General features: G+C 37.9%; 1 protein-coding gene across 1 annotated transcript; it reads right to left on the reverse strand.

Annotated features, from left to right (window-relative positions):
- Positions 1-3,935: 3,935 nt before the first annotated feature.
- Positions 3,936-70,718, reverse strand: sNPF-R (short neuropeptide F receptor). The gene is made up of 2 exons (XM_089234692.1): positions 70,533-70,718; positions 3,936-12,577 (listed from the first exon to the last, which is right to left on the reverse strand). Exon 2 carries the CDS (start codon positions 12,463-12,465, stop codon positions 11,188-11,190), a length of 1,278 nt encoding a protein of 425 aa, XP_089090818.1. The 5' UTR covers positions 12,466-12,577; positions 70,533-70,718; the 3' UTR covers positions 3,936-11,187.
- Positions 70,719-144,179: the final 73,461 nt, after the last annotated feature.

The raw sequence follows: 144,179 nt of genomic DNA on the forward strand, positions 1-144,179 counted from the left end.
TAATATTTTTGTGTAGAGGGAAAGCATTTTTCACAGCTCACGCAATCGAGAAAAAAATTATTATTCTTGAAAATAGGTGGCAATTTATAGAAGATTTATTGATTTCCTTTTGCACTGTGGCAGTTATGCGGAACGGAATGTTTTTAAAAACCGCTTAAAGGGGCAAAGAAAATGTTGCTTGAGCACCCCCGCTCCTCAGCCAAAAATTATTTTCCGTACAAGATATATTTTTGATGCCCCTCCAGCGTTAGGTAACGATCATAGTACACGCTGGTTTCCAACTCTGTGCGTCGGCGCTGTCACGGATTGGTTAAAATAAATTAAATTCGGATTTATAACTAATCCGTAACAGTGCCGACTTTCAGAATCGGAAACAAGTGGGCACTATGTTCATATCCTTATAAGCCATACCAGACTATGAGCTTGGAAACCCAGCGTTCATTCGTCTGCATAAGGCGTTAGGAAACAACGTGGCCGAGACGATCTTTCCCAATGAACGAAACAACTGGCAACTTTCCCGACGTCCTCTGTTTTCTTCGTTTCAGCGACTCTAGTCAGTATTAACTACGAAAATCACACACAATAGCTTCCACATGTACAAAAGAGAAGCAAGTGGTGCGTACTATTGCGTACGAGGTCAGGCCGAGTAAGAGTATGCATGGATCGGGGGAGGGGGGGGCGGGTGTGGATACTATCGCTTTACCTGTCCACTAGGAGCTTATCAGCAAAAAATGATAGTCTACAAGCGCACGCTATGTGTTGTCTTTGAATAGTTTGCTGCGATTTCCATCGCATCCACTTGTACGGCAGTCAAAATATTTCGACTCAAGTGACACAAGCAACGCACACACTGGACGAACGCTAAACATCAGAGACTCCACTCACGTTTGATTCGGCGAAGGAGCTAACGTTGGCTCTCCTCTCTCTGATTTAGGTATAGCCAAGGTTGCGGTCGGACCATGGTTGTGCGGAGGGGGGGGGGGAGAAAAAGAACACGGTGAATTCGCAAAGCAAAACCACGGCCGAAAGAGGTCAGGCCGAGTGAGAGTATATGCACAGACGCACCTTCAGTTCGGTTCGTCTCTACACGATCTGTTAAAATATCTCGCGTACTTCAGTATTCTTTAGGTTTGAGAAACTCAAGCGTTTTCCTTAGTCTAACGCTCATGCTCAGCCCATGGCCCGCGACAAACCTAAGTTTGCAAGAATGAACTAAGGAGCACGTTCTCAGACCACGTCAGTGACCCGCAGCACACTTTTAGGTCACTTTAAATGACCCGCGGTAACATTTTTTAGATAAATTAAATATTCTACGGCATATTTACAGATAATCTGAGTGCCCTGCTGCACATTTACATATCAATTAAATGAATAGTTGTGTGGTTTCAGATCACTTAAGTAACCCAGGGCCCATTCCCAGGTCACAAAAATGATTGGCAGCATATCAACAGATCACTTGAGTGACCCGTGGCATAGTTCCCAATCGTTGAATTGACCCGTGACACAGTACTAACTAGTCAAGCTGCTCCCAGTTCATTTACAGATCACTCAAGTGGCCAGCGGCATATATTTACAGATCACTTGAATAATCTCCGGCATAGGTCCAGATCACTTATTTATACGGTCCGCGGCATATTTTCACATCAGTGAAGAGGTCAGCACTTTCCTAAAGGTTGAACAACCTTGGTTTAGACCAGGCAGAAGGCCAACAGACATTAAGGCCAAATTAAACTTTTCACGAAGTCTGCGGGCCACAAATTCAGACAGTGGTATTCTCGGTTATTATAAACAGGGTTTCCCAAATTACCGAACACTTTTTTAAACTCTAAATTAACTGATTTCATTAAATTTGAATTTTTAATTATTTTCAAATATTTTCCTTTAATTAATTAATTATTTAATTGTAAATATAGTAATTATTAATAATCAATAATTATTTAATTATTGAAATGAATAAAAGCGTAGCTTTTTTTGTTCATGAATTCCCATGAAAATATGGATTTTAGTTTTTAGTAAATATGTATTAATTGTGACACACGTACCGAAAGTGGATTTCCAGTTTTATGCGTTGCTAATTGATGTGACGTGTAAAATCCCAGATGTTCTGACAAATGCATTTTTATTCGCGTTTGGGAAATGTCTTAATTATACGGGTTCTCTCATCACCATAAAATATCACTCCTGCCTAAATTAGATTTACGAAACTACCCTATCGTTTCAAGTGTTTTGAAAAAGTTAAGCTTTCCACCCCTGCAGGGTGATGAAAGATCAAGTCAACCTCTTTCTATACGCGTACTTGTGAAGACTGACGAATGGATGATGTATAACACTTAGATATGGTAATCAGACATGCAATCAATCCCCAACACACACTCGAAAACTCTTAGATTAAATTATTTTTCTACCGAGAATAACTCGTTTACTGTCTCGTATGAGAGAAAGAGAGAATCTCAACGAGACTTGTCTTTGTGAAAAAATTCCATTCTCTTTAATGTGCGAGAGAAAAGTTCCGAACAACTTGATCCATCTCCGGTCCTCCTTTAACCGGCTCTCTTATCTTTTTATTATGTGTGCGTGGAAGAAGTCTCGATGAGATTCTACTTTAGTTAATGTGCATCTTCTGACTCGCCGCAGACATCCCTTGATATTAATATAATTGCCTTTCATCACATTTTTAGCCTTACTATGAAAACACTTTTTTTTTTCTTATAGAAGTTTGTAGTTTCCAACGAATGGAATTTCGCAATAAGAAATTATTACACCTTCGGAAATTTTCACAGACGAATTCTATTTGAAAGAAATATTACGCTCAACTCACATAAAGTGATTGTGGAATTGTGCACTGAAGCTTTTTTGTTTTTGGTGCTGCGAGATAGGGCAAGAGTGCCACGAATTTTTTTGAACGGATAAAAGTTTTCTATTGTTTATGCCTCCGATTCCCCCCAAGCAAGTACGCCATGGCAATTTAGTGATCTGCCGAATTTTTTCCTGCGAAGGGATTTTCAAATTAAGGTGTAAGAAACGTCCTTTGCCCCTGAAACGCACATCGTAGCAAAAACCACCATTGTGTAGCTGCAAAATTCGAGAACTTTACTTATTTTCAAAAAAAGTGTGTGTGTGTGTGTGTGTGTGTGTGTGTGTGTGTGTGTGTGTGTGTGTGTGTGTCAACCAATAAACGATTTCCGGTATCTTACGCATAATTGCTTATAACGGTTATTATTGCTACGAAGTTTATCCAAGAAGCAGCTGGCGCATGGCTTTCGTGTTCCCCAATCCTTTCCTTCTGTACCGCTAGGCCCTTCACACGCGGGAATGCTGATCTTGCCTAACTGACAGAAGACTCGGTATACCCCGCTTAATCGGATATTGTGTGCTGGAATCGTTATACCCGATTAAGCGGGGCCAACTGTCCATGCATTCCTTTATATTTTCAGAGTGTGTCGTTTCGTTTTGCATATAGATGGCACACCCGTTCTCACATTTATTGTACGCAACTGGTCGTTAATCATTCACCGTTCATGTGAAAAAAATGTCCCCTCGTGTCTTTTTTAGAAGCTAATAAATGGTCAAGGTTTTGATGAACGGCTCATCTATCTTCTCGTTACGGAGTATTGGTGAATATGCTCGTCATCGTGTAAGGTAAAAAAAACTAAAAACTGCGTAATTTTTTTTTCAGTTTTCTGAGTTTTGTAAGTAGCGATTTCATTCGTTCAGTCGCCTAGTATCTAGGCATCCAGGCTACTGGTGATCGATTTGACTACCCTCTTTTTGAGGAAGGCCCTCGCGAACAGCGCCATCTAAGGCTTCCAGTCATGCGAATGTGGTTGTTTTGATGTTCTTTACCACCCCTCGTTATATTTACCTGATAGCAATGGCGAAATCCCAAATCAAACAACACTAAAAAAAAAGAAACATATGCATGCGGTTTTCGTCACGTCAAATTTCGTTTATTTAAATACAACATCTACAACATGTATATTTTGTTTGAGCGCAGGTTATATCAACGCGGGAACACAGACAACGACATTTATTCGCCTCAAGCACCAACAGAGAATCATGGGACGAAACAAATCATTTTTCCTTCTTAAGCAATAAATAGCCCTCAACCAATGAAAGAATGGCACATTTTTTCCCTCATAAATAATTGTCTGCCATTTTTCTTCCTTTGAAAATGATGGAGGGGCCCGAGCGATTCAATCTGACGTATCGAATATCTATGGACGTGGATGCGGCTGTATATTGCGTATTGGAATAAGTACTATTAGTATCTTTTTTCGGATTCCCATGGCTTTCTCTCTAGTGAGTAGCATAACAAAGGATGACTGATCAGCACCAGATCTGTGATCAGCATATGCTGCCATATATAATGGCTTTCTGTGGATTTGATTATCGTTGTACAATGAAAATTTAAAGTGAACGATGGGAGGTATCTGACCTCTTGACCCCCCCCCCCTCCAGTGAATATATTCTGCAACTCCACTCTATATCTCTTATCTGCTCCATACCTTTAAATTTACGCTTACGATGACAGTGTCTCAGTTCAGTCTGTACTGAATAGGGAGCGGTTACGTTTATTGATTAAACATAAAAATGCATCCGTTTGGCTTTCTTTCAAATTTCAAATTCTGTGAAACATTGGCAGGTGATATTGGTCGGAATGACAGCCGTGTTCTTTGTACCCCCCCCCCCCCCGGTTATTTTTCAATACATAGAGGTAAGTCAAAAACTTTGAGTACTGGCATGATTCGCAGCGCGTATGTCATCGACTAACGTAAATCATCACCGAAAATTGCGAGGGTCACAATCAATACTACTACTACTACTTCACCAAACACAAACTCCTGCCATATCACTATAATGCAATTTAGTGTCATTGGTCCTTTAAGCGGCAATTAGAAATCACTATTCTCCCCCCCCCCACCACTTCCTCTTTCAAAATGTCATTATATTTTTTAATGAAGTAACACATTCTTCCGATTTTCAGCAGCTGCAAACTAAGGGGAATAAGGCAGAGGCCTCCATTGAGAAACCATTTTTACAAACTTTCTGGGCTTGTCCATGCTAAAGTAAGAGGTGTTTTATAACAATGTAAGCCTGTTACAGAGACTCGGCATTGCCGCTGAAAGGATTAACAAGTTGGGTTGGAAACGAAAGTGCTATATATCGGTGGTCATCTCAAGCTCGTTATAGAAAAGATGCCTCATCTATATTCTTCCCACGATTTGAACCTGGGACCTGATGGCAACCTTCACAGTGGTAGACGAGCATCTTACCACCACGCCACTCAGGCACTGAAGTCAGACTTCCAGGGCGGCACAATCATTAGACGGTCCAGGATAATACCTTCTTGACAAGGTCAGGTGGAACCACGAGTACAAGATCTAACAGGAACGCAATATAATCCTCGCGTCCTGGCCAGGTGGTGCCGTGAGTGCAAGAAACAGAACACGCGAAACACCATCATAACATCACTACGAACTGCTTGCTGTGACTCCCACAAAAGGCTACGGGAACAGATATATTCTGCTGCCGCTACAAAAAATACCCAGCGTTTAATTCACAAAAATATAAAGCACTGTCTCGTACTTATCCAACCGAGCCCTATTGAACTCCAGCAGCTTGAGGGGAATCGAACCGATGCCACATCCCACGGTGTGGTTCGGACCCCCACCTCTTCCAATTGTTACTTAATCATATTCCCAACACACTTTACGATTCTTCAACCGCCAATCGGACGTGGAATCTAGAGTGGAGGTGTATTCGACCTCAAAGTACACAAACAAGTGCCGTTTTTGAGAGTGCACCATTTGAAAATGTCTCTCCACAGAGAGGAGACAGACCTTCAACAGGATACTCACATAACACATGAAAGCATTTACCATCTTCACTTCTAATTATTGAAGGCAAGGGTCAGAACCAGCAACAACACGAAATAAGCACAGCACTGACAACATAAATACATTAGGGTCACTCGTATACATACACGGAACTTTCCGGCACGTACTGATTCGTTAGCAATTCCGCAGAGGAGTATGTACGAGGTGCATGTATGGTTAAGTAGTAGTGCCACAGCTTGAAGATTTAATTGCAGACGGCCGGAAAAATTTTATGGAAGGGAACAAAGAAACACCACTATAAAATCATTTATTTTCACAGCGGGGGAACGAACTCATTCCCTCCCCTCCCGCCACAAAAATCATAGTTACAGAATTGGTTCCTCGTGATATTAAGTAACAATTTTTGAGTGGTTATGCAAATTGGTTGGCAGATAGGTCCAGCCCCTGTAACAGTACAATTATTCATTCGTTACACTTCAATCACTATGAGTTGAAGAAAAATTCATAGTTAAAAAAAAATTGATTTCAGATGGGAGCACTACAAATAACAAGCATTGAATAGAAACAAACTTCACGGAAGGTTCACTATACGTACACACACATTCCAACATGTACCAATTCGTTAGAAGTTTCACAGAGGAATGTGGACGAGGTGCATGTTTCTTGTTTAGTAGTAGATATTTCTAGCCACAAGTAAACGTCCCTGAAGAATACGATGCTGTATAAACGCAGTACCAACTGAAACATATTACCCTGATCATAAAAGATTCTGTGGCCGGGCCTGGATGCCGGTAGGATTTTTTCCAGCATGGCCCAGCCGAAAGGTGAACCGCTTATATCTCGCACGGGACAGAGTGGGGGGCCATGTTTGCGGTTGGTGATCATAAAAGACAAATACTGCAACGGATATAAATAATTGCCAAAAAACGTAGTTTCAGACCGTGTAAAGGCCCGTTTACACGACGCAAGCGCTTTAGTTGGTAACTTAATTTTTTGTTGCCAAGTACGATACAATGTATGCAGACGATAAGGGCCGTTTACACGGCTTTAGTTGGCAAGTGCGCAAGTGCACAAGTGATTTAGTGGTAAGTGAGATAAGAACGGTTCTATTTTTTCCGGTTAAGTAGACGTATGCGCATGCGCCAGTGGGCGTGACCTGCCGCGCTGGAGGGGTCATTTTGCTCTCTCACGGAGGGGTTTATTTTGATCTCAAGCGTGAATCTGTTCATACTCCGTCGTCTCCTGAAGTTTCGCTAGAATTCCGCGGAAATATTGGATGGTGAGTTGGCCAGAGGACACAACCTTCAAGTTTGTTGAAAAATATCTTCGCCATGAATGTTTGTTGAACTATAGAAATGGAAATTACCTTGTTCAAACAAGCTAAAATTATTCGATGTTGGGAAAAGCTATGGAATATTCTGTCGACGTGATGTCAGGAGTTATATATTTTTGAACCTTCAATTTTTTTTATCTGGTGGGGAGGATTTATATATTAAAAACTGGAGGGGGGGGGGGGGGTTCGAATATTTCTCTCGTCCAGAACGAATTTGCTGCCATCTGTTGTAAAAATACATGATCAAATATTTAACATAAATATGTCATCTCTATAGATTAAATTAAAAAATAATAATGATTTCGAAAATTCGGAAATAATTTTTGTTTAATGAATTTTTATTATTTAATTTTTAACCCTTAGAATTTCCTACGAATGCCAAGAATTTTCTCCCGTATTTTCGGCTTCCATATAATTCATAATTTATCTCCTCTTTAAAATCGATTAAAATATCATATAATCGGTATTTACAACTTAGAGGAGAAATAGAGAAATCTTATATTTCTTCTGGATGACTTACTTAAGTTTATAATATGTTGTGTGTTCTTTTTTCCCCTGTGGCGTCATCTCTCGCCCCCTTGCGTGGGTGGCAGAGGCGAAAAAAGGGGATAAGTGAACTGTTTCCCTTGCGTGACGTACTTCTTGCTCAGTGTGTTGCTCTCGCGCAAGTGAGAAAAGAGTTTCTCCTTTTTTATTATTTGGAATTAATATTGTTAACCTATGTAAATAGTTTTTTAAAATTAAATGAACTTAAATATTATCAACCGTTTCTTCAATTGGAGTCAGAATATACATCGTCCTCAATGTGTATCATATAACTATACCCCCCTTGAGTAAGTGAAATTGAATAAATTTATATTCTTTAAAAAATATATCATATAATGTGGCTCTGATCACAGTATTCTTAAGTTCTACCTGATCATCTTCATCCATCGTTACGAAAGCTATGAGCTTTAAAAAAAGCACCTCTCTGAATGCCAGATAAATAAAAAATTATTACTATTATACTCCCGCGCGTTGTGCGTCTGTCTCTCTCCGTGGATTTGAGTAGACTGAAGCGCGCATGCGCTAACTGCGCTCACCTCCGTAAAAATTATCCAATGAGCGCCTACTTACCACTTATCGTGTGGACAGTTTCAAGAAGAATCGGTAAGTTGAAATTAAGTTACCAACTAAAGCGCTTGCCTCGTGTAAACGGGCCTTAACACGTACTTGAAAACTAGACACACTTTTTGTTTCTCTTTGATAAAAAAAATAGCTAAAGTATTACTACTACTAAACCGCACATGCGGTTCGTCCACATTCCCCCGAGGCATTTCTAACGGATTGGTACATGCTAGAATGTGCGTGTCGGTGTTATGAACCTAACGGGAAGTTTATTACTGTGTAATGCTTGCTATGTGTAGTGCTGCCATGTGCCATCAGTTTTTCTAACTATGAGTGAAGTGCAATGATTGAATAATTGTAACGTTGTGTAGAAGCCTGTTGCTCGCTGTGGAGAGAGTTTTTACAGGAAGAGATCGGCGCTCATTCGCGCCTTGAAGTTGGGAACCACAGAAAACCAACTTCAGCCGACCACCACTGCTGTGACTGTGGGGGCCCTGACGATGCGAGTCCGTCATTATAGCCACTCGACCACTTCAGCGGCTGACCAAAGTACTGCAAAACATTTGACTCAGCTCAATAGGTTTATTGAAATAGTGTTTCGGCAAACCTCGACGATTTTTTAAACAATTTCTGTTCATTGAGTTGGAAAAGATTATATATAATTATGATAACAAGCTTTACATGTTATAGATACGAACATAGTGCAGGCTGGTTTCCGATTCTGCAAATCGTTACCAATTGGTTAAAAACCCGAATTTCAAGTTTTTCCTAAGCAATCCCGTAACAGAGCGCTTTCTTGCAGAATCGGAAACAAGCGTGCACTATCGTTCGTACCTCAATCGTAACACCGCTGGTTCGCAAAATAATAACATTAAGAAAAAAACCACAAAGATTGGCCAATATACACAGCAGATAAAAATTTGTTCGCATGCACGTTTGGTAGAATACGTCTCAAAAAATTATGTCATATTTTCTCACACCAAAAAAAATTTTGGCACATTAAACTCTTCATTTGTATTTACAAAATGGGAGATATAGTGTACAAACATATACTCAATATATATATATGTGTAAATAATATACGTATATATTTACATGTGTATATATAAACACGAATACCAGCGAATGGGGAAAAAATCCTCTCGGTAATCATCATTTCCTGTTGGATTCAGGGGCAGATGCAGTTCGTAAACTAAATTCTCACGTCAAAACGCCCATCGATGTTACCTCCATTATTTCTCAGATGCATATCTATCGTAGCACCACATAAGTACGTGATAATAATTGTGTTGAGCAATCGGTATTGTATGGCCACTGGAATTCGGGCACGTGTCGAGTTCGATTTCAAGCTGGTGGTGACATATTCATTGATCGGGCACCTGAATCGTGGAACAGGGATGAATTCATAATCTTCAGGGTCATGTTTGTCGCGAGACACTGAACAGTTTCCGTTCGAGGTTCTTAAAATGCGAAGGAGCGCACACGCAAACCTGTTTCAGGCTGTTTTTTGTTTTTCCATCGATGAAGTGTAATTTAACGGCTGAACATCCTTGAAGATTCACGTGTACATACCGTATATGAATGTATATATAAACTCTGGTTTTTCATTCTACTCTTCTTCTCTCTCTGTCCGTCAACTAATTTTAAATTTTCAATAGATGACATATTTTATGGCTCATAAAATTTCTGATATCTATACACCAGGATTTCCGATGTCTTTTTGAAGCAATTTCACCAATTGGTCAAAAACATATGAGGCCAATTCACTAGAGTAGATTGAACCATGGTTTGCTGACATTAGTTAATAGCACACACAGTTAGACGTTATTAACTCGTTATTTGGTGAATTCGTTCTCTTATTTATGAACCAAATGAAAAATTTCGTCACAATTTTGCACAATGGAGATGGGAAACGAAAAACCCTTCTACAGACCACCTTGAATTGTAAGAAATGGTCTTGCTAATTTCGACGAAACTTGGCATTGAAAACGGCGGGATCAAATTTTCCTTTCCCAAAAAAGAAAAGGAGAGAAATCATTATTATATATATACTGTGCTGGACTATTCGTTCAACAGCGTGCACCTCATAGGCATAAGCTCACATTAGATCTATGGGTGGGGTAATGTTCCCTTTCCAATATTTTCATAAATTTTGTAGGGTACAATAGCATTTTCGTTTTAACAAAGATTGGGTTAATCCAAGATGGCCACATTTAGGATGTGTTTGACCCCTTGTTGTTGCTTGCATTGAGCTTATGATTAGCTGATCGAATGCAAGTAATTAAGAGTTGGCACTCTACTGCTACTTCACCACACACCAATTATGACATATCGCTGTACAGTCATTCTCTACCTACCAGTTGGTTCGGTAAAGAAAGAACCATCTATTGGCGGTTGCCTCAGGTCCGACAGGTAAAGAACATGTTATCTATGTTCTTCCCCGGGATTGAATCCGCGGCCCTGACGGTAGCTTTCGTTTTGGTAGACGAGCGTCTTACTACTGCACCATTCGGGCGCTTCGTTTGACCACGCTGACCTGTCATCCTATGGTACTGAATCATTATTGGATACGTCATCGTTGCGGGGTCAAAAACAGAGGAACTGGTTGGATAACGGAGAGACATATTGTATGCTGAATAATTAACTTCGTTTAAGATGACCATCTAGACTTCTTGGAACACATATTCCAGTATGGAATCATTTCCATTAGTTGTATTGAGGTTAAAGGGGGCGCATCTTGTGGTCACAGTAACAAACATTTACATGTGGTGATGGATCCACGTTTGACGTTCCCGAGTATATCGTGGCGTATATCGCTTCTTCACTGGCCATTCCTGATGGAATCAGCAGTGACGTTTATGTAATTAGCTCGGTTTTTACACGGGTGTATTTTTGCACCAGTGATCCAGCTCAGATTTGCGCAGTCGAAGTAACGTGTGCCGAATCGTTATTGGTGTCGGCTACCTTGTCCTTCTGGTGTAGCTTCTTGTCTTTGCCGAGTGGGAACTCTTTCATCGGTATGACAGTCTCCCTTGCGTTCTCGTTCCCGTTGCACGACCTGTGGTTATTCTTGACGCTCACGTCCCTCCTCGACATTCGAGAGGTTGTGCCGTCGGGTTCCTTCTGATAACAGGGCAGAACGGTCTTGAACTCCTTCCTGAAGTTCTCGTTCAGCCAAGCGTACAAGAACGGGTTGTAGCAGGTGGAACTCATCGCAGCTGCGTGGGTGATGAAGAATATTACGTTCTTGAATTCCCACGAGGTCGCCGGTATGTAGAAGTCGATTATGAGATTATATATGTTGATGGGTAGCCAAGAAGCCCCAAATATGATGACCATGGTTATCAGCATGCGGTTGGTCCTCCGGGTCCTCTCGCGCTCGAGCTCTTCCTTCTGAGCTGACTTGCTACCGGGTTTGGAGCGAGCTCTGTTCTTGAGTTTGGTACATACTTTGGTGTAGCAGAACGTGATGATCACGAAAGGCACAACAAACTGCAGGACAGAAGTCGACAGGCTAAAAGCCTTTCTGATCGATTCGTCCGGCCACACCTCGTCACAATATAGCAGGCCTTTCTTTGCCTCTATGAGGTCCATGAATATCCCATAAGGTAATGTCAACAGTCCGGCTGCTACCCATATCGCGACGATAATCATATAGCAATACATTAGATGCAGCCTGGTTTTAAAGGGATAAATGATCACGAAAAACCTATCTATGGCGATGGACATGAGTGTAAATGCCGAAATGTAGACGCTGACACCCTGGGCGTAGGGCACCAGGTGGCACAGGATTTCGCCGAACACCCACTCGCTCATAAATATATATAGCGGAGTGAAAGGTACAGCGAAGGTGCAAAGGAGGATGTCCGAAAGGGCCAAGTTTGTTATGAAGAAGTTTGTCACGGTATGCATCACCTTGTTCCTGAAGACGACGTAGCACACGAGCACGTTCCCGCTTATCCCTATCGAGAATATCCCTATGTAGATTATGTAAAAGATTATCTTGACCAAAGTCATCCTAGTGATGTAATTCTGCATCTCGTAGTCATAGTCGTCGTAGTCGCTCATCATTCCGATGTTCGTCGATAAGTTGCCGAGCTCCAGCGTGAAGTTCACACTCTGCACGAGGATCGTGAACGCTGCGTAGTTGCTAACATGGAACCCATTCGCTACGTGGACCGGCATCATCCTTACATCCACGTTTAGAAGTCAAGCTTCAGTAAGTCGGATCGTCAATTTACGGAATCACCAGCTTATGGATATCGTGTTATCTTCCCAATCACATTTGATCCTGTAGTACCTGAAAAAACAAATGACAATTACTTTTATCTTTGATCCGGTTACAACAGAAAGAATATTTACTGCAATACAGGCAAAGTAGGCTTTTCTGAATATCCATTGATGACATGAATATTTCTTCGTTTTGTTTCTGTATTGATCGGTCCTTAATCGTGATAATACACTGGTGAAATAAGTTAAGAGAATTTGCATATTTTTTCGAATTTCATGAAAAGGACTGAACTGAATGTAACGCCACTCCTTTTAAACAAAAATCCAAATCTTGTACGTCAAATACGTAAGCGTACATGTCGAGCACACACGTCGGGAAACAGGCTTTATAAGCGCGCGTAAGTTAAGACGCATTTCGTTCGCTAGCACACCTCGGCAAATTTCTTGGTGTTATTTTGCAACAATCGGTTAATTTCAAAGTGTAACAGTAAAAATGAGTAACCACCAACGTTTAGATGATGGAACGAGGTGGCGAATTGTGGGGAGGCTGGAAGCAGGCCAATCTCAAGTCCAGATTTGTAGAGAGTTCAATTAAACGCCCAGCGCCGTGTGTAACTTATGGAAACAGTTCCAGGATACCGGATCCATCGAGAGAAAGCCTGGGCAAGGTCGTCCAAGAGCCACGACGGCCAGAGAACATCGCCATTTGTCGATTATAGCGAGGCGTAACAGGAGTGCTACAGCTTCTCAGCTCTCCCGTGACTTTTATGCAGCCACAGGAACCCGTGTATCAAGGGTGACTGTTTCCAAAAGACTTCATGAGAGAGGGTTGTTTGCAAGAAGACCTGCTGTTTGCGTCCCGTTCACTTCTACGGACAGGAGAATCCGTTTATCATGGTGCAGAGAGCATAGAGATAGGAGTATGGATCAATGGACGACCGTTCTCTTCACTGATGAGTCCCGGTTCAGCCTAAGGGCCGATTCTCGCCGTACATTCATATGGAGAGAACCAGGGACCCGCTACCTACCCTCCAATGTCCGCGAAATCGACCATTATGCCGGAGGAGGTTTAATGGTTTGGGCAGGCATCATGTTGGATGGCCGCAGACCTCTCCATGGCTTTGAAAGAGGCACTGTGACTGGTGTGAGGTATAGGAATGAGGTCTTGGAGCCCTATGTTCGCCTTTTCAGGGGTGCAGTTGGCTCATTTTAATGGACGATAACGCGAGGCCACATAGAGCTCTTCTGCTCGACGATTTTCTAGAGAGTGAGGATATTCGCCGGATGGATTGGCCAGCCAGATCTCCAGACCTTAACCCTATAGACTCTGGGACGCTCTGGGGAGGGCAATTGCAACTCGCAAACCCCCTCCGGGAACCATCCAGGGAATGAAAACAGCGTTGCTGAACGAATGGGACCAATTGCCACAGGAAATGATAAACGGCCTTATTTCAAGTATAAAATCACGCTGCGAGACCTGTATATCTGTAAGAGGGGACCATACCCCCTATTAACCCATTTTTTTGTTTATTCTGCAACCGCTGTTTCATACCTTCCGACTCCAACGAGTGTTACGCACGATCATGCGTGTGTATTACAATTATTGAATGGTTATTTGTTTTGTATTGTATCAATGTACGTACATATCAAATTTCATCAAAATCGGTACAGTAGTTCTAGAGATAATCGAAAAAGTCTGCAAATTCTCTTAATTTCTTACACCAGTGTAAAGTCTGAATTCTGTTATGGATTTGATCATACTACAAGTTGCCTAACTTGACTGAAGAAAAAAATTTTAGAGTCCAGCCCCCCCCCCCCCCCCCCAGCTGGCACATGATCTGCTCCCACACTATTTGATGGTTGACAAATTTTAATACGTCCGTTTTCCTGAAACATTACAAGCGACAAGTTGCAAATGGCGTTCTTAGTTTGTCTGAATTCTGTTATGGATAATATATACAGTAAAACCCCTCTTAACACGCATCCCACAGATTCGATCACCCCTCTTTTACGGACAAATAAAAATGTCCTCTTGTGTAATAAAAATGCGCATTTCAAACCACTGATCAACGGTCACCCCTCGTTTACGGACGAATTTTTTGTCCCACCGGTGTCCGCAAAAGAGACGTTTTACTGTAATATGTATCCTATAACTTCTATTATTGGCTCCTGCAATTTCATTACCATATTGTTTCCTTTCGTGCAAAATGCCATATGTCAAAATTCTAAATTTTTTTTCTGCCACTAAAAACTTCACGTGTTTCCGTTTTTATGACATTTTTATAGAAATCTATTGGTCTTTCCTATTGATCAGACACATATGACATTTTTACAAAACACGAAAGCACATGAGAAGAAGCTTTTAGTGCCATAAAAAAGAACTGCGAATTTTGACATATGGCATTTTGCCCGAACGACAACGATATGTTGCTTGCATCGCTATTTGTGAGGGAAAAAAACCGGGTTGAGCTTTAGGGGTGGGGATGCAATATCCTTACAAAACTAGATTCGAGTGAAGGAGAAGTTGCAAATATCATTTTAAACATACGTGCTTCTTAGCTTAAATATTAGCATAGACTAAAACAACGTTATCCAATGATTCGCTCACTTTATAAAGCCACGCCACTACATGAATTTGAGTGATAAATTATTTTGCGGGGTGACAAGGGTTCTTGTGAAATTTATTGAGTATTTACGGTTGAAAAGAAATTGCTAAGGCGTGTCGGTAATGAAAACCAAACAAAAGAATGAAATTAAATTTGAAAACATGTCAAACGATAAAAAAATTTTGCACCTGTATGCATCAACAAAAAAAAGGTAAGATATGGACCTAGCCCCCACACGATTAGTCAGTTAGTTAGCAACATAACAAATAATAACGGTGTCGTTCCATACTTTGTTCATTTTGACACTGCGCATTGGTTTTCTAAATGAAAGTTAATTTCACTTTCAGAATTATAAGAGGCAGTTTTGTTTTTATTTGACAGGTGGCAGTAGCAATCCAAATCTAACATTGGTTAATAGAGCATATTAATCTTACACTAAAACCGCTGCTGCCCTCTATGAGAAAGAAAAATATACATATACATCGCATAATCTCCTTTTGCCCGATAGTTTCAACTATAGGTCTATTCAAGATATACGGAAGACTGCATGTTGTGAAGATATTTATTATTTGAGATGTTAATTTTTTAAGGAAGGAAAAACTCATCTCTGCCTCTACCGGGAGTCGAACCCGGGTCCCTTAATTGCCGAACGAGTGCTCTGACCACTTAGCTACAGAGGAGATAGAGATTTTCCTTCGCTAGAGCGTATATATGCGCCGAACGAAACCGTGCAATGGACGGTGAACCGATATATAGGTCATATATAGGTCTATTCATATTCGGCACACCAAAACAACACTTGTTCAGTTCAATAATATAACTATAATAAACATAATATAATATGAAGTGGATAGACGAGAATAATGTATTGTCGGATTATCTGCATGGGTTCAGGAAGGGGAAATTATGTGTAAATAACCTCCTTTGCTTCTATGATCACGTGACTAAAGCTTTGGGTAAGGGCAAAAATGTAGATGTTGTTTATCTTGATTTCCAGAAGGCATTTGATCGGGTCCAACATGGTAAACTCTTGAAGCGTTTACACGGGATTGGGGGCAACTTGCTGAATTGGATAGAATCGTAGTTTAGAAATATGCCACAACGGGTTATGGTGAACGGGAAATCCCTGATAGGCGTCACAAGTGGAGTTCCTCAAGGAAGTATCCTTGGTCCCATACTTTTTCCACTTTTTATCGATTAACTAGATCAGGTTATCGCCGGAATTGTCGGCAAATTTGCAGATGACGTGATGATAGGGTAGATGCGAATCAAAGTGATAGGACGGCTCCAGGCCAACTTAAAGAGAACTGCAGCATGAGCCAATTAATGGAAGCATAACGTACGTTTAGCGCTGACAAGTGCTTGGTCGCCCATTTAAATTCGAACAACCCAGGTTTCTCTTACGAGTTGAATGATGTCACTATCCCCCGGATGCAATTAGTATCACCGATTTGGGAATTCTCATTGACAAGTGGTTTAGGTTTTCTGAACATTGTTCAGCGCTGATCAAAAAATCAAATAGAATGTCCGGCTTCATTCTTAAAAAGAGCTCTTTCATATTCTCCTAAAGTCCTTCTTCCGCTTTCCCGAGGCTTAGTTTGTCCTGGACTGGAGTATGGCGTGAGGTTTTGGAGATCATACCTACAGAGGGTCATGGACTTGGTTCAAGGGGGTGCAGTGAAGAGCTGCGCGTGCTTGTTGGCAGGCTAGATTCCTAGAATATGTTTATATTAGTGGAACGCAGGTGTCGGGGGAATATTATCGAAGTGTTCAAAAATTTCAACGGGATGGATAGGATGGGCCATTAATTATTAATACGCCGTCGATAGATTGGTTTGACGAGGGGACACCAGTATCGACTAGTAAGGGACAAATCCAGGTTGTGGTGTCGCAAGGAATTTTTTCCTAATAGGGTTGTTAATAAATGGAATAGCTTACCCCAAGGGGTAGTAAATTGTAACAAAATAATTGACACGTTTAAAAAGAAATGCGATAAACATGGTGGGGCAAATCGAGAAGCTATCCATTCTTAGAATAAGACAACCATAAATATTCTTTATGGGCATTGTACAACATTTTATCTTGTACATATAGTTTTTAATTTTCATAACCTTATTTTTAACAGGACATCTTTTTCTGGCTACCTCGTAGAGCGTGTGTTGTGGCCTTGTATTTTTATTTGAAAATAAATAAATTGAAATTCTTCGATAAATATGAAAGCATATCAGCCGATATTATGGCGTATGAAATTTGCATCTGTGTTTAGTATGAAAATGAACAATATATGACATTTTGCCATATGAAATTGTTCATCTTGATGCCTTCATACAAGTTTTAAACCCCGCCCAGCCGATTTCAATTTCGGAATTATAACATATATAGTTTCAGTGAGAGGATATGTTATAGGATTAACCGGAGAGAAAAAATAGGATATCTTTTGGCCTTTTGAACTTCTGACTCGTTATATTTCAAATAAATTTATATTCTATCATTATACTGAACATACGAGAAACAGCGTTGAGCTAGGATTCTGCTGCTACTCATCGGATTAAAACAAAACTATCCGTAGAAAAGAATGAAAGTAGAATGTATTTGTTTAAACCCGGTGTACAGCATGAAAATAAGCCATATATGGTGTGATTCCAATGTAAATTTTATGCACCATAATTCTGGTTGTATTGTAACTTTTTCTACCTTAATGAAAGCACCACAACCTTTTTAGTTAACGCACGTTAACTTCGTTTCTCAAAAGTATAATAATATTGTAGAATGATGAAGTATAATGAGTCAGAAGGGGGAGAGAGAGAGAAAGAGAGATATTTCCCTCAAATAATTTTCTTTTCCCGGGTTCGCAAATTATTTCTCCCACTGTGCCCGTCTTTGAAATTGATCGCTCAATTTCACAAATCCGTAGTTTATTAAAAGGTTAAAGAACACCGCTCTGGAACACCTGCTACCATCTATAAGTAAAAAAAAATCGCATCGTAATGAATTGTGTGAACATCGTCTGTCACACAATACCCTTTGCCCATTAGGTCTAAGTTCAGCACTATTCATATTCAGCACATCAAAAGTAATTGCTTGAATCGTGTGGCAAAACTAAAACATAACCAGTACTATGAAGTAAAACATTTTCACAGGAATCATAAATATATACATATGGCTTATTTTTATGCTGCACACCGGTTTTAAATAAAACAAAATCTACTTTCAGAATCACTTCAGATAGGTTTTGTTTTAATTCAATAAGTGGCAGCAGGATCACCAGCTCAACGATGTTTCTTGAATGTTCAGCATAACAATAAAGCATAAATTTGAACTATAATGAGTAGATTAGGAAGAGATCCTCTTTTTTATCTCTCCAGCTCTCACATTATTTTTCCCATTTAAGCTGACCCACCAAACTGTTTGCTCAATTTCACCTGCCACTAGAAGAGAGAGTTTTAAGAACACTGATCTAACGAATCCTGTGAGCAGTTTTCATACATTTCGTGTCATTCGTTGTTCGATAATGATTGTGCGCATGCCCACTGCCTCAAAAGTGTACGCAGGATTGACCTTTGAGGGGAGCCCAAGTAATTTTTTCCGCGTAATGTTTGAGTTACCGACGTTTAAAAAGCATTTAAATTAACAAAAATTGATTAAAATAACATTTTTCTTTAATCATCTGGGGAGGGCACAAGCACCCTATCCTCCAAACCTTTGCTTTCGCCTCTGCACTGATTGTGAAATCAGGCCCATTAATCGGTTCCGTGATTTGAACGCAAGACTTCTAACAGGCAGAGATCAATCACCAAAGATTATCGAGACATTCTGACACCAAATAACTGATAAACACCAAATAATTATTTTAATACTAAAATAATTTCTCGATTGGCAATCACGGTTGCATAAGCATGTATAAAGATGTTTTGATATTCAAGTCTGAAAATTTAAATCTATCAGGAAAGCATAAATTCCATCCATTCCGTATGTATGCCTATACCCCGCAACATGACCATTCGTTTCTCGCGTTTTTGACACGTTTGAATTTTCAACGGAAACGTAGAAAATAATAGATCCGTATATATACAATGGCTTTGTCCTGGTAAAGACTCGTGTAGGATTTCAACCAAAAACTTCAACAATCCATTTTTCTCGGCACTGTCTGGATTATTCCTTTAAGCGGCATCAATGCTGTCTTACAACAAGGAGCAGAAAGTGAAACGGATCAGGAACATTGATCGAACAACACATGGGATGTGTCTTCGGACCGTTCGACTTCTTTCTTTCTTCCTTTTGTTCTGACACAATATCCTGGCACAAAGGAATTACATGTTATAGGGAAATGTTTGACACCAGACAAGAAAAGGAAAATAGAATTACTTGAAAAAAGCAAAACTAAATTCCACAGGGATTGTCAATATTTTTGAAAGCGACAAGAAACTTTTCGATTCAATCGTCCATGATAAGTATTGGCTTCGTTATTTTATCTAATCATTTCAGTGTCAATGAACCGAAAATGAAAATAATATGAGAGTTCAGTATAGAATTATGTCACCGATCGACGTTTCTGACAAGATTACACAGTCCAGAAACACTTTAAATTACAGTATATTTACCGCAATTTCTTCCATTCGGTAATTTTTAATTTGCAAATAATACGCAGTTATCGATAGAATTGTTGTGTATGTGAATAATAGTTATGCATATCCACTTCTTGCATGCCCCCCCCCCCCACAAGGGTCGGGCTGACAAGACTCCAGACCTGGAAGCCAGGGACAATTCTCATCATTTTTTTTTCTTTTTTTAAGCTAGAAATTAACTACAGTCAAATCCCGTTTGAACGAATACCGTTATAGCGGAAATCTCGTTTTAATGAACACTTTTCTAATTCCCCAAATAAGTTTACATAGGAACAATGCTAGGTAACCTGGATTCCTTTATAACAAAATTTCGTTTAAACGAAGTGATTCCTCCGGTCTCTTGGCGTTCGTTATAACGGGATTTGACTGTATAAAAGGGCCCGTGAAAAGTCTGGCCGGGAAGGCAGTGGCCGCAGAAGATCGCAGCCTAGGAGAACTGCTCCAGGAGGGCGTAACTCCTTGTAAAGAAAAATGTTGACCTTTAAATGTAGTTTTGCATATGTGCAAAGGGTCCTATAAGCGTTTATTACTCCAGCCAGTTTGAAGATAAAAAAATCAGAATTGCCATTGCACATATTCTTTCCATTTTAAATTTGAATTTGTTGGTAGGCGTCCCAATTAAAGACAACAACTCTTTGTTTGTTGCAGAGCATGTGTGACTGGGATTTCGCTGATTTGTTGAAATGTTGTTTTTTTTTGCATTTGTTTTCTTTCTTTTTATCTTGAAGTTTTCAATCCGAATGTTTTTGAAAATACAGTTTGAATCATAAAGAAGGTAGTTATATGTTTGGAAAGTAATATATGAGAGAGAGAGACTTCAGTACATTTATTTTATGGATGATTCTCGAGGATCTATGCAGCCTCTTTAAGGCCTTGTATAAGCAGTACAATTTGAAATAAAATTTTTAAATCTTTTTGCCGGATTTCTATACGTGTCATTAACTACGAAAAAAATTGGCAGCTAGAAAAAAAAAACCATGCGCTTAAGGGTTAAACGGCTTCTTCTTCTCTTATACAGGGTACCCGGGCCAAAGGTATCGAAATGTAATGGCTGATAGTGAGAGAACCACTCATCATTAGTTATTAATTTCAGTTGCATTACAGAGGGCAATTCTGCAAGTATATTTGCAAGTCATTGAAGCTCAATGTAAGCAGCATTGCTGGCTCTGTAAATGTCCAAATGGTGTTCAATCTCTTGCCAAGTGTTTGGTAGCATTTGGGACTTTCTTAAAGCAACTGCTGGAGAGATATACTGTTGATATAGATGTGCGAAGCGCCACATCCCACACGTTTGTTAGAGAACGTTTAATATTAATACGCATCAATGATTTAGATTCAGCTATCTAATGCATGCACTAAATCTTGCATTGTGGCGTACTGACTCTTCACTGACATACCGAGTCTTTTACTGCACACCAACTATGATCATATATCGCCATATGACAATTTTCAACCAAAGGAGGAGTTGGGGGGGGATGAAGGCACCATCTATCGGTGGTCGCCTCATGCTCTCGGAAGGTTAATAATTTGTTCCTACTACTAAACCACATATGCACCTCATACATATTTCTCTGCGGAACTTCTAACGAATTAGTACATATTGGAATGTGCGTGTCCGTGTTGTGAACCTAACGTGAAGTTGTTTCTGTGAAATGCTTGTTATGTGTAGCGTGCTGAAATTAATTAGTGTTTGTTTTGTAGTTTTTTTATTTGTCTTTCTGTCTTGTATGTTTTGATCGATAAAATAAATTATGAGGGAAGTGTACTGATTTTGAAGATTATACCGTTGTAGGCTTGGTGCTCTCTGTGGTGAGACTTTTGGAAGGGAAGATCGGCTCGCATTCGTGCCTCAAGGGTGGGAAAGAAGAACTTGTTTCTGATGTTCTTGCCCGGATTCGAATCCGTGGACCTTGATAGTAACTTCATAGTGGAAGATGAGCATCTTACCGCTGAACCACTCGGGTGCCAAACATAATCACTAGTAGTCACGCAACTACTGCTATGAATATCTCAAAGCAGTTATCGACGGCGCATATGTGTGGCATTGGTAAAAAAACTTGGAGCAATTCCCTGTGAATGGCGTTCCGTAGGGAATATTCCCCCAACTTTCAGAACTAAGCATGTGTGGTTCTCTCTTCGTATAAGTCTTTTGATATCTTTAGCTCAATGTATCCGACTGTCCAAACTGTTTTTTGAGTCTGTCACCAAACTTTTTCCGAGGCTTAAGTAAATTTTATTCTGACTTCATAGACCTTTCCTCAAGAACATGGTCAAGTGATGCGGAGGTTAGTCACCGTATATGCACCCATGTAAAGCCGACGGAAGTAAATTTGTTTCTTTATTCGTTAAAAGAAATAGTAATTATTTTTTGGGTCCTCCTAGTTTACTGACCACTAACAATACCACTAATAATACAACAAAAAAATACCGCAAACCGAGTATATAAATGTAACCTTAGTATATGCCTCGAAACATGGAAATAGTTATATATACGAATTCAAGAATAAGATTATCAAGGAACCTGTACCGATAGCATAGCGATATTAGACTTTATCAAATCCATATTGGCTACGCTGCAATTTAATTCGGAAAGTTGGACTCTCTTTCAGCCTATGAAAAAGCTGTGTCATCTCGACGAAATTCACATAAAAAAAACCGTGACATCCCAGCAACTCAACTCTATTGAACGAAAATGAACGTCAAAACTCTCTCCCAAATCGTATTATCGTCCATATAGTGCAACTTATTTCGTTCCACCCTTCAGTTGCTAATAATTTGTTTAGGGGCATAAAAGTAAAAAAACTGTTAAAAAGACGCTGCCGTCTATGTACATACAGTATATAGACTAAGAACTAAATATATAGTGTTATAAGTCCACGGGGAACAGAAAAAAAACCACTGGGATAGACTATGAGGTCAACAAAATTAGATTTTTATACCAACGAAGCTGTCGGCCCTTATGGACGTTATTTCGTGTTTACACAAGGACCGTTAACTCGATCACGAGAATTAGTTCGCCAAACAAAAGTGCTAACTCTTTTTTTTGTCTTTCGTTCCAGTTCCATCCGAGAGATTTGCGGAGGGCGTAATTCTCGACATTAAGAACGAAGCCTATGATCCGACGAGAGTCACTAGAGGGCGTATTTCTGACTTAGCAGTTAACATAAAATCTCGGGGAAAAAGTTTTCCACCCAATTCCCGAGGAAAACTACTATTTGCTCGTTTTCCTATTTGACGTACATTTAAAAGACCTGTAAAATGGATAATATCGGGGAGAAAGCGCTGGAACGCTCTTTCGGTTCACGACCACTTTTATCCGTCTTTTAACTGTGGAACTACAAGCTTGCTCTGGTGTAAATTTGGCTTTCACAACAACAAAAAAATGTTTCCGGATTTTATTTCTCGTGGGATGTGCTAAGTATAGATGAGTAAATTTTTTGATAGTGGCAAAAAAAAAAGCAGTGCTGTACCGACCAGTGTAATCCGTAAATATAATATTGAAGAATCCTGAAGGAAAATTTCACTCCTGTCCAAAATTTAATGGAGATATTTTTGTGAAAAAGATCGGTACTCTTTTCATGAGTGAGAAATAGCTCTACTACAGAAAAGATTACCCGATATTTGAAGTATTTTCACTCCAAACGAAATTTTGAGGAATAAAACTTAATTTTTGATGTGTCAATCACGCATCTAGATGCGAATGCTGGTACCAGGAATGCTTCCCCCCCCCCCCAAATAGGGTGCATTCTGTTTTATTTCACCTGCACAGACCTGTTGTTTCTCTGCGCCCAGAATTTCGATATCTGTGCGGAATCACAAATAACACGCTACCTTATTCTATATAGGAAATTTTCTTCTCCGCAGCCAAAAATTTTCTCTAAATTGAAGCATTCTCAGACTATAAAATGTCCATATTTCTTAAACTTTATTCACCCTGGTGCCTTTTTTAGTTACTTTTTTCCATAAAAAAATAAACAGGTAAAACTATAATTTTATCAGAAACAATATGCCTTCTAGAAAATATGGAAAACAACTATACAATACAGCACAGTGTTCGTTACAAAATTAGGTTTGAGGTCACGGGCCACATCAGATCACTCCGAGGGCTACATATGTCCCGCGGGCTAAGGGTTGAGCATATATGGTCCAAACCACTGATTCCCAACATGGGAGTTGACGCCTCCTGAGGGGCGATGGAATGTTCCGGGGGTGGGGGGGTAGAAGCTACGGGTATAACATGGGATTCTATGGGTTAGATTGTGTTGGGGAGCGATGGGAGAAAAAAAATTCTAAAGAAGGAGGCGGTGGGACAAAAAAGATTGAGAAACAATGGTCTAAACCAGTGATTCCCAACGTGGGCGTTAACGCCTACTGGGGGCGATGGAATGCTCCAGAGGGCGGCAGGAGCGGGTATAGCATAGGATTCTATGGGTTAGATTGCATTGGGGGCGCTGGGAGAAAACATTTCTGAAGAAGGGGGCGATGGGACAAAAAAAGTTGAAAAACACTGGTCTAAACCATCCCTGGAAGGTTTCTGTAGGCAGTCGTGTCTGTCTGTGAGCTGAAATCCTTAGGATCGAATTAAATGGATGTTTTGAGCAGACTTGGGTGATGCCGTTGCTACATCATAACCCTAATTGATACCCTCTTTTTTTTCCCCGAAGCAAAATTCAACAGGTTTTACACCGGCATTTATCTTTGGATTTCTAAACGACCATTAAATAGAAGTTCTCCGAAACAAACGAGGGTGCCGAGCGTCTAAATTGGAAAACAAAACTTTGGGAATGAAAAGGAGAGCACCGAAAGAAAGAGCTTTTACTTAAGACTCTAATTAAGGAGAGAGATTTACATAGTCTCTAATTAGAGACGCTTGAGATCCGAGTCTAACAAGTCCTGCCGGAAATTTTTGTTTAACCCTCGTTATATATATATCTAGGGAGTTTGTGGGAGTTCATTGTTCGAACTGGGGCTGACAACTTGGACACATCGACGCCCACGCGAGGAGATAATCAAAGATAATTAACAAAGATTTCTCTCTTTGGAAGAGTCGTAAAAAGAGAGAAATATCTTCGAGACATTTTCTCGAACTTCCGGGAGTCTTTTTAGTATTTGGGAATCCATTCACAATACTTTCATTTCATTTACCTACTCTACGAATTTTTCAGGTTGAAGAAATTTGCTAAATCTTCGTCCCAGAGATGCTGACTGAGTCAATAAAGTCAGATAATAAAAATGTTAATTTGAAGGAGTGTAGAAGTTTCATCACTAATCTAAAAAATCCGTACCGTAAATTGTGAATAGGCTTCAAATTGTTTTAAAAAATCAGTGGGAACCAAGAAGGTTTTGTCTTTGATTAATATAAGAGTCCCACTCACAAAATCAATCCATTCGAATGGATTCATTGTGCCTAACGGAAAGTCATATCTAATAGTGGAGTTGATTTCAACTGCCTGTAACGTGTTCTTCAACCTTATTACACTTGCGTACAGGTGAATCGCCCGTTTTTAGTTGGTGCAAAGTACCGAGCATTGGGCTCTCGTCTTGCTTTGTCTACTTAGGTAGAGATATTGGCCAATGGCATGATGGTTGCTTAAAAACAACCATCGGTAATTTTTTTTATATTATATATTTTTTTAGTTTTGAATAAGGTTGACAATCATATCAGACAACAAAATAAACTACGGTGAAAGGTTACAAAATGGTTAGTATATGAATTTTCAGACCATTTATATACTATGTTATATGTGTGCCTTTCAATACTTCATAATAATAAATTCAGTGAATAAATGATTTACAAAAAGTAACCCACTACTACAATACAATATCACTATTGTAATTTACATTGTCAGAATTTGCGAAAATTCTAACAAATTTTATAACATCAGTTTACAAAATATTCTGAAATATGCAAATCTCGAACTCAAAGATTACAAATATTTTCTAAACTTCGATAATCCCAATATTGCGCTGGCAAGCAGAAATGAGATAAATAATTTCTAGGCCTGCTGATTCTCCCTCCAAGAGTCGCCAAAATATGGCAACTTCGCTCAAATTGAAGAGAAATTTCTTACACTGTAGGGGGAGAGGGGAAAAAATACAATTCTTCCTTCCAGTCACAGATGATTACAGAGGAAAAAGGATATCATTCCTTTTCCTTTTTAAAAACGGTACATTAACCGAGTAGGGAGAATACGCTTTTCCCTTTCACACCCAGGGTAACTTTAGGACAATTGTTCTCCCCTTTTCGTCACCAATAGGTTAAATTGCATGTTATAATGCGATAACATCATTCCATTGCGAAAATCCTATAACCTTGATTTATCATCTGCCTGATGGTGGTGTGACCTCAATTCGTTCAGACATTCAAAAAGACTCTAAAGAGACATGAAGTAGCATGAGCTTTCAGGTGCCACTACGTGACGTCACACCATGCGAAAGCATGCTGGATCACTTTCCTTGACAGGATCATGTAACTTGAACGATGCAACATTTGTAGTGGACGAATCAAAGGTCTTTGGTAGTGTCCTTATTTATGAATATTTACCTTCTCCTCAAGAAATGATATATTTCATTCCTGTTGGATGTTGGATAATGTCGGATGTCTATCTGTGTGTCTACAGTGATTTGTTCTGAAGAACACGAGTGCACATTCTGCTTTTCTTATACATTTATTCCGGAGTTGAAGGGCACTATGTCCATTTTCGTCAATATCGAGATAGCGCTATTAATTAGCCTTACTTTTGTTACACTACACATAGGTATAGGGTACTAATTCCTATTGCAATAAATAACAGAGATATTTACTTCATAAAACAAGGAAGCTCCATAGAAAGGCATACTAAAAAAAATCTTTTAACGGCTCTCCTGTAAAAGTTCCCCCTTTGTGACATGGTGGCCTTTACTTCCGGCACACAGATGTATTGGTGCTTTTTTTTAAATTCTGTTACACACCGGTTGATACATGTTTTCGTCCGTCTTGATAAATCCATTCTAACATATTTCATTTCACGTAATCATATATTTATTATTTACAGCCCATTGTGTGGTAATAGGTGTTGTTTTTTTCAGCAAAAATACAAGACAACGAGAAAATCGGCCACTTGATGTGTAGTCGATTGTGGGATAAAATTATTCCCACAAAAACCCATTCTTAGACTATTTATACAAATATAAATACATAACAGGCAAAATGCTCAACGAGTTGGCTGATTTATTTTTACGTATTTTGTGTAATTCTCCTTCGTTCCACTTTATGGAAGAGTATTTCCAGAGTTTCGACGAAAAACCATTGAAAACGTGTGGAAACAATTTATCATTGAAATCGAATGTCACCGTTATCTCTCTACATAATCTCGCTTCGGTGCTGAGAACTTTATAATCTTTTCAGGTGAAATCTCGTTATTCTTTCGTTCGAAAGCCTTTTGTTAAAAATTCGTTGAATCGGTCTTTCGCTGCATCAAAATCTTGAAGGGGTCATTCAGTTGGTAAGCCTGTCGTAAAACACCAATGTAAAAACTTGATGTTCATTTCAATTACCATACAAGTAAATGTGTAATATAATAATAATAGTATGGTTAGGTAATAGGAGTATGTGGCAATCAGATAAAGTACAGCGTGTCTAATCTTAGAGACAAATATTTAGTTCACTCTGAAAGTTTCGGGAGACAAAAATTAGTAGCTGTCTCTTCAGACTATTTATTTGTTGCGTTTCATGGTGCCTTCATTTCCGACCTAACTCAATCGGTAGTAAATTGCTGCGTGGCAATACGACAGGCGTTGGCGTGCATTAAAGTTGTAGTAGTAGTTGACTCGCTTCGAAGCACCATTGTAAAATTTTTCCATCATTTATTAGCATGAGAATCCATCTTTGGATCGTTTTGCTGATCCGTAGACGAGTGAGGCACCCTTCGGGTCGTAACTTGCTTGAGAAAGAGATACGAGTTGGAAATTATATCGGATATTGCTGATTCTCTCTCGACGTCCAAAGCTCTTGCCATCCCTGTAAGTTGTTCGGGAAGGGGGCCTTTTTCACCACGCCTTCTGAGCGGAAAACATTGTGAAAGTATGCTAACCTGTAGTAAGACGAACACCTTCTTTTGAATATAGAGATGGTCAAACCAAATGCTATCTTTTGGAATCAGAATGTATAAAAAAATGGGTAAACAATACAGTACTAATGGATATTGACTTTCAGTTTTCTCCTGTCCCGAAACTTCCAGAAAGTGGCCTACGTATCATAATCAAATTTTCTTCATTTACACGCGCTGTACTTTCTAGTCAAATTGCAATAATGACATTGGATACTTGAAAAAAACAAAATAGGTTCCAGATATATGTGCAACTAAAAATTGACACTAAATCGAGTGCAAAGTAGGCCATAGGAAATACGGATGTATAGCCAGAGCTTACACTCATGCTCAAAAGGTGAACAATAACTGATAGTTCTCCATTGTAAAGGTATGATGATATGATCAGACATTGCTATTGGCGGCTTCATCGACCTATATGTCTTCACTAGAGTTTCAAAGACGGCAGTGTGCTATCGGGATGACATCCTGCACCATATTCTCGCACCATTTCTTTCTGTCACGGAACCGGATGCCATGTTTATGGACGATAATGCAAACGTTTACATAGTTTGTTTGAACGCTTACTTGTATGGAATAACCACCCATTTCTTTTGATTTTATCCCAATATGCAATATCTTAGACATCCGTGGAAAGCATTCAACTGCCCTCTATGACCCTTCCCTCGGTGAGCTGCGAATAAGTCTTTCGCTTAAATGAACTCTGATACCGCAGAACGTCGTTGATAATCTTATTGTTGGTATGTATCGACGTTGTGGAGTCTGTGTAACCAGCATAGAGGGTCATATCCCTTTTCTCCGACCTTCTCCATTGATCTTTTTGTGATTCAATGTATGATTGTTCTCTTCCACGCTAGTCATTCAATTTAGGATTATTTATTTTCTTTGTAATTTCACTAGAGAGTGCCCTTTGCTTCACCCTATGACCTGCATTAACTCCAAAAAAAAAGAAATTACAGCACCTGGTTTTATAAGCACATTTTTGATTTTGTTGCTTAACTTTTGAGCATTGGTGCTTTGTTGAAAGATAACGAAAATCTCTCTGTCTTTTCAAACTTATTTGCCCTGGGGGTACTACGTATCAAGCTGCTAAATCCGTGTTTTTGTATTCGTCGTAATAGAAGGCCCGTGGGCGTATTCCATCTTCCATTTCGTCCTTTGTGAAGTGAGCGCTGGCTGGTTAATCAATCAATCGCGTCTTATAAACAGCAGCCAGCGAGATCTCTATCCTCCCTCTCTTGGGAGACGTCTTTTTTTTTTGGTCTGTGAATCCGATGCGGTGATCGATCATTTGTCGCTTTATTCATATTATACAAAAAAGGAGGGGACGTGACAACCGAAGCCACACAAATGAGAATAATGTTTCTAAAATGAGAGAAAAATGGAATTCAAAGAATAATTTCAATGCGCTACGTAACTCAAATTCCGTAATCAAAGGTGGTAGCGGTTTTTTTTTGTACACAAACAATTTGCTTCGGTAAAAAATTATATTTTCCCGTATCCTTTGATGACGATCTTATAAACTACCATTAGAAAATAATTAGAACTGTGATTCCCAACGTGAGAATAACGCGCCCCGCCCATAAGGAGGGGGGGGGGGAAATATGATTTTCAGGCTTGGAATTTTCCAAACTCTCTTTCATTTTTTATATCAGTTAAAATTTTTAATTTTAAACAATTCCTCTCTCTCTTTATGATTCCTTTTTTTATTTTTCTCTATTTTAGTGGAGGAAGTGTGACTAAAGGTTCATAATGTTTTGTGTTTTTTCCCGTAGAAAATTTGAGCCAGTGAGGCCAAGTTCCCCCCATGCCCATAAAATGAAAGCCACGAACTCCTTTCGCAAAATAATATTATGTATATAGCAATGTATACAAACAACGAACTAATTGAGAATAAGGAGTCACCGGGCTGTTAGGCCGTGGTCTACTATTTTTCTCCCACAGCTGTGGTGGTCGTCTTGAGAGATGAGTCTGGTACTACCGATCGCCGATGAGATGCCCTTCTTATCAACTTCTTAGGCTTCACTTGCTATAGATTGTTGTCGTAGGCACTCGGTAGTACCAGATTCACCCCTGAAGATGCCCATCACAGCTGCGGGCGAAACGTTTGAAAGAAATACCTAACGGCCCGATAAGTCCTTATTCTCAACCAGACGCAATGAGTTAATTGTGTCCACATCCAAGCTCAAGGACAAACTGAAATCTCTCCCAGGACCCCTGATTATGAATCGATGATTTTGACTAAGTAAAAGTAGACAGAAATTAAAGGGAGCAAAGACCCTGCACTTTAAAATTTAAGGAGGTAAATCAAAAAAGAATAGTTCTCACATAAAACACACACACGCACTCTTTGTTATGGAACAATGAAGTTCCTCATCGGATAGGATAGCCCTGACCCTTTTCCCCAGCCCCATAGAAGGAACGGAGGAGGACATAGGATTTCAGAGATGCTTTGGTGGGGCATAGCCTGGAAAAGGTTGGGAACCACTGAATTAGAATAACCCAAGCACTATTGCACACGAAAGAGCATGTCAAGAGCATCACATGAAACTCGTCAGCGTAATAAAATATTACGTATTGTATTTAGTAGCTCGATCCCAAATTCATGTGCGGAAAATTCACTGACAATTTCACAGCCACGCCAGTTCACGGAAAGAAAAATTCATCCACACACACAATTCGACACGAAAATTCACCGCTAGGAAAATTAATCGATAAAATGGCATATTGTGTGAGTGGATGAGCAGATAAGTAAGCCAGTGACAAGTGAGTGAGTAAGTAAGCAAGTGACAACTGATGAAGTGAATGAGTAAGTAAGTGACAACTGATGAAGTGAGTGAGATGGTTAGTGAGTGAGCAAGTAGGTAAATGAAGGAGTTAGTGACTGAGCTAGAGGAGTATGAATAAACAAGTGACTCTCTTTCTCTCTCTCTCTGAGCAGGCAAGTGAAGGAGTTATAGACTGAGTAAGTGAATGGGTGAATAAGCAAGTGAGTGAGCAGGTGAACGAATGGGTGAGAGGGCTGGGATGGGTGAGCAAGTGAGTAGAGGTGAATTAGGAAGTGAGTAGGGGTAAATTAGCAAGTGATTTTACAGATAAACAAATAATTGAGAAGGTGAGCAAATGAACGCTCGAGTTAGTCACTCACACAGTTACTCAATCATTTCCCTCCCCCCTAGCTTATTCACCAGCTCATTCGGTCATACACTCGCTCGTACATCCAATCATTCGGTCACTCACTCACTGGTGACGAACTGTTGTCGGTGAAGTGTTTGTCGACGATTTTTCCTTTGGTGAATTCTTCGTAAATCTCTCATATCTCCTTATCCAATAGCCCCCGAATCTGTTTAGATATCTACATGACTCTCATCATTTCTTCAGGTCTGTCTCGTGGCTATATTATTATTGTTATTATCTTCATTTCCCGAATAGTCGTCGATTATCGACATTTTCTCCTACCCTTAAGAGAGAGAGAAGTTGATGGAACATTCAATGCGCATGCCGGGTTGATAGGCAACGCGAAGGCAAGATTTATTGTAATAAGCGTTCATATTATCAGGTCGGCACACACAGAAACTGCCGTTGTCGTAGGTTTGAGCAAGGGAACCGAACGCAATCAGAAAGTGATTCATGGCATCTGTATGATTTATGAGTAGGTGCATCGGTGCCATGATAAACTGGCTCTCATTCTCCTTTCCAACCACGATTCTCTTTCTCTCTCTCTCTCTCTCCCATAGAGTTGTGTGTAGCGAAAGGTATTCGTAAATCACTGCCAGAAGCCGGTTCTTGTTAATGATGTGGTAGAAAGAGAATATCTAGAGGAGAACAGGCTTCGCAATCCCAGCTGGACTCCCATCGGTGCTGGGAATTCTCAGTTTGTGGTCATCGAAGTTTCGCGCAACATTCGCAAGTCCCGGACAGTGAAATTAATGATTTCTTCTCAGAGATTATCAACGGATAAGTGATTTACTTGGACGTGTCTCCGAATAAACTTACTTAAATCCACGGGATAAAATTTTGCTCAATAGGTCTCTCGGTTGTGCAATATACTTCCTAAAATTGAAGATTTCCCCTCCCCAAAAACTAAAACTAACGAGATTATTCATTTATCCTGTCCGTCTGCAGTTTTGGCTCTGCTTCAAGCGACCATCCGAAGAGAAATTCATTTCGGTTATGAATTTCGATGTCAAATTTTGTCGTCGTTGGAGCCGCATCTGCGGCCGTCGTCAATCTTGTGTAATGCCATGCTTATATTTATGTGTTTGTGTGTGTGTGTGTGTGTTTCATTTTCATTACTGGCTGCATTTCTTGTACTAACTTTATAATATTCTATTTGTCGGAGATTTTCTTTTATTTCAGTGAGTTTTTCAGCGCAGAATGACTCTGCGGTGTGGCTTATTGGAGATTTTTTTCCGATTGGATGAGAGGCTCGATTAGAACGGTTTATGGAAATTTTTAACCTCCGGTATTTCATCCCTGACGTCTCACCTACTTTGACCGTGTGAGTGACGAAGTGAGTGGCTGAGTGAGCGACAAAGTTTGTGAGTGTGTGAGTGACAAAGTGAGTGGCTGAGTGAGTCACCATATCAGTAACCAAGTGAATGCGTAAGTGACCGATAGAAGAGGTGAGTGACCGTATGAGTTACCAAGTGAGTGGGTGAGTGACAATATGATTACCCAATCAATAGCTTGACCACTCACAGTGTCACTAACTTGGTCACTCATATGGCCATTCCCTCGACCATACAGTCACTGACACTCACTTATTCATGCAGTCATTCTCTTGGCTACTCATTCTTACAGTAAATCGCACACTCACTTCGTCATTCATACAGTTACTCCCTCACTCATACGAACACACACCCAATCATTAACTTGGCTTCTCGTACTGTCATTCACTTACTCGTTCACTCATACGGTCAGGGCAGGTGGAATGTCACAGGTGAAATTTCCGGATTCCGATTAGAACAGCTTTTGTCAATCCGGGACCATATGGTCATTCACTCTTGCTGTGAAAATCAAAGGGGGAGGTGCATGACGCGTGTGGCAAAGAGGGCCACCCAGAGCTGTAGAAAAAATCCATATGTGAAGAAATAAAGCTTTTGAGTGTGAAAGAAATATGGTGAGGGAAAAAAAGTAAGGCTATTTTTCAGAAAATACAGCAGAACGGCTTATAGAGAACCAGGGACATCATAACGCGTGGTATATACTCGTATGTTCCCGTCCGATTATAGCCCGGAAGAGTAATTACAAAGTTTACATTCTTAATATCACTAAAGAAATTGGTAAAGAAGATAGCAAAACATCACGGGGCGGATCTTTTGGTGAAACTGCGTTCCGCCAAATAACTCGCCAACTTTAATGCTTTAAAACTAAAAAATGTTGCGTATAAACGAAACAATTTTTTTGTAATAAATTCTTCACTTTAATAAATTTTTATGCGTTAGAAAAATCTCTGAATTTCTTGATGCAGATTAAATACCGCTGCCTGTTTTCTGCGATTTTTTCCGCCGAGAAGTTGAAAGAGAAATATTGTATTTTAAATAAAGGTTTAGAAAAAATATCAATGATTTCTAAAAAAAAAAAATTTAATACCAGTGGAAAAATCGACATTTTTTCCTCTGTAAATACGCATCACCAAAAACTTCTTGCATTCCCCCAAAATTTCATTGCCGGTTAATGATATTTACACGTACGGATTTTATGATGTATCCGAACTTTTGCAGCCGCGGATCATTCGCAGTAAATTTCAGTTTCCATTAAAATTTAAAGTTTTACAACTATCAGCGCCGACCATGTGCATATATAGCAGCTGGAAAAAAATAGAAAGAGCTAGAGGGGAAAAAATTAGGTAAATTTTCATTTCTAAAAGAAAATAATTCTTTTTGTATGAGAATACTCTCAAAGATTACCTGATGAACTCTCAAAAAAAGTATCGTTCACCTTCTGCTAGTTTTGAAGGTAGTTTTCTTTTATAAAAAAAGTTATGATTATTACGATGATGTGTGGTGTAGCAGTAGTAGGTAGGGGTCGGGGATCCATGATGTTCTTAAGTCAGCCACCTCGTTGGGCAATTTGCCTGTTGTGGCGTTGTATTTGTATTTGTATTTGTGTGATAAGATCTGGAACAGTAATTTATGTTCCAGGGTGTCCCATAAATTCATGAATAATTTGAAAATTCATAAAAATTCAAGGAATTAGTATATTTGAAGGCAATTTGCGAAAAAAATATTCTCACGAAGGGGAATTTTTCTTTTTTGTTACAAAAAAATTCAAATTTTTATTGATAGAGAGCGCTACACAAAAGAAAATAACAAAGAAGGAGCCGTTCGTTAGCCATAATTGGTCCCAAAGGATTTTCTTAATGGAACATTTTCGTACCTATAAATTCCAGATCATATTTTTGAGGACATGAACTAATAAAAATAAACAATATATTATGCTAATTACCCGATGTGTGAATTCGGCATGTTATTAAAAGAGTTTTCCGTTTGCTTTTGTAGAACGTCAGGCTGTACGAGAACCAATCTAAGAATAATAATTTAACTGCTCAAGTAGGGCAGATTCTGTTCCCGAAAATCCATACTGTTGCTACGGGGCAGTTTGAGTTTTGCTTCATTGCCGTTCCTATTTAAGATGCTGCTGCAACCCGCTATTTCCCCATAAAACCCAATATTCAACCGGCAATAGAGGAGCCGCTTCGTTTCAATAACCATATACGCATACGAATCACGAGCATACAGCAAGATGGAAAGTGAAATTGCATGGTCTAATGAACTCATTATATCCTCCAAACCAGGTCTCAGGCACTTGTACATTATTTGTACCATTCAGTATTCAAGCCACTTTTACTAGACACGGGACACGGAACGAAAATAATAGTGGAGATCTACGACGGTCATCTTGGCTTTGCAATTATTTCTCTCATAAATTCAAATTTTCATAAATTTCGAATTTTTATTAGAGATCTCGAATTTTCTCACTTTTTTTTTTAAATTTCCAATGATTCCTTTCATTAATTTCAGATTTTCTTCGATTTCAAACTTTCATTAAATCGTGGATAATTTCTCACATTATTTCAATTATTTCTTTCATTAATTGTCAATTATTTCTTTCATTAATTGTCAATTATTTCTTTCATTAATTGTCAATTATTTCTTTCATTAATTGTCAATTATTTCTTTCATTAATTGTCAATTATTTCTTTCATTAATTGTCAATTATTTCTTTCATCAATTCTGCATTTGCATTAATGTTTGTATTAATTCACACCTTTGTATGTAAATCGCATCTTGTTATGAGTTCATATTTTTGAATAGATATTTTTTAGCATGCATGTACGTTCTGTAATACTGTGTATGTTGGGCATCAACCCCCCCACCCCTCTTCCCCCCTAGTACATAAAATCGGTCTCAAAAGACCTTCAAAAAAATACTTGGGGCAAAGGACACTGGAATCGTTAATATGCACCAGTTAATGCATCCATCTTAGTTATATCCATCTTAGTTATATCCATCTTAGTTATATCCATCTTAGAGCTTTTACGTATAAACCTTTTACTTGTAACCTGGTAGCTGGTGCGCTCAAAGTGTTTAACGTACCAATCTTTTTTTGACCAATCAGACTAAAAGTTCTGATCTAGTAAGATTTCGAGTGCAAAAAAAAAAAATATTATAAGAACTAATACTCGAAGCACGGTACGCATCGTAATCATAATGCAACTAGCATACGGTCGTCAGCCCTCTCAGCGGCAGTGACGAGATATTTCGCCTAACTTGATGCTTCGTATTTTGGCAGTTGCGATATATTATTTCGCCTTACTTGAACCCTCTCATTTCAGCAATGACAAGCCCCGACATTTCTGGAAATCATTCTTTCTTAGCTAACATGTTTTCAATCCCCCCCACCCTCCCAAACCTAAGGTCGACTGCCTGTGGGCGGAGCCAGCTATTATTCAAAATTTGATAACAGAAGGAGCGAGACGGTGTTCGCCCCATTTGTCTTCTGGGGGAATGGGATATGCGTACAGTATAAATAATACAAAAAAAGCGAGAGTATGTTGTTCTTCTTATGTTGTTCTCTTTATTATTATTATTCTCGAAGTTGGCGGGGGGGGGAGGGATTATCATCTGATCAAAATCTAAAAAAAAAATTATTCATCTTTGAAAAGGTGTGGAATTTTACAGAGGATTTAATTTCGGATGCTTGCGAAATTCCCTTGAGTTTTCTAATTTAACGCTAACATTTCTTGTTTAATTCGAATTTTTATTGAATTCTTTGGATAATTGGAAGTTGGAGGGGAAAAAAGTGTGTGTGAGCAAATTTAGTTTGGAAAAATTGTAAAAGAAGTCGGACTTTTTGCTTTTCTCGATCAAATTCAAAACGGGGAGTTTTGAGTTTTCCTCGTAATTAAATTCCGAGAACAACGGAGAGGCTTTAGCGAAATGAATTGACTCTCTCTGCCAAGTTTTCAACTGACGCACTCCTGAAAACACACGTCGGCATCTTAACAGCTGGGGAAAAAATGCATGAACTCAATTCGAATTTATTAACAACAAATGAATTTCGTCTTACTAAGATATCCTCAACAAAGTTCAAAATGTCGTGCCAAACAAATGCAATAGAACTTGATTTACTCGAACGTTTACGAACTCCCCTTGAGTTTTCTATCTGATTTAATGTGAAATTTTCATGTTTAATTCAAATTTTCTCGATTTTTTTTTGGATAATTGGAAGTTGAAGGGAATCGTGATTTTTTTTTTTTTTTTGTGATAATTTAATGGCCTTTTTAACATTTTATAAGAGCTGGAGTTCATCTAGACTGTGCACAACTTAATGCCGATTACGCCTTTCTGATCGGGGTGTAAAATTCAAAATTTGTATTTCTTGGACGTCGTTAAGAATATGGAAAATAACGGAAAGTTCAGCTTATGTGATACGTTAATAAAAATTTATATTGCCTTGATAGTATAAGAATGATCATGAACTGCTTCCGTAAAGGGGTCGTTCTAGTATTACGTCATCATGGATGGGGGAAGGGGGTTTCCGATTTGCTGACTTTTGATGACAAGGGGGGCGGGGGAGTTTGGATAATGCTTACGTCATCAACCACCCTTTATGAAAATATGAGTTAGGATTCAGAGGGACAGAGCTGATGACGAAATTTTGCTGACAAGGGGGGAGGGGGTCAAAAATGGCTAAAAATTTGCTTACGTAATACTTGAACGGCCCCAAATCAGGTTTCGAGCACGGTTAAGAAATTTCGCAATGATGCTGATTCCAAAGCAGTGGAATAATGTGGCAACTAAATCACTCATTATAATTATAAACTATTAAAATTGGGAAAAAGTTTCGCAACTTAACTGATTATCGTTCGTGAATGTTGATTATTTTGTTACAATTTGTAATTATTTTACAGATCCAGGATAGAAAAATTAGTTAATTCGAATTTTGGATAATTCGAACTTTTTTCCCAGCGACTTTGAATCAATCAAGTTCGACCGTATAATACGAATCGGTGAAATTTTGAAAACCGCTCAAAGGGTTAATCGGATCAAATTCTGGAATTACTCACAGAGTCAATAAAATGTCAGATCAATGGATGATGGTTGGCATCGAGTGGGAGGTAGGGGGTGAATTTTTCTGTCATATCTTGGCAACGCTCCTAAGTCATTTATAATAACGATGACGTTGTTTTTTTTTTAACTTTATTAGCGTATACGATATTTACGTAGACGTTCGGTTACGAGACCAGCCATGCTAGATAATTTACATCCTTATCAAATTCGCCTTCCACCAAATGGAAATTAATATTTCGAGTTGGAAAAAAATTCGTTTGAGAGTATAAAAAAGAGCGAGCGGGTAAAAGTAAAAGGTTGCGGAGAGGGGGGGGGGGCATCATCCATCTCTATGTATATCTGCGAGATCTCTTTCATCTTCAAAAGAGAGTTCCTTCAAGGATATAATTCAAAGAAGTTCTCTTTTTTTTACATGAGGATGATTCTGTGATCATCTACTGGAGGTGGTTTTTTTTTGTTCACCTCCGTTCTTCTCTCTTGATGTTTCTTACTTCTTCAAGAAAGAAATGCCGAGAAGAAAATCCCAATTTTGGCGCCTTTGAGTCTCGAGATCGATCCTTAAAAGAAGTAATAGGCTTGACCTCACTTCTTATGTCTGTTTGCCGTTCATCTGAAGTAATCTTCGCCAATCTCTCAGGGATGATCCAAGAAACAAATATTTTTACGTTCGGTGTTTTTCATTGATTTATTTTATACGAATTTCTCAGAAATTTAGTGCATCGGGAGTATTTTTGGTTGTTCCGACTTTTGTTTGGAACCTTAGCATTTCCCGTGGTCAAAAGGTAGAACAATTGCTGTCTTGAGAGTATCATTTGCAAGTCAGGGTTGGGTTGGTATTTGAACTCGAAGTCATGTGCGGCTCCCAGCTATCTGAAAATCCAGAGTAAATGAGGAGCGGGTGGGAAAATGCCAGAGTAAATAAAATACTTGCAAAAGTCAGAAAAATTTGCAATTACTTGTAAAATTCAGGGCAAAATTTGAAAAAAATTTCCCTGCAAAACAAACTTGAAAAAAACTTAGAATGTTAACATTTTTAAATATTTTCCATCTCTTTCTTCAGGAGTTTCAGTCAGGATAGTTCAAAGGAATTTTTAGTTTTGGTCAAAGAATGTGGGGAAAAGTTTTCAGTTTCGGTGGGGACATTTTTGAGTTTTTGTCGGAAAACAGTGAAGGAATATCTTCAGTTTTGGTCGGGGAAAGTCAGAGAATTTTTTTAGTTTTGATCGAAGAAAGTTAGGACAATTTTTTAGTTTTTGTAGGGGAAAGTGAGGGACATCCTTTAATTTCGGTTGAGGAAAGTCAGGAAAATCTTTCATTTTGTTCGGGAAAAGTCAGAGAAAGTTTTGAGTTTTGGTCAGAAAAAAATAATGAAGCAGATTTTCCTCGGAATATTGTCATGCTGATTTTTTCCACTTGAATATCGCTCATTTGCATACTTGAAATACCGAGAATAGTTGTATAAAAATATTCAATGCCGTCGGATCGGATCAGGTGGTGCACCTGCAGTATTCAGTAAGCATCTCAGAATTGAACCAGAAATCAAAATTTCCTGTACATAAAGCTTAAGACGAGCACCTCACGTGTCGAAAGCACTTCCGACGCCCCTAGAAGTTATTACATTTTGTTTTTATATTTTTCCTCGCTTTTGTACGTAGATTCTTACTTGTATTCCGTGAATGAACTAAGCGTACAGATCATTTTCGCCGCCATCGTCAAAGCGCAGTGAATGGTGAAGGCTACGTTCATAGACGCAGCCATTCTCGCAAAGGGAAGGTAACCTAGCAACAAATTGTCCCGAGACGATATGCTAGAGGCTCTAGTCGATTTATGGAACAGAACAGAATACTGGCCTTACCAAACGAGCCCATGAAGGCTTACATAACGTTACCTTCATCACAAGCTCACATCCCTGGATTATTCAGAACATCTCAAAAATGCGTGTACACACATATAGGAGAAATATGGTGTGAAACGACAAATTGGAAGGGCTGCACGGAATCACATACTCTATCTTACTCGGTAAACAGCATTTTTCGGGCTAGAGACTGCTCATGCATGTTACTAACTTTACTGTGGATAATTTCTCCTGTTTATATCGTTCTTTTATGAATCACTGTCTCATTTCTCATATTTTTTATACATTGGTGCTTGATAATGTCGTTTCACATCCTGCATTCCTATTTGATTCCAGTTAGTCTTTACACCTGTACCCAGGCCGTCATTTGGGGGGTCAGTGGGGGGCCGTAGCCCTCCCTGGCTTTTGAAAATACACTAAAAATGGTATGTACATATATATGTATATATACACTGGTGTAAGAAATTAAGAGAATTTGCAGACTTGGTCGATTATCTCTAGAACTACTGTACCGATTTTAATGAAATTTGATATGTACGTACATTGATACAATACAAAACAAATAACCATTCGATAATTGTAATACACACGCATGACCGTGCATAACACTCATTGGAGTTGGAAGATATGAAACAGCGATTGCAGAATAAACAAAAAAATGGGTTAATAGATGGGTATGTTCCCCTCTTACAGATATACAGGTCTCGCAGCGTGATTTTATACTTGAAATAACGCCGTTTATCATTTCCTGTGGCAATTGGTCCCACTCGTTCAGCAACGCTGTTTTCATTCTCTGGATGGCTCCCGGAAGGGGGTTGCGAGTTGCAATTGCCCTCCCCAGAGCGACCCAGACATGCTCCATAGGGTTAAGGTCTGGAGATCTGGCAGGCCAATCCATCCGGCGAATATCCTCACTCTCTAGAAAATCGTCGAGCAGAAGAGCTCTATGTGGCCTCGCGTTATCGTCCATTAAAATGAGCCAACTGCACCCCTGAAAAGAGGCACATAGGGCTCCAAGACCTCATTCCTATACCTCACACCAGTCACAGTGCCTCTTTCAAAGCCATGGAGAGGTGTGCGGCCATCCAACATGATGCCTGCCCAAACCATTAAACCTCCTCCGGCATAATGGTCGATTTCGCGGACATTGGAGGGTAGGTAGCGGGTCCCTGGTTCTCTCCATATGAACGTACGGCGAGAATCGGAGCTTAGGCTGAACCGGGACTCATCAGTGAAGAGAACGGTCGCCCATTGATCCATACTCCAATCTCTATGCTCTCTGCACCATGATAAACGTATTCCCCTGTCCATAGAAGTGAGCGGGACGCAAACAGCAGGTCTTCATGCAAACAACCCGCTCTCACGAAGTCTTTTGGAAACAGTCACCCTTGATAAACGGGTTCCTGTGGCTGCATACAAGTCACGAGAGAGCTGAGAAGCTGTAGCATTCCTGTTACGCCTCGCTATAATCGACAAATGGCGATCTTCTCTGGCCGTCGTGGCTCTTGGACGACCTTGCTCAGGCTTTCTCTCGATGGAACTGTTTCCATAAGTTACACACGACGCTGGGCGTTAAATTGAACTCTACAGATCTGAACTTGAGATTGGCCTGGTTCTAGCCTCCCCACAATTCGCCACCTCATTCCATCATCTAAACGTTGGTGGTTACTCAGTTTTACTGTTACACTTTGAAATTAACCGATTGCTGCAAAATAACACCAAGAAATTCGCCGAGGTGTGCTAGCGAACGAAATGCGTCTTAACTTACGCGCGCTTATAAAGCCTGTTTCTCTACTGGCTCCGCCTAAACACACGTGTACGCTTACGTATTTGGCATGTTCTTTGTCCCCCCCCCCGGAAAAAGTTGACGGTACCCTACCTCTCGTATAAGTTTGTTAATGTATTTCTTGAACACCTGTAGATATAAACACTGTTGTGTGAAATTATTAGAGAAGTCTTTGACGCGAAAATCCATATAGTTGGTACGAGTTCATTTTTTTCAATGTTTCTTTAACGCCAGCGGTTCGTCTCATCAGGAGGTGATCTAAGTTGCGTAACTTTATGCAAAATTCAAAGATTTGTTTTTAGCTAGAAGTCCAACACTTTTTGACAGACCAATGATCGCAGCGTGATTCTCCAGCTTATCAGGGGTACATATATGAGATGGCAATACCAGCAAGAACAAGAAACAAGCACAACTCTCATAACATATATACATTTAGGGTTACACACACACACACACACACACACTCAGATTACGTTCCGGCAAGTACCAATTCTTTAGAAATTCCCCACGAGGATATTTAAGTGATACATATATTGCGGTAAATGTGATAAATCTGGTTATTATGGATAATCGCCGAACAATTTGGTAAGTTTTTCCTTACATTTATCGGCGATAAAGTACACAAGTGTCGTTGGTAAATTGCATAAATTCCTCCTAAATTAATCATTTTTAAGCGTGATTTTAAATTGCACCCAAGCGTTGCGTCGTTGGTAACATGATAAATCTTATTATATTACTGTACTTGATAATTCATACATGCTCCGATAAAAATGGTCAAAATAGACAGGCAAAAAATCCCTATCAATGACTAAAACAGGTATTAAAAAAACATTTATAGACCTCTAAAATTGACGAAACATAAAACAACATCGTAATAAATATTTATGGTGGGAAAAATTGAAGAAAGCATTTTTGCAAGAGAAGTTTGAAAATAGGCAAAAAAAGGCATTTATTGCATTTTCCTGAACTTCCGGGTTCATCACACATGCTAGAGTCATTCAGATTTTTTTTCATATTTATTAATTTCACCAATTACGTTATTACACATAATCACAGATAAAGGCAATAAATTTCAAGTATTTATCAAATTTACCAACGACACTTGGGTATTATGCATATTCGCCAGTGAAAGTGATAAATTTATCAAACTCACCAAGACGATGTGGTAAGTGTGCATAATAACTGGTTATTGTGTATAATAACCATTTTATTGGATTTATCGTATCGCATATACGGTTAAGTGGTAGTAGTGTCGACTTTTAAAAGACAGATGGTAGACTAGAACGTCATTTCTCGAACATGAAACACGCATAACTCAAACTACAAATGTTAAGTTATACTAATACGTTAAATAAACTTTCGAAACTTTCCAACATTCACTAATTCGTTAAAATTTCTCTAGAGGAATGTGTACGAGGTGCATATACGGGGTAAAGTAAAAGTCTTTGAGGTGCTGCTTGTTCTGATTGGTCGTAGTGAATACTAAATTTATGTCCCCATGTGACTGATGTCTTTATGTCCGGAAAGATGTAATGAAGGAGATTGCGGCTGTAAAGTACAAAAAACCCACCCCGTTCCATGGCATGGACCAAAATAGTCGGATTACTCGGTGGTTGTTGTCCAAATGCATCCTTATCGACGCAAAGACGTCACTCATTTGACATATTATTATGTATTATAATGGGGCATCAATAAATATTCACCAAGACCAAGCGGAACACGCAGTGCCTGACAGACTGGAAAAGCACGAGAACAAGCTGCGATTTTTGGTCGGTCAGCTGTTGAAAAGTTTTGGTAGAAGTAAATAAATTTAGGTATAAATTTATACAGAAGTTATTTTATTTATTTTTATAGTTTAGCTGGAAACAAATCGTCGAACTTGGTGTACCCAGTTACGCTACTTAGTCAACTCCTGGTGATGCCAACATATGGTAGAAACGTTGAGAAAAATGAAATCCCTCTCCGACGATGGCTTTTCATCCTGAAATTTTCCGATCGGCAACGGCCGAGAATCTCTCATCAATCACTACGTGCGAAATGTCCATTGCACTTTGCTTTTACCAATGTCAGAAATACGGCTGTTGAAATAAACTTCTGAGAATACTGAGAGCTGAGTCAACTGAGTAATTTAACAAGTATGCCGTGCCACCATCGATATATCATAAGCTTCTGCGTTTAATCGAACATTCGGTTCTCGCTCATTAGTGAAATTGCAATAACTTATATCTAATAGAGCGTGAAAGAACGAGTTAATTGAAACGAGTCGCCAACAACAACCCACGGCCCTCTCGATTAATATGCTCGTATACACGCATTGTCTACCTTTTTTCTTCACGGTGATCCGCTTCTTCGACTCGCTTGGAAGAAATGCGCACCGCCACACACCACCACTACTGTTAATTCGAAACTGCAACTTCTGTGGAAGCGGTCCTCACCTTTTGTTATGCCCTACTTGATCCGGCGAAAGGATTTCGAATTCCGTTCCTTCGACTTGACATTCACGACTGAGAAATGTACGCATTCCGTGAGTATATGTATATGCAATTGAAAACCGCGAATACACATTAGTCTGCCATGTTTATTTGAAGAGAGAGAACATCTCCTAATCTCCATAAATTTGCATACGCAAGATCCAATAGTAGCAGTTGCTGCTCGCGATACGAATTCGACTCTTGCGCGGGGAAACTATTCGTCTGAGAAAGTGTTATTTATCGGGAAATAATTTAAAATTCGTGTAGTCGAATTATAACTTATCGCCGTATCCATTTAATGTGTCATATTGGGACTTTGGCTGTCTGTCTGCGAATGGCTTTTTGAAACCACGGCTGAAGCTTGAACCTGTTATTCAAGGGTCGGTACTCAGCATCCGAAACAAAATTGTAATTTTCGTACATGTTCATACGAAGACTGCGTAATTTGATTTCTGAGATTTCAGTAGCAAAATGAGCTATTGTTTATCGATCAAGACCTCTTGACAATAAAGAGCACTCTTAGATGCTTAAAGTAGAAGACAAATACTATTTGCGAGACATTGACTATTCCACTTCATCACATCTGATTAGTGAAATGTGAATGCGGCTCTGAGAAGCTATTTACAAAAAAAAATCATATTTTTAAATGCAATATAACGGAAATACTTGATTTTTTGAAGTACTCTACATTTGTCACCAGTGATTGAGTATGTGGTTCAAATCGTGACTCTGTAATTGTCAAAAAATGTAATTGATATTTAGTGTTATTAAATGAACAAAAATTATGTTGAGTTCATTCTATTTGTGCACAGTCCTTAAAAAACAGCAACTTTTGCTATCTCAAAGGAAACTTGCCAATACAGTGATGTATATGTTGCCAAAACAGAGATTTTATATATTCAATATCTCGATAAATATTTCATTTAAAAATACTAATTTTTTTTTCAAATGACTTTTTAAAGTGGGATCTACATTTCAATAATTGCAAGTTTTAGCACACCGGGGTCTGCATAAAAAGATACCGTAATTTAAATATTTTTATGTAGAGACATCTACTGTGCAAACAATTTGGCACGCACATTGTACAATGATTGCTATGAGATATGCTTCGTGGAGAAGAAACGTTCACAGGCGAAGGGAACCCTCCGTTTAGTTTGAAATGAAATCACCGCAGAAATCCGCCAAAATGAACACATGCTTTTTGAGGGACAAAAGAAGAGATGAGCAGTTGGTCTCGGGGTCTGCAGATGGAGCTTCTCTTTTACGAAAAGAACAAAATCCGTGCAAAAATTGATAAATGTCGAAAAGGTGTGATCATCATTTTATTCAGTGATCGAAATAAAGATCGGTAGAAAGTGACAGTGACGTGTGATAATTTATTTGCTGTGAGAGACGAGAAAAAAAAAAAGAATAAAGTTCACCAACGAATGAAGGTGAATGTGCAATCGGTCCTAAAGTTCTCGGAGTTACCCTTGTTTCGTGCTGTCATCTAGCTTCCGTGATTGGAGATAAAAATGGCAAATTCGTGAATTATTTTCATGTTATCTAAGTGGTTTACGAACATATCGCCACAGACATTTCGCCCCAGACTTTCAGCCCAGTCGTTTCGCCTGCCCTGGCCTTGTGTGTGAGTGTAAGTGGTGCGTGACCGTATGAGTGACCAATTGAAGAGGTGAATGACTGTATGAGTGAACGAGTGGGGTGGTGACACAGTATGTGACCGTGTCAGAGACCAAGAGGGTGTAGTCACTCATTCGGTCACTAACATCATCACTAACACGGTCACTCCCTTGGTCACTCATACAGTCGCTAACTGGATCACGAAAACGGTCACTCACTTGGTCAATCATACGGTCACTCATGCCATCATTCGCCCAATCACACTTGCCCACTCACACTGTCGGTCACTTTACTTGGTCACTCGATCGGTCATTCATACTATCAGGGCAAGCAAAATGTCAGGATCGAAAATTCCAGGGGCAAAATGTATCGGGCACGAAACGTACCAGGGCATATGACAGCTTCTCTAACCAATGTTTCCATTAAAAACGTTATTCGTACAATATCAGCTCAATCGCCGCTGTGCGGTCACGTGGGCATCGTTATAGATTCGCATTTCAATCGTCCAGTTTCGAATCTCGTTGTTGGCCCAGGGATTGTCGGCTGATGCTAGTTCTATAGGGTTTCCAACTTTCAGGCAAAAAAGTGAGTCGTTTCTCTCTCTTTCTGTTAGGGAAAGTTTCTTCACAGACAGCAGGAAACAGATGGCAGCACCATTCGAGCAAGAAACACGCATATCTGTGGCCATCTAACTAGATTTGGTCTACACATACCCTCGAGACACATATTCACGCGTAGTATACAAGGGGTCCTGTATAGCCGAATCCGGTATTTATTTCATCAACCGTTCGCCGTAGAGGAATAGTTCCAGTTTGAAAAATGCTCAAGATGTGTTCAAAAATCAACTTGTACCAGTTTTGAAAATGAAAATGAAGTACGTCTCAAGATAAAAATCTAAGTTTTTATATGGACACCCCCTATCCAAAATAATCCAGTTAAAAAAGTGTTTCTTGAGGCTAATAAAAAAATTCCACGTTCATAATTGTACTATTCGCCGAAATATTTGAATTCAAAATCGGAGAAAGTTGGAAACGAACAGCGTAAATTAATAGACAACACTCTTTCTTCCCCCCCCCCCTCATTTATGCTGTTCTTTCCTTTTTCCTCAGATTTTTTTTAATTCAAATATCAGCGAACATTGCTACTAGATCTTAAAAACATGGCATTGTTTTCTCCTTGATCTCAAAAGAGACAGGGCAACAACTTTCTCAGTTTTTGGGCACACAGTGTCCATATAAAATCATTTTTTATTTTATTTTACGACACACTGCATTTTCACTCTCAAAGCTGGTGCTAATTAATTTTTGAAAACATCTTGAGCATTTTTTGAATCAGAATCATTCGTCTACGACAAACGGTTGATGGGGTAAAGGGTGAATAAGGGCTTACAGGACACCCTGTATAAAGCAGATTATGCAAATCAAGCTGCTAGGATGAAATTAAAAATCCACGTACACCCATTTTGTCAGTGTATAAATCGGCATTTCATGTCCGTGTTCTTCTTCAGTTACTTTTGTAAATTTTTTTTCCGATATCTCCCTCTGATCTCATTCGTTCAAACCGCGATTTGTTGTAATATTATATTTCTGTGCACCCAGTAAATAATACTTCCTTTGTCAGCTTTCCATTAGGATTTTCCTCCTTTTTATTGCTAAAGCAGACTGATGTAAGACGAGACGATTTTGGGCGAAACGGAAAATTCGAGTGGAAATTGATCAGAATCGCGATTAGAATACTTTGGACTTTTTTCCTTCTATATTTTGCGTGAATATGACCGATTCTCTCTTCTTATTTGAAACTTTCCGCGATTTCGTTCCATCAGGTGATCAGTCTAATGTTTTCGGGGATTCCTCTGATTGGGTGTCTCCCTCCCGCACATTTGTTTGTACATTGTGTTTGATTCCGTCTTAAGAAGAACGACTACATGCCGATAAAAGGAAACGATTGCAGTCACGCTCGAAACCGACAAATAAAAAAATCGAAAAATCGAGCTCGGAATCGCTTTTCATCTCCAGAAGAATGTCCATCAGTGAATAGGCTTCACCGCAAGCATGTTATTATTGCAACAAAACTAACGACGTATCTCTACGAAAAGACCACACGATTGGCAATTTTTTATTTTACGAATCTCGATCTTGTTATTGGGAACGTGTTTGATACAATTTATTGTTTCAAAAATATCCGTATTCCTCATATAATGATGACGTAAATATATCTCATATATTATCACAAAAAAATATTTTTGTATAAGTATCTCATATAATATAATCTTGTTTAATGGTAACGTTAAGACTATTTTTCAAATATTTCCCTTCACTCATTGTATCCGAAGGTGATCCATTATCGATATAACGTGAACCACAGTATTGATTTGTGAGTAGCAGTGCCAGGTTATTGTGTCACTGGGAGTTCGTTTTAAATGGAGTTGACGAATTGATGGAACATCTTATCTTCGTTTGTCGTGAATCGATGAAACGATTGACACGTTCAAAAAGAAGTAGAATATTCATGTACGAAACGATCCAGAAACTATCCATTCTAAATTCGTGACAACCATATTTATTATTGATCGTGATAGGTTTACGAAAATTCACCGAAAACAATTCGCCGCTATAAAAATTCACCGCTAAGAAAATCCACTGACAACACTTCGAAACGAGTCAGTGAGCGAGGAATGACTTAGTGAGTGAGTCAGTAAATGATACAATAGTTGGTGAGTGAGTGACGAGTGGATAGTGTTGGTGAGTGAGCGAATGACAGAGTGAGTGACCTAGAGTGATGATAGGAGTGACTTGAGAGAGAATGAGAAAGTGAGAGACCTGGGGAGTAAATGAGCGACCTAGAGATCAAATGAGTGACCGACCTACTGGGAGATTGATCGAGTGATATAGTGAGTTACGTTGTGAGTAAGTAAGTAACCTAGGGATTGAGTGTGTGACCTGGTGAGTAATTTTAATGACCTAGGGAGTAAGTGAGTGAGTGATGCAATAAGCAACTTTGTGAATGGTGACAGAAGGAGCAACCGAGTAAGAGGGTGATAGAATCAGCCACCTAGTGATTGACTGAGTGACCAGGCTAGTTGGTGAGTGAGAGCGAGCTAGCTCTAGTGACCGGCCGGTTTTGCTCATTCATGCACTCACTCTGATTTCTCTATGCCTTTAAGTCATGAAATAGAAATTCTGACCAAATTTCACGAATTTCAAATTTCTTCAGGGGTTTCGGCTCGACGTGATTTCTCTATGCAACCTTTGGACCCCCTTAGAGGTGAAATTACGAGAAACCCTTTGTTAGTTTTGTCTTTACGTCATGAAATAAAATTTCTGATCAAATTTCATGAATTTCAGTGGTTTCGGCCCGGCGATGACGAATCAGTCGGGACATGTTATTTTATATATGTAGTGTAAATATTTCACGTGTCCTTTACATTTCGTTTTCAATTTATTTTTGATACTCCTAATTTTGTCATGGCCATTTTAAAACTCGTTTTGTCAACAAAGTCAGTGAAATCTAGTTGAAAGTTTCCATTATACGTCATATCCTCGAACGTAGTTCATAAAGCCAATGTAGACATATTTGGATGAACACACTCGCCTCTTAAAGAATCTCTTTCAATCCGAAATTGCTAATAAAGAATAGGAAAAGGTCTCCAAATTGCGTCATATATATATATATATATATATAAGTTTTTTGTCTCTCTTATTAGGTGTCCCCAATTTTCCCCAGCAGAGGGTTGGTTTATTGAATTTGTGTCTCGTTGTCATCCGGAATAGGAATGGAATTTCGAGTATTTCGTCCCGATGCTCAGGAATATCCCTTTTTGCGCTTTGTGAGAGGAAATAAATACCACCAAGGTTCTTACCGTAAATTGTCTCTGTTATGGGAGTCTGTAGATGATGGTCTGTTGTTGTAATGCGCTTTCTTGAGAATATTGTACCATAAATGTGCTTGTTTATTACTGTGAATTACTGTTTCTACCAGGGAAAAAAGCCGTGGATGTTTGTACACTTAATGAAGTCAGAAAATTCAATGTTTTGGAAAAAATGGCACAAAATTTGCAAAAACAACGTATCAGTCATGAAATGTTATTTTTTAATGTACCAAGTATTTAATTTTGGTGGTTTTTGTAGGTTTATTTTTCTGATTCCAAACTTATTTCAGATAAAAATGATTTTTGTAAACTTTTGAGTTATTTTCGTCTGTTTGAATATGGATCAAACCTAAAACCATCAAATGAAGAGTTGACTTGATACTTCGAATCATAACTTGCGTTACACCGAATGGAAGTTTGTTTAAATTAAACCGGACAAAAATCCGACTTGAACAGAATAAAAATTTCACTCTCTTTCACGACAAATCATGATTCGGCTTAAACCGAAAGAAAATTCGACTTACACGAATCAAAACTCCACTTGTACATCAAGTCATTGTTCTACTTAAATCGAATCAAAATACGACCTGAATCGAATTCAAATTCGGTGTTTGAACCGAATTGAAATTCGACAAATTTGAACTTGAACTGAACCAAAATTCCGACATGCAGTCGAAATCAAAATTTGACACAAACGGAATCAAAATTCGACTCACACTTCATTAATCATTAGACACTTCACACACACTTCATTCGACTTAAGCTGAACAAAAAATCGACTTACGCTCCAAATCATGAATAAACTTAAACCGAATCAAAATTCTCCAAATCCATCCAAATCAAAATTAGATATACTTTAATGTGTATACTTACACAACATTCCGGCATGCACAAATTTATTAGAAATTCTCCAAAAGAATGTTTGAAAGGGGCATGTACAGTTTTTAGTAGTAGTAGTTTACAATAGCGGTGCAATGGATGGAAATTTACCTATTTGTGATGGGCAGTTTGCGACCTGTTCAGTAAAGCGTCGAATCGCATATACAGTTCAGTCTCAATTATTGGAGCTAATGTGGACCGCACATAACCCAAATAATACAGACTTCATCAGACTTTGAGGTAAAATAAAAGAAAGACATTGAAAACCACGCGTTCTTGCGGATGCAATAAAACCCCTCTTAAATTACCCCCCCCCCCCCAACCCTCTCCAAACACTCACGTGACAAAATAAAATTCCTTAAAAGAGGGGTTGGTGACCGTATCAGAGAAGGTTCTTATTTAAAATGTATTGCATAGTATTAACAATTACTGAAATGGTTCTTTATTTGAATATGAATGGGATTCTGACAATATGAGATGTGTTTAAAGTCACGAAAATACATAATTATTGCATAGATACGAAATCAAAATTACAAAAGAAATCGTGTATTATGCAAAGTTTACATACCGAATTTACATCTTTTGTAAAAACTTATAATTTCATGTTTAGTAGGTTTTGCCGAGTATTTCAACTCCTTCAAAATGTATTTTAAGCTGCGACACTAAACCCAATTACGTTCCGTCATTGTGTTTACAGGAAAATGCATTTAATCGATGCATTCAATTCATTTTCAAGAGCACGAACTCCAATTTTACGTTTTTCATTGTTTCAAATTTTTTTCTCTTAGTGATAAAGAACGACGGTTTTACTAGAGCGGGAAACATTAAACAGCGTGGAAATAATGTAAAATATACGAGCATAACCAATAACATCTGATTCCAGATTCTAAACGAACATCAGAGTTGCCAAACATTAATAATCTTCAAGCAACAATCCGATGCAAAAGTAGCCAAATATTAAAAAAGTGATCAATTATATTAAACGATTGCTGCCATCTAGCGACCATAATTCGAACAAAAATTACAATTATTTTTGTCCGTACGGGGGTTTTAGTCCAATAGAACGAATAATGAAAATGATGTCCGTTACGGCATCTGAAGGTCACCGTTAAACAGGGGTTCGGAATGCATTATTTAAACCAGCTTTTTGCTGGAAGTTTTTATTCGTCCGTAAAACAAGGGTGGCCGCATCTGAGGGATGGCCGTTAAGGGAACACTTGACCATCACAGTGGCGGTGTATATTTCACTGTGGTTTGCCGAAACGTTATTCTCATGCAAAGATGAATTTGGTACATAAAAAAAATAGTTCAAAATTTGTTAATAGAGGGCACTGCACGAAAGTAAATTACAGGAAATATGCAAGTCAGTCTCATAAAATGCAGGGTGTAATGATTAGCAGCTAATTTTCATGTTGTTGGTGCTTCATGAGGTTTTCATTGTAGTGTTGGCATTGGTGGTTAAAGTATAAATAGTATTGGTGAATTGTTTTACTTCAATCGCCGACTGAAGCGTTACGAACGTGTCAGACACAGAAGAGATTGAAGAAAGCTTCAAGTCTAATTCATACCTGTCATTGCGCCCTCTGTCGACAAAAATTTTAACCTTTTTTCGTTAAGAAAAATCCCCCTTCGTGGGAATAACTTTTTTTCTCAAACTGCATTCAAATATACCAGTTCCTTCAAGTTTTGTGAATTTTTGAACAACTCAAGAAATTGTGGGATACCTTGTATTTCACTATGTAGTAACGGACATTTCTCATAAGTGGACAAAAGTTTTGGTACCACGAGTGTCTTATCGACAGGTTTCATTGATAAGATCCAATCATCATTCATAAGATTTTCATAACTAACTGTAACGCATTGCGATTATTATTCACAATGTGAATAATAATCGCAATGCGTATATTCTACATATACAATAATATTATTCACAATGTGAATAATATTCCACACTACATAATACAGTAAAATCAAATAAATCCCCTTATGCAACGAACGTTTTCTCCGGTCCCTCAAAATTCTAACTACTAGTACCACTATTGAGATTCACTTTGTTATTTTTTAATTCGTGAATCGAAATATGCCCACAGTCTTGGTTTACAATCCACGTGATCGTTTTTAAAAATTCTAATTCTCCCATATAATTTCCCCTCATACCACTGGAGAAAGAGAGAGATACCGACATCTTCAGTTAAAAAGAATTCAAGAATAAGCGTACCCTGGGGAGTCCCGTGTAAATCTAATTATGTTTCAGTTTCGAGATTCAACTAATTAGTGAGATTTATTCGCGCCGTGTTTACGCTGCAGATATTATTCTCTCTCTCTGGATGAACTCGCACAAAAGGAAACGCGAATAAATGCGAGCGATTTGGCCCGGCAGAGTCTTCTCTTCGTCGCTATTAAAAGCCGACAAGAATGAGAAATGGAATAAAAGGCCTTAAAATATTCTCGGTCCAAGAGATCCGGTTTCCTGAGAACAAGACCATCTGCAAAGACTAAAGTGCGCTGGTAAAATGCATCTGATCCGTCAGAATAACACTGACACTGCTCTACTCCCTTTACAAAAAAAATCGATATTCTTTTCTTCCTATTCTGAATGCAAGTGCGTTCATTTTAAAATTGTACCGCACTAAGCACATTGGCAGCCCCGTTGGAGATTTTCTCTTTTTTCTTCTTCTTTTTTTTTGCAATGGTAAACCGGGGCCTACATCTCGGTGCACGTATTCATTTTTTTGGATCAAGGTTTTTTTTTCACAGCATCTAAGCGAATATAGTTCTGTAGCCAAGATTACCAAACATTTAACTCTGCATGCCCACATCTCTCTGTTGAGTTGATTCTACATCTTACGATTATAGCCCTGTGTGTGAATACAGAGACTAACACAAACAGACTACAACTACTACTATACCGCGAACAAACTCCGGTCATATCGCCATATAGCAATTTACTACTGATGGAATTTTGTGGGAAACGAAGGTGTCATCTATCGGTGGTTGCCTTGGTTTCGGTCGGAAAAAAGTTGTTACCTATGTCCTACCCCATTCCGCGGACCGGACGGTAACCTTCGTGGAGGTGGACCAGCGCCACTCAGGCGTTATTTGAGCAACGGGGCTGTTTCAGCAAACAATTACGGAAATTTCCAAATATGAGATTATCCCTTTCAGAGCCTGCAGACACAAATGCTCAAGTTGTTTTTTCTCCCTGAAGGATTTTTTTTTACCTCTGGGAGTTAAGCTCTGACTGGAAGGATTGTGTAATTTTTTGAGTTCGAAATATGGTGAATATGAACTTTGAGGGGGAATCAGAGAGCTGCACCTAAAGTTGAAATTTCATGGGATTTTTAAGATGGTTTCAGGGGAATGTACCACTGGAAAAAGTGTGATTTATTACTTAAAATTCAGCAATACAATTCTGAAAAAATGTGTGTGTGGATAAATATACCCTGCATCATTTTAGCTGAAAAAGTTTGAAAGAAGTGAATTATTTTTCTCAAAAAAAAATTTGAAAATTAAAAAAAGGTAAAGATTTGCTGACATTCGTGTTCTCAAGGTGTTTTTTGAGTATCAAAAATGCAAAAACATCTTGAAAATTCCAAAAAATAATGTTCGGTTCTGAAACGGTTATACGCTCAGTAAACGCTCCTTATAACAATAATGCCTCATTGCGACCGTTCCATCATAACGACCGATACAATAAGTTCAAACTAATTCCAATTCACCCCATATTATTTTTCATCCAATATAACGATCTACGAAGATCATTCAATCCGTGCTGAACAAATCTTCAAAAATTCACACGCCTCGTCAGGCACGTAACTTGAATTAATTGATGCCCGAATCAATATTTTACATTCCCAAAAATGTTATCACTGGATTTACTTATTAAAAAAATAAAAATAAATTCGCACATTTATTGGCATAAAAAAATATCGCAAATAACAAAAATTTTTGCAGAGAAGTTTTGAAAGAAATTCAAAATTCGAAAGGAGAAAATGCGGTCACCAATTAAAAATCTAAAATTAGTCAAAGCGCTAATTACAATATTCCACTCTGTTGACGTCAGAAAAGCAGTCGCCAAGTTACAATTCACCTGGCTCATAGATTCATAATCGATTTGGCCACCTATCGGATATATAAACAAAGCCATTTGTTATAAAAATTTGTTCTTTAAATAAAATTTTTGCTGGTTTCAAACTGGTGTGCGGTACAAAAGAGTGAACGACGTATAGTAAAAACTTTCTCGTGGTGCCGGTGTATATTTTATGCGCCGAAATACCGGTTACTGCATTTTTATGTTCGTCGTGAAATCACTTTTTGTAAACATTTGGTGTTTACAAAAAGCATAGTAACCTGTATTTTAGAGCATGAAAATTACACCGATATACAGAATAAAAATAGAAAAGTTATAGTTTCATACTACATATTGTTCATGTTTATGCTGCATATCATTTGTAAACCAACAACCACGTTATTCTAAGAATTATAACAGATAGTTTCCCTCTTTTATATAGATAGCAGCCTAGTGCGAAGCTTTTCTATTTCAAGCAATATTTATACGCATTTCTCTTCTATGCAAAAATTATCGGTACGGAAAACCTAATAGAATTCTCATTCATTCATCATGTTCAAGGCAGCATAATAATATATATCCTTCTGACACACACAAATATTCAGTAGCAATCTTTAACAAATTTCTTTCCTTTTCACATCGCTGCTCTGAAGTTATACTTGAAATACGGTCACATAGTCTGGAATCTCCGTCTTTCTTGATATATGATAATATCATACTCATATATGATGATTATCATCTTTCATCTTTTCTCCCTCACTGTGGTTTTACGATGATTTAAAAAATATACTTTTACATACATAAGAGAGCAGCTAAGTACGAAAACCTGCTGTCCTCTCATCTTCTTCCCTTCATTTCTCATGTGTAAACAACGATACCAATTTTTGATATTTACCTCTGGTACTTCAACTGCACATCCATATTTGTTGGCTAAAGGTCAGCAAGGTCGTAAAGGGTCAATTACCCGTGTGTGACTATACACACACAGGCGACTGTGTGACCTAATACACAGATCATCCCCCCTTTTTCTCGTGTTTATTGTTTCTCGGATTCTGGACTGAGGAGAAAGGGTATGTATGAGAGGTCGTGATTACGACACATCCAATAGGCATTCTTAATGAATCACTTTTCTTCAGATAAGGGAGAAGAATACACAGATAAGTGGACTCAAGTTTACGCCCTGAAAATTACCACTTTTCTCGTTTGCATTCATTAAACATAGCTATCTCGAACAAGCGCGACGTTTTACCCTTGAACCTCGAATTGTATTTACGTAAATACATGCAATGCTTCTCTTATCCATATCGATTACATTGTTTCAATGAATGCTAATGTAATCGAAACCGCTATAGCTGATCACAGGGTAGGAGAATCTTTTCAGTAGAACCCTGTTAGCGAACCACTTCTTCACCAGTGACTAGAATCTTCTTCTTAAAGCCTTCCTTAGTTCTCAATTTTAATTTCCTCTTGAACCCTCCGGTCCCAACTTCAGACCAAACGCTCTGCGTTCTTCTCCCGAACGCATATTTGGTTCAGACGATAAATCTTACGAATGGGAGGAAATTCAGTGTCCCACGACTGGTCATAATGAGTGTCGAAAGAAGCTGGACGTAACTTTTGGCGAAGTTCAAGAGAAAAGCAGAGTAGGCAATTTTTTTTCCTGTCTCGCTTACTGTCTGCAGTGGTTTTACAGACTTCAGTTTATTTTTATCTGATTTAAAATTTTACAGCTGGATTTTTTGTAATTTAATAGCAGGAAAAATTCGCTATCATTTCTTCATCTCTAGCTTCATCAATGGTGACGTACTATCTTCGTCCCTCAGTGTGACCGATCACGAAATCCCAAATTTCTCCCTTGCTTCTATTAATGTAAGATTTGTTAATATGCCACCCGGACGTTTAATTTAAAATTTTAAAATACTCTTAGTATCGCATCAAGCTAATTGGAAAATATCCATCGGATTCTTTTTTTCTTTTTTTTTTTTTTTTGGAATGGTAAAGCGGATGGGTTACATAGTCAGGTTATCTCTCCTAAACTGATAAATTGGGATTATGATATACCGGCCTTCTGTCCCAGAATCTATTCCATTAAAAGAGAACCATTCTTAAGACGCATGAGGTTTCCCCATAAATATTTAGTATGACACAATAGATTCTGCTGTATTTTTATGATTTTTGCTAGCGTATTGTAGTCCGAAATTTTTAATAATGTATCTAATGGTTTTTTGATCACTCACGGGGGAATATGATACCGCACATCGAAATTATTCCCATTCATTTCGTAGACAATTTTGCACCATCTAATGAAGATAAAAATTGGAGCTTCCACGGCTTTTATTACGAGTCATTGGCCACCGAGGTCGACGTAGATGAACTTCTCGAGAATGATTCGCTCCTTTTAATCGCCTCGATTTTTCAAGGAAAAGGTTCTTATGTGCGCCCGTCGGCCATTTTAGATTCACTCAGATAGCTGAATGCAGAAGAATGATGCCATCATTTCATCCCCGAAAGTTTTCGAAAAGTTTATCCTTTGAAAGCGAATTCTTTTCTGTCGTGTGTAACTGATTACTCGGGAATAATAACTCGTTAATGGCAAATAATATTTGTTTTTACCCGGAGGGAAAGAGCTTAATTTTTTTACATTATTTTTAGACGTTTTATTCTTTATTTAACAAGAGCTGCGCAGATTTTTGGTTATTATTAGAGCCCACGTTTTTAAGACAAAGAAAAAAGCATTTAAGAATCAATGATGAAATTTTTAGCTGCATATATCTTTGTTTTTTGTTTTGCGTAGGTGACAACTTTTTTGGCGAAAAAATACGTGATGTATCAAAAGGCAATTACCTGTAAATTTCTAATAAATAAGCTGCTGGGACGTACGAGTCTCATCCGCAAAATTGACCAGAGTAAAATTTTTTCCTTGTATAATGCAGTGGTTTTTTTATGGCCGTAGCATACATTCTTCGTATGAGCAGAGCAAAACGTTCACTTAATTACTAAAAGAACGTTAATATCTTTGACTATATAAAACTTTTCATGTTTAACTTACAGTTTTCCTTTAAGAATTTTTTCAAGAAATTTCAAGTGAATTTTTCAGCAAAATTGCTAAATATTGCTTATGATAGCCCATTGAGAGAAATACAGCATACAAGTCTGCAGTGAATTAAGATTTGTTCCAAAAAAGAAGAATAAAATCTGTATGAAAAATATGCGAGATGAATATTTATAGTCATATACATTATATATAACACTATTTATAAATTATCTTCAACTTACTTTCATCCGCAATTACAGTAAAGATTATGAATTGAAGCAATGGTTCTCAACCTGTGAAACACGGAGCCCTTGGGACTTCGTGCACTCGAACAAATTTTTGTGCACTTTCCGGTGGGCTCAACGGCCAGTCAAGGAAAATAAAACAATGCAATAAATTTCGTAAATAAAAGGTCTACAGGCTTTGCCATAGAAATTATGCACTAAAAAAAATACCACGAGTCAAAACGACGAGAATCGCTGAATTAATTTTCGTTGAGAAAACGGGACATTTTCGTTTACAAAAGAAGTCGGGAAGGAAAGAAATATCGGAATGTGTCAATGAACAAATCATATCTCTCGGTTCCTACTATCCGTTAACCGCTTATATCCCTATCTTGGGACAGAGTGGAAGCCATGTTCTGGTTTGGTGGTTCCTACTATCAATGAGCAAATCAGACAGTCCAAATGGTAATAAAAATTATTTTTCTTTATCATTAGGCAACAATAAAACAAACATTGCTCCAATACGACGAGCTGCAGTTCCAAGAATTCCATGGGAAAACACAATCGAAACGGAAGTGAAAACTAAGAAAAAAAATATGTCGTTCTTTAGGTCGTGACTTTGAATTTGCTGCCAAGAACAAAAATTGACTTTTGAAGCTGTATAATTCGCGGCTTTAAAACTGGAAAATTACGGTAGTACGTTTACAGTATGTACACATTTACGAGAAGAAATATATATATATATCAGCTTCTTTCAAGAAATTTATTTGAAAATGTTCGTTGTATTCGGTGATTCGAATCGTGATTCAGATTGTCATTTCTCAGCCTTTTTTCCGCTTTCCATTGAAATCCGAAGACAGTCTAATCTATTTTCCACATTATTTTACATGATTTCGCTCCAAAATCGATCGAAACGAATGCCTACGGATCCTTTTAATAAAAAGAGGAAAAAGGTTCTTTATGAAACAGAGTTGGCGCATATCCTACAAGAAACAAAACCCATCGTAATTGAGAAATGAAAAAATCTTGAGAAAGTATTATTTTTCTCTCTCTCGACATGATGAATGATTATTTCCCCGTAAAAAGTTGGGCAGTGCGCAACGTGCCTCACATTAACGTCATTAATGAGCAGGGAGGAAGGGAAGGTGGAATAACAAGGCCTTTATTAGATTTTTGGTCGGCATTCCTGACTAGCATGAGTCTTGTCTCAGTCAGCGGCATGCCCTCCCTCCCCTAATCAAATAAAGAAATGAATAAATATTACAAAAATAACGATGCATTTTATTGCTGTCTTGTAGGTATTAAAAATTCCAGGAATCGCTCACTTTGTCGTAATTTGTTTTCTTTGCCCTAAAGAAATGGGATGCCTCATATCTCATTATGATGCGAGCTATGAGCCCTTTTCCTTGCTGCAAACGATTCCAGGAATGCGTAAATTGGATCATTAATGCTCACTTACAACATATATTCAGAGAAATTAACATATTTATAATTCAGTTTATATGGTAACTAATTTAGGGTCGGCAGGAAATTCTGAGGATAAATGTGAAGTGGAGAGACTAGTTTCGTGGATTTTGAATAATTTTCACAAAAGGCTGTGAAATATCATTATAGCTAACAAAAAAAAAATCGATGCATTATTTGAATGTTTCTCGGTACAGCGCCAGTCGAAACCATGTTCTGTTTCCAGATACTTCACACGCGCACATACACCCACCCACCATGATGAAAGTAACAACAAAATCCTATGACTTCACTATTATAATTCCAAAATGCTAATAAGAATTTGTATTCAGACTTGCGGTGGTTTCATCTTTTCGAAATATTCTTCGTGGTGTTGGATACGGAGTGCTGAGTCTATTCTTTTTCTCGCAAATCTATAGCAATATGAGCGCTGACAGAATTTTCAGGGAGAGATAAGTGTCTCCCCCCCCCCTCCCAGTGGCAGCTCGAGCTTACCTGCCGCCCAGTTGCGAAGGCGCATATTCCTCTCCCTAATGGTGACCATGGCAGGAGGCTGACAGGGCTTCAGTGAAGAGGATTTCGAGATAAACCTGATTTTTTTTTTTTTCAGAAGAAAGCCGCTTACCACTGTTTACCATGCATACCATGCATACCATGCAGAATTCGCGTGACCATACGTCCCGCTTTTAAAATAGATATTTTTTTTTCAGAAAATTATTCTACTATTCTTAGTTGTGCCGGATAACTTAAACTTTTTGAAACAGCACTTATTTTTGTGAGCCATCATCACTTATCCTGTGAAGATGATTATATAACAAGGCAATTTTTATTCAGAAATTTTTTCAAAGTTGTTTCTGGTACTCCAGGGACAAGTGAGAAGCCGAATTTTTCCTTTGCTTCCATTTGACTATTCTGGAACAAATTCTGAGTGAGGAAATCAAAATGCACACTTGTCCCGTGTAATAGAGTACTGGGGTGGTTCTCGTCCATGCGACCCATTGCGGCCACACGGGGCACTGCTCAATAGGGGTGTTAAATCTGAGGTAAATGAGTAAAAAAAATCAAAGAAAATGTTTTCTGTCTGCTCTGGAGGGGCGCAAAATCCGAGATGAAAGGGCAAATTTTTATTTATTTATTTTTGTTAGGGATTGTTTGGATTAGTTGTGAGGGTAGGGCATGACCCTCAAGGGTAGGGCTGACAGGGCTCCAGCTTGGGGCCTCGGACTAAAACCTTATAACTTTTCTTTTACGCTATAAATTAAATGTAGAAGGAGCCCCATGGAAAATCTGGCTCGTGTCCCTCGATAACCAAGCCTCTTTAGAAAAAGGACCATAAAAAATCCTGACCTGGGGACCCGCGGACTTACAGTATATGACGACACACGTCCACCGCAGGCTACTAAATATTGGGACCGTAAAAATGTATCAAAATACGTTGGCTCTACATTTGCATTATGGCAGCCAAAGAAAGCATTTTTGTGACGTTGTACGCATGTATTCATGAACACTTGCATCATCGTCGATGAACAAATTACAATAACCAAAATATTCAAAATTTTCTTTTTTTATATGCCAGCGTCGGGCATGTGGTAAAAAAAAACCGTGCATGTCGAGCAATAGATTTGTCCAGCCCGGTAGGCTGCCGGTGAAATGATCAGGACCACTTTTATTTCCTTTTTACGCTATTGGTCTAAATGAGGTCGAACCATGTCTAAACAAAGAATATATTTGGAATCGCTACCGTAGAGGTCACTTTAGTGCACACCAATTCCGGTCATATCGCCAGGTAGTTTCCTACCGATGGAATTGGGTGGAAAATGAAGGCGTCATCTATGTGGCCGTCAAAGGCTCGGTAGCTAAGGGCCTTGTTCTCTACGTTCTTCCTCCGAATCGAATCCGTGGACCTTGACGGTAACCTTCATAGTGGAAGACAAGCATTTTTCAATCAGCTGCCATCATTTAGTGGCAAGTATTATCTTCGGGAAACAATTTAACTTTTTTCTTTTTTTCGTTATTTTCAAATAGTCAAATTTGTGCCTTTTTTTGAAGAAGAAGAAGACGACATTATCGATATATCCAAGTTAGATCACCCGTTTCAAAAATATATATTTTTTTTGTAGTACTATCGTCAACTGCGATGACTTTATACAGTTTTGAGGAAACAAAGTTTAGTTTTCTGGTGGTTGTAAAACTTACTTGGTTGATTGTTTGTGGCGCTGCAATCATCAAGGCATTCACTTTACATGTAAATGAGACGACCCGAGGTTTCGGAGGCGTTTCCTGGTAAGTGATATTGTCAAGAAGCCAGTTTTTCGACAAGATTCAATATGAAGGCAAAATGTGAAGACCTCAAACTTCCATTTGTTAGCCATGCGAGTCCCATCAGTAATTATTATTAGTAGCAGATGTAATAAAGATTGTGAAGCAATTGGAGAGTTTTGGTTTTGCACCTTAAAAGAAGTTGTTTATTTCTTGAGCAATATATCACTTCAGGTTGCATAGGAAATTCGGGGTCACTTCTCCCACTTTCTATATATAATTGTCATTTTGTCTCAGAGTACCAACTTAGAGGGTATAAATGGATGAAATCTTTTAACGTAAATATGACTTGAACCTATTCAACAGCTTGAAAAAAGAAGTTTATGTTAAACAGGAGATTTTCACTCTTATAAGGATCAATACACATAGAAAATGGCTTGATTTTTTTAATGATTGGTTCCTCCTTGGACTCATGAAATTTCTGTGGGAACCATTGTTCAAACAATTTTTACTGCCTCAACTCGAATGTTTTCCTTTAGATTCAGGATTTTTTTTCTTTTTCTTTCAAAACTATATACAGCGTATTTTCTAAAGGAAATACGTGCTTGTAGATAGTCTATGTTGTCTATCACTGTTACGTTGTTTTCTGTTATTATTAACTTATATTGCAGTGAAACCACCATCAGTTCAGTTATTTTCGAATTCGGGATTAATTTTTTTTCGAAAAATCTCACGTCCTTATAATAACAAATGAATTTTTAATATATATAATTTACCTAATTTCAACTTTGGCGTGTATTTTTCTAATTTATCGTAATGTTTCGTGAAACTGCTTTAAGAAAGCATCATAATTATGTCATCTGTTTCGAGAATAAAATTCCATTGCATTGTTTTGCTTAATTTTGTTGTCATTGCGGTTCTCTTGACACCCCGTGTTGGTCACATTGCCCTAAATCTCCACTCACATCCTTATTATATAGTACATAAATCAGGTAGTGGGCAAGGACTCCCATTATATCGGGTGACTTTGCCCACCTAGGTTTTATATTTTCATAAACAGTAGAGAGAGGTGTCCCATTTTTTGAAAAAAAAACCCTACATAAATCATATCTACGAATCATGAACCAAACATAAAAACTTTATTTTCAACTTCTAATCCAACGGGTTGTATGAACATTTTTAATTTAAATTTTAAAACTGGGCAGAATCACCCCAGTTGACGGTATTTGCCATATACTTCCATCATAGCTTGCATCATTCTTCTCCACCCTTTTTCTGCTGATCGGTCATGGAGTGTGCCATATAACGCTCTCAACCTTCCTGGGAAAAATTTAAGAGTACAAATCGCCATTTTCTTTTCGCCGAGTTTTCGGTTATCCTACCTCACCACAAAGACATTTCCAAGGTAATTCTTCACTGTTTATCTTTCGGGCTTGCCAGATGGACAAGTATTCACCTTTAAAACAAGCATCCAGAAATTCATACCGCTTAAGGAACAAACTTCTATACCAATACCACAGATTTAGAATTATGGAAAAATCATGGTTCATTTCACCATTCAAGTAGTGAAATCAAGTTTAAGTAGTGAATAATTTTCACTTGAATGTTCCAATGTGATGAAAGAACTGTGCATGCGTATTATTACCAGACAGGATTTTTTTCTTTAATTAAGAAAAGGGCTGTATGGTACAAGGTCACGACTACGATTTTTTTCAGAGGAAAACAAACATTAATTTTGCCATCCCTTCACTTCTTCTCAACTACATGCACCTCGTTAGCACATTCCTGGGAATTTTTCTAACGAATAGGTATATACTGAAATTATGTTTGGAGTGTATGTGGGGACTAACGTATTCATTTTGTCAGTGTTATGAGTGTTTCGTGCAATCTGGCTCCCATATTTTGATGTAAAATTGTCATATGGCACTCCCTTCACTGTAAATGCCGATGATTTTAACACGGTATGTTTTGTTTCTCGAAAATGTTCTGCTCCCCCTTAAGATTGCCACAGGGGTGTCTCATCACCCTTCCTAGTTCTGGCCGAGGTATAACGGCAGCTTTTGTGCTCATTATTCCAAACCTTATGATGAATTTATTAATTAATATAACGTCCCCCAAGAGTTTAAACTTTTTTCTCATCCAGAACGTTTCAAGTAGTGACGTAAGTAGGCCTACTTGATTTGCTAGGCCAAAGTTTTTCAATGTGCATCTCTCGGAATGTAAAGAAACTTAAGAAGTTTTTTGAGAAAGATAAGAACAGGCTTTCTCTGAAAACCCCCATAAATAATTTGAATTGGAGCAGTCTTTCTATTCAGTCGTACACTCTGAGATAGATCAGGTTTTTACCCTAGCTCTTCGATTGAGCTCAGAAGAACATGAATCATTTCCTGATTCATGGTTTATTTACTTACAGGAATCGGGAGAAAGAGCAAAAGAGTAAGTGTTTTTTGTTGCTGTATGTTTCTTGAGGGCACCGTTCGTCCACGCAGGAAAAGCATTTGCAAAAGTTTTATTTTTGTCGATGACATCGCGAATAGAGGTCTAGCCTTTTTGCCATCCAAGCACAGCATTTACTGCTTGTGTCGAGTCCCTCGTGAGAGGAGCTATAACCATAAATCTTGGTTGCGCCCCCTCCCCCACCCTCTCTATAGGTGAGCTCTCTCTCTCATGCATGGAAAGAGGGAGACGAAATCGATGGATTCTCGTAAAACGCATCCGGCTGAGGCAAATATCGCATCCGGGTCGGCAGAATATTAATTCCACGGTGTTCTTCCGGGGGCTATGATCCTGGATGCGTCCTCTCATTTGGATATGCTTACGGAAGTAATTTTGTCCGTCCCATGAGTGTTTGTGTGTGACTCGGGTTCCATATGTGTATTATGATCCGAAATGAAAGTTTTCCTTCAGTGTTTGTACATCTGTTATTCGATATACTAATATTGAAACACCAGCATTATTATTAACATGAAAGCTAACAGTTTCGAACGAAATCCTCGAGCTACTCAGGAATAATTCTCGAAAACAAAATAATTCCAATGATTGCTAATCATGGATGCTTTTGAAAATTTCACAATCTAACAAAAACTGAAGGCGGTGTTGATAACATTATTATTACATTCAATGGTTTTTTTCTTCGATTTTTTTCCCTGTTAATATTCGAGGGGAAAAAGTTATGGGATTCCTACTAAAACTCTCCTCGGAGCCCGACAAAAGTCCTAGTCATGTAGTCCCACTTCAAGAAATGGGATCCTGCTGAAGACATAATATGTTAGACAGACTGAGTGGAAAAAATAGCAATTTTAACCGCGCTTTAGTCTGAATAACATCCACTTTGAAAAAAACCATTCGCACTCATAACAGGTAATATATTGCACGAAAAAAGAAGTTAATCCCCTATAATTAAAATTATTGAACATGAAAAAAACGCTATCAACATGAAAAAAATATTATCACTTGTGTGTATTAGTTACTTCTCACTATAAACCGGATACTATCCACTTTGAGAATAGTACAACGGAGTTTTGCAACCTACAATCGGCAACCGTTGAATTGGTCCTGGGTGATCCAAAAACATCGCCCCTGACCGTATTCCGCCTGCCCTGATCATGAGTGACCGTATGAGTCTGTGAGTGACACCATATGAACCACCGTATGCGTAACCAAGTTAGTAATCATATAAGTGACCGGAAAAAAATGCTGCTATTATTTTTATTTTTCAAGATCGATCCCGCCTTTTTTTTTTCCTGTCAGTCTGCCCCCCCCCCCCCCCACACACACACACACACGAACACACGCACGAGCAGCGAGCTTTGATGAAGATTGATTTGTGACGCTTGTCATTTTCATCAAATCTTTCGGGACTTGAGAGAAAAAGATTTCTCGTCACGATGTCATCATCAAACAAGTTTTTTGCAGCTAAGATAATCGGACTACGAAAAAGTTACTATACTGCTAGACAATTGATGACGAGACAATTCATTTGACGCGTCGTTGAATGGCTCAGATGCTGCAACCGATTTTTGCAAAAGGACAAGCTGTCGTGTTATTTCATTAATTCTAAATTTCTTCAGTCGTACAGATACTTTACAATTGAGCAATTTTCTGAGCGTAGATGACTTCACCTACACACTTGCCGAACCTCACTTCAATGTAGAATGTCAGCGATGCTCAATGTTGACATGCAAGACAGTATAATATCTCCATAGGATGTGCGGAAACTCCAAACTTTATTGTCAGAATCTTCAAATACAACTTCTGTTTGAGTAAAGAGAGATAGTGCCAAGACCACGGCGCATATGCTGCAATTATCTCTTGCGAGGTCGTGTGAGCGTCGTGGTGGTCTCACATCCCTGAGAGCCAGGAAATGACTTCCGCAGGCGGTACAGTGTCGGTTGAAGTCGTTTTTCCGTGATTTTCCGACTTCGGGACGCAAACTCGAGCCGGTCTGTTATTGGGGAATAGTCTTTTCAGGGAAAGCCGGTATTTCCCAACACGACACAAAAACATAACAAAGTTCAACATCTGCAATCTCACTTCCAATTTGGGAGATGGATGGCAGCATTTTTGACGAGGACCCGAGTCCCCGGGATGTGAGGCCATCACGATGCTTACACGACCACGTCAGGGGTAAGAAGCTGCGCCGGCGTCTTTCCACTATATCTCGCTTGCTTAAATAGAAATAGAAACACTTCGGACACTTCAAAACATGGAAAACAGATGGAAACACCAGTATAATACGAAACAATAGCATAAAACTAACGACATAAATACGTAAGGGCCACTCCTACACACAACACGTTCCCACGTGCACCAATTCGTTACAAATACCTCAGAAAATTTGTACAAGTTGCGTATTCGGTTTGGTACTAGCACTTCCAACGTATAGCACATGCACTTCAGACATCATCAATACGTTAAAAACACCCAAATACAGTGGAGCTACTTCAGTTAACGAGCAATTTTCATAACGAACAAAAATTTCGAACAAATTTTGATTCGATTGACGAATGATTCGCATTACGAGCAAACATTTTGGACTTTGTTTATTTATTTTCCCGTTATTATAACTGAGCTGATGGTTTTTCACTTTCTTCCACACAAGTGCTGTGAAATTTTAGATAATGTACTTACCTACAGTCTTCGGTCAGCGTGCCTAACTCGAAAAATGAACATCTCTACGAACGTGACTGTTTACGATATGAAAATAGATGTAGAATTGTAACCACGCGTATGTGCGCTTGAAGTTTTTTAAATTCCGCTTGGAGAAAAACTTTGGCCTGATTGCTTTATTGACCGTGAATTTGAGGGGCTAGCTCACGAACAAGGGTCATCGTTTCCTAGGAGATTGTGTCCTTGGGGAAGACTATGAGAATGGAGGTGCACGAGCCCGACATTCAAGAACAATCGGAGGAACATGATCATATCTACAGACGAACTGGTGGATCTCCATTATGCGCAACAGCAAGAGCTTATGCACGTAGAGCTTATTAAGATTTCGCTTATTCTGATTAACGCGAGAGATTATTATGATCTCGTCTGAGGAAGACGAAGAGAGAAATGAAAAGTCCCTTCACATCAAATGAGATTAAAAGATGTTTAGAACGTGGGAATCTGTGCAAAACTTTGTGGAAGTATTCCCAAATAAAACTGTAGTAGTGCAAACAATAAAGGATAGTGCGATCTCCCATTTCCAAAAAAAAAGAGGTAAAAGCAAGTCTCATAGATCGGGTTCTATTTTTAAGTCACACAAATAAGTTTGGAGACGGTGAGTGCAGTGCGTAAGTCGTCCCAAACGGTAGTCCTCCTCTTTTCTGTCTGGTCGTTCAGAATAATTGAATTTGTAAACATTATCATATTGTATATTTGTTTATATGGTATCATTATATTTTAAATATGTTATTGTATTATTTATTATATTATTATTATGTTGTATAATTGAATGAATGAATGAATGAATGAATGAATGAATGAATGAATGAATGAATGAATGAATGAATGAATGAATGAATGAATGAATGACGTTTTTATTATTTTCATGTGAATGAATAATTGTGGAACGAATTATTCAATTTTACATTATTTCCTATGAGAAAGTTTGATTCGTATAACGAGCGATTCGGATAACGATGGTGGAATGAATTAAGCTCGTTCACCGAAGTTCAATTCCACTACAGATTGGCATGACATGCATGCCAGATATTTAAGAATTATTTCACAAAGGGGAAAACTGTTGTTGCCGAAATCTCTTATGCAAATGAGAAATATGTTCCAAAAAAGAAGAAATATATCTTTTCGATAAAGTTGAAAAGATACGATACATTCAAAAAACACATGATTTCGCATTTCTCTTCATCCATCACTCGCCTTATTTCCTCGCTATGTTTCCACGTTGAAATCCAGAAAAAACTCTTGCTATTTGAATTTTTCCACAAACAAATGTTACAATATGTTATCGATTTCAGTCAGCTATTGAGTGAAATCATCTTTCACGTACCTAATAATTGCATCAAAAATCAACGTATACTTTTGTATTCCTTATTTTAAAATAAGCACTTGGAGGACGCAGTCAACTCTTGAAACATGCAACTTGCATTTGGATGTTTTTCCGAATGATACCAATTATTTTGTTTAAAAAACGAATTCTGTCCTGTTTTAAGTTTTTTCCAGTATCTCTTTCATGTTTTTATCTTTTCTTTTTGAACCCGTATGTGCGTGTGTATATTTATTTATGTGCGCATATACAGGGTGATTCCATAATATCCCTTGTCGTATTTTAATGGTAAACCGTTGATCTTAGAGGCATACGTCCAGTTAGAAAACGTATCCAAATAACGTGTGCAACTGAGATATACGCTATTCATGTAAAGATTAACTTTTTATGCATTCCCCGTGTGCCAAAAAATCCAGCTAGAAAATTGATGCTTTATCTCTCCTGAGGCCAACAAAATTAAATTCACGTATCTGAGTGCCATATTCCTGAGATATTTCAATTCAAAATCAGAGGGTATTTTGGAAAAACAGCGTAAACTAACGGACAGTGCTTTTTCCCTCGTTCATTCTGTTGTTTCTCAACGCTTTTCCGCTTTTTTTAATTCCGATATGTCAGTGAATATTGCAGTTAGAAACGTGAATTGTTTTTCCTTCAGGGGAAGCAGGGCAGTGGCTTTTTAATTGAAAGTTAGAGGACAGGGTTTCAGTATAAAAGTTAATTTTAAAATTTTAATAACCATACAACCCATTGAAATATGAAGAACGTATCTGAGTTCTGCACGTTATTCGGATACTTTTTCTAATTAGAAGCGCGCTTCCGGGTTCAACGGTTTGCCAGTAAAATGCTGCAAGCGGAATTATTGTGTTTTTATTTTTCATCTTTTGCGTGTTTGCGATTCACTTTTGATGTCTTAACGCACTTCAAAATAATTCCAAATAAAGCTTTTTGACAGAAATTCATATCCCTTATGGCTAAACCTTTACACACTTAACAAACAAATAAAACAGCTACGCACTTCAAAATAAACTCGAAAGGGAATCCCGAATGGCTGGCATCAAAATTTTTGACTAAATTTGACATATTTTAAACTTTCAGAAAAAAAAATATATATTTCCCCTCCCATTCTCCAACCTACGTTAGTTGTTTTACACAAATACGGAAGTCCGAGACTCAATTTTAGAGCTCTTTTTCAACTTCAATGAAAACTTATTTTTATTATTTTATTACTGAATCGGTTTTTGAATGAGAAATTAAAATGTGATATTGAAGTAAAAATGTAAAAATGGACGAAATTCTTTAATGATTTTGAGCTTGAGCTCCGTCAGCCTGTCCGTTAAAGCTGGGGGGAAAGTACTTATATTTATTCTATTTTCTTCAAATATCGGAGCGGCCATTTCAGAGGGTTTGTAATCTTTGTTAGCAATACGTCTTTTATTTCTCCATGTACAGTCAAACCTCGTTAGTAAGTCACTCTTGGGAGATCAAAAATATGACCTCGTAAGCGGAATGACTCGTCAAACGGAGTATAAGTCATGGCCGCTGATTCCTGTCTCCCTATTGATGCATTCATACACAAAAAAAATTTTAGTTATTCTAACGTGTTTAGTCATGAAAATTGATTATTCGAGTTCTTCTTAATCAATTAACGTTTATTTGCTACATAATTACGCATTTGAACAACACAAAATATTACCTTTTTCGATTTTTGAAAATTCGCAAAATTTCCTGCATGTTGATGGAAACCAAAGTATTGTCGTCATTTATGGCAGTTTAATTCTTTTAGAACATCATACATGAAAATGAAATATTCTTTATGAGTTCAAGAAAAAAAATTTACTTTTCACTGAAAAAGCACTGGCGAGTTTTGTTCGTGTGGAATTGGAAGTTGAAGAAGCGATACTTTCCTACAAAGAAGATAGAAATCAGAAGTCTGTTTTATTTCCAGTCGCGATACAAATTTTCTTAATAGATCGATTTTTCATATTCCTCCACTATAATAACGCTGCTTTGTATTTAAATGTGAACAAATATTTTTAAAATTTGGAGAACATTTTGACAGTAGAGTGAACCATAGGATTACAGATGCGCGATAATCATCCGGCTAAGATTTGTTTAAAATGTCAAAAAGCCGACAAAAATATTGAGCGGTTTAAATCAAACGTGTTTTTTTTTCCTCTCTCTAAAAAAACCAAAAAAAAAGGCAGATTTCCGTCACGGACACCTTTTTGGAAAAGCTGACTAAAGAACTGTAACACGATAAGGAAAAAAAATCCAGTTAAACCACCATTCCTAAATAATAATAGCCGGATTAAATTTTCGGGATATCTATCACGGTAGAGCGTCGATTATTCGAACTGACAGCTGTCAAAATCAAGCAGCCCACAAAATTATGCGATTCGCGTACTAAAAAAACAAATTATTTGAATGCTAAATTACGTAGAGGCTCAACCCATGACTCGTGGACCAAACGAACGTGTTCCTCAGAATCCACTGATGTGTGGCCCGTAACCTCAATCTTTATTTCATTAAAAATAAACTGAATGATTGTTGGCACTTTTATCGTTTGGTCTATTTATGCGCTTGCGATGGAGCAGTGGGGCCCTGAACCACCATCTAGTGTGGGTAGGTTCTATGTAAAAATAAACACTGTGGTTGTGCTTCTAAAATTTTCACTGCGCAATAAAAAAGTGCAAAAAAAAATCATAAACATTTTACTTGATTGCGGCCCTCAAGCATTTATGAAACCAAGCAATTGTCCTAAGTAATATCAAATCACTCAAGTTACCCGCACTCTCGAAAAGTTTGCTAGCCGCAGCTTTATTACATTCCATTTCACTTTATCCTCAATCTAGCTGATGTGATAAAAGAAAATTCATATAATCATTCTACCATGCATTATATTGCAACATATGTACGCAACTGAATAAAACACGTAGTGAAGTTTTTATTATCCGAAGCTACCTCGATCCCAATTAGTTCGGAAAATAGACGCTCCACTGTATTCAAATGAAAAATAAATTGTTTGTAATTTTCAAAAAATGTTTAAAATAGTGATTTGACATTTTTAATGATGACAATATGATTACTGAGTGACTGAGCGAGTGACTTACTCGGAACTTCCAGTTACAGAAGAAAGAATGTCTTTTTGTTGTTGTATCGGAACACGGTCACAGAAAACACACTGTCCAGGGTGATGAAGCGCACATGCTGCTGCCTACGTATGTCTCGACATGACTCGCCAAAGATCCGAGTGATGAATTTTCCTGGTGCTGCTGCGATGCCCAAAGAGATTCGGGAGCAAATACGGGAAAAGAAAAAGCCATTCTCTCTCTCTCTCTCTTTGAGAAAATCTACGCAAGCGCCGATTGTCGTCGTCAAAAGCGCCCGTGAAAACTCGCATCCTCTAGTGTGTATGTGTGTGTGTGGATGAGCTTCTTATACGCGATCACTATTTTTTTACTTGTAAGAAAAAAATAGTTGAAAACATTCCTTTAATGAAATAAAATCTCTCAGCATTATTTCTCATTTCATTGACAATAATGTAATTTAGTGATAAGAAAAAAAAATCACATTTTGTTTATTCGAATTCAAGTTGCTTTAGGGCATTTCTTGACAATGACAGTTGTAACGATTTTTTTATACTTTCAATTGACGCTACGAGATCTGATTCACATATTTGTGAATTGTTTTCTGCATCAATCTCGTCGATAAGCTTGAACGATAAAAAAATCTATACTAAGTGCAAAGGACTTGAACCAAGTGCAGACGAAGATTAGTAATGGAAATAGGCTTCACATACGGGAAATCCAATCCATTGTTAGCGAAAGAATCTCTTAACAATGGTGTGTGGAATATAAATCATTAGCAGTAAGAGAAGTGGCAACACTCAGGGTTCATTGGTTAATAACTACTGCACACCATTCGATGAGTTTACCAATTATACACACACGTTGAATGAAAACTGGATTTATATTGGGAAAAATAACAGCGATGTGTCCAGAGTTTCACTACGTTCAGGTCTCTTTAGTCAATATATAGTATATGTTACTACTACTACTACTATAATAATTTCACCGAAGCTGGAAAATAAAGGAGCACTGGCTTACATTGTGTGTGGCAATAATTATCGAACTACAGTGAGTACAAAATAGACAGGGTGCATAGCTAACCACCTGGAACCACAAATAACTGGCGAACCATTGATCCTGGAGGCCTACTTCCAATTAGAAAAAGCATTCAAATAACGTGGTGATCTCAGATACATCATTTATGTTGCAAGGAGTTGTATAGTTACAAAATAAAAAAATTAACTTTTTATAAGGACACCCTGTACTCAAAAACTCATTCGGAAAGTTGTCCTGTCTGTCCTGAGGAAAAAAAAAAGGTTCACATTTCTAAGTGGAAACAACACTTGGAAACTCATTCCAACATTCGTGGAAATATTTGAATTCAAAAATAGGAAAAAGTATCGGAAGAACAGAATAGAAAAACTTAACGAGAAAAACCTTTTTCCCTCACTTATGCTGTTCTTCCCCATCTTTTCCCCGATTTTTGAAATCCGAATATGTCAGTGAATATTGCAAGGAAAGCACTTAGAAATATTGAAATTTTTTGGCCTCAAGAGAGATAACTACAACTTTCTAATTGGGTTTTTGAGTACAGGGTGTGCATATAAAAAGTTTTTTTATATTTTATAACCACACAAACCCTTGCAATATAAATGACTTATCTGAGGTCCACACGTTATTTAGATACTTTTACTAATTAGAAGTAGGCCTCTAGGACCAACGTTAGGCCAGTAGTTTTTGGTGTCAGATGTTCAACCGCGTATAATAAGGAAAAATAAAAAATAGAGGAGGAAAAAGAAGCTTGAAGAAAGGGTTCATGAAGAGAATTATAAAGATGTAAAATAGTACGTTGAATTACAGTAAAATGTAAAAAGAACATTATCGGCAATAGGAGTGAAATTGAACTGTGACAGTTTCAAATCCGTAAAATGGCAATTGAGAAAAATGTCGAATTTAAAATTTCTATACAGCCTCCAATAAAAACACAGTAAATTTGTGAAATTTACGTCTCCCTCTATTATACTGAAGAAATATGCCCAATAAAACAAATGAATATAATTTTGTTAAGCTATCAGTAATTGGTATTCTTTATTGTCTCCTTTCATGTATTACAATAACTCCCGAAAATTATCGAGACCAAGAGAACGCGAAAATTGGCAAAAATCAAGAGTTACAATCACCAATACCTCGGCTAATGTTTATCTAAATGATGATTTTTTTTTCAGTAGTTCAACAAAGAGAAGCACAAATTTTATATGGCATTATTCCAATCGGGGGTCATTTAAAAATATTAATTTCTCTCTCTACATATGTATAAGTGCGGGTATTATTGAGTAGTCGGCTAATACGGAATACAGGGTTTTGTCCCGGGTTTAATTTTTTTTCCACTTCCATAAATTTACTCGGGAAAGTTTCAGAAGTGATTATTAATGATTCGTAAATGTTGATAATGTTCATCATTGATAAATGTTTTCATGATTTGAAACTAAGCACAATGCACATTGTACACATCACAAGTGTTGCGTTTTATTGTGCTGTGCAAATTTTTAACTAGCGATTCTCTTGGTAAGATGGGACGCTATTTTTTCACAGATGGTGTGTTCTGGTAATATGGTTACTGTAAGTGTTATCTGAGTTGGGCTATATAATATATCTCTTGAAGATAGAAAGTTTAGTATATAAGATAGAAGTGGAAAGTTCTAGAGATATGATGTGTGTCCTGTTTTATGCTGACCCACCTTAACTGTTTTGGGACAGAATAGTAAGATTTCATGCGTGAGACTCATAAATAGACTATGACACCACCGCATCATCAACTGCAAAAACAAATCACGAAGTGTTCATTTTTCATTGTCATGGACTGATCAAATCTTGTTTTGTTTTTTATCGATTGGAATTAGTTTTCTTCATTTTGAACACACTATTCCATATTACATCATGAAAATGATTTTTAAATGCCTTTTTTTAGATATGATATATATTTTTAAATGCGATACACATGTCAATGCGAAGATACGAATCAAAATTTTATATAAATGCAAATTTCACGTTTCTATCATGTTTCGAATCGCGGTAATCGAAAAAAATAAAATTTTCATCCCGTATTACTCGAACTTCCTATTTTCCAATTCACGGAGATGCACACAACTCAATTTATTCTTTTTAAACTACTTATTTTTTTCAAACATTAATTTTAGAATCAACCAAAATTTCTATTCCTTTCGTAAGCTCTCCACAAAACACCCCATATGAATAGGGCATTATAAGAAAATATATAAATTTTAATAGGAAAGAAGAATTAACATACGAAAGAGAGTAATAAACAGCTTATGGGAGCGTTATACGCGTATAGTGTATAGCGAATATTATATAAACATATCGGAGGGGAAAAAATGAATGAGATGAAAGTGCAAGAAAAATGTTATCTTTTAACGCAACTATAAAATTCAAGGCGTTTCCGAGAATCCAAAAGAAAATTTTCAGCTCTTCTTTCGCCGAGAAAAAAGAATTTTTAATTACATTAAAAAAAAAGTTGTAATTGAGCTCCTAGTTTTTTTTGTGTGTGTGTGTGTGTATATGTATATAAAAATAAACTCGTCCCCTCTTTTTTTTCATGACGACAATCTAAAGAGAGTAAGTATAATAACCAAAAACAGCGAAGAAAAAAAAATCCATTCAAAAAACTGTATTAATGTGTAAGAAGTTTTATCTCATGTTCATGGAGTGAAAATAAAAAGAAATTATTCAATATGAAAGAAAAAAATTATTACAGAATACGTCGTACGATCGAATTTTTTTCGTTCGAGGAATTTAACGGATTCAGTTTCTCAAGGTGTGGCAATTTAAAGAAGAAAACATTTTTTTTTCATCATTTTCGTCTCTCGTAACAACATTTTCTTTAGCATCGTTTTATACTACATCTATTTTATCTCGTGGAATTTTAAAATTAATAACTTTTACTAGTAAATTTATATAAAAATAACAGAATTGTTCGTCACGTCTGCGTACTGTATATGATTAAGATGAAATACAGTCCATGCCGCTTAATGTGATCGGTTTTGGATAACAATAACAGAATGATAAATGTTTCCGAAAAAGGTCCATTTGCAAGGGTAGTCATAAGTCCCGTTAAACCAAATGGGGCGTATGGTAAACGGGAATTGTGAAACGGGACAACTGTTTTTCTTTCCCCACATAATTGGTTGCAAAATGTTCAATCGTTCCTGCATATTTGTTATCCGGCCATTGTAAGGCGTTGGAATGGAACTGTCTTATATATATCACGTATTACAATTTTTTTAATGTAAAATGTGTTTCGTAGATCACTTGAGAAAATCTATCGGAAAAATAAATTTTAATCTGGTCGACTGAAAGAAACGGATCAAGAACGGAAAGAAAATACTTTTTTGTCATTCGTTTCTCTTGGAAGGTAGGTCATCGCATAAGCAGCACAACCCGGTCTTTTATCACTATATAATTATCACAACAATAACTGAGGAAATGTTTGTTAACAAGGAAGGGGGAAAAACACCTTCTACTCTCGTACATGGTCTTGCATCCTGATATCGATAATTTACAGTACAAAAATAAGTTTCGTTAAACCTTACATCCAGAATGCGCAAAAAAAAAAAAAAAGCTTTCGATGACAAAAAAAAGTAAATAATAGTATTATCCGAAGTCCCGATAAGTATAAACGAATTTTTTTTTTCCTATTATGATATTGGCCTGTTCTGTTCTTGCAAAAATGACGTCACTCCCCGTTACCATACGAAGGTTTTTAACAGCTGGCTGTTGCAAAGATGAAGTTTTCGAAAGAGGGAAAATTCAACTGCCTTTGCGGGCATCTTCGCAACAGCCAGTAGTTAAAAACCTTCGTATGGTAGCAGAGAGCGACGTCATCCTTGCATAAGTCGCCATCTGGTGCAGCGTCAACAGTTGTGAGCTTGACCTGAGTCAGGTCCAACCGTCCATGTACGGTCCCGTTTAGTGCACACGAGCTCAAAGGAAAGACATCGAGAGATTCGGTGCCTTTGTAGTCTAGCGGTCTAGGGCACTCACCGTGAAAGAAGGTTTCGATTCCCCGCAAAGGTAGTTGAATTTTCTCTCTTTCCAAAAATTCATCTTCGCGACAGCCAGTTGTCGTGTTCTATTCTTTGCAAAAAATGATAACATTGCCCGAATAATAACATAATCTGTGATTTTAATAAGCAGCGTCGACTATATTATATTAAGATAATTTCTTTACATATTTTTCAAGATCTACAGGAGTATCACGTATTGTATCAACCAATTTCAATTGACAATTCAATCAGAATGAGCATGCGCAGTATGCCTTTCACCCGTCAAGAGTGGCGTGATTCGTATATTATAGACCGTTGTATTAAAGAGTTAGACTTTATATAGGAGAGGGGAGAATTTTACCGGCTAAATTCAAATCAGAATGAATGAAATGAGCATAAGCTCATTAATAAATGAGGGTAAAAAAATTTCCATTAAAGAAGAGTGATGGGAATATATTAAACTCAGATAAGAAGCAGATGTATTGTTACACGAAGTCTTCACGAATACAGTCGAACTTCGTTATAATTACATCAAATATGTATTCAACAAATATTAACCAAAGTGTCATCACAACCGAGATTGGTGTTTTCAAAACTTGTTACGCACGAATCAAATGCAATCAATTATTCAACAAAGTTGTTGTTTTATTCTTATCAAGGTGACCATATTTGAGCGAAGAAAAGACGGGAAATATTGATCATGAATGGATTATGATTACAGGAGACAGCCAATTCCTGCCAAAAATGTGACCGATTGGCCAATTACTTCATTTAAATAACCCTCGGTGAGAAACAAAGTGGCAAAGTAAGTTTTCAATGAAAATGTATATGTATTTTGCAAAAAAAAGTTGATTTTGACCAAAATATGAGATAAATATTTTTTTACAATTCTCACAGTTATATTGATTGTAATATACTTTAACCCTGTATGACCAGTGTAATATAATAATAATAAAAAATACCAAAGGAAATAGAGAAAATAAATACGTATAATGAATTTTTTTTGGCTATGTGTTTAACATGTGTCCTCACATACACATGAAATACAAATTTTAGAATGTACTTCTGATAATGCCATTTTTATACAAAATAAGGCAATTGTTCTAGAAACTAACTTTTCTATATAAAAAGAGTTGATTTCTTGTCCGCGTCATTTCTCTGAGAGCTGCTGAAATTTTACGCGTTCAAAGATTTATGAAATCCCATCAAATTGAGAAGACTAGAGATACATTTTTTTTGTAAGAAAAAAAAAATCTTTCAATACATTCTTATGAGGGAGAGATAGAGGAGAGTTAAAAATATTAAAAAACATGCAGAAAAAATTTTCCCCTTCATTAAGTATCAATAGACTAACATACGAAAATTCTATCAATACGTTGAGATATGATTCTGGGAACTTCTTGCTGAAATGCCATAGAAGAAACGGAAACAAAAGCTATAAAAAATGCGTCGTTCTATTAGATGTGGGTTTTCATTGATGTTACAAACAAGTTCCGTTACCATTATTCTCTAATGGGAATCGGGAGGTACTACCAATTATTGACGTTATAACCGAGATTGCGTTTCAACAAATGTCGTTATAAACGAGTGCGACTGTATATGATAACTGACCATTTTCTAAAATATATCCTTAATGTTTTTGTCTTTTTTCTCGCGAAAAGGGAATTCATTGCGTAACATAATGGTTAAACAGGCACCTTTTATAAAGTAGTTGCAGGGCGTTCTGATAACGGTACGACTAGAAGTGACTTGATTAAAATTATTTTTTCGTTTTAATTTGATTGGTCTCTCTCTCTCTCCTTTATCTGATGGAGCAAAACGAACAACGTTTAGACCTGGCTTAGATCTCCAACACTTCAGTATTTCCGTCTTCGTAAGACTTTTCTGCATGTGGACAATAGATTCTTCTTATCATCCCCCGTATTTTATCCCCAATAAGTCCGAGTGACTTATCCGATGATAAGAACAGGTTTTTCAAGGACTTTAATCCTCTTGGGATTAGTAGATGATCTCAAATGTTCCTTTGTTGCGCTTCGCTTAGATAAATAAATATAGATTTTTCTTTATTCTTCTGCTACTATCATCTTTCCCGTTTTTTTTTATTTTTCTATTTTTCTTCATAAACCGAGGCTAAACAAAACGAACTAATCCTCTCCTGCATCCGTTGCCTCATAGGAAAGGATTACGTTCTCATCGGAAAACTGCGTACAACAAGTTTTTGAAGACTTTTATAAGAATTAAAAAAAATGACGTTGGGTAATAATTATGATGTAATCAGACGAGCTTCCGTGGATTTTTCTCGCCTATTAATTTGTTTTGTACTAGAGTTAAATTATCCCCAATATAATAATTTCTTCATCAAGTATAATTAAGTATTACCAGTCGGTTCAAAAGATTAATCCTATGAGCTTTTAATACGTATACTCATCAATTGTTTGTGCCTCGCTTTAGGACGATAATTAGTCAATAATACAGAGTGGACGAGAAACCCTAGACATATTTTAGAAATTAATAACAAATCAACCAATTGACTTTAAAAGGTGTGGTTTGTACTAAAATGCTATAATGGCCTGGAGTTTGTATTTTTGTTAAATTAAAAAAACAAAGTTCACGGAATTCACTCACACTTCACCCGTCGAGATATCACTATGTAAGATTTTTCTTATAGGAGTAAAGCATCAAACATTAACTCTTTAAATCAATAATTTTTCTAAATTTTTAGTTTTGAATTTACGCTTCCAAATAAGATTGTTCTGCATTAGCCTCAAACATATAGTAAATCCTAATAAATTAAAAAAAATCCCTTTTTCCAAATTGATTTTCTTCCTTTATTGAAATTTTAGGAGTTCATATTCATAAATACTTAATAATTATTATTCAATTAATACACATTTAATCTTGTGAAAAATTTGACAATGTGAAAAATTTGAAAAAATTCATAAAAATTGAAGGAAATTTCTTCAAGTGAATTTCAGAGATTAGTCTAGAAACCCTTTTTTTAGATAGATAAGCCAATTCTTGGTCCGTTCATGATGGAACGGGAATCCTTAGGCAAAGTCACCTGCAGGACAGTAGTTTCTAAATGATTTTCCCTAGGCCGGGCTCTCAGCCTACGATTTTTCACGTGTCCTTTTTCTGATCTTTTTCTTTCACTGTATTTTCAGTATAGTGAAAAAAAACCCCAGGAAATATCAGAATGAATCTTAGATCTAGTCAGCTTCATCTCCTGTGGAAGCCATGAAATAGTTCGATCACAAATAACAGGAAATAGTTATGCTGAAAAATTGAATTTTCTTGATGTTATGCCAAATATTTATAAAGAATTGAAAAGCGTGTCTCTGGTGTATTGGTTGGTGCACTTGCTCGGTATCTAAGGGGGGCCCGCTTTCGAAGTACAATCGGCTGTGAATTGCAAGCCTCTACCGTACTAGTGGGCTTAACGTGTTTTATTAATTAAATTTCTTGTTTTTGCGGTTTCGTAAGAAGACCAATGAAATGCTTTCTTCTCACGATGACTGAAGTCGTCACAAATTACTGGTCTCTGGTTTTGATTCCATTTACCTCTTTTGATATAAACAAACCAGAGTGTGTCACACCACCGAAAGCCAAATCAGTTATTCCAGTGTTTCTTAACCTTTTTTCACCTGTGCCCCCCCCTTGGAACAATTGTTTCTTCTCGTGGCACCCTTGTTTTATCCAGGGCCCTAACATATCTTATCCAAGAGCAAGACCCTTCCTACTTATTGATTGTTCTTGTGGGAGAATGGCCTTGTGATGGCTCTTCCGTTAGGATGGGCAGCGCCGTCTTATCTCCTGAATCCACCAGGGCCCGTTCTGGGGGGGGCCTCGAGTGCCAAGGAGCCTCATGAAAATGAAATTTTTGTGAGAATGTAAATTGTTAGGAGTAAAATTTTTATAGCCAGGTGGAGACCTCAGAAAAAATACTTTTAACGGTATACATCATTCTCTCAAGACGGCCATGAAAACATGACGCTCCCTACCAATCTATATATTTATTCTCGAAAAACGTAATATATGATATTATTATGAAGCACCTTGTGCACTCGAGGTCCCAGATGGACCCACGCGTTAAGGCGGTCTTGGTTTGATAGATTCTGAAAGTAATCACGTTTTTCCCACCATACTTTACTTAAAAAAGCTTTATTTCTTTACGCCTGAATTTATTTTTCATAGCGATGTGTGCGGCCTGAGCAGCCTGTGGCACGGCTCCCCTTTAACTTTAATTTGGCCCATGGGCCCTCCCCCTGTAATTTCTCAGGAACGAAGGGGTGCATATGGCCTCAAGTTGAGAAACACTGACTTGATCTACCTACATCGTCGGCTTGGTTAAGTTCAAGAGAGAGGAATGTGGTGGTTCCGCTTCTAGGTGCCGACCCAGACAATCAAAGCTAAAACGCTGGCTGGTGGCCACAGGATTGCTCTGTGGTTTAGAATCTGTATCTAAACAGGAGGCGTCAGCGGAAAACAAGATGTTGGCACCATATCTCGAATTTTTCCTCCGCTGACTCGATTCGGGTCTTGTACCCGTCTCGCCTTTTTTTTGAACGAATCAGTTTTGACAAAACCTCAAATAAAAACAAAGGATTGAACTGATATTCAGCTCAGAATTATTTTAATGCCGATGTGTCAAATTTCTAAGGCAAACGAGCCGAATTTTTGTACCAGTAAATCGATCTGATCCTCGATTCGGATTCAGTAAAAAATTTTAAAAATATTTTGGGTGCCATCGGAATTGTTCATTTAATATTTTTTGGGGGTTCAAAACCTTCATGAAAGTCGTTGCCGGACGTTCATTATTTCGTATAAATATGTATTTTTCTCAATTGACTTTTTGATCACCAAGTACACATTCTGATGGTTATAGAAAATTAACCTCGTTAATGGTTTTAATTAATGAGAAAAACACACAGAGAACTACATATTTGGTTCCAAATAATGATTTCAATGCAGAAAATAATGAGAGTTCAGTGTTCAAAATAAATATAAGTTCAATGCTGAAAACAATGAATAAAAAAAAAATGTTTTTTATGAAAAGTTTTTATCTCTCGACATTTTCAGTCCAAGAAATCGGAAACGTTCTGTAAAATGCTTGACAAAAAAAGAACAAAACGTTTTTTTCTTTTCTTTTGGATACAAAAGGATTTTGTTTCTGTTTTGGGAAGAAAAAGAACAAAGAAATGTTTTTCAGAAAAACCCCAGAAGTATTCAACAAAAATATCAGGAAAAATCGCAAGAAGAAGAAACGGCTTTTAAAGTGATTAAATAATCGGTGGAGATTAATATGCTGATAATATCCCAGAGACGAAAACTTTCGTTAAAATTCTAATCAGCTTTGATGAAGTAATTATAAGAAATGAAATTTTCCGTTTTCCTTAATCATGTCAAGGTCTCGTTAAGGCATTACCTAGACCGGGGAGGGGAGGGGCAACCTTTTTCCGAGCCGTTCCATAATCAAGAATGTTTTCGATGCGCGTGCCATTCTATGCATTCTTTTGCAGACCATGCGTCCCGTTTTACCGGAAACGAGCATTTTTGCCATTCCTGCGAAATATTATTCGCCTACCCTCTTATTTTGGTAATAATGCTACGTTTGTCACTCTTTACTTCTAAATTGTTTTCATCTTTGACTCATAAATTTGATTATCGCAATGCAGATGGTGTATATACTCTATCGGTAGAAGTCCAGCTTGCCTACACCATGTTGGGCATAGACACCTGAGCGCACCATAGGAACCGAAATCGACGAACAAAACGTTTGTATTGACTTGGCTTATTTTACTGTTTTAGGTAAGACATTTCCCGTTATAGTCTTGTTTAAGTGTCACTAGTATGCGCGTGCGGTACTTTATACGCTTTTTATGATCTCAAGCTAAGGAATGGATTAAATCCAAGAAATAGTTGGTGTTGTCATTTGATATTAGCATTCAAAATAATAATAATGACTTCAAAAATTGTATATTAGGATTTCTTTTATACTTGCTTCCTATGTTTTTATGTTGCAGTTGCATTGGATATAACGAAGTCAACGCTTCTAAATGCTATATCTAATTCAAATAAAAACAAAAATATAATAAAATATATTAGAAAGTTCAAAAGACGATTGAAATTATCTGTGTTGAGATGACTTTCAATGAACCCAATAAAAATTAATTAACGTGCGTGATTCAACTACTACTACTACTGCTAAACCATACATGCACCTCGTCCACATTCCTCTGCGGAATTTCTAACAAATTGGTACATGCTGGAATGTGCGTGTACGTCTTGTGAACCTAACATGAAGTTTGTTACTGTGTAGTTTTAGTTTAGGTGTAGTGCTGCCATCTGCCATCAATTTTTTAGACTATGCGTGAATTGTAATGATTGAAGTTTTGTACCGTTGTAGGCCTGATTCAACTGAAATAGATCCGAGAAAGTATTCTTAGTGGAAGTTACCTAATAAGCAAATGCAAAATTTATTATCTTTCATACATCAGGATGCATGAATATGATAAAATGACTATGATAATAAATGTTTTATACTGTAATTTGTTATTAGTAGTATATCATTCATCTCCATTTTCAAGATGTAAAAGTTTTCATTGTGTACATGTATTGATGATGTATGATCATAGTGGCACAGTATTAGCACATCATGTATTCGCACAGAGAAAATTGTACGTGATGGAGATTTTTACAATCATATTTGAATTCAGCACCCCCAATTTTAGTCTAATTCACTCATGTCATAAAAAACAAAAGAAGTTAGCCATTGCTTTTTTCATTTCGACTGAGATCAAAGGGCAGCGCCAGATTTTATTATAGATTTTATTATATTTAGAATATTCTCATATTTACAATAACACTGACTATAAATCTTAGATTAAGTTTAACATTATAAATGTCATTGACCTGTCTTCCATCTTAAACGAATGAAGCCTGTTTTGAAAAATTGAAATCCATTTTGAAGTTCTCTCTGTAAGAACGCAATCATTTTTCTCGCCTTATTGCTTCGGGTGTATTAAAGGGTGGGTGAAGAAAACTTTCCCAAAATGAGGAGATTTTCTTTTTCTATCTCGAATGGAATTCTAACTTCCGTGACTAGGAGCTTTTTAAGGCACGCCATTATGATGTCTTTTCCACATGAAATAAACTGTTATATATATATCTCCAAAATTTTTCAGTTTTTCCCATTTACTATGATGAAAATTGTTTCTTCGTGTGTTCTCATGCAAGAAACTTTCACTTTGAAAGAACAAATGCTCATATTTTGTTGTGAATTCCTCGTTTACTGGTTCGTGAATTGTTGATCATTAGCCTTAAGTTTTTCTCAATCGTACCAAATAGAATGGCATAACACAACAGTTCTGCAATTATTTTTGTATTTTTCTATCAACTCTTTCACTTGAATTCGTGAAAAGTAGCTTTTCGAAAAGGAAAATATTGCAAAATGTCAGAAACAAATCTCATATATAGTATTTAGCTTTGATATAAGTTGTGTTATTCACGTGTAATTTCATAGAAATATTTGACTAAAAAGAATTCTTTGAATCATTTAATACAGTAGATGGTTTCTCAGATATCAGGATGAAGCTTGTAATAATCATAAATATGGAACTGTCTCTTTTCAGGTTATCCAAGGTACTTTTCCATTGATTCATTTTTAACACATTGCAGAGCGATTTTTAAGGAAAAGCTCACTCATCACACCGGCTATGTGCGAGTATAAAAACACGAGTTAACTCGTGACCAGTGAACTATGCACTATTCGTTAAAATTCAGAGGCAGTAAAAAGACGTATCTTTCGTCGCGATAACCTAGTCAACAAAATGCATCGCAGCGTGTAACGGGATCTCTATTGGATGTAAAGGTAGATACTTGGATAAGTGTTTCCAAAATAGACGATAGCGCCCCTTGGGAGTGATTAAACGGATCAGATAGAAACAAAAGAAATGGAATCTTACGAGTTCCATAACCAGGGAACGATAGGATTGTTTTTCTCTGAGAAGGGGAGACGATAAGAAAAAAAAAAGTTCATACAGGACTTTTGCTTAGCCAAAAATCTTTAACCTCGAACACCATGGTGCTGCCCCCCCCCCCCCAGAAATTGTGATCCCAAATCGTTTTAAATCTTAATTTCCCCTGGTTAGTAATCCCCACTTGGAGTGGAATTGGCTCCTACCAGTCTTCAAAAAATTTCGCCAGTTTTGCTTTCCCACGCGTGAATATATTTCATCTCTGCCTCCTAAGAACGGATTCAGAGTGGTACGATGAAAGCATCCCCCCCCCCAACAGCATAAAAACAAACAAGTTCGTGATCGAGTCCCGTGAATTCCGGTGAATAAACTAGAACCAAAAAAAGTTAGAGACTATTCGGTCATAAAAGCTCGTTCAACAGAATTTTTTTTTCACTTTTCAATACAGTATTTAGTGATATTAGTTAGCTTTCTCAAAAAAAAATCTACCAAAATAACTATTTGGACGACCAAATAACATGAGGAAAAAAATATGGTTCTGTACTGTAAAATGCTGTTACTTAGGGTCGCGTAAGAAGAACAAAGCGTTTCGGTACATATTTTTCCGAAAAGATATAATTTGAGTATTGTCAAAAAAACCGGATAAAGTACACATAATTTATATTCAGAGCACTGTAACTAGAAAATTAATCTCGAAGCCATTTCGATGATGGCTATACAGTACCTGGCAAACAGCATCGAACGTGATTGCGCAAAAGCCAATTTCCAGAAACAATTCCGGTAAATAGTTTATGAGAATAATGAAAAAAACAACTTCATTCTTTTTCAAAGAAGCAATTAGTTTATTGATGCCAACGGATATTCCATTGAAATGTTCAACATCTTAATTAAAATAGCGTTTATTAGGAGGATGTTGAAACTTCTCTTTTGTCATTATTACTCGCAAAAAAAAGACAAAAAGGCACGTGTAAAGTACTTCGTATTTTTCATGAAACTTCTCTTTTATTTATTGAAATACTTTTTTTTTATTTATCTGCCAAGAAAAAGGAATCGTTTCGACACAATCTGGGAGGACACTTTCTTATGAAAAAATATATATAAGGAAAGTTTGTTCCTTTTGCTCTTCTTTAGAAAAAAACAACAACAACACGGAAATAAGATCTGTTATGTCTTCGGAAATAACGTCAGAAGGTGATGTTGAGTCAAAATTAAAAAATATATTGAAGAATCCGAAGGGAAAATAAAAAGATTAGGACTTCTCTTCCAATCTTTTCCGTTCGCTGCTTTAAAAAGTATATTTTTTTCTTTTTTGATTGCATACCTTTCATGAAGTTGCAAATATGTTGCTCGTGTTTTACGAAATAAACCATTTGTAACGGAATATAAAGTGCCAAAATATTTCATTAAAGAGCTCTTAAATTTCTGTCCATCAACACGAGGGAGAACATCTTTTGAAACAAAGGAATTTTATATGAGGTGGGATTTTCTTATTAACGTTTCTTATTACGTTTAAAATGTCATTTTGCAAATATCTTTTTTTCATTTTTTATGAAAGTCCTATTTCTTGTGATTCCGAAACAAGCTTATTTTTGTTTATATGACGCTTAGAATGAAATTTGCGCCCACTTTAGTGTTGCGTTTTGGCGTACAAGTAATATGTGAATAAAAATTAAACGTGTTTTACGAAGAATGCTATTTTTGACATTTTACTAAGTTTTAAACGTGATTTCTGAAAACTATTGATTGTATCATTATAAAATTTTAATATGATATTTTGCCATGTATTACAGTTAAGGTTATGAATCAAAATCTAACGCCTATCACATGTAGTTGTCTCGTTACGGTCTTAATATTATATGTTCATTATACATAATATATGTTAATAAATGTTGAAGTTTCAAGAAATAGGTCAATAGATTTGGATGTAACTTATACGCATATCATTCTGTACAATCCTAGAAATTTTGGTTCATAACCTGCATCAACACTAGCTGTAATGCACTATGAAAATAGCAAAACAGTGAATTATTCATAGAATTAATTTTAATCGTATTTCAAATATTACATGAATTTCGATTAAAATTTGACATAAAAATGACTTTTTCATAAAAAATGACAGTCTGTGATTCTGTTGTCACCATTTTGCTATACTTTCTATCAAAGCACGTTATCAAAGTTAATTCCAGTTGCATTATCTAGCAAGGTAGCCGGATGTCTTAACTGGATTAGCATACTGAAGATCATTATGGGCAAGACATAGAATACAAGTAAATTTTATCGTAGCCAACTTTTCATGGGGCCAGGTATGGTTCGTTTTATATCTGTCAGTCATGCAAGCACTGGGTTTGTATCGTGAATACGTCGATTCCGGGAAAATAATCCCTGTTCAATTGAGTATAGAGGAGCTGGGTCGACGTCAGCTAGCTCGTATGGTGAAAAGTGGATAGACGAGCCACAGGCAACAAATCACTCAGCGATTTCACGCTGGAGCATCAACACCTGTAAGCAGCCACACCATCCCTCGCATCGCGAGGATACAGGTTCGAACCCCGCTGACGGCATAGTGGTGGTCGACTGAAATTGGTTTTTTGATAATTTACGGACCGTCACAAAAATAAATAAATAGGATAAATAACTATTCTGACTCTGGCTGACTGAGATAGATACATTTTCTCAGGGCGTACCGAGTCTTTAAGACACAACGAGCTGGATGAAGAAGTTAAGAAACTGTTTGTATGTGATAGTTGGGTGTGTGAGTGTACGTGTATAGGAGGTGTGTCAATGAAAGATAATAAAATTTACAGCCTATGCCGTACTCAGTATATTTCAAATTAATTGAGATCATTTTAGATAATATGAAATCTATAAGTTGTGGCTTACTTATCACAGAAATTCGGAATTTGTAGAGCTATGTCCGAAGGAGGTGAAGTGTCAAAATTCAAGAACGCATTTCATATGCAATTACAGAATCTAACCATCAATTATCTGAGCAAATAATTGACAAATAAGTGTGGAATCCTCTACCTAATGGTGACAAAAGAGTATATATATGTTCATTCTAATGAATTGTGGGATTAAACACAATATATGTGATTACATGTGGATACGAGATTAATGTGATAATATGGGTTGTAGCGTTCAGTATACAGTATATGCAATACTATCCTTCGATCAATGAAAAGGGAATTGGAACTATTTACACTTTTTTACAAAACTAAACCAATTCACTGACCCATATTTAAGGCCAGTATGTTTTTTAGATCAAAGAAATCTCAACATCTCTCCCGCAGGATGAGACGAAATGTCTCTTATGTGCTGATATTCCAATGCTTCAGCCCTATCGAAATATCTTTTACATAGTTTGACTAAATTGCCATGTATGGGTTCAATGTTAAAATCTTTCATTATGTCAAGAAAGATTTCTGATATACCATTGTGCCCCGCTATATCTCGCCGAAGTATTTTATTATTTTATTAAATAACTAGTGGACTGGTAAACTTTATCCCACACTCTAGAACAATGATTCTAAACGTGGGTCGCATTATTGCTCCCTAGTGGTCCTGGGATAGTCTTGTGGGGGGGGGGGGCACCAGAAAAATTCATGAGGAAGGGGGAGCCATGACAAGATGCTGAGGACGAACCAAAAAGCGCTGTGGAAAAAAAAAAGTCTAATGTAAAGAAATGACGCTCCAAGTGAAATATGGTGGGAAAAATTTAACTATTTTCAGAATGAAGCAGAAGTGCCCATAGAGACAGGTTGTGTCGACATATGCGCCCACCCAGACACAGCGTAGGAGCACTTGAGTGCGTAGGAGGGTCCCACAATAATGAGATTTGGTATTATTCTTTTGAGAATAAGTATGTCGATTTCTATACAGGTACTCCCAGCCAGGTGGAGGGCCCGGACCCTTAACACATGGGCCCCATGTAGGCATGATCCTGAGCCTGATATAAACGGGGGAGGGGGGGGTCATACTCGGTGAAATCTGATACCATGATTTGCGAGAATGAGTGAATACATAAGTTGCTACTTCCAGCCATGGCACCCCCAAGGGGTGGGCTGGCAAGGCTCCAGCCTGATGCATGGGACGATTTTCACCATTTTTTTTTTGCTTTTTCACGCTATAAATTCATCATAAAGGGGCCAGTAAAAGTGTGGTCAAGGGGGACGGAACAGATCCTAGTCTAGACGCCCTGCTAAAGGATGTTGGGGGCCATGCTTCCAGCTAAAGTAATGAGTCGCAACATTTTTTCCCCCAGCAATGCATAAAACCCCCCATGGAAACACTCACTGAATCATGAGTTGACCTAACTCATGAAAAACTTTGCTCAAAAAATCCATTCAAAAAGTAAGGAAGGATCTTGTGTTCCTTGCGGGAGGGGGGTGGCTGTATAACAAGACAGGATGGGCACGAGTACAAAATATGGTCTAAAGAGGGCGCATGGACGAAGAAAAAGGGTTAAGAAACTCTGGTCTAGCATATCGCAAAAGGAAATATTAATATTTTTAGCTCAAACGGTATTATATATATATTTTTATCGGCATTTTCTTACATGAAAAACTGCGATCCGAGATGAATTTAAATTCCTTTCGCAAGGGGTCCTCCATCTCAAATTACCCAAACACTCATCATGATTCATAGCCACATAAATTTACGGTATGGTTCCCTCTCCCTTTTCAAGAAGTTTTCTTCTCGAAAAAGGAGCCATAAATGTTTTTAGACGTTAGCATTAAAATTTTATAGCCATCCATGAGGGAGACATAAATCTAATTATTCGTGTTATGTGATGCTCCGGGAAGATATATGCAATACAAGAACTTGTTAAACTCGGGAAAAATATATTTCCATCTAAAGTTACACATACGCGCGCACCCCCGTGGTTATAAATCCAATTGATAAACCATTCAATAAAATTCCGATTTCATAACAATCATGAAATTTTTCTGTAATAATGATTTATTTCCAGTTTTTAACCAAGTACCCATAAATATTCCCTCCAGCTTTCTACTTAATTATTTTCCCCAAGAACGAAGGAATTCTTGAACAACCATTATTCGTGACTTACGCTACGGATAGTGGCATTTTAGAGGGATATAGCGTTTAATATGACGTATGATGCCAGCGAATATCACGTAAAACATAGCGAATAATATTGTTTCATTTACGTCAAATAATCTCCCACTTTTAAATTCATTACTGCAATATAGCGTAAAAATGAACGAAATTCCATAATATATGAATTCGAGATACCTTTGGGATGGTGTGATTAACTTACGTAACACCAGCAAAATTATAGATGGCCATCGTTTCTGGCCTCCATAATCCTTGCACGATCTCTAGAGAAAGTTTCTTATTCCATACTCAGCCCATTGGGCACGAGCCAAATATAGCGCTCAGTGTCATTTTATATGGCCCGCGACAAATAACCGAACCACTCAAATGGCCGACGAAAGATTATTAAATCACTTAAGTGGCCCGTGGCACATTTCCAAACTACTTCAGTGGCTCGCGATACATTTGCAGATTATTTGTGCTGCCAACATCACACTTAAGCGACTCCAAGCATATATCTAAATGACTCGAGCGATCCATAGCACACCTCCAGTTCACTTAAGTTGCAAGTGGTACGTTTGCGGATCACTTTTAAGCGGCATTGACAATAAATCTTACCTCTTTAAAAGTCTCTTATTCCAGCATTGACAATCCCAAGTATTTTGTAAAGTCGAGTTCTCAATAGAATACTTTTCCCTATACCTTTTAGTTTGCACCTGCTGAAAATCGGGGAAAAAAACCTACTTCTTTAAAAAGCATATGGCATTCCATATGGGGTTTGGTGATGATTTCTACTGTGCCGCGGAAATTATTATGTAGCTGGCCGGCATATCTCACAGATCGCTCGACTGTCCAGCGGCACACTTAGCTGCATGACTTTGGAGTGCCGAAAACAAGAAAGCATCTGTTTCAAAAGTGTTTTTCATTTACTGCCCCTAAACTAATGAATTCATTTCAATAAAAAACGACATCTAATACTGACCACAAATGTGAAATTTACAAATATGTGAAAAGCATTCAGAGTGATGAAGACACGCTCCGGAACTGCTCATCGAAAAGTTAAATAAGCATAAAAAATAACAAATTATACTAAAACCTTATATTATGTAAAAGTATTATGTGTATTAATATCGTAAGCATTCGCAGAATATACTGGCATCATATTGTTTAAAATCATTAAATCCGCTGTCATTTTACTTTAAACTGTTACACAACATGTCTTGAATTTTGTTTACATGTTCTTTTTTTATATACAAGTCGAACTTGGTTAATTCCAACTCCAAATTTACTAGAAAAATATAAGTTCGAATTGTCCAATTAATCTACATTGGATCCGCAGAATATGACTAAGAATTGCAACTTAAGCATCGATATTCAGATAGGATAATAATTATCCATTATTAAAATGTGATCCTCAGTTACGAAACAGTTTCCCAAATTTTAGTAATTCGTAACTATAATTTATTTTAATTTTTTTTTTTTTTGTGCTTTCCGATATACTTTCCCTCCAACTTCGGATTACGAATACAAATACAAATACAACGCCACAACAGGCAAATTGCCCAACGAGGTGGCTGACTTAAGAACATCATGGATCCCCGAGCCCCTACCTACTACTGCTACACCACACATGAACCCCCCCCCCCCCGCGGAACCCCCCCAACGAATCGGTACATGCGGGAATGTGCGTGTACGTGTAGTGCAACCTGACGTAAAGTTTTTGTTTCTGTGTAATGCTTGTTATGTGTAGTGCTGTCATCTGCCCCCACTTTTACTAACTATGAGTGAAGTGTTATGGTTGAATGATTTACCGTTGTAGGACTGTTGCTCTCTGTGGCGAGACTTTTTAACGGGGAGATCGGCTCGCATTTGCGCCTTGAAGTTGGGAACCACAGAAAACCAACTTCAGCCGACCACCTCTGTGGGGTTCGAACCCGGATCCTCGCATCACGAGTCCGGCACTATAACCACTCGACCACCACAGCGGCAAGTTATTGCTCCGAACCAGATCATGGCCCGCCACTCTGTCTCAATGAAGAGATTTTAGCAGGTGGTGGAAGAAGACCTGGGCCATGCTGGGAAATATATGTGTATGTGTTGTGAAACCAACGTAAAGCTTGTTTCTGTTTAATGCTTTTTGTGTGTAGTGCTGCCATCTGCCATCAATTTTTCAAATTATGAGTGAAGGGTTGAATAATTGTATCGTTGTAGGCCTGTTGCGTAATATGTCGAGACTTTTTAACGGGGATATCGGTTCGCATTCACGCCTCGAAGTTGGGAACCACAAGAAACCACCTTCAGTCGATCACAACAGCGGCTTATCCAAAGCATTTGCATAAAATTTGAACTGAACAAGAAATTTTATATTAATCTAGATAGAAATCCCAAGGGGAGCTCGTAAAAGTTTGAATTATCCAAAATTCGAATTAACCAAGCTCGTTGTATTATATTGTGAACTTGGATCACAATGGCGGAGAAACAATGTAATACAAATCCTTTTTCGGCTTCTAGGAAAGACTTAATGTCCCTTGGGGCCACATAGTGTGCATGTATTCGTTATAAGTATATATCTCTTTTTTTGCATTCCTTTTTTGTTTGCTATTGTCCGGTATTCTTTTAATGTCTATGTGTGTGTGTACTTTTTGCAATAAAAGAAAAAAGCCCCGATTAAAATGGATAAAATATGTTTTTTCATACGTACTTTAAGATATAAGGTTACATAAATATGATCCGAATATTTCCCCGATAAATAATCGAGTGGCATCCTATTGTCGATACACAGACGTCGTCTCATCCAGATGATGACGTAGTTGAGTATTTATGTTCCAAATTTTATAAATAGTCGTTACCGTGGGCGGAATCCTATCCATCGATCAATCGCAGAGGCGTTCGTTTCCCCCATTCATCATAAATATGCGATACTCTTCGAGACAACTCGAGAATGGAAAAAGTTCTCGCCAAGAAAATTCATCTTGCGGCTTATCTCGAGTCGCTCCTTGGTATTTGCTGTCGATACAGGCAAAAGTAAAGGTTGATGCTTTTGTTACCATAGTATGCGCTTATGAGCCGGGTTTTCCTAGGAGTAGGTTTTTTTTGCGCCGCGTGAACCAAATCGGGCCATTGTTTCGCCAGAAACGCCTTACATAATCACGCTACGCGTTTGTGTTTTCTTAGCGTGGCGCATCAGCTCAGGGCGGCTTATATGGCCCTGAAATCGACTATTCTGTCGTTTGCATGCTTTTTGAAACTTAGAGAATATATAATTTACTTTACTTACTCTTATACCACCTCTAAGGTTTGAAGGAAAGGGAAAGAAAACAGCAAAATGAAGAGATCAGCGAAAGGCGCGGCGCACGTCGCATTTGATTTTAAACACGTCTACGTAAAACACTGGTAAATGAGTTTTGTTGCGCGCTGTTGGAAAACAGTCGTATACGCTTTTCTTATTGGTGAATGGATGACATGTCGCGCTGGGCTATTCACGTTGCATGCGGCACAGAAATTCTGCTTGTAGGAAAACCCGACTTTAGCGGTATGCGACGACTGCGGTCGCACCGGACCTACAACCCCCTCATAAAGAACAGGGTGTTGATCTCTTCTCAACTGCATTTTTTTAGTAAACAAGATGTTTGAGCTTCACAATTATGGCACACAGTGTGGAATTATTTTCTCCTAAGGTTCTAAACTTCCACCAATCCTAGAATTTCCTAAATCATCGATTCTGGTTGTTTTATTTTTCTTTTTAATTCTAAATCCCCATCAATTTCAGAATTTTGGAATAACAAACTTTCATTAATTCTGGAATTTTTTTCTTTCATTAATTATGATTTTTCATTGGTGTTGGAATCATTGCTTTCAATTATTTTTATCGTTTATGATTCATTAATTCGTAATTTTCATTAGTTGTCAGATAATTTCTTTTGTTTCACCTTAATTTCGATTAGTTTTGGAATTATTTCTCTCATCAATTTAAAATTTTCTTCAGTTTTGAATTTCTAACCATTTGAAATTTTCATTAATTTTTGTATTAATTTACATTTCATTGTGTCTATGATTTGTGTGCGTGGATACTTTCAGTATTTCTGTTTATCTGTTGGTTCATAACTATAGTAGACCAAGTCTATTTATCTTTATTATGGATAATAATACCTTAAAGTCTTTGATAGACAATTAATTCAGTTCAAGTGATGTAAAGGAATTAAATACGTCAAACTTAATTAAAAATTATCATTTTTTAGTGCCCTGTTTTCACAAAATTTATAAAAGAAGCGCTTTTATAAAAACTTTAAGCTGTTATTATCCCTGATAAAGATGAATGGACTTGGTCTACTATGGTTGTGAACCCCTCATACTTATCAATAAGCTCCGAGCTAAGGATCCCAAAAATCAAGACGCCTTTGGCCCTGCTATCATTTTCACATTGGACCCAGCATCTGGTAAGGGCGGCCCTGCGTACGTATGCAGCTGTCCAAGGAGATGACATTCATAGGGTTTGTGCAAAAATTTTGTTAAGTGTGCTTTGGGAGATGCGACGTGGAAACGTTGGATTTTTGAATATCAGTACACACTCCCCGCCAAGTCGTTTCATCCTATCAATTTTGTTCACAAGCCAATTTTGGGAGATGCTGAAATAGCACTGAAAACTACAAACGATAAAGATTTTCTGCGCATTACCCAAATTGTTTCTTAAGACCCCACTTCACTTTAAAAAAAAATTGTATAATCTCCTCGGAAAACTCATAAGGGTCTATTCTTATTATCTAGGATGTATGTGCAGCGTTACGTGTCAAGCTCAGTGTTGAAAAGATCAATCGATTCAATAAAAGTTTTATTTTTACCCCCACCCTTTCGTCATCGCCGTAATTTCACGGTAGCGTACTTTGTACAGAAAACATTTACCCGACTGTGTGTGTTTATGATGTTGACTCGACATATAAAACGACCATTTTCGTTTCTGCGTTATCCATAATTGGCACATCAGTCCCCAGTCCCCCAATGTTGGGGCCGTACATTGCCATTACGCTAAATCGGGATGAAGTGTCATTTATCGAGTAAATATATAAAATTGAAGAGAGCTCCAAAACTCCGACCCAAGTTGATGCATGTGTTCGGTGGTCACGTGAATCGTTACAGTGAAACCTGTGTATAACGACAAACCTACACATAACGATCGGTCCCGTCGGAATTGTCATGCAATAGGAAATAGCGCAAATACTCAAACTGTCTGCAACGATAACCTGTCTATACCAGTAATTTTTTTACGCCCCTACAGTATCGTTACAGACAGGTTTTGCTGTATTCGGTCGGAATGTTTTATAGCGTTTGTTTTTTTACTTTCAGCAAAAGACAGAAGTAACCAATTTCACTTAATATATTTCATATATTTTTGAATAATAACGAATAATAATTTAGCCAACTATTATTTAATAACTGTTGATATTTATTCTATTTGGCAATGGCTGACTCGATATCTTGTTTTTGTCTGGATGGAATACGTCCAGCCGACTCATATATGCTGTAAGCTGAAATTTATTTTACAGCTGGGGTTGTGTACAATCAATTACCTATCCTCCCATTCGGCTACAATTTATATGACGCATTGCAGTATGACGTGTTTGGCTTTTGATTATCAAAACTGAAGATGTATTCACATAAATGTGGCAACATGGAATTTATCTTCACGTGATCTAATAATAGATTAAAATAAACTTCTGGTAGTTTTGGGATTTAGCGTGAAATGTTTTCGTTATGATAGCGAGCCACGATTCTGAGACCTTAACTTCAATTTGCATTCTTATAACTAGGGTATCATTGGTATTTTCTAGACGAGATCTATCTGTAGAAACTAAAAACTCTCATCTGTTCCACATACGGGGTGTCCCGCTGATGTGGGGTGCGAAGGGGGATTTTTTTATGGTACGAAAAAGAAATTAGTTCAATTTTTTGTAGATAGAGAGCCCTGCACGAAAGAAAATCACAGAATTACTTCACAGAACCTTTCTTCAGTCGCTTCTGTGTCCGAAACGTTCATGAGGCTTCAGCAGGAGATTCGTGGCTGAGGAAAAACCACTTCACCAATAGTGATTTTTCTACCAATGTAATGAAAACCTTACGTAAGCGCTAGTAACAGGAAAGTTCATAAATGAGTGTATTTCATAGGACTGATTTGCATATTTCCAGTGATTTCTTTTCGTGCAGCACTTTCTATAGACAAAAATCTGGACCAATTTTTTTTTTCTGTACTGTAGAAATCCCCGTCTGTGGAACTTTTTCGCACAACCGCATTCAAAATATACTGATTCCTTCAATTTTTATGAATTTTCAAACTATTTACGAATTTATGGGGCACCCCGTGCATTGCTCCGACGGTTTCAAAACTCTTTTCATGTTGATAGATATGACATTTGTTACGTAACAACCCCGCAAAACACGCGATGTGTTGCCTAATTAAAGTAACGAAAAATAATTTTATCTTAGAAAAAGATAACGTGGCTATCAGTGACGGTGAATAAAAAGTGACTATAACTAGAGTTTATTATATAGTACACTTTGAAAGAAATGCCGGAAGCGAACTTCATCAAGCGAGATATTTATTTTCCTCCGGTATAATAACGGATAAGATGGCGAATTTCGGGGCTTCGCGGAAGATATTCCTCCAGCTCATCCATCTCATCCACTTTGGAAGCTGCTCTTGTTATGGAGAATCTTTCGCCGGCAGTACTAAAAATAAAAGGAGAAAACCCTGTAACTCGAGCACTTTTCGTAGATCCTCACAAGGAGCTCGAGAGCATCTTTGACATTTTATCTCGAAAAATCCACTTTTTCCTAGTGCTTCGTGTGAACGAAAAAATGGTACCGAGGGAGATTTTATGCAAAGGAGATCTTGTGTAAAACCTTTCCCCCCCCCCCTACTCCCTTCTATGTACACATATTTTTCATTGTGAGAACCCGCACTCACAAAAAAAGAGGCGCCTGTTTTTATATAATTTATTACTTGGCTGAGTTTATGGAAAGAACTAAGTTTGGCATTTACAATAGAAACTCCCAAATATGTTAGGAATGGAGACACTCAAGTGGACTTCACAATTTCCATATATTCACCCCCCCCCCCCACACACACACACACACACACAATTTTCTGAACTTGAATTTTATGAATGAAACCAAGAACTGTCATCAGATTATAAGATTATATCTAGTGAATCATTATTTGCAGAGCTGGAATCACTTCGCACATATACAGTCGGCGCCGCATAAGCGGATATTAATGCTTTCAGTACGTATTATCCGATTAAGCGGAGCAATTCGATTGTCATTTAACGCCGTTAGTATACAACACACATGCTCAACCCACGGCTCGCGAGCAAAATACGGTCCTCGGAGGCCTTTGATGTGGCCCACGATCTCTCTCAAACATAATTTTGTAAGAATGAAGTAAGCGGCATATTATAAGATTACTAATGTGACTCGCGGTAAATTCACTGATCGCTTTAATGACTTAGGGCGCTGTTAAGTTCCCGCTGCATATTCCAACTTCAATTGAAATGCCCGCTGCATTATTACTGCCCGCCCATATTACTTAAAGGACTCGTGCCTCGTACCTCGTACTTAACATAAGTGACCTGGTGCGCTGTTCCAAATTCACTTAAGCAGCCCGCTGCACATTTAGAGATCACTTGAGTGGCCCGCGAGACATTTTCAAGCCAACGAAGTGGCCCGCACTCACCTAAAGGTTGAACACCCTTGGTATACGCTCAAATTTGCGATAAGTGTAATTCCTACAACTCGAATGTCTGTTTCATTCGAAGTTTTCCGTCAGCCCCAGAACTTTTTCCATATTTTAGTGTTCAAATTTCCCTTAACACGAAGTTTTCTTCCCTTAAGTCGAAGTTTTCAGGAGTGGGAGAAATTCAAAAAATATCATATAGCAATATAGAATTCGGCATTTCGCAATAGAATTCTCAGCAGATTCATATAGTGGATTAACACACAGACATTTGTCTGTTTGCAGAAAGTGAATGACTTTCTCTCGAAAGAAGGGCAAAGAATAGAGAGACAATCAGAAATCATCGATTTTTTTGACAGAAATGAAGTTTATTTATAATTCGTTTCATTTATACGAGTATCGTGAATGCATCCATTTCCATAATAAAAATGTACGTCCAGTTTATTTATGAATATTCTCATTCAATAATTAAATATGATTAAATTAGAATCTTATATATAAATGTGAAAGTATGTATGTATGTATGTATGCTCTTTATACAAATCTACAGTTTTAGACCGATCGTCGCCAGATTTTGCACATATACCAAACAGGACCGGGATTGAACCGTAGGCTACTTTAAAAGTTCGTCAGAGCTGGGCAAATGCCCTAAATGGGCAAAAAACTGTCGGGCAACAATGGTTTTGGGGGCCTCAACAATCACTTTCGGAACGTTTACTTTGGTTACCGTGGTTTCCAACAGTGCGTTTCAGACATGTATATGCCTTTACAATGGTTTGTCACGCCTTTAACGCTGCCATCATAACAGTTTATTCCTTTATAATGGTTTGTCACTTTTCCAATCCTCCCAGTAATTAAAAAAAAACCCGGGAAGCGCCAGATATTTTTGCTTGCATGTATACAGGGTGTTCTGCAAGTGCTAATGTGGCCTTTATCTCATCAACCACCCATCGTTGAGGTATAGTTTCAATTTAAAAAGTGATTAAAAGGAGTTTGAATAATATTCGCTGCAGAAGCTGGACATATGGCGTCAGAACAACAACTAGGCGATAAAACTGGTAATAAAAATGTTCAACGCCAGCTGATGAACTCAATGCTTGCCTCAAATCATCAGCACTCTACTTCACCAAACACCAACTCTGGCCATATCGCTACATTGCAATTTACTGCCATTAGTGAGATGGGTTTGAAGTGAAGGTGCTGTCTATCGGTGGTCGCCTCGAGTTCATTAGGACATCAACACTCTGGCACGAAGCTAAAAAATTATCATTATCCACCAACATGCGAGTTCAACTGCAAAATGACTCGGCACTGCTATCATTTTCACATCAGTTGATCAAACTTGGCAATGGAAGAATTCCCGTGGACTCACGCGCACTGGACTGATTACGTTCCCAAATGGATTTTACCAGTTTTTAAACTCAGTTCAAGAACTTGGAGACAAAGTCTTCCCAAACATTCAACAAAATCACCGAAACCATGAGTGGCTTTCTGAGAGCGATTCTGGCACCGAAAAATGACATTGTGAACAAGATCAACGAAAAAATCCTAAAAATTATTCCAGGAGACTCCAAATCTTACAAATCGGTTGACACTGTCACAGACACAGCGCAGACAGTTCTATATCTTGCAGAATTTCTGAACTCTTTGGATATTTCGGGTGTGCCACCTCACAACTTGACCCTCAAAGTCGGAGTACCTATAATGCTTTCAAGAAATTTGGAGACACCGAGACTCTGCAATGGCACCAGACTCTGCGTGATAAAATTGCACAATTACATCCTTGAAGCAACGATTCTAACTGTATGTGCCAAAGGAGAAGACGTCTTCATTCCACGCATCCCAATTATCACTGAAGAAATGCCATTCACTTTCAAGCGATTAGTTCCCGATTCTTTTAGCTTTTGCTATGGCAATCAACTAAGCGCGAGGCCAGTCGTTAGCAGTGGCAGGTATCAACCTACTTGAGTCCTGTATTTCTCACGGACAGCTTTTCGTCGCCTGTTCGCGTGTTGGAAATCTCAAACATTTGTGCATCTACACACCAGATGGAAAAACCAAAGATATTGTGTATCCACAAGCGATTGCCTGAAGTTTTTAATTAAAATATTTAAAAATGAAAGTAAATTTTTTTTACTTAATGCAGAAATATTTTGATTAAGAAATTGTTAACAATGATATGTATAACTGTATAAATGATTGTATAACAATGTTATGTTGTAATACATAAGCTATATGTATGTAAATTTTTTACAGGGCGGGCAACGTCGCCGGGTATCAGCTAGTCTTATATATAAATGTGAAAGTATGTATGTATGTATGTATGTATGTATGCTCTTTATACAAATCCACAGTTTTAGACCGATCGTCGCCAGATTTTGCATATATACCAAACAGGTCCGGAATTGAACCGTAGGCTACTTTAAAAGTTCGTCAGAGCTGGGCAAATGCCCGAAATGGGCAAAAAACTGTCGGGCAACAATGGTTTTGAAGCCTCAACAATCACTTTCGGAACGTTTACTTTGGTTACCGTGGTTCCCAACAATGCATTTCAGACATGTATATGCCTTTACAATAGTTTGCCACATCTTTAACGGTGCCATCATAACAGTTTATCCTTTATAATGGTTTGTCACTTTTCCAATCCTCCCAGTAACTAAAAAAAACCCGGGAAGCGCCAGATATTTTTGCTTGCATGTATACAGGGTGTCCTGTAAGTGCTAATGTGGCCTTTATCTCATCAACCACCCATCGTTGAGGTATAGTTTCAATTTAAAAAGTGCTTAAAAGGAGTTTGAATAATATTCGCTGCAGAAGCTGGACATATGGCGTCACTAACAACAGAGAACAACAACTACGGCGATAAAACTGGGAATAAAAATGTTCAACGCCAGCTGATGAACTCAATGCTTGCCTCAAATCATCAGCACTCTACTTCACCAAACACCAACTCTGACCAAATCGCTACATTGCAATTTACTGCCATTAGTGAGATGGGTTGGAAGTGAAGGTGCTGTCTATCGGTGGTCGCCTCGAGTTTGTTAGCACATCAACACTCTGGCACGAAGCTAAAAAATTATCATTATCCACCAACATGCGAGTTCAACTGCAAAATGACTCAGCACTGCTATCATTTTCACATCAGTTGATCAAACTTGGCAATGGAAGAATTCCCGTAGACCCAAGCACTGGACTGATAACGTTCCCAAATGGATTTTGCCTGTTATTATATATATAAACTCAGTTCAAGAACTTGCAGACCACGTCTTCCCAAACATTCAACAAAATCACCGAAACCATGAGTGGCTTTGTGAGAGTGCGATTCTGGCACCGAAAAATTCTGGCAAGATCAACGGAAAAATCCTAAAAATTATTCCGGGAGACTTCACATCTTACAAATCGGTTGACACTGTCACAGACACAGCGCAGACAGTTCTGTATCCTGCAGAATTTATGAACTCTTTGGGTATTCCGGGTGTGCCACCACACAACTTGACCCTCAAAGTCGGAGCACCTAAAATGATTTTAAGAAATTTGTCGACACCGATACTCTGCAATGGCAACAGACTCTGCGTGAAGAAATTGCACACTTACATGATTGAAGCAACGATTCTAACTGGATGTGCTGGAGGAGAAGACATCTTCATTCCACATACCCCAATTATCACTGAAGAAATGCCATTCACTTTCAAGCGATTAGTTCCCGATTCATTTAGCTTTTGCCATGACAATCAACAAAGCGCAAGGCCAGTTGTTAGTAGTGGCAGGTATCAACCTACATGAGCCCTGTTTTTCACACGGACAGCTTTTCGTCACCTGTTCGCGTGTTGGTAATCCCAAAAATTTGTACATGTACACACCAGATGGACAAACAAAAATATTGTGTATCCACAAGCGATTGCCTGAAGTTTTTAATTAAAATATTTAAAAATTAAAGTAATTTTTTTTACTTAATGCAGAAATATTTGATTAAGAAATAATTAATAAGCTATATATATGTACATTTTTTACAGGGCGGGCAACGTCGCCGGGTATCAGCTAGTAACTTATATTTTCGAATTTCTTCATCGAATAACTCGAAGTGTTTTGTCGGCCACTGCACATTCGAATTATCGATTGGTTTCAGTTTGTATATTGAAAACTGATGAAGGATCAACATTAATAAAGCTTCTGGGATAAATTAGGCATCAAAATAAACTGGAGAGAAATTGCATTGAATTACAAATATCATAAAAAATTTAAAGAAAGGCTAAACAAAGATTATTAAAATTTAATTCAAGAATTACAAATAAATATACTATAAAGGGACGTCGTGTAGGAGGTGCGTCTCTTTTCCGGGAGATGGCGGAATAGTTCTAAACCCTTGATATTGGAGGGGGTGTCCAATTAAAGCACGAAACTGCGGAACTTAAAGAAGAAGCCTTTATTTCAAAGCACACTCAAAACAGACAACCGTACAGAACGGAAGCCACATTCCAACTCACGTTCTCTTCTCTTGGAAGATAGATTTTCTCTTCTCAACTTCTTTTAACAACGTATAAACAAACAAAACGCATTAGGTGCTGTAAGGCCACAGAGAGTTAGTAAAAATATCCTTACTGGGAAAATAGATTCGTTACAATACTACTTTAAATTTTTATTTTCATTGCGTAAGTTAGCGTCCTCTAAGGACGCAACTGAGAACAAAAAATAAAATAAAATTATTGAAGAATTATTTTTTTTATCACCGAGTGTTCGTGGATAAGGCATGTTAACCCTATCCGCGACATAGTAGAAATCACTTAACCCTTTGTAAAATGGCGCATCTTTTTTAACCGTTTAAGCGGTGTTGACGAGACATCTCGCCTCCATAAAGCCTCTTATTCTATCATTCAAAAGTCAATCATGTGATTGTAGCCAATTTTTACGAGATATTTTGTAAAGTTGATTTTTCCATGAAACATTTTGCTTTACGCGTCTAAATTTGCACCAGCTAAGAATTAGAAGAGGTTGAAAAATAGATGGCATCGCTAAAAAAGAGATGGCATTTTTCTTTAAAAGAGTTCAGTGATTTCTGCTATGTCATTCAAAAGGTTAATGGAGGAGTAGTCTTTCTTCAATGTTCAGCAGGTGCAAAGTAAAGGATATCGAGTACAAGTGTTCCATTGTGAAATCAACTCTTCAAAATATCTGGGCTTGTCAATGCTAAAATAAGAGGCTTTTGAAGAGGCGAGATGCTGCGGCAATATATGCTGCTTAGAAAGTTAATGAAAAGAGCTTTTTTGAGAAATCTCTGGCGTGATAACGATATTTTGCTCGTTTTAACCATTGACTAGTTGAGTTGTGCAATGATGCATCCCATTCATCTCGTTCAACTTTTTACCTGATAAGAACTCCAATAAACTCAGCAAAGTTAATTTTTATGCTATTTTTCTCGAAACTTGTCCTCAAAAAAAATCCGTAAGCTTTGTTTTTGTACCGTATATTCCTCGTTCGGTAATTCTAATATAAAAAAAAGAACGATAATTAATTCAAATAACTTTTTCTGTTGTCAATTCTTGAATTTATTTTTTTTAGCGACAAAAAAAATAATGTCAGTTCCTAAATTTGACTTTTCAATTGTTTTGAATTTCTCGTAGACTCTAGCTCTTGGTAGAAAAAAAATGTATAGTGATTGTTATTACTTCTAATTAAACTAATGACGTTTTTAGTTTCTTTCAACAATCTTCGCCTAATTAGAATGAGTTAATGAATTTCCTTAATTTCAGGGAAATTATGAATTTCTTATTTAAAGGAAAAGCTTGGATGTTTCAGTTTGCGCTCGATAATAATTAATTTTCTAGTCTAATTAATTAATTTATTAATTTTAGCGTTGGAAATATTGAGAGATTTAAGTCACTGACTTCGAACTTTCTCCCGACTTCTTATCGGTCGCAGGTCCTCGGCTGTAATTCTACTACGATTTCAGGGCGAAATGACTGGGTTCTAGACACCCTAAAGAAGAATACAACACTTTATTTCATTTATTACCCAACATCCCCAACGAAACCGTCATGTCTCTTTGGTACAGCCCTTCACACACACACACACAGACCCCCCCCCACTTTTTCGAATGTCTCAATTCATTCCCTTTTCTTTTCTCGCGCAGCTACTGTGGCAGCGGCCATACCACCCTTGAACGGCAAATAACGGTTTTTCGTCCGAGAATTCATGGGGTGGTGGTCACCACCGGCATAAGCGAAGGATGACCTTTCCCTGCCCTCATTCCTGGGCCCGCCGTTGTTGGCGATTGAAGATTTAGCCGGTTGGCTTCTGGCTTCCTCGGTTTTCGGCTGCCGGTTAGTAGCTCTGTAAATCGGCACGTACCCGTGTTTGCCGTCGCTGATCTTCATCATACATATTTTCAGAGGGGCTATCTCACTTTCGCCAAATGCGGACTTGATCCTTATTCTCCCCTCGCCTTCACTGTCGTCGATCTCACCCAAATCCGATCTAACGACTGAGATCTGGCCCCGGAATCGATTACGCCTCTTATTGTCTTCTGACCACATTTCAAACTCACGGTCTGCGGTGTGTCTATGTTCGCACCAACACCAGCTGCCGGCACCGTGATACGTGCTGTTAGGACTGTGGTTTCTTCAATTGTGTCCCCCCCCCCTTCTGTCTGGACAGAGTTCGCCTGGGCCCGGCTCAATGGCTCCTGCTGATCTCTTGCAGGACAAAACCTTGCTATACGGCCTTCTGCTCCACAGGCATAAACAAGTGACTGTGGCTCTCTCTCTCTCTCTCTCTCTCTCTCTCTCTCTCTCTCGCTCTCTCTCTCTGTCTCTGGTATTCGAACCCATCGTAACCTTAGGCGGAAAGGACTCACACTGAAGTCCCTGGTTTCCTCTGGCTTTCCTATTGAATCTCCTCAATAATAATTCTTTAACCTGATTATAGTCCTGTACCTTTTCTTTCGGCTCGCGGGCAATTATCTGGTTCATTTCGTAGGGAAGAAGTCCCAAGAGCTCAGCTAACCAATCTTCCCGTGCCAAGGCCACGTGGCGAGCTTGCCACTCGAACAGCACCAGGTACAAACTTATGGCTTCTTCCATCCTGAACTTTTGCATCATGTTCTGCAAGTTCCGGCTGGGGATTCTGCCGCGCCCGGCCTGATTATCCTCTGGCTCCTGTTTCAATCCTCGGTCTTCCGAGTTCATGTTCCATCTTCTTTTCCCTACACCGCTCCTCCATCTCCATCTCTTCTCTCTCTTTCCTACTGCTTTTATGATCGTTTTCAGCAACTCTCTGCATGTCGCTTCATTGTACACTTCCCTTTCCTGTATGGCACTCATTAATTGCATTAAGTTGAGCTCCGGTCGGACTTCTACCCCCAAGTTGGTGGCCATGGTCTCCAGATCTTCCTTGTTCCCTTTTGCCAAATACACCATCTTTATTTATTGTCTTAATACCACCGCACAATACTTGCTTCTCTTCCCTAGGCAGCATTGCCCCTCTCAGCACCATAGCCACGTTGGCTTCACGAAAAAAAATAGCATGGGAGTTTGACGCTGCTGCTATCCTTTTATACGAACCGGGGTGGTTCCACCGTGTGTCTAGGACACTTTTCTTCTAATTCAACTCACAATCTTGAGTCGTTGAAGCCACGATCCTATCCTGTCGACTGCACCAGTAAACTTACTCCCGACTTCTTCTTATCGGTCGCTACGATTTCAGAACGAAATAACTGGGTTCTAGACACCCAAAAGAAGAAAACAACACTTTATTTCATTTATTATCCAACATCCCCAACGAAACCGTCATGTCTCTTCGGTACAACCCTTCACCCCCCCCCCACTTTTTCGAATGTCTCAATTCATTCCCTTTTCTGTTCTCGCGACTTCTGTCTCTCCTCGGCCTTTTTCCAACCTCTTTTCTCCTGAACCTTACACTGACAAAGAAAACTCATATAACGTAGAAAAATCACCATTCACAAAAGAGTTCAAGACCGTAAACAATTTTTATATTTAATGTGTATTTCTCTGTTCATTAATTCCAATTTCTTCCAGATATTATGAAGATATACGTCATTCAAAATGGATCTTGTGATTTAGCTGAATTAACAATGTTAAAAATTTTTGATACTCATTTTTTGTCAAATAAATACTCAAATCATTACTTTTTTTAGCTAATAAAATAACCAAACTTAAATTCAATTAAATATAAAAAAAAATACGATCAAATTTTGTTGACGTGTATCGAATGTTATTAAGAAATCTATTAATTGGATGCTTTCTATGAAATCCTATCCCATTAAAAACATTATTTTTAAGCTCTCAAACCTTTTAAGATGAAAGAAAAATATATTTTATCCAAAATAAATATTCAAATATTTTTTATAAGTTCAAAAGTTGTTCTGGTATTTATTTAATAGGGAGAAAAATGTTTTTAAGGAACATTATAAAATAAATATAGGGATAAAGTAAAGCAGCTTTCTTAAGACATGGCTTTCGAACGTTATCCTGTTGGTTAATGGTCACGAGCTGGAAGACAACGGCAGAAAAGCACATTAAACGAGGTACTTAGTTGGAGCACTTGAGATTAGTCGGACGAGGAAAAAAGAAGTAAACGTGAAATTGGGTCTCCATTAAACACGGAGTCGTCAAGAGAGAATATCTTCCTTGATCACCATCAAACGCGTCATCCCTGGATGAAATGCAATAAAAATTTCTACTCAGAATGGGGAGGATCCAAGTATCAATACAACAACAGAAAATGCATTGGAAAATGGAAATCAACGAGGCACGAAATCCATTACCGTCTATTATCTACTTCCGAGTTTCCTGAGATTAGTAGAATACTAACCAAATTGTACATAACCAATCAGCGTGATGTCTTCTCGAGTCAATTTTGTTCCGATGTTTGAAATTTTATTTAAAGGTGTTTGTGAGACCCACAGTCGTTTACTCAATGATTCGATGACAGTTGCGTCTCTCGAAATTAAAATTTGAACTAGGATCCGTTGGGTATCAAAATTAATATGATAACAGCAATTTTAATCAAAATTACGATTTTTCAGTCCATTTGCAGGATATCACAACCTTAGGTCTGCCAATGGGTTCCATCCGACCTGCGAGAAGTGTTCTAATGGCGGAAAATATCAATACACACAACACGATAAATGCATGGACCGATTATACAGGATGCTGCCTCTGTGGTGCTTCCGTTCGCAGCTCCGTAAATGAAATGCGTGTCTGCTTTTTCGGTATTACTGAAGTGCGTCATTATCGCGTACGTTATAACTGTTAGAACGGTTGCACGCTGGAACAACTTCACAGGGCTGACGTCTGCGTCTTTTATTCACTGTGAAGCAGATTTGCATACTTTTCTTCTTCTTACCCAGGTTACATTTACATGCATAGTGTTCTTTTTCCTCCCGATAAATTTGAACAGGAACGCCGTTTTAACGTTTGTGGAGCGGCCGCTTCGAAACGCGCTAGCACGTTTACGTTTCGTGTTAGACTATGCATTCTTCGATGACAATTGTTTGTATTGGTGTGTACTATCACCTCTTGAAGTTTTTCCCATCTTTTCTGAACTACCCTGTATACTAAAGAGGAATAGAAAAACAAGTTTACGCATACTTGGGTGCTCCGAGATCTAGACCCTTTTAAAAAAAAAAACACAAATCTTGTGATAAGGAAGAGTAAAATTGAAAGTTTCGTAAATATATATCCACGAGAGCATTATTTCAAACATTTATTTCCTCTATTTTTCGTCGAGTTACATTTGATTGTCTCTTCAAAGAAAAAATACTCTGTAACTTCAGGACACTGTTTGAGCACTTAATCCACACAAATCTGTTATAATACAAAGAAATCGAAGATTCGGTAATGGCGTTGTTCGTTGCACTTGCTCGTGAAAGCCTCGAAGATTGCGAAAGTGCTTAAGAAGAAGAATAAGGCATCCATGTGAAACTATCGTTGGATGTTTACTTTCACCCGATAGCAGTGTAATGCTCCCAAAACCATTCGAACAGACGTTGTATCTGTCGACATCAATTCGAAATCTTCGAAGTGCACGAACTTATTTCTCGAAATTTTCTTTCAGAGCTGGAAGCAGTGTTTGACGTTATTGCGATTTTAAACACTCTCTATAATGTTCTAAATTCTAATATTGTGCAGCAATAACTTTCAAAGTAAATTGATAGGAAACACAAATGTTCAAAAACACATTTAGAAAAACAAACTTTGGCTTTCATTCGAAAATTGATAGCTGTGGCATTGATTTTACGAGAAACAAGAATTAGGAAACGACACCTACCTTCTCAAAAACATGTTGGACGAGAAAAAAATGGAATGAAAAATGAGAGTAAAAGTAATAAAAAAAATGCATTATGCAGAGCTTCAGGTTAGGGGTCATTCAAGTATTACGTCAGCATCGGGGGGGGGGGGTTTCGGATTTGCTGACTTTTGATGACAAGGAGGGAAGAGGGGGGAGTTGAAGGTTGCTTAAGTCATCAACCACCCTTTTTGAAGATATGAAATATTCTAAGCTGCTGACGAAATTTTGCTGACAGGGGGGAGGGGGGGGGGGGTCAAAAATGACTAAAAATCCGCTTACGTAATTCTTGAATGGCCCCTTATAAGTAAAATGAAGCGTGATGAAAATATACACAAAACATATACATAAATACAGAAATTACAGAGAATTCTTTAAAAAAATTACAAAACATAAATTAAGAAATTCCAAAATTCAGTCAAAAATTAATCAAAAATCACCGGACATACCTTAAGACTATATACAAGGCGTCCATAATTAAAAGACCCTATTTTAAAGTAGCCTACTGGTGAAACCAGTCGTCAGAAAATTGTGAAATTTTGTGGAGGACTTCATGCAGTGATGGGAAAATATGTTTCAGGGAGACGGTGGAAATTAGTTGCACATGCCGCCACCAGAGAGCGTCTTATTAAGAAATGACAAATTTAGGCAAACATTTGCAATTTTAACAATTGTTACTGCTACAAAACATATTCCACATCATGGCCATTATTTTCAGATACCATGTGAAATCGGGAGATGACATGTTCCACAACTGATCGAAGTGTGTGTGGGAAAATGTCCAGCACGTGACGTGAAATGCTGCTGCCTTTTAGGTCAGGTAATGTTCTTGGATTGTCACAACTTACCAGACGTTTCAAATGCCCCAAAAGCCAAAAATCGCATGGATTAAGGTCTGGGGATCGGAGAGGCCATAGATTAGGGAAGTGCCGACGATTTTTGTTCTTCCGAATCGTCCCAATTGCTTATCACTGCCATTTACCTGGTGATCTAAAATAATAGAAAAATTAAGCATTCCATAATTTGAAGAGCATAAATTTCTTGTAGGATTCATAGCAAGACATTTTTTTTAAATAACAAATTTTTAGTGTTGAAATAGTTGTACTTGTTAGTAACAGGTGGTGCTTTTTAGCTGTTGATTAGCGCTATCTGCCCATCGTTAATATAAGTATTTGACAATAAATTTTTCGTTATTATAAATAAGGTATTCATTCGAAGTACGAAAGCCTGGATAACCAAGCGGAGATCGAGATGTTGTTCGGAAAGAAAATTCACATTCCTCTGTGGGGAATCGAACCACCAATCTCGCACTGTCCGGGCGAGTGTTCTAACCATTGAATTACAGAGGACGAACAACACAGATTGGTGGTTCGATTCCCCCCAGAGGAATGTGAATTTTCTTTCCGAACAACATCTCGATCTCCGCTTGGTTATCCAGGCTTTCGTACTTCGTATGAAAAGCGGAGAGTGACATCGTTTCTCTCTATAAAGGTATTCATTATTGTAAAATATAAAAATAAAAACATCAAGATACCACCTTCATACAATATATGTTTCCCAAATTAATCAGTTTTTGGCGTACCCTAGATTTTTGTTTGCAGTATGTTATATCAAAGTTATTTTCAATTTCGATAACGATTTTGGCAAGTTATATCCACAACGTATGTTTGGAGCGGAGCATGTAATAACAGAGGTAAAAATACATGAAGTGAATGGACCAAAAATCAAGAATGACAAAAAAGCGTATGTTATATCTATGATATATTATGAGTACACTAGACTACTATATGGAGTGCATAGCAAACAGAGCGTATGACAATTTGCTGTCGAACCTATTGTTTCTAGAGGTGCACTTCCATTTAGGAATTTTTTTTTTTTTCAAACAGCGTGCACAGTATTCAGATGTGTCATTCATTTTGAAAGAGGTGTGGCATATTTTATCATAATAAAAATTTCAACTTTTTATACATTCCCCCGTGTGTGCCAAAAAACCCGTATGGAAAGCTGTTGCCCTGTCTCTGCTGATGCAAACTAAAAACATTTCCACCTTTCTAAGTACAATATTCACTGAGATATTCTCGAATTCGAAAAACGGGAAAAAGTTGAAAAAAGAAAAAATCTTTAAATTTGGAAAAACCGTTTTACCCATATTTAATGCTTCTTTTTCCCAACTTTTCTCCGAATTTTCGAATTCGAATATCTATGTGATTTCATTTAGAAACATCGAATTTTTTTTGGTATCGGGATAGACAGGGCAACAACTTTCCATATGGGTTCCCGGGCACACGGGGACTGTATAAAAATATAAAAACTTATTTTTTTTTTTCATTTTAATAACTATACAACTCCTTTCAAAAAGACATAACTGAGTATTAGTACTACGCGCTATTTGGGAAGTTTTTTTAAGTGTAAATATGCCTCTAAGATCAACGTTTCACCAGTAAAATGTCGTACATGTTTGCTATGTGCACCCCGTAAATATACACTTGAAAAGAAGCAAGAGATCTCATCAGAGGATTACGCCAATGATGTGAAGAGAAAAAAGTATTTGCGTTGTTATATTTAGTATTTCGATTCCAAAGAAAAGGAAGACTGCGTCGTAGCTAAAACGTGGCCATTGATTAATTTGATTAAGTTCAGTTAAGTCTTTTTTTCAACTATCTACCCAGCAAATACATTGAAGATATTTTCAACATTACCTACTATTCATAACTTTTTTTTTATATAGAAAAATATCGGATCCGAAATATGTTTCAAAGAATATCTAGATTTTTAGCACCGTGTCGTTGATGTCGCAGCGAAAACCAATATTTTTCCAATATAAAAAAAAATAGTACTTCGTGTTAGAAATATTAACTGAGTGAGAAGCAATTAATAACATTTTTACTGAAGATACATATTTTTCTTCCATTTCTGCCGTAAAGAGACGTCATTATCGCGTTAGGGGCGGGGGGAAGCCGAGTAAGTAAATGTTTGTTTCGTGAGAAATTTCGCTAATGCGTTTCGCAGGTTGCGAAAGAAATTTTAATTATGATGGAAAATTTCACTGAGGAAAAAAAAACCCTTTTTTTTTTATTGTATTAAATATCATTATTTCGTAAAAATATACAAAGGAATACGCTCGAGTAATTAAGCAAAAAAAAACGCCAGACGTTCGAATCGGTCTTAAATGGACGCGAGAATTTTTAGAGCAGATGCACTTTATTCTGTTTTGTTAAGTTTTTGTGTTTCATTTCCATTAATGAAAATGGATTCCCGTTTTTAAAATATTTCGGATTATCATTTCGATATTGACTTTCCGTAGCTTTCGCCCCCCCCCCCCCATATGAAATGTTACTCTTGTTCAATTAAGGTCCTGAAAGATGCTAAAAACACGTAGGCGACTAAGTAATAACACTGCGATGAGAGAGATTATCACGATTTTATCGTTCATTACTACCTATTTGTCTTCTTCTTTCAGTGACCAAGCGTCGATCCAGAGGAGGACGATAGGAGCGATCGTTCCTCCCAAAGACTAACGATATATATTATTATCAGACCTGCCAACTGTCCGGATTTAGGCGGAAGACTCCATATTTTTCATCCTTCCTCCCGCTCTCCGGATTTGTTAAAATTTCTCCGGATTTTGGCGGAAAATTAGATATTATGCGAACTTTCACGTTGTCGTGACGTCAATGACTGCCATCGACGTTAGGGTTAACACCCATAGAGGACAGCCGTGATCATCTCCATCGAGCAGCTGTAAAAAAAGTCTTGGTGACCGCATTTGAGCAACTGGCAAAGACGTGACTGTTTACGTAGCGTTTATCGGCAATCAGGGGCATGACCTTGGTTGCCGAAATTCCTGTATAATCATTAATTGTATTCCATTAACAGTCGTGTGGTAAACACAAGTTTTCTCGTCAGCAGCTTTATATTTTGAAGTTTCTTAAATTGTTTGTACCGATTAAATATGTCCTCAGAAAGAAAATATAAAACTTTAAACTATAATAAAGCTTTTAAGAGTTCATAAGAGTTCATATACCAAAGATTATCAATCACTGATAGCATCCCCGAAAGGAAGCACTTATGTTTTAACAGTATGTAAATAACAGTATGTAAATGTGATTTCTATATTCTGCATGGAAAGAGACTGACATGGAATTATATTCTGCTCGGGGCAGAACCTGCCTTGGGGGACCTGGAACTTTTTCTTAATTGATTAAAAAAAAAAAATTCGAAAAAAACTTTTTTTTTTTTGATCGAGTCTATGAGTGCCGGAGGGGGTACCCCTTCCCCCCCCCCCCCCCGTTGGGAGAATCTCCGGATTTCTGGATTCCAAAAGTTGGCACGCCTGCTATTATTACTCTATAGTCCAAGAGCCGAATATATGGTGAAAATTTATGTTCCGAAAAATATGCGCGATAATTCGATACCCCTACACAATAAGTCGTTTTTGCGATACATCGCCTAGATCCGTCTGCCTCCGCTTCATTCACATCTGAAGCTGTGTGCCTTTGCTCAGACGCGGCTTCAGAGGAAAGGGGAGTTGGGAACGACCGCCCTTCCCAAGAGCAGAATAATATGAGAAAATTTGTCTGTCCCGTAAAATACGGGACGATCAACCTTACTTACACGATTCGCCCCTCCCGTTACATCAACCTTGTTCCACGCCTGCTACTGATTAGGTTCTGACACACACATTAATGCTTTTTTAAACACACTAACTTGTAGACAAAAAAGTTCACGATACTTTTGAGACATACCCAATGAGACTACACATGGACTAAAACCCAATACACATGGACTCTTAACCTAATGACTTCAAACTACCCACTTTAGTCTCTCTCTCTCTCTGAAGTCATTAAAATGGTTCCCAAGTACTCTTTAACAAGGTTTAGCGAGGGGTCCAGGGACTTCTTTGGGGTCCTTGGAAAGATTTCAGAGGGCCGTGATATAGAATAAGAAAATTAACTCATTGGTTTCAATTTCTGTTTACTGAATATTATTTTGTAAAATGATCAGTACCTTTCATTTTGCTGTCATTGAAAGTTCGTTGGCTTCATCTCATAGACTCGAAGTATCCATGGAATGCAAAGGTTAAGGACCCCTGCTATAAAGGTTCGCCGGATCTCAATCCGTGTAACTTTTTCCTATGGGGTCCGGTATCTTCTTGTGCGTCCGGGAATCGTTTTTACGTCGTTGTAGACTATGCAACAATGATGTCAGCGGCCGCCACTTCCAACAACTCTTGTAATAAGTAATCAAATAAATCTTTTTGTCGTTCCATTGTGACGTCGAAACCTGCATGCGTTTTGGGCGATTTTCACCCTCTCATCGTGGTTTGCGACACCATGTTCCATTGCAATTTTTGTTCCACTTGATGTCTACTAACAACCCTCTGAGCTTGTCGTTCCATTAACACAAAACACCTTGTATATTCAGTATATTATTTTCAGTATACAATTTGTTTCTTCTTTTCTAGCCACCTTGTTGTTTCCTGGTGTGCGTGCGTGCGTGCGTGCTTTACCCGACTTGAACGATAGGCCACTTTAAAAGTTCGTCAGAGCTGGGCAAATGTCCGAAATGAGGCAACAACTTTTGGGCAACAATGGTTTTTGGGTCTCAACAATCACTTTCGGGATGTTCACTTTGGTTACCGCGATTCCCTAGCAATCCGTTTCCGACGTGCAGATGCCTTTAAAATGGTTTGTCACTTCTTTAATCCTGTCAGTATATGTACAAGTAATATTTAGTTTATTTCTTTATAATGGTTTGTCATTTTTTTCAATCCTCCCAGTAATGCTTCACGCACCCCGGACCCAGCCTTTTGGCCATACAGGATAATCCGTAAATCAGACGTCGCCATCCCGCACAGCACGCATTTAGACCGACGGGCGAGACGAGAAATAATTCTCCTAATCGAGAGCCGGCGAGAGTCTGATTCGTGGTGGTGCCAATCCTCTTAATGTCCGTCGCGTGGTTTTGGACTATGGATGGCTACAGAGCCAAAGTCGCTGACCCCAGGACTCGGTACAACCAAACTCTCTCAACAGTAGGGTAAAACTAACCTATCTCACGACGGTCCAATCCTCCCAGTAAATGAAGAAACCCCGGGCAGCGACAGGTATTATGGCTAGCATACATATGTCCTTAATACAAATCTACAATTTCCGTCGATGTCCGCCAAATTTAGTATTACTGTATATAACAAAATAATTCAAACAAATAATAAAGGTTTGTCGCACTTATGCAAATGTCTAAAATGGTGAAAATATTGTCCAGCAATAATAATTCCTAGGCTTCTACAGTGATTTTTGTTTACCTCGGTTGCGAAAGAATTACTTTTTTACAAGGTTTGACATTTTGCAATGATTTGCCAGATGTTGAATGCTCCAAGCATTCTTGAAAAGTACTTGAACTTGAACTACCAGACAGATACCCACGTTAATATTCCTTACGGAACCTCTAACGCAAAGGGTATCTGTTTGAAAAGTAGCAACACCTTCCCCAGCCCATCAAATCCATCCACCCTACCCGATCAAACATGAGAGCACTTTTTCAAAGTACATGGGGGGGGGGGGGACTTAAAATATATATAGTAATTTACAAAATAATGTGAAAATTAAACATTTGTGGAAGCACAATGCACGTCACAGTCAAGGTACATATGTATGAAAAGGGTGGGGAAAAACATCAGTTATATATACTATATATCAGTTATATAACACTGGAAAACACAGAACAATGAAAAATAAACATGTGTGGTAAGCACAATGCAGGTCACAGTCCGAGAGAGAAAAAAAACGGGGAACAACAGAAATGCAAATATGGTAAGCACAAGAAATATTCAAATCTTAAGCATCTGTGGTAAGCACAATGCACGTCACAGTCCGAGAGAAGGAAAAAAAATTTGAACACATTTTTACAATTTCAGCGTAGTCATTAGATTTGGGGTGTCGATGCTGATTTGGTCATCGATCCAGTCACTATGGTGAAGACAGGGGTGTCTTCACCACTCTCATCCGATTCAAAGAGATCTTCTTCATTTTTGCTGTGCAGTAACGACAGATTTTCCTCTAGAAAGTTGAAAGCACAAAGTTACAATGTACAACAAAAATCACGCTCAGGTTTTCAAAATAGAACGATTTTCTATCATCTATTAACAAAGATTTGAGCATTGAAAAACTCCTTTCTACTTCAACTGATACTACTGGAGAATAATTGAAAAAAATTGCATTGCTTTTTTTTTGAAAATATACAGAAATTTTATCCAGAGAAAAGATTTTCCTGATAGTACGTCTGCAATTATGCACAACTCTCTTTTTGCGTTCCTCATTTTTCTTCAAAACTTCCTCAATTTACTTTTGCACATCCGTTCCCATTTTTCCAATCACTGTATTTAGGCGATTCACGACTTCCCTCATCAAATCAATTTGCTCGACTAGTGAAGCACTTAACTAAAGATGTAATTGTGTCAGAAATGAAACCGAAATTTAATCTGATGTAAGAAAACTGACCTGCAATTACAGTATCAGAAAGCGGTCTCTGTGCAACTTCGATTGAGGTTGCTTCATTGTTGTCAAATGATTCGATGATGTCCTTCACAACTGAGAAGTTCTCACAGTAATAGTTACATGCTTCAATCCAAGTTTCCCATCTTGTTAAAAAAAGGAGCGAATATTTCCAATCGAGATGCAGCTTTCAGAAACACTTTCTTCACGCACCCAATCAGCTGATCAACTTCAACTCGTATCTCTTCAGAAACTCTATGACAAGCATGGACTAGACTTGTAACGTGCACCATCTTTGAATACAATGCTTTCGATGCATTATCCGCTTTTATCATGTAAGGTGCAGACAGCATCAGTAATTAAGAGCAAGACATTATCGTGTTGGATTCCGTTGGACCATATTAAGCTCAATGATCTATCAAATAGTTTGCTAATTTATCGGAAAATTCACTTTTCTAGATGTCCACAATCGATAACAAAATATTCTCCATTGCTTACGTAATTTTTCCTTAGAGTGGATGTGTCTGACAAAGACTTCCTGATGTACTTTTCTAAAACAATCACGCAATTTCCGATTATTAATTTTGTTTAATGGGATATCGGCTAAAATGAAGGCTCTGCACAATTCTTCATAAAATATCGAGGTGTTTGAAACTGTACTCGCCTGCTTGAGGAGCAGCATTTCATGCGATTTTTTTCTCGTCCTCTAGTCCTTGAAGACCTAGCCGCTGTGGTGGTCGAATGAGCATAGTGTGATGGACTCGCATCGCGAGGACTCGGTTCAAACCCCACCGTCGCCACAGTGGTAGTTCGCTGAAGTTAACCAACTTTCTGTGGTTCCCGACTTCGAGGCACGAATGCGAGTCAATCTCACTGTTAAAAAGTCTCGCTACAGAGAGCGACAGAACTACAACGATACAATTATTACATTTCACTCATAGTTAGACAATTTGATGGCAGCCCTATACATAACAAGCATTACACAAACAAACTTCACGTTAGATTCACAACACCTACATGCACATTACAACATGCACCAATTCGTTAGAATTTCCGCAGAGGAATATGGACGAGGTACGTATGTGCTTAAGTAGTAGTCGTTGAAGACTTCGTTTATGTGTTTTTTGGTGTTGATGTGCACAGTGGATTTCCTTTCTGCTTCAACGTTAGTATGAAGTTTCAAAACAATATTGTTTCATCTGTACAGAGAAAACTTTCTCATCATATTCAGAAACTAATTTCTTCAGTTTATTTGAAGTCTTTTTCATTCTTTTTAGACATGTTGAAAATCCGATTCAACAATAATTTTCGGATCATTCACAATCGATACGAAAATTATTTACAGTTACTATAAGGATAACTTATAGTACTCCCAGAGGAAGTTATCTCCTCTATATGTATATATTATAGGATAACTTCAGAAGAATTCGAAAATATATTGAAGGCTTATATAAAATTTTTTTTAATCTGAACCTGCTCGAATTCTATCAGATGCAGTGATGGTAACCTCATCGAGCAAAATTTCCCTTTTGAACAAGTTTTTCCACACAAATTGAGAATTAACGTGCTGCCATCTATCGGTAGAAAGTATTTAGGTTTAGAAAAGCATTTCAGAAAATTAAAAAAATAAAATTCTAAATTCTTTTTTTTATATAAAACTCTCGAAATTTCCCCCAAACGTTAAGAAATTTCCGATATGGATCAATTTTAGCTAATTTCTCACAAGTTGCCGTCACTGGTTCAGATGATTAACTCTATTTACAGCCACTGCGCTTGCACGTGATTTTCAAAAAGGTTGCTAAGATTATCAGTTGGCATTCATATTTCTGTTGTTTCAGCGGGGGTTTGGCTCTTCAAGAAATGGTCGTACATGGCACAGGTTGGGGGGGGGGGGGTACGTTTTGGTGTCGTTTGTGAATAACGGTGAGGAAGAAGAAGAATCTTTCGTCAAAGGCGGGAATAGAAAAACCAGTCTGAAGCGGAATTAGAATACCGGGATAAACGTGAATAACGTAATCCCCACGCATTCCCAAGGAATCAGCATGATCCGTCCAGGGAATTTGTTAGTGTTAGTAAATATCCATGCCCGAACCGGAATTCGAACCCAGACCTGCACAGTGAGAAGCTAGTTCCCTAACCACTCGACTGCCAGGCGGCAAAAAGTCATAAGGCGTAAAAAAAGTATGAAATTATGAAATATGCAAAATATGGCTTAAAATTTTGAAAATATGCTCTCTCACGTAAAAACAGCGAAGTATGGAAATAAATAAACATGCAAGGACATAGAAATCCGAACCCTAATAATTACCATAATTGTTTCTACTTTAATCAACGGAAATAGCGAATGTTTCAAAGAAAATTTTTGACTTTTTGAAGTTTTCAAAAAAAAAAGTATTTTAAGAAATTTTAACTCAGACATATTTTCATATATATCAAGGCATAATCCTTTTACAAGTTGAAAATAGAAGCTTTAAAAAAATATTTGAGTCTGGCTTTAGGTTCACGTAAGAACGCATAACCATTTGGCGTATGCATGGTAAATTGAAACAAGTAGTGAAGTAGCAATAAGAAAATGAGTGAAAACTCGAGTGGAATGGTGACGTGGAATAAAACAAAGCGAAAAAAATGAAGATCAGGAAACGTATTGTGAATAAAAATATGTTATATTTCTTCATAAAGCACGAAAAAGGATGATGATTGTAATGAAATTCTGCAAAAAAGAATCATCGAATTGCCTCAACAGGAAATAGCGATGAATCATCTTTTGGAAAGCAGGAAATTGGATGGCATTCTCTCATCTTTGTGGTCTTTGCTGATTCAAGGGACGGAAAGAAATTCGAATAAAAAAATACAATTCAAGGGGGAAAAATTTCAACTGATTGTCTTTATTTCCTGGAGCTTGATACATAAGGACTTTTTCCTTTTTCGATTTTTTTCCCCCTAGTTTCCATCATTTCATTTGTTTTTCTATTTTCTAATAATCTCAGTTGGTAGAGAGTAAATAACCGATCCAAATTAAATCAACTTTTTCCTATCTCTCGTTTCCTATTTTTAGTGAAATATTAAAGAAAGGAAGTCGATCGAGTGAATTTGAAAAACTACAATTTTATTTAACCAAACTATATAACAAAAAAAAAATTGCAAAGTCGCTGCAAAAATAGTCTCAAAAAACGATTGAATCGAATGGACACGAAAAACTTTTTAAGCATACAATAGATGCTAGAATGAACTGAAAGCATAGATATTGTTATCATTAGATACACATATAATGGCGTTTAGTCAATTATGTTAAAATTCAACACTGGAAATGAATATAAAGCCTCTGCGTGTATTATGTTGATAATCATTGCACGGGTCTTTTATTTTGATGATTTATCAACACCTTCAGTAGAAATTCCGCGCAGATGGTCTTTGAGTATTGAAATGGGAGTCATTCGATGGATTTGACATCGGCTTTCAACGAAATTTTAGAAGCATATATATTCGTACCATGAGGGGGGGATATGCCTATATTCAGGGTGTATGCAAGATTGACCTTTGGAGGGGGTCACAAAACTTTTCTTCAAAACCACCTTCGAAAATCATTTAAATCAACAGAAATCGGTTAATATTGCATATAAAGGACATATTCTTTCGATATTTTAATTTTTTCATCGAAATCTTGAATTTTTTTAAATTTTTGGTTGGTTTGAGGGGGACACGCCCCATCCCCTAAGTACACACGTGTGTATGCCTCTCATGCAGTCCATTCATGTACATTTATGAAGATGTGTCAAAGCATCTGCAAGAGAAATCAATATCATAAGAGAGGACAACTCCGATTTTTCGTTTTGAAAACAAAGAAGATTTTAGCGCGCATATATATTATGCAACATGAATCCAGCTGCCCCACCTCTGTTTTGACGATCCACGGAGTGGTTAACAATCTTATCTTTGGCGATGTGTCCATACGAAACTTTTGTGTTTCACTCGGCGACTGCCGTCAAACTATGAACATGCTCACTTCTCTGTCTTCCCGAATTCCTTAAGTCTCACATAACCACTTTTCCACTTTGACCAACTAAAATGCAGAACGTAACGCAGAGTGCTTGAAATTTGGGAGTGTTACATACTTCTTGGCGTGAACGGTTATAGTTGGAAGGTCCGGCCCTGTCTCTCCGGCCGAACCAACCCGATACGGCTTACTTTGAAAATTTATTTAATGGAATTAAATAAAATTTTAATACGAGTTTTCCCTGCCAATGGTAGAGGAAGGTGGGATGAATATTATGTTTAGGTACTTTTTGAGCGGCTTATTCAGTAATGTTTTTGTAAAGTGAAACGTGCTTTCTTATTTAAATTGAACAGTAAATACCGTAAAGAACAGTAAAGTTTTGTGGTTCACAAGGCAATGTTTCAGAAGTTATTTGTTTGATGTTTATTTGCTTTATTTCAATTTATAATGTTACGGCCTTACGACAAACTAGCCTAACACTGACAACACAAATACGTTAGAACCACGCATGCATACACACACACAACATGTTCCAGCATGTACCAATTCGTTAGAAACTCCTCATGGGGATGTTTTCAAGGTACGTGTACTGTTAAGTAGTAGTAGTATGTTACTGCTTTCGTTCACTACTACAAAGTCACAACCACCACTACTTAACTACACATGCACCTCGTACATATTCCTCTACCGAACTACTGAATTTCTAACGAACTGGTACGCAATGGTATGTGTGTTCCGAATGTTGTATGGCCCTAACGTATTTATTTCGATATAATTGTGCTTGTTTCGAGTTCTTGCTCGGGCTGTCATCTGCCTCCTCTCTGTGGAGAGACTTTTTTAAATGAGAGACCGGCTCGCATTCACGCCTCAACGTTGAAAAACCGCAGAAAAGCCGACCACCACTGTACGTCAACAGGGTTCGAACCTGGATCGTCACGATGACCACACGACCGCACAGCGCCTAGTGATAAACAACTTCAAAATGCTCCCATAATGCTATAGACTGGGTGTCGGTCGGTTGTTACCATCATCGCTGCCGCTATAAGGAGAAGGTTTCTTTTTTCTACTTCTCCCATAAATTTACTCAGACTAGTTTTCAAAAGTGTTAATTAATCATTGGAAGAGAGCCTAGCATTTGTAACTAAGCACAATTTACACATCACAAGTGTTGCGTTTTATTGTGCTCCGCTCATTTTTCGCTGGCGATTCTCTGCGGTTAGAGATGGAACGCTATTTTTTGCACAGATGACGTGTCGGTTAATATGGATTACCATTAGTATTATCTTAATTGGACTAGAATATTTGTTACATATGGAAAGCTTAGTAAGATAAAAAGAAGAAAAGAGATCTAAAAATGATGTGTGTCCTATTCTCTTCGGACCAATCTTGGCATTTTTTAGCGCAGAGAAAGAATATTATATTTGTGACTCCTGTAAATAGACGACTAGGACACCATAGCATCATCAACTACAAAAACAAATCACGAAGTGTTCATTTTTTATTGCCATAGACTCATTAAATATTATTTTTGATCAATTCGAATAAGTTCTCTACGTTTTCAACCTCCCCCCCCCCCCCATTCCATATTAACCTCCAAAAATTATTTTTTTAAATGCCATTTTTTCTTAGACTATAATTTATTTTTAAATATTCTTGTCAAGGCATAGACAAGAAACCATATTTTACAGAAATGCAGGTTTCAAGTTTTCACCATGTTTGAAATTGGAATAATCTAAAAAGTAAAAGTGTTATTCCATATTATCCTAATGTATTTACTATATCAATTGTTTATTTGTAAGATTTCATGTTCGTAGATTTTTTCTTTTGAGCTACGTGGGTTGTTTCTGTCGTGACTTTGCAATTTTTTCCAGGTTATTATGTTTCCGGAAGTTGTGTTCACATATTCAAGGGTAGAAATCGAAAAATATATTACTCTGTGCCTTTTTCCTGTACATTTAGAATTTTAGAAGTAGTAGAGAAAATAAGAAATGTTTGTTATCTCATGAAGAAAAAGAGAGGCTATTTATAACGGTGTATGTTGGCGGCAGAGGGTTATAATAAGGTTGCGTATTCACCATCAACCACAACTTCGAATATTTTTCAACGCAATGTCAATCACTACTTTAATCTCTCTTATCGTGCACATAATTGAGTGTTTTTGCTCGTTAATCACTTTGTCAATCACTTGTCAATAATGGCTTTTGTCAACCATTGTACCGTCACTTGTTCCCATCATTATCATCGTGATTCTTACCGTCCTCATCATAAGCTTGACTTCATAATGTGTGTTCTCTATAGAATATCAATAACGTTGCCACTCGTCTCTTTTATCACAGGTTCTATTGTCATTCACCCTGATCACCGTCGCTGCGAGTTGCGGTTGTTTTCTTTCATTACCTATTTATAATACAATTAAACTCGGTTATTGAACGATAGGACATTCTCGTATTTGCTATTTCGCCCTTTCCTTATAAAAAACATTTGGTCTTTCAATGAAAAATTCTTAAATTTACATTCTCCACTAAAACCGGTGGGTGGAGATAATCTGCACAATTTTTGTAATGAATATGACTATAAACACGAATATTATTCTCGCATATGTACGTCATGTTTTCAACCGTTTTTTTTTCTGAAATGCGTTTTAATTCACCGCAGACTTACTTTAGCACTTTATTTTCCGCCAAGGGCTATTTACAAACAATAATTTCCGAATTCGCAGGAAATTGATAGCATTAGAGTCTGCAAATTACTTCTCCAATTTTTTTTTTCTAATGCTTATTTTCGCCGGTCTGCAATTATTTCTCCTATTTGGTTATTATTACCCTGTTTATTTTTTTGCCGGTCCGCAAATTATTTCTCGTATTTATTTATCTTTTGCTGGTTCGGAAAATAATATCTACAATTTATTTGTTTTTTTTTGCAAGTCCATAAATTATTTAACAGCCCTTGGAGTTTTTCAACTACTTTCACCGGTTCGCAGTTGTAAAAAGGTTGAAGAACATTATATGGCCACACACACACACACAATCTCTGTTCCCTATACTGCTCTTTCCATTTGATATTTACATTTTTTTGCTCTGTCAGGTTATAAAATTGTAGAAAATTTCTACTTTACTTGCATATAAAAACGTCTATCAGATTGTTTTGTTCTAATATCAACGCATAAACAGAATTCTAGACATGAAATTGATTTCTGGTCTCTCACAGAAGTTGATTCAGTGTAAGACCTTTTGCATATAATTTCGTATTATCAATCAGTTTAGTCGATCAACTGAACCAGTAAATTTCTCAATTATTATGTCACTGCCCACTTCTATTGCTGTATGGACTCATGAACATTTTCCCGCTAATCTTTTTTTTTCCTCAGTCATTCTTAAAGTACTTTAAACTGCGCATTCTGGTTCCATGGTCTCTTGGTCACTGGAAGAGACTAGGATTTTTCCGATCGGGAATTCCCACCCACCCGTTCTCAGGAATTTTTTGCGATTTTCCGTTTCCAAAATCACGAGGAAAATTCTCTAGAAATCGGGGAAATTACTGCTGTGACTCAGTACTACTTAAAATATAAAAGATTTTTACCGCCGAAAGAGCTATCCCAATTATTCTCTACGTGGGGTCCATTCATTTCTTAAAAGGGGGGGGGGGGTGGGAAGCTTTCTGCTATTTTAAAGTCAAACATGCACAATACCTTTATATTTTCCTTACTCAACAGGCCCTTCTTTTCCTTGGAGAATATTATTGCGTAATACCCTCCACAATACTTTCCTTTGACTTCTTTCTCTCTCTCTCTCTCTCTCTCTCTCTCTCTCTCTCTCTCCTCCCAATCTTAAAAAACTTTTCATTCTTCTAAAAACCTGCAAGTTATTGATAATGTAAGTTTTGTGGTTATATGTTTGTTGCCCAATTTGTGGGCGTGAATCCCTTCTCTGGGAAAATTTACCATTCACAACTAGCACCCAGTTTTTTAAGCAATCCTACGGGTTAAAAGAGCGATTGCGGGGGGAGGGAGAATGCTTTTTCTTTTATTCTTTCAAGGGGGCTAACCACAATCCGAAGGGCTTCAAATACCAAAAAAAAAAACCCGTGATATACAGGTGGGGAAAAATAGCTCTGCACAGGGTAATAATGGTCTCTGTGTTGAGGTCAGTTAATGCTGTTTGATGGTCACAATTCAACACAGTCAAAATTATATATCAAGACTGGATCGCCTAGAAAGACAAGCCAATGCTGGGGAGGAGCCAGGTCGTCTTCTCTAGTGCTTATTCTGTGTTTGTGAGTATGGATGATTATTTTTATCAACAGTAATTAAGGGTGGTGTGTAAGCATTTGATTAGCATAATTGAAATGAAACCATCTTAGTACTGCGTAAGCAAGTTAGAATTCTAACTGTACAAAATGCAAGACCCTTTTTCCTCGTTCGCTAACTGTGGGAAAATTAGACAAAATAAAATTTCATGCTGCGTAAATTTAATTTAATCCGCAACAGGAAAAACATGAAATTGTATAATTTTTCGGTGCCTGACCAAACTGCAATAAAATTTAGAACTTGTTGCCAGGAGTGTCGGGTGCACAGGGACGAGTGTTAATTCACCCATTAATGCAAAGATTTCCAAACTTCTTACGTTTAGTGCATGGATCATTAATATTAAGAGGAAATCTGAGATTCGTGTCATGAAAATATGGTGCAATTGAAGTTAGGTGGCACGTAAATGAAATATTTTAACTTTATAAAGTATAAAGAGTAATCGAGGCCAAAAATAGGTCGTATAAACGGGGGGAGTCGTATAAACGAGGTTTCGCTGTATAAATATGTTATTTCGGAATTCCCGAGAATTCTCGGGAAGGACGATTTCCTGTTCCCAATTCCCGAAGGTTTCAAAATGTCAGAAGTTTAGAAACATTAGAAGAGCCTAAAGTCGGATAAAATCATCGCATACCCCATGTGTATAGTGCAGAAGCTCAAAAATAGGGAGAACTGGGTTAAAACAATTTGACTTTTCTGAGTCCATTGTTTGTTTGAAGTACTTCAGAGTAAATTTTACGAGAAGCATGTGCCATAATAAGTCATCGTGTTTAATTAATTCTTGAAGAGAGACAGAAGGAAAAGCTAGCATTTTTTTTATAATTATTAATGGTGTTTATAGTGAGTTTCCTAATTTTCAACTTCCAATAACCAAAATTTTTTGTATCTTCAACATTAGCTGTCCGAAAATCACTTGCAAATCACTCGTTACAGTGAGATTCTCGCTATAAGCCGCACTCGTTATAACGGACGTTTTACACTTCGTTACTATAAAGTCACGTTAATTATAAAGTCGTACTTTTGATTATTACGACACGAGATACGAAAGAAAAAATTGCAACCACCATTGCTGCAACCATAATCGCGTTTTGGCAAAAGGTGATTATGACAAGCAACAAGTTACGTTGCTAATAGCAGTAATAACGATTACAATAATACCAAGATTGCGTGGCAGAAACGAAGCTTAACTACTTCAGTTTTCCCACTAGACACACGATTACTTTCTATGCATACCATATCCTAAGAAAACGAAGCACAGTAATTCATTTTCAAAATGCCCGAGAGCCCAACGCAGCTTTAGTATTCCCTACTTGAATGTTTAAATTTTGAACTCGTTCCACTCGCGAAAGGAACCAAAGAAGAAAAAAAGTCAACTGTAACTTGAGCTTAAAGTTAATTGAAAATTATATTTTTAAAAATTACACGCATTTTTTCCCTTTCAATAGAAAAGAATATAAAGATGAACGAATTTTCGAAAGAGAAGAAAAAAAATTGTCTTTATTACTATTTACTCGTTACCTGAGGAAAAAGGTATTTTCTCGGAAATTACCTCGAACGTGTTTTCCTAGAGATTTTTCCCCGGTCCCGAAAAATCCCTAGAGATGTGTTTAATATGCCCAGGATCCCTTCAAAAAAAAAAAATAAGAAGAATTTTAAATTAGGAAAATCTCTTTTTTTTTCTAACTCTTGAAAATAAGAGAAACCAAAATAAATCCTCGCTCCTTCTCAATAATTACTTGACCAAAGTAAAAGGACCGCTTCGTCTCTCTCCTTCCTCCATAATTGAGCCTAGAGTAGCTTTAAAATCCGAAATTAAACAGGACTTTCTCCCTCGTCCGGTTCTGGTATGAAGTGATTACGGAGTTTGAGGAGCAGCAAAAGTAATTACAAACATTTTTAATCTTATTTACTTTGTCTTCCAGTGTTGCCGTTTTCTGTCTGAAACACATCACCTGGTGGCATTAAAGCTAGTTAACCACACACGCGTATCTACGCACATGAAATAAACGTGGACAGCGAAACAACTATCGGCATTGATGTTTGTTTTTTCTATTTTAAATTACCAAATAGAAGTCTTTTTATCCATAATTTAAAAGGGATTATTTCTTTCGCTGTTATAATTACATTGATTTTTGGAATCGAGATTCTATTTTCGTATAAGAATCGAAAAAAAATGTTTTTCTGTTGATCGTCGAATTTAATTACAAAGACGAAAACACAATTGTTTTCAGATTTTTATTCTCACGGAAATTAAATTTCTATCCCGTCTTCAATCATTGGTTTAATGATGGCAACTGTGAAGTCGCCCTAGACGAAGTGACAGCCGCAGTTTTTGAATGCACGGCGCAGCGTCAAATTGACTGATAAATTTCAATAAAGATTCTTCATAAAAAGAGAAACATTTAAGGTATCCGACTACGTTCGAGAGCACTTTTCTGTAAAATGGTACTGGAGTGAACTTGAATAGCATTTTTTATAGAAAGTGTTTAGAAATTGTGAAAACAGAGACAAAGTTTTGGTCTACCTATGTCATTTTTATGTCAAATTTTAGGCAGAATTCACGTAATATTCCAAACATGATCGCAAAAAATTTTGTGAATGAAATATTTTGTGATTTTCATAGTACATTTAGCTAGTAATGTTGCAGGTGTTATGGACCACAATTCAAAGGATTACGTGATATGGTCAAAACGTAAACCTAAATACGTTAATGCACGTGCGAGTTTTTTGAAATTTCATCCTACATTTCGTTTATAAAACACTGTAATTCAAAAAATCTAAGCTATAGATCTTAGATTTTGATTCATAATCACAACAATATGTGGCAGAATATTATATTGAAATTCCGTAATGATACAATTAATATAGTTTTAGAAATCATGTCACAAACTCAAGTGAAATGTCAAAATATCATTCTTCGTAACACGTTTTTCACGGAGTACTTGTATGTAAAAACGCAACGTAGTGCGTTTAAAGTAGACGTAACTTCGGTTCTGAGCGTCATATAAACAAAACAAGGCCCTGTTGCGGAGTTACAAAGAATAAGGCTTTCATAAAAAATTTAAATCGATATTCTTTTCCAAAATGACGTTTTCAACGTAGTCAGATACCTTAATCAATATTGTCACTTATGCGAATGATGCCCATTATCCATTCATGAGTCTTTCTTATGCTGTTTATGAAGTGTTAGTACTGTGTGTGTAAATTAACCTTATTCACTGATTCCTGAGTGGTTAAGGGGGTATTTGAATCAGCGCCATCTGTTGTCGGTACTTTTGAAATTTAGTTTGTTTTGTGCATTGCTGTCTATCGTAGGGGTTCAGAGATGTATAAGGAATCAGTATATGCTTCATCGAAATTTCACTGTAATAACTACGCGATTGAATAGAATCCATTCCCCCTTTAGCGGGATTTCTTTGCAACCTAACACAATGTTTTCATTCATGTTCTCTCTCTCTCTCTCTCTCTCTCGCTCTCTCATTTCTCTCTTTGTACAATATTTTTAGGCAAAACATTCGGAGAAACATGAAATATATATGTATATGTCACTGCCAAAGCTCGAAACTGCTTTGGCTCGTTATACTGTATATACAATTATATAGGATGTCCCGTGAGTCCTAATGTGAACTTTATCTCATCAACTGTTCGTCGTAGAAGTATGGCATCAATTTAAAAAATGCTCATAATGTAAACAGAAATCAATCACGCTGTACTAATTTTGAGATTGAAAATACAAATTTCCACAAAACAAAAATGTAATTTTCACATGGTCACCCTGTCTTAAAAATCCCAATTAGAGAAAGTTGTAGCCTGACTCTTCTTGGCATAACATGAAAAATTCAAGCATTTCCTACTTCAGAAAATGGAAGACAGATGTGTGTAATGGTTAAGTGGTAGTAGTAGCCTGTCTCTTCCGGGGCCAACAAAAAATTTCACTTTTCCAAGTTCAATAATTTGAATTCAAAAATCTGAGAAAAATAGGGAAATAACAATATAAAATAACGGTTATTAGTTCTTCCCTCATTTGTACAGTTGTGTTATTTATTTATTTTTGGCCTCAGAGGGTAAAGGGCAACAACATTCTCTAATTGGGTTTTTAAAGACAGGATGCCCACATATAAAAATGTATTTTTTGTTATTTTGTGATACACTGTATTTTCACTCTGTACAGGGTAATATCTAAACACATTTGAGCTTTATTTTCTAAACTAGGACCGTACCTCTACGACGAAAGGTTGATGAGATAATGTAAAAGCCGTATTATACGACTTACATGACACCCTGTTTATACAGTATTTGACATTTTCTCCCTAGTCTTGGGAATGTTTCTGAAACATGTAGGCTACATGCTTCTAAAATCTTTATACGAAAACCTTTATATTAGCATAATAGTATTAGTTCCAACTGGACACTTCCGCATAAATGAGATAACAGCATCTAGACATCTACTTCTCCACATCACGAAGAGATGTCTCATTTTCGAAAAGATTTCATGGCATTTTTCGATATTAAAAATCGAAACAGAGTGAGACAATTCAATAGGTTCCGGGGCTGAGGTGATATGAGCCCCACCCCCTATAATTTCTGAAAAACAATGCAATGCACCTTTACTCTCCTGCGTACGCACTTGAGTCCCGTATATACGGGATGACAAGAAACTTTTAGCCCCACCCTACCTCCTAATGTTTTCTTCATGTCGGCGCCTCTGAATGCAATATCACAAACTAAACTCTAGGGAAAAAAAGGCAAACAAAAAGTCGTGGAAATAATCTTGCAACACGGGAGAAACGAATGATCAAACACATTTCCTGATGTCCTTTGGTTAAAATCTTGAGATATGATTTTTCATGTCATGAAATTTCAACTTTTCTTTCAAAAAAACAAATTCAACTTTTCTCAGATCTGTATACATAAGGAAGTGGCTTAAGAAGTTTACTTGAAATTAAAGCTTGGAAAACAGAACTTTTAAGAGAGAGAACTAAAATATTTGCATTTTCCCGTTCTAAATTTTAGAAAAGATGGATGAAGGGGAGGAAAAAAAAGTCTTTCAGACTTCTGAGAGAGAGACCATTATAGCATTCTATTTTGTCTCGCATTCACCTAAAAGAACAATAGGTTTCCTCCTACGGAAACTTCCACACTCTCATTTACTTCAAGAAAATTGCTCTTTCGGGGTTATCCGTGCGGAAGTGCCTTTTCCTCGGCAAGCCGGAAACTAAAAGGTAAATTTATCGCTTTCTTCTTGTACTCGCACTAAAGTACATGTACCAGGCTAATCCATAAGTAATAACAGAAGAAACTTGTGAGTAACTTAATGTATAACATTGGTTTTTGTGTATAATGTCTACCTTAAATATATACCTCAGTCATAACTGACTGGTTTTTTACTTCACGCGCTTTGAGGATCATGGCCTAAATACAAATATAGTGTCTGATTTTATGAACTTAGACAGAAAATGCGAGCAAAAGGTGGACATGAATTGTCCTGTTCTAAGCATTCTACAACCAATAGTTGGACAGGTACCAAAATTAGTAAACATGTTTTTCAAAGGGTGCATTTAGTGATTCTATATCGTAAAAAGAGAGTTATAAAATCACCCGATAGAGCCGGGGTTCTTAACATTTTATGTTCCGTGGGCCCTTTGTGTCAATAAGATGAAAGCAACGGACCCCCTTTTTTCAGCGCATGAAAGAATAAATTGCTTTAATTGTTTTTTACTCCAAGCTCACGGACCCTCCCTACAATCTCTTCAAGGTCTCCTAAGGGGTCCGTAGAGCCTTGGTAAAGAACCAATGCGATAGAGGGAGCTTTTTACTGCTATGCACAGAAAACGGAAATTATGTTAAAAATCGTAGTTATTTCTAATCGTACGTGACTTACGTTAGTAATTCGTTCCAAGACTGACGACATAAGTCGAGGTAAAACCTTTTCCCATGATAAAGCCCCGCCCTTCTACGCATGAGAAGGAACGTATATTTGCAATTTTTTCTTATTCTTTACCATCTTTTTTTTCATGCAGCTTTCGCTAGAAGACATTTCTCTCTAATAACATGAGGTCCAAAGCTCCAAGCTTTGCTTGCACATTATCTAGGTCACTCTTTCTGTCATTCACACGCTCGCGCACGCTGTAGATCACTCATTTGCGCACTCACGTGTTTACAAACGCTCTAGGTCATTCACTGACCTAGTCCCTCATTCTAAAAAAGTCTCTCAGCAGAAACCAGACAGTACTAAAACACCATACTGACATAACACGAAAATTCAAGTATCTACCATTTTTATCTCAAAATATGTAACACAGATGGCAGCACTATCAAGTACACGAGACAAACAAAATTCGGACACTATACAGACACGCACTCACACAACACGTTCCGACATGTGCCGATTCGTTTGAAATTCCGCAGAGGAATGTGTGCGAGGTGTATGTTCGGTTTAGTAGTAGTATAGTCTCTCGCTCTCTGGGCAGAGGCGGATTCATGATTATGAACTTTTGTGTTTCCCGTTCTCCTATTATATATGTACTAATTTTCTTAGTCAATCATTCCTAAAATTTTCCGGCCTGGGCTATAGCCCGCTAAGTCCTCCTGTAAATACGCTACCGTAAACACACGATTAAAAGTAACATTGATTTAGGTCTTTGGAAGCATAGAAACATACGATCAGTCACTTAGTCGTTGTTGAAATATTGATGTGAAAAAATTTCCTAGTGTGATGATGAGCACCATCTCTCTTAAATAGAAGGGAGGGAATGTGTCCACACACGATATCATGCGTAAATCTGTAGGGGGGGGGAAATAAGATCCCATGATAAATGCCGATTTGAACTTCGACCAGACTGCTATAAAACGTCTTCTCTACGGGATGATTTATTCATTTATTTTAATTAATTTTCCTCGCAGAATCATTGCACAAATATTTTTAGTCATACGTACGCTCACTACGATCGTATCGATAGTAATTAAAAATCGGGCAACTTATTTTATGCTTACCTTGTATGATATGAACAGGGCGGGTTGAAAGACCGTTAAAACTTAAAAATTAAAAACTAACAATTGATTACAAAACAAATTATAATTTTCACGAATGATAGATGAAAGGGGAATGAAATTTTTTAATTAAATAATAAACTTAGTTCTTCGATTCACCGATAGATGGTAATGTCATGTGATATATGAAGCAGATTATAGAAATCACGCTACCGGAATGGGATAAAGAATGCACGCGCATCCATCCAATTTATTAGCTGAGTGATTAGCACAAATCTGCTTCGAATATCACATGTTAGCGCCATGTATCAGTGACTTTTGCAACTTATTATCCTCCCCCTCGAATCCCCCTCTGATCTCATTCGTGCAAACTGTAAATTTTTTATCATAATTTATTCCTTTTTAAAGCCTTAATGAACTTTTGACACATTCTGTGTTGTCTGGGAAAATGTCTACTGTAGATGCAGAGACAATGGTTCCGACGAAGAGTTTTTTTCAGATGATTTTGACGGTTGCGATTTTAAGTATTTGCTCGATTTCTGCTCGACATTAGCGGTTGTTGTGAGATGTTTTCGGATCCTGTGAAATATTAGGAAATGACCATAAACATCGTTTGAGAATACCAACCACTTTAGTCGAAGAAACGTACAAAGAAAGTCTAGGACATGACGAAAAAAAAAGAGGTTCTCGATCCACAAAAAATAATCAGGCGCTTGAAATGGTTTTCGGTTCGATTTCCAACCTTGCAAGAGAAATTGATTTATACATTTCATTGATGTAGTTCACATGCGCATGTTCAGCAGCGAGGATTTATTTCCACGCGCGGTTCTTGTTTCCTCTACAACCAATACATAAAGATGAGTTTGTTTGTTTTTGTATGAGATCCTTCCTTGTTTTGGTTCAGGTGAATGTGTTTCTGATTGATTCTCGTTGGCCATATTCCTAGGAAGAGAAGAGTTCTTATGACTGGGTATAACTCGATGTATTTAACAACATCAATCCGCTTTTCTACTACAAAACCACCTTCTTTAGTTGTAACATAATACGTTCGCTATCCGTCAAGTAATGGTATATGACTCTGAATTCTCTCTGTATAAGTATAATGGTACTTGTGTATTTTTGTTTCTCTGCTAAAACACACACATAAATAGCTTCTCGTTCTCAGAAGCACAGAGACTATGAATTCCTTGCCATACAACCACGCTTCTTTTTCTCCTCCACAAATCATGCTGAAATACATAAAAGTACACTCAAACGCGGTTATAATGACACCGAATATTCATTGAAATTTTATTGTTAGCCTGCTGTCACTGTAACCAAGACTGACGTTTTCAAAACCTCCTAAGCATTAAAATACAATTAAATGCAATCAAATGCTATACTTATAATTTCATTATAATCAGGCTGATAATCATCATAGAGTGACTATATTTTAGCGCGAAAAATATAAAAAATTTGGATCGTAAATCCTTTTTATTGCCAATTCTCACATGAAATGTTATCAACTGTCAAATAAATTGTCAATTATTGCGAAAAAACTAATATCTGGCGTCAAATATACTGCTACAGCAAATCAACAGCTAATTTACCCCTTCACGTACAGGCTTCTTGGCAACAAATTGGGATGATTTGTATTTCAAGTATCGGCGATAAAGGTGGTTTCCTTGTTTGCGTGTTAGAAATAGAAGCGGAAAAAATTAGTGGCAGAATCAGCCTCACCTTCTCTTGCTCACCCTCCCTCATGTGTGTGTTCTTTCTTTCTCTCTCTCATAAATAGCGTATAGTACAAATATATATTATACGGGGAGGATCACTAAATACAGGAGTGCGGGAAGAATTGGGCCATAGGGTCACAATAAAGCTTCGCGATGATGAGAAAACGGGTAATTGTTTTCTCATCATAGAATTAGAAAGAGTTGGAATGAATTTCTTCTATTTGCGTTTAGGCGAGATAACTCGTCCGTGATCGTTAAGGGATCAAAATGTATTTCACGCAAGGAGAAAGTCTTACCTCCCTGCTTTCTTCCTTTTAAACCGACATTACGGTGTTCGTTTTCAGTAAAAACAACCTTCCCCAATTGAGAAAATAGAAAATACATGCTGTTGTTGTTAGAGCACTAACAGTACAGCTCTGACGTGACCAGGGGCCGCTACCGGGAAATGAGGGGGTACCGGATGGATCTGGTGCTCTTCCTTTCCTTCCTTCAAATAGAGCATAACTCAGGTCTATCGGCATCAATGGGCCATTTACTACATTGTTAGTTGTGCCGTATGTGTACCTCACATTCTGAATGCGTATCTAGTGTTGTGTCTGATTTTTCAGTGCTGCCATCTTTATTTCAAAAGTGAAGTGAGAGAAGTGTAATGATTGAGTTACATTTGTACCGTTTCTAGGTCTGTTGCTCTTCGTGGCGAGACTGTTAACAGGGAGATCGGCTCGCATTTGCGCATGGAGGCAGAATACCAACTTCAGCCAACCACCACTGTGGCGACGGTGGGCTTCGAACCCGGGACCCCGCGATGGGAGTCGTCATTGTGATCACTCGACCACCACAGCGGCGGATCTGGTTCCCGGGCTGAAGATCGCACGCGAATGGCATCTTTCTCTCCATTATTGCAAAAGGCTTTAGAATGGTTGGTTGCTCGCCCCGAATTTTTCCGACCAGTAAATTGTGTAATAAAATGATTTTTCATGATTAACGATGTTTAGTAGAACCGAATTCAAAGTGTAACTCAAAAATAAAATTAAAGCGTTAAAAATGCGAAAAACTGTGGTTATATCAGATTTAAAATCTTGAAAATGAGAGGACGCAAGTTGGCAACGTCACTTGCGTTCACAACACGTGACGGTACCAACGAAGAACAGGACCGCTTTAGATATGTGTAGAGCATTTTTATAGGGGTTGCTTTTTAACGGAGGGTATCTATTAACCTCCTATGTGGCCCGTGTATATTTTAATATACACTACAACTATAAAAAAAACAATTATACTTATATCCGTCCTCATTTTTTTGTACTTTGGAACGTATATATTTTAGTGCCTAAATTTATTACTTTTACCGGGGTGATTATGCATAGTACCCAAGAGTCGTTGGTAAGTTTAATAAATACAAAAAAATTATCACTTTTACCGGTCATTATTTATGATACCCGAGTGTCGCGTCGTTGGTAATCATGATAAATCGTTCTATATGACATACTATACTTAATAATCCATACATTTAATGTATCATTATATCGGGGTACGATCTCAAAAATTGTTATCATTATATCGGGGTCTGACTATATTCATCACCCACATACTATACTCTCTTTTGGATTTTTTTCATATCAAATACTCCAATTACAAATACATTGACGATGGATTTACTCGATTAATAGAAAATAATACAAATGCAAGGGCCACAATAGACAAAGTGCTCGCTGAAAAAAGATGCCCATAAAGAAATGGATGACGCATATTTATCCAAACTATATCAAAAATACAGCAACCCAATAAGAGCATTATTATGATATAAAAAAAGATAAAAGAAGATAAATATAACACTGGGGGGTATTCTGCATAATCGCAGAAAAGGCGATAAATTTCAAGTAATTTTCACATTTGCCAACAACACTTCGTTATTATGCACAATCGCCGTAAAAGTGGCAATGGTATTTACCATCGACGCTTGGATATTATACATGTTCACCGGTAAATTTATCACACCAAGATGATTGGTAAGTATGCATATTTACCGGCAAAAGTGATAAATTTATCAAACTTACCAAGATGAGTGGTAAGAATGCATAACAACCGGTTAATCACATTCACCATAACATACACTGCTGGCCACCCAAATTGCAACACCAAGAAAGACAAGAGATATCGCAACAATATTTATTTTGTAGATAACATGTTGACCAAGCATCAAATGATTAAATTTATAGACTTCTGTGAAGTGTGGTTCCTGCCAAAATCAGTAGCCAGAGTAGCCGCCATTGTTGGAGATCACCGCTGCCACACGCCTCGGCATTGATTCAAAGAGACTTTTGATGTGTTCTTGGGGTACAGCAGACCAAGCAGCTTCCACGCGTTGCCAAAGTTGATCTGGTGTGGCAGCTGGGGATGTAATCTGGGTCAATCGTTGAGAAACCATGGACCACATGTTTTCTATCGATGAAAGATCCGGAGAGCGAGCTGGCCAGGGAAGCAATTCAATCTGGCGATTGACGAAGAACCTTTGGACAATGCGTGCCACGTGTGGACGCGCATTATCCTGTTGAAATATGGCTGTGGGCAAGCCCTGAAGGTAAGGAAGGACAACTGGCTCCAACACCTCGGAGATGTAGCGATGGCTTTTTAAAGTACCGGCAATGCGTACCGGAGGAGTGCGAGAGTGATATCCAATACCGCCCCATACCATAATACCCGGTGCAGGACCAGTGTGGCGGTGCATAACGCAGCTGTTCAGCATCCTCTCTCCACGGTGTCTCCAGACACGAATCCGACCATCGTGGTGTTGTAGACAGAAGCGTGACTCGTCAGTAAAGACAATTTCATTCCATTGTGCCGTCCACATCCTTCTTTCATCGCACCATTGGCGGCGGAGACGTCTGTGGCTCTGCGTCAAGGGTAGACGAAGCAATGGACGTCTTGCGGACAGACCACTCTGCTGTAAACGGCGTCGAATGGTACGCGCAGACACTGGATGATGCGGTACAGACTGAATGTGCTGTGCTATGGTTCGTGATGTGGCTGAGCGATCCGTCACTGCCATACGCACAATACGCCTGTCATCACGTGAAGTGGTGCACTGAGGTGGATGCGATCGAACACGTCGGTCCGTCGTACCCTCCTGCATCCAACGATCACATATCCGCATTACAGTTGTTTGGTTTCGTCCAACACGACTACCGATTTCCCTGAAAGATAATCCACAATCTCGGTAGGCCACTATCCTTCCTCTGTCGAACTCGGATACTTGATCAAAAGATGATCGCTGTTTTCTACGAGGCATAATTGATCGTTTTTTTGAAAAAACCACAAGAAAAACACAATTGCCGTACTTCAAATCGTCGAAATCTCCAAGCCTTAAATAGCGCTTTGAAGTGGCGCCACAGGCGCGCGTGATGTGCGTCTGCGCTGAAATTCTAATCATTTGCATATCTCACCTCCGCTAATGCATGTTGTAAATTTCATATTATTTGCATGCTTCCTTCAGGGTGTTGCATTTACGGTGGCCAGCAGTGTATATACTACGAGCGTAGCGAGAGCCGTTGAGAGCGTGCAACAGCATTTCACTGGAAGCAAGTATCACATTTTTCTTCACAATTTGCATATTATATATTATTTTTTGCATAAAAATGAAAAAAAAAATGTAATTTGCGAGGGAATTGAAATAAAAGTTTTTCTCTGGAAAACATTATCCTTGAAATGGCGGAAAAAACCCACATGCAGATATCTTACAGTTCAAAAGGAAAAAAAGATGGCGCGTATGTGTCTTTTTTTTTCCAGGCTTGAAATTCTCAACTTGACGAGGACAATTACATCCTTGAACCGGAGCTTTCAGGCTCTAAAATGTTATTGCAGCTTCTATCAAGGGGATATGCCATCGATCCCTTCTTCTTCTTCTTCTTCTTTCATTCTGTAGAATAAAAAGTCTTTTCTTGTCGAAAATTGCTCCCGAGAGACCTTTTTACGCATAAAAAGATTCTTTCTTATCGTGTCAAAGAAAAGACAAAAGTTTGTCAAATTTATTATTTATCCGCAGAAAAAAGGACGGCCATTTACAGGTCGATCCTTTCCTTTTCTCCTTTGACAATTTTTTCTTTTTTTCAAAATTCAAGAAAGAAAAATGGACGCATCACGTATTAGGATCGAATTTTTATCAATGGTTATAATTAGAGCTTCCGGGTAGGAATTCCCGCCCGCCGCCCGTTCTCGGGAATTTTTTACAATTCCTCGTTCTCGAAATCCCGAGAATTCGGGAAAAATACTGTTACAACACAGTAATACTTGCAATGGAATATAAACATTCTTCAAAGAAATGAATGGGAAATATTCGTTGAAAAATTAATTGATTTTCTCTAGCATTACTTGGAAAAGAAACAGAAGAAAAAAAAAGATACATGGGAGGAGGGTGAGGACGCCTTCCAGTTTCCAATTCCAAAAGCTGTACAAGTAACGTTGTGCCTACTACAAAACCATAATGCTGAGAGAACTATACAAAGAGACTGAAGCAAAAGAAAAGTTCCTCTTTCATTTTATTAGCCTGTTTGGGAAACACAACAGATGAACACGAGATATGATCTGGAAAGAAGCATTGCGTTTTAAGTAGAAAGAGTTTGGTAGATACTCTCCTAGAATGCACCCTGTGCCTTTTGTGATTCCTTCGATTAATTTTACTTTCCCGTCTGCATCAGAATGACAGGCTTATTCGCAACTCGAAGGTTTTTAACAACTGGCTGTTGCGAAGATGAAATTTTAGAAAGAGAGAAAATTCTCAACTGCCTTTGCGGGGAATCTCGAACCCACGCTCTTTCACTTTCAGAGTGAACGCCCTAGATCACTAGACTACAAAGGCAACGAATCTCTCAATCTTTCCTTGGGGCTCGTGTGCACTGAACCGGGCCGTGCATGAACGACCTGACTCAGGCCAAGCTCACAGTTGTTAGTAGAGAGGCTAAAAATTTGAAGAAAGCGGGAGGATGCTCAGGGCATTATGTAGCCCTGATATAACAACATCCTGTTTTTTAAGCAATCCTCAAGACCAATAAAGATCAGTACGGGATGAAAATGTGCACAGCTGGACAAGTGTCCGAAGCAAGACCTCCCACTCTAGGCGAGAAAAGATTAATTCGGGTATTTTTCGTTACTTTTTTATAAAGTGGGGGGTAGCCCTTGTCGGAACACAATATATAAGTGGGAGAATACTTTGTTTACTGTTGTACTGCAACTCTCAAACGTGTGTAAAGAGAAGAGGGAAGGTGTTGTCTGTCTTTGAGGGGATATTTTGGAGAGAGACTTCACTTATTAATGAGGTTAGCCAATGGTCAGAAACCTAAATTTTGTGACTGTCAGCATTTTTTGTCCTAATTTGCGATTCCGTGGAAAAGCAAGTCAACGCCTTTGACGTGAGACCAAATAGTTCAAAACAAAAAAACAGATTCAAAAAAAAATCTGGAGAAATTCCCTAGTGGTTATTTTGTGCAAAAAAGAAAACATGAATAATTATTTTTATCAAAGGAATATGAAAAAGTTTCATCCGCAAAGTTGTGAAAATAATATAGTGGCAAGCATAGGTGGAATTAGAGCTATAGAACAGGTAAGATATATATACAGGGCGTCCATAATTAGCCATATACTGTATATTTCATAAGTAGCCTACAGGCGAAACCAGTCATCAGAAAAGTGTGCAATTTTGTGGAGGACTTCGTGAAGTGATGGGAATTTGTTCAACGATGGAAAAAAATTAGTTGAACATGTCGCCACCAGAGGACGTTTCACTTTGAAGGACGTTCACCTGGAGTAAACATGTAAATTCACTTGATGTCACGCAGCAGCTGTTATAAAACCTAGAAACTTTCGCGGAGATCTTGTTTCTCAATGTTTTTGTTGCTCACAATGACGATAAGTTTAAGAGATCGCGCTTTCTTGGTCAAATTGTTTTACCGAAACAGCAATTCCGCAGTAACTGCTCTACAGAAATATCGGACTTGGGTGAGGATTCGGAAAGGTCCAATGAATGTTAAAAACCTTCGGAGTATGATAACGAAATTTAAAACCACAGGATCGTTGGCTGTTCGTCCTGGAAGAGGAAGAAAACCCGTTTCTACAGACGCGCAGTACAGGAGGTTTCGCTTCAGGTGGAAGAGGACAGAACTTCAAATTCTCGTGATAGTGTCAGGCGTGGGCGTTGGATAGGCCACGTGTTCAACTGTCCATAAGATCATGCGGAATATCCTCCGATATTATCGGTACAAACTTTCACTTGTGCAGCGGTTGCTACCACGTGATTATGACGCTCGACTCCGGTTCTCACTGCAGTTTCTAGCTCGCGTTGAAGTCGATTCAGAAGGGCCTTGGAATATCCTCCGAACAGACGAAGCGCATTTTCACTTGGATGGTGCAGTCTATACTCACAACTGCCGAAAACTAGAAAATCCGGTTCCGTTGCATTCACCAAAAGTGACGGTATGGTGTGGGTTTAGTGAATCATTTATTCTCAGTCCCTATTCCTACGAGGAGTTACGTTCTACAGGTCCCGTGACATGTTCGATCACCTGGAAGCGATATGCATTGCTTTTACAGAACGAAAAAGAAGAAAGCCCATTTGTATTGACGCACCCATTTCACGCCGCAGAAAACAACAGGTCTACAACGTTAATATCTTCAAACATTACACTTCACTCATAGTTCAAAAAACATGTGGTAAGTGGCAGCACTCTAACGAGCATTACACAGAAACAAACTTCACGTTTGGTTCATAACACAGACATTCATATCCCAACATGTAGCAATTCGTTAGAAATTCCGCAGAGAAACGTGGACGAGTTGCATGTTTGGTTTAGTAGTAGTAGTTACCGAACGAAATTGTTCCGGCTCTGCAAGCACATCACTGTCTTGCAGGCACAATCTTTATGCAAGACGGAGCTTCTCAACATTTTTCAGTGTGTGTGTTAAAAATGTCATCAGCCTGCACTTCCTTCCCTCATCTATGGTCTCCCCGGACCTTAATCCACGCGATTTTTGGCTTTGGGGGCATTTGGCCCGCAAGTCATGAATTCAGCAAGCGTAATCTAAATTGTGTTTTGGAGTTCAGTCAGTATCTCTCTTGCGGGGATCTATGCAATGTGATCTGAAAATCATGAGTTCCCGGGCAAAGTGATGTTCTGAGGTTCCGTATTTAGCTGTGTGTGTGTGAGTGGCCGTTTATTCCTTCTTATAACTCTCACGCAATCATAGAACCAGATCTGATCACGTACGTTCTCCAATAGGATTGAACCTTCCGGGTCATCCCAGATACCCTAATGCGTTTATACTGTCCCGATTATACGGGCAATTCCGCTCTATTCTGAAAAAGTAATTACTTCCCTACCCCCCCCCCATCATATTTTACTTAAGAGCTTTATTTCTTCCCAGCTCTCCACACCTCGCTTTTCACTTGATTTTCATCCACAGCCCCTTTAGAATATCCCAGAACCACAAAGAGGTCATATGACCCCCCCCCCCAAAAAACAACGGTTGTGAAGCGCACCAAAGGTATCAAGTTAAGGTAACTTATACAGTCTGATCTTAACTTACTTCGATGACGGATAATTGGCGCCAGACGCGTTGCAGTTAATCTGTGAAGGAATGAACATATTCCTATCATGAATGTCTTTAAGAAAATTTCGCCAGTTGTTGATTCATCTGATTCGCGCATAAAACTTATAAAAAAAACTTCCTACCCACCCATGCACTTCGTAAACATTATTCTGGGGAATTTCTAATGAATTTGTGCACGTCGGAGTGCGCCGTGCGTGTGTGTGTGTGTGTGTGTGCGCGCGCACTATGTACTAATGAAGGTGAAGTTTTTCTCTGCTAAACAACGTACGTGCACCTCGTCCACATTCCTCTGCGGAACCTCTAACGAATTGGTGCATGTTAAAATGTGCGTGTACGTGTTGTGAACCTAACGTAAATTATGTTTCTGTGTAATGCTTGTTATAATTGCTGCCGTCAATTTTTCAAACTATGAATGAGGTGTGGTCATTAAACATTTATACCGTTGTAGGCCTGTTGGTCTTTGTGGCGAGACTTTTTAACTGGAAGATCGATTCGCATTCGTGATCCACCGCGCGAAGTTCACTTGTGAAAAATGCCTGTTATGCGTTGAAGGAGTGCTGCCATCTTGCTTCCGAATTCGAAAACAAAAAGATTGTAATTTACTTTTGCTTGTTCGTATTGTGTGGGAATTTCGAATGATGTAGAATTATGAAGAGGCTACAGGATAACTACTGTGTTCTGCTATCTCCATAGCCCAATAAAACAAGGGCTCTCAACATTTAGGAAAGTACGGGTTACTTCATTGGTCTCAAAATGTGCCGCGGGCCAGTCAATTAAGTAATGTGGAAGAGTGCCGCTGGTTATTTTATTGATCAGTAAATGTATCACAATCCACTTTAGTGAACCGAAACTGCGCCGCAATTCATTCAGGTGATCCGTAAATATGCCGCGACGTCACACTTAAATGATCTGGGAATGCGCCACGGGTCACTCAAATGATCCGAAATTGTGCCGCGGGATGCTTAAGTGCTCTAGAACTGCGGTTCACTCAAGTGATCTATATATCTGTTGAGATTTACTCAACTGATCTGTTAATATACCGTGCGTCCCTCAAATGATCTGTAAATGCGCCGCAGGTCACTCAAGCGATCTGTAAATATGACTAGGGCCACTTAAGTGCTCTGGAACTGTGTCTTATGTTACTTAAGTGTTAAGTAATCTGTAAATATGGCGTGCGTCACTTTAGTGATCTGGAAATATAACACCGAGTTGATATTTCAAAATTATGTTTGAAGTCAGAGGGCCACATCGCCACATCAGTTGACTTTGAGGGCCGCATTTTGCCCGCGGGCCATGTGAATTGAGTATTTATGCACTAAACAATTAATATGGGCCGTGCTATGTCTCTCTCTCTCTCTCTCTCTCTTCAAAGCTGTCACGTGGAGCATCGAGCACTTAGCCACGCACACACACACATGATCCAGTTCCCTTCGCACATTTCATCACTTACAAATAGGTATAACAACTTTACGACAACATCGTCGACAAGTTTTATCGCTCGTGGCGACCAGATGACGGTACATGATCCCCCAAAAACTGTTTTCTAAATGGACATTGGCTTCAGTGCAAAGCTTGGGTGGGAAATGGCTTTTGAACGTCGAATGTGAGCAACACACGCAATGTATCCTCTGAACAAAACGATGCGATTTAATAATAGACTACAAAAAACCGTGTAAAACGATTTCTCAGGTTTATTCAGCTTTCAATATGAGGGGGAAAAGCAGTAAAAAAGGCGAACAAGAAGACAATTTTTTCTCCCTAAATTCAAATAACGTGTGGCGTTAATGGGACATAAATTAAAGAATAAATAAAAATCTTGTTCTCGATTCGTGGTGGCGGATAAGAAAAACCATTTCGAAAATCTCTGGCATTAAGTTTATGGCACTCGTAGAACCACCAACTGTTACGTCGATAACAAGACAAAAGCGAAAAGACAACCCCTTGCGATGTTGTGGGACCCGAAACTACAGTTCAATGACAGGATGTTTCAGAAATGCCTGTTCAAACTTCTGGAAGCGTATAAATCGGAATCATGTGGGGATGCAGAGTCTCAAACGGTATTTTCGAGTGCTGGTCTATAGAGAGAACTCGTGCTAGAAACACGTAAAACGACGAATAGCTTTGAATTAGACGTTTGTTATTGAGGTTATACAGACGGTACTCAGTACTCAAAGACGCGACCATGAATAGACACTTGACAGGATCGGCGCATGGTATCACGCACATTTTGGAAAATCACTTTCGTGTCTGGACCAGTAGTCCAGACAGCTATAAGCATTTGCACTACAAAGTGCTCATCGCTTTCAACCATAAGCGAATATAGGCTTCTATTATTTATTCTATATTCGAAGAGGGGGGGGGCGAATCACAGAGGTTATGTAAAGTGAACGGGGTTAGCGGCGAATGTCTATCGCACCCTTTCACCCATGCCAACAATATGACTTTTTACTGAACGGGAGAGGGGCAATCACCACTATCGCTTGCACATTGTAGCAAGTCCGCTACACAGTATGCGATCAACCTTCTCCCCGTCTGTCAACTCAGTTAGCTTCCTACTTCAGAGAAAGGTTTACAAAAATGATCGTGTTTTTTTTTTCTTTTCTCTTTTAATACCGTCCACAACCCTGGTCTATCGTCATTGAGACAGTTTACTGCCATTTTTACCGAAAGAGGCGAGTTGTGTTAGCATTGTTTGGTGTACCTACAGCATTATGCTTGTTCATCAGTCTTTCAAACTGGCATGTGGTGCATAGGAGTGCATACATGTGGATTTTGGTTTGATACTCGCTCTGGCGAAACGAATCGGAAGTCGGTTCACATTAGAGACTTGTAGTCAGGAACCACAGAAAACCAACTTCAGTCGACCAGACTGACACGTGGTCACATGTCAAATAATACTCATCCACCGACCAGACGCTCAATCATACATTTTTTGGACGGAGGAAAGTGGGACGCTATCTATTCTCAAGTTTTGTGTTATAATGTGTCGAGAATAGTCCGAGAGCAGTTTCGCGGCCGAAGAACAATTTATTAACAACATGACGATAGCATTCGCAACTTTGCATAACTTATGCTTCCGATTTGTCTTTGTACCTCTTGCATTAGAAGTTTCTATGCACACCTGCATTTCTGCAACACCCCGAAATTTGCATACGGCGTATTGCTTTCTCTTCTACAGTGAAATAACACCTTCTTTAACGTTTTGTTATAATTAATTTCGCAAGACTACATAGATCGGGCTGCGGCCGGTCAGTGGGGAAACCTGTCGTAGAAAATTGGCAGCAAGATCAGTAAAAAAATCAGATGGAAATTAAATTAGAAAACAAAAAACCGAATAGAAATTGTTAACTTTTCATTGAAATCCATTTCATTTTCTTAAAATTCTTATCTGAAAACTATTTAACGCGAAGTTAAAAAATTTTAAAGCTCATTAATATTTTAAAATGATAAAATTCCTTTCAAATCGATAAATTTCTTCAAGAAGCACCATAAAAACCAAAGCAAAGTGCTTTCTCGGTAGAGCGTCTCTTTATGTAGGTACTTTATAAGCATTCTGTTCAAAAAAAGAACTGTAGCTGTTATTGTGCAGGAGATTCCTCGAAGAATAAATTGCTATTGTTAAACGACATAAATGGGATTGGAAAAACTCGGCCAATCTCACAACACCAAAAGCAAAAATTTTCATGATCAATGCGAACAGGCGCCAAAAAGTCGTTACATTCATCGATCGTTGTATCGAAAGAACAAGAACTTTCTTTAACGAATAACTTTTTAAATCGAATGTATCGATGGAAACACAATAAAAAGCAAGTAAATAAATAAAGCAAGAAGCATCGTGTTTCCTTTCTTATTGCATTTTTTTCCACTTCAAATATTTATCGGGAAAACCATCAAAGTTTTTTCCCTCTTCAATCTTTCGATTCAAATGCGACATCTTGTTCGTAATTCTTTTTGAAAACAAAAACTTCAAACAGAAACTTGTTTCGATTGTCATTGGAAAAATTGCTGAAACATTTCCTTGTGAACGCAATACACATTTCAAAATAAGTGTTATTGACCCTCAGTATATATCATTAATAATCAGTTTAATTTCAGAATTGGTTCATATAGGTATTTCTCTCTCTCTGTTAAAAATTAAATCCAAACTGGAAATTCGAACAACTCACACGTTAAACTTTTACGAAAAGGCTGATCAAACAGAACCGAAGGGCACTCTTTTATCATGTATGTATACTTGAATATACAGTAAAACTTGGTAGAGCTATATACTACAAAAACAACATTGAAGATTCAGTGAATTTTTGTAGCTATAACCGGAGGTTGCCGTTTTCGAGATCTTTTTAACGAAAAATGAATCAGATGCAAGAAGCTGTTTTTTTCATTGGGTCATAAATACGAGACATCACTATTTCTCGCCACAAATATTACCAACAGTCAGAAGAAATAGCAAAAAAAGGCTAAAAGATAACCCTTGACGGGAAATACAGTACAAGAAAAATATATGCACTAGTTTAAAATGTATGTCGCGGGAGGGGGATTGTCATGGCAAATAAGTGAGATGAATATTTATAGTCATACTAGGGGGCAAAGCCCCCCTGATGCCTACGGCGTCCAACCCCCAACTCCTCCAATGGAGCTAACTACTCGTCACATCTTCTTTAATTATAAAGCAAAATATTCTGGTGCATTGCTGCACCAGAATAAGCAATACAGCACGCGATGCACCGCAATACATAACTAACTATATGCAATACAGTACAATACGCGTTGTATCACATAAGCAAAGCACTATAATAATCAATGCATTAGAATAAGCAATACAGCACGCGATGCATTACAATACGCAATGCACCAAAAATAGCAATGTACCACTAATTACAGTGATAGCGAAGTTCGTGAATATAAAGTCTTGGAAGTCAGGGAGAGTTAATGGTGTCTAACACAAGCACAAGATCATCTTCGTGTATGTGACTACTACTACTTGACCGTACATGCACCTAGTACACATTTCTCTACGTAATTTCTAACTCTAATCGGTACATGCCAAGTGTGCGTGAACATGTTGTGAACCTAACGTGAAGATTGTTTCTGCGTGATGCATGTTATTTGTAGTCTTGCCATCAATTTTTCTAACTATGAGTGAAGCGCAACGTGGTTGAATAATCGTGTCATTGCAGGCCCGTTGCTCTCTATGGCGAGACTTTTTTTACGGGGAGATCGACTTGCATTTGCACCTCCAAGTTGGGAACCACAGGAAACCAACTTCAGCCGATCACTCGTGGATATGACTGTCCATCTGCAGCCACATTCAACATGCGAGAACATTCTCTCGACCTTCCTTGGGTAGAAGGTACGCATAGCCTGAATACCTTGAGTGATGGAAAAATTTGTAAATGCTAAGGGTGTTCAAGAAAGACCAGGGGAATACAAATACAACGCCACAACAGGCAAATTGCCCAACGAGGTGGCTGACTTAAGA

The sequence above is a fragment of the Pholcus phalangioides genome, unplaced genomic scaffold (assembly GCF_987345545.1).
Source record: "Pholcus phalangioides strain wild (caught in Gottingen) unplaced genomic scaffold, Ppha-v1.0 ptg000008l_1, whole genome shotgun sequence".
Classification (NCBI taxonomy): domain Eukaryota; kingdom Metazoa; phylum Arthropoda; class Arachnida; order Araneae; family Pholcidae; genus Pholcus; species Pholcus phalangioides.

Excerpts from the sequence above, each read along its gene's own strand:
- sNPF-R (XM_089234692.1), bottom strand. The coding sequence starts at position 12,465 with ATGATGCCGGTCCACGTAGCGAATGGGTTCCATGTTAGCAACTACGCA.